The sequence below is a fragment of the Pteronotus mesoamericanus genome, unplaced genomic scaffold, assembly GCF_021234165.1.
Source record: "Pteronotus mesoamericanus isolate MK-2021 breed Mesoamerican mustached bat unplaced genomic scaffold, CSHL_Meso_final contig_52, whole genome shotgun sequence".
Taxonomy (NCBI): Eukaryota; Metazoa; Chordata; class Mammalia; order Chiroptera; family Mormoopidae; genus Pteronotus; species Pteronotus mesoamericanus.
This window is the reverse complement of record NW_026555189.1, coordinates 13316491-13430471: the sequence shown is the minus strand read 5'-3', so window position 1 is coordinate 13430471 and position 113981 is coordinate 13316491. Positions and strand designations below refer to the sequence as shown.

Genomic DNA, 113981 nt, shown 5'->3' with positions numbered 1-113981 from the left:
TTGGGGGTGTACAAGAGGCAACCGATCAATATATCTCTTGCACATCGATATTTCCTCTCTTTTTCCCTCTCCTCCCCTCCCCCTGGAAATAAATAAAATCTAAAAAGAGAGAAAGAAAAGAGCTTATTAGTTTTTCAAAACATTGTACATAGAATTACCAGATGACCAGCAATTCCTAGGTATACAGCCAAGAGAAATGAAAATATAGGGACACACAGAAACCTATATACAAATGTTTATAGCAGTATTGTTCATAGTAGTTAAAAGGTGGAAACAACCCAAATGGCCATCAATGAATGGATGGATAAATAAAGTGTGGTAGAGCCAAACAGTGAAATTTTATTCAGCCATAAAACAAACAAACAAACAAACAAACAAGTACTGATACATGCTCCAGGGGCTGCCTGGAGGTGAGCAGGACAGGGCTGGGAATCAAGGCCTTATTCTGACCACACTGGATATACAAAGAGGCCTCTTCCTCCAGGTCTGATGGTGTAGCACACCTGAGAGCCGTGGGAATGTGAGAAACAGCCATGAGCTTTGGTGTCAGCATCGCCAGAGTGCTCTAGAGAGGGTGGGCAAGCCTGCTGGTGTGGCCACACACCCTGTCCTACTGCTAACTTTCCTCTCCCCGCCCCGACCCCCCTCCAGCTTCTAGGACTTCCTCCACACAGGGAAGGAGGAGGATGGCCTGTCCTCCATACAAGGACATGTCTGACAAGTGGGGAGGGGTGTCCTTAGAGGTCAGATGGGCTGGTGAGGCCAAGGTTCTGGAGAGAGAAGGAGCCTGTGTTCACAGCAGGCTCAGCAGCTAGGCCCGGGGTGAAGGCAGAGAGCAGGGTTCTGAGCCCGACCTCCTACACACAGGGGGCACACAGGAGCGCCCGTGTGGGGCTCTGCCAATGTGCCCGGCCACCTCTGCATTCACAGCTCAGTAAAGAGCAGCCTCAGCTCAGCTGTAGATGTGATAACAACTTGGATATGACCCTCAGCCCCCAGAGACACTCCCTGAGCACCCCTCAGGCAGCAGATCTCTTAGACATTCCTTTCTCTTCTTTCTTCCGAAGTCACCATTGCTTGATTATATGGTGACCAAAGATGGTTACACTTGAAGTAGGTATTACTTTCTGATTCCCAGCCTTTCACCTCTGGCTACACCACTTTACTTGCCCACCAGGAGTCTATGAAGATTTAGATTTCGCCACTGTCTCAGCGATATTTATTATCTGACTTTTTAATTCTAGTCACCCTAGGAGGTGTGAAGTGGTATCTAATTTAGTTTGGTTTAGTATCTAATTTTCCCAGTGGCTAATTATGTTGAACATCTTTCTGTGTGTTTATTGGCCTTTTTAACCTATTCCTTGCAGAAATATCTACTCAGATCCTTTGCCCATTTTTGAATTGAGTTGTCTTTTTGTTGTTGAGTTGTAAGAGTTCTTTATATATTCTGGATATAAGCCCCTTAACAGATAAATGATTTGCAAATATTTTCTCCCGTTCTGTGGACTGTCTTCATTTTCTTCACACTTTTGCGTGTGGCTGCCCAGTTGTCCCAACACTACTTGTGGAAAAGATCATTATTCTTTCCCCCACTGAGTGGTCTTGGCACCCTGTCGAAATCAGTTGATCATGGACACATGGGCTTATCTGTGGACTTTCAATTCTATTCTGTTGATGTATATGTCTGTCTTATACCAGTACGACCCTTTTTTGAAGACCATTTCTTTGTAATAAGTTTTGAGATAGGGAACTGAATCCTCCTACTTTATTTTTGTTCAAGATTGGTTTTGGCTATTTCAAGATTGGTTCTGTCAATGAGAAGTTAGCTGACATTCTTGTGGGGATGGCATTGAATCTGTAGATCAATTTGGGAAGTAGTACCATCTTAATAATATTAAGTCCTTTCATTCATGAACATGGGATATTTTCCTATTCATTTAGACCTACTTTAATTTCTTACAACAATGTTTTGTCGTTTCCAGAGAATAAGTTTTCGACTTCCTTTGTTTGGGAGCCTCCGGGGCATATAGGGGTCCTGGGAATTATCAAGTGCACAGCTGAGCTTAAGCTGTGCTTTCTTGGGCAGCCACCTGTGGATGGCACGGGCACACTGGCCAAGCCCTTCCCAGGGCATCCTGTCTGCATCCGCCACCCCGGGCTTGGCCTCGGCTATGTTCTCCCATCACCACCTCCCCTACCTCCAGGCACTGGTCTCTAGGCCCCCTCCGTCCTAGTCATCTTAAATCCCTACTAGCCTGAAGCTCCAGAAGGTTCCTTGGTGGTGACATCCTGACACACACACACTCTCCCTGGGTCTGCAGCTGCTACCTTGGACGCTGTTTGGAATGGAGAGGAGTACTTCTCCCATATTGATGTACTCTGGTGGGAGTCTTCTCACAGCCAGGCTGCTGGGCCCAGGATCTCAGCTCAGTGATTCTTCCACCCTCTCAGTATCCTTTACTGCCCCCCTGCGGTGGGAGGTCAAGTCATAACCCTGGTGGGGCCAGAGCCTTTCCTCTGCCTTCACCCCAGGCCCACCTGCTAGTCCAGCTCTAAGCACAGGCTCCTCTGTCCAGGACTTTGGCCTCACCGTGCAATCTGGTCTCTAAGGACACCCTACCCGACTTGTCAGAAGCCCAGCAGTGGACTAGATGGGGCATTTGTCTACCCCCATAACAGGATGGAAGGTGACTCATCTTCTTATCCCTAAGAATGTTGCGTCAGGGCTGACCTGGCTGATCTGGCTATCCATTCAACATCCCCTGTGCCCCATGTGAGCATTGGATGGGGCCTACACGAGTTCCAGGCACTCCACTGACGTTCTTGACCTGGCGCAACTGTTTCCCATAGGGGCCAGGTGAAAGGTTTGGGTTTTTTTTTTTCCAGGGAGAGGTGGCTGGAGTGGAACCAGCTATTGACAGAGCCAGTCTTTATGGCCCACACAAAACTGGACAAGTTGCTACATGTGACTGGCCCCCAGACCTGGCAAGTGGACTCATGGTCATGACGGCCTTCTCCATCACCCTCTTTCTTTGTCTTCCAGCCCTGCTCCACTTGACCCTTGCTTTTAAGTGGCATGCTTCGTGCATACAGATAAACCAAACTTGTCAGAGACTGGGCAACAGAAACAAGCAGCTCTATCACCTCCCCCAGCCTGAACTCTATACTCCTATTGATGTGGCCACTCACAACCCACAGAGAAGGCCAGCAGAGTTAGATAAGAAGGAGGGAAATGTGGTCCAGAGATAGGAACATGGTCCGGGACAGATGGAGTTTCTAGTAGCCCCTACTTTCTTGGTCCAACCTTCCCTTTAACCTCCAAAGTGATAGTAAACTTTTCATTAATGTTGGTATTAAAAATGGGGAAAATTCAGAAAAGTTAAAGGAAAAAAAGAAAGAAAGAAATTAAAGTCACTGATGATTCTGCAATTCATAGCCAAGCACAGACACTATTTTGGCATTAATCCCTCCTATCTGTTACTTTGGGCATCTTTGGAGTATTTTGATATGTATTTTCAGTGGCTAATCTGGTCATATTCAATATATAGTTTCAAATTCTGCCTTTTTCAAGTTATTAAACCACATCGGCCTTTTCACAAGTACTGATGACAACAGCTGACACAATGGATTTTCCCTGTTTTCAGTGATTCACCTACATTAACATCACTACAACCCTGAGATAAGTCCTATTATTATGCTGACTTTACAGGCGGAGAAACTGAGGTTCAGAAAAGTGAAGTGATTTTCCCTATGTCACACAGTTCGTAGTGGCAATGTTTAGACTGAAGCTCCGCAGCCTGGCTCAGAACCACCGCACAAAGCCACCTCCTGCTGTAGTCTTATGGAACATGCTGTTACCGGCCGTGTAGCATATACTATATTCTGTGGCAACAACATTTCTTCTTTAGCCATCCCCTCCAGTTGGACTGGGGTGAGGCTGTTGTCAATAAGACCATAGGACACTCATCATTTAAGCGATTTTTTGTGTGTTTTCGACAGTTTCCAGACCAAATTTCTCGGTGAAAGGATGGGGCAGTTTTATAGCTCTTCTCCATGTTGTTCAATGACCTTAGGAAAGACACACCTGCCATTGGAGGATGAAAGCACCTACTTTGCTAGCAGCAAGGGTGTAACAGGAGGGGGCACTGATGTGTCAACCAAGCCCCCAGGGTACAGTGGACATGAAAACTCCCAAGCCACATCAGCACATGAGAATTTTGTAGAAAGGGATGAGAACCATTTCCACAATTCCCGGGCCCCTCAACCATTCAAGGCTTTAAAAGATGAGTGTGGAGGAGGAGTCCCACATCACCACCACTCAGCTCTGGGCTCACCCAGGGGTTCGCACTGCATGGCTGCTTCCAAGTCCAGGTGCCCCATTGGACTTTGAGCCTGCGAGGGCAGCGATCGTGTAGGAACGGCTCCCCAGAACCTCTTGCACGTAGCACAGAGCCTGCTGCTCCATGACGATTCCGGCTGTGAGGGTGAGGACGTGTGAGGAAGGGTCGGGGGAGGCCTGCAGAAGAGACCGGACAGAGCAACACAGAGCCAGGAGGCCTGCGGCCCTTAAATCCGCAGGGAGGGAACCTGGGTGCTGAGGGGCCAAGTGCCCAGGGCTCCTGCTCCAACCTCAGCGCCTTCTGTGTGCTCACAGCTTGCCTCACATCTGCTCAGCTTTAAACCCAGTGCACAAATGAGTAAACTGGGCAGGAGTTGCATTTTTTAATGGTTTATTTTTTAAAAGCCAAGACGATCTATCACGACCTGTCACTCCAAAGCAGAGACAAGGCTCTGGGCCAGAGGGCTGGTGAAAATTCCTCCCACCCCAGCACCTGCTGGCAGGGAATAAGGGAAGATGAACATGGGCTGTCCAGCGCTCACACACTGCACACACAGCTACCATCTGAAATCCGCAGTGTGGACATCCACCCAGCCCGTGGCGGGAGCCAGCCAGCTGGAGCATGAGTTGGATTCTGTGCCTGACCCTTGCCCTCTGCCTGATGGTGCAGACAGTCCTGGGTAAGTCCTCCACCCCTTCCGGAGGTGTTGGGCAAAAGGGACATGAGGGACACAGGGACAGACCTCCAGTTTAACCTCTTCTGGGGGCAGTGGGGCAGGGGCATTTAGACAAGTTTTGGGCAGATGCAGGGGCCGTTTCAGGGCACTAATCTGCCCACCAGCTGGGAATCTGAGTGTTTATATTTATACTTTTTATAAAATATATTTCATAATTTATATAATTTTGTTGGTAATTCATTTTATATTTATATTACTTAAAAAATTAATATTTATTAAATTAGTAGTATATCAGTATATATATTAGTATGTGTATATATATACAACAGACAAGTGTATATATAGATACATTATATATATATATACACAGTGTATATTGGACAGTGTATATATTGGACAGTGTATATATATACACACACAGTGTATATACAAGTGTATATACATATACACTTGTGTGTATATTAGACACACACACACACTATATATGTATACAAATATATATCATGTAACCACCAACCAGATCAAGATCTAGAACATTTCCAGGACCAGCATGCCCCCTTCCCTGTCAATACCCTCAAAGTAGCCACTATTCTGACTTCTACCATAAGTTAGTTTTGACTACATAAATATATCCAAATTTTTTAGGGAAACTTTGCTAGAACCACTTTTAGCATCTTCTTTTAGTATTTTTATTGTATATTTGTACATAGCTGTGATATTGGCATGCATTCAAATTTTATTCTTTTTTTTTTCACTTAAAATCTTATCATAAGCAGTTTATAACTTGAGTTTATAGTTATATTTACTTTGCCTGGTCTCCAGATATAACTGATGCTTTCAGTACCCATTGTAGTATAAATGACTATGATTCATAAAGGTCTTTGTTTTAATATATTTCTGATTATTTTCATAAGGGAGGAATCTGGAAGTGGAATTATTGAGACAAAGCGTGTGAACATTTTATGGCTCTTATACATTTTATCAAATTATTTTCCCAAGGCGATGTATCAATTTTTCCTCCACCAACAGTATATGCGAATGTCCTTTTCACTGTATATTTGCTGGGATGGGGTGCCATGATTTTTTACTTTGTTAGGTGGAAATTGTAATTCCTGGTGTTAATTAGCATTTTTGACTACTGAAAAGGTGGAATGTTTTCAAAAGTGTTTACATGTTGCCTCTGGGCACAGAGCCAGGATCAAGATCACCCCACAGCAGTTCTTGTTCAGGGGTTACACTTTACAGTGCTCTGCTCTGCCACACACTTACATGCCCCCAGATGCTGGGGGAAGGACAGCGAAACATCAGTTTAGAGCAGAGCTCCGACGGGAGGCAGTATGCGTGAACTTGAGCAAGTTATACAATCCCGTTCAGCTTCCATTTCCACATTTGTATAGAGTGATGATAATAACCTTTACCCTAGAGGGTTTTTAGGAGGATAAAGTGAGGTAGTACATGAAAAGTGTTTGGCACAGTGCTAGACTATAACAAAGGATCAATAAATCATATTTGTTGGCTATTCAGTCATGAGTGGACCCAAGATTCAGGGCAAATCCAGGTAATCTGACAGACCTCAGTTTCCTGGCTCTGTCCTAAAGATCCCAAGCTGGTCGCCATCCCTCTCTGAGCCTCTAGTCGTCTCCTAACTCCTCCTAGAGCCAATAAGAATCCCCTGTGAAAGGGCGTTGCAAACTGCGAAGAACTGTCCACACAGAGGAGGTGTGAGATGATCCCTTGCCCCCACTGGCCTGTCTCCATGCCTCAAAGGGCGACAATTACAGCCACTCCTTTGTGCCCAGAGATCGCTTCTGTGAGACCTGCAGAGACCTGGAATGAGGGCAGATGGGTATTTTTGGCCATTTGCAGCTGTGGATATGAGGCTGTGCTCTATCACACCAATTCCAAATGCTATTCCAATAACCAGTTGCATCAAAATTTCCTGGTACAACCAAGAGATCCTCATTCAGAGGGTGTGGGGTGGGGCCTAGGAATCTATATTTTTGCAATAATTTCCCCCAGAGGATTTTGATGTACAGCCAAGTTTAATAAGACTTGGATCGGATCTGCTTTCTGTCACTTTGCAGAGTAAGCCTCAGGAGACCAGGGCACAGAACAATTCAGTTTTGATAAAGAAGGAGGGGAAGAAATAACCAGGGTTTTTCAGGAAGGGGCAACAGATGTGAGGCTTCACCAACGCTTGGCAACAGAGTGGGGCAGGATGAGGGTCTATTAGAGGAAGAAGTGCTCAAAGGCTCAGGGCACTTGGCCTAGTTTGTGTCTATTCCAAGAGGTAGCTATCATGTAGGTATGCCTGTAGTCTGTATGTGTGTTTTTTTGTGTGTAATATGTGAATATATGCTAAATATGGACACATTGTAACCTATGTCTAATTATACTTATATGCGTATATATATATGCATATGGGCATGCATTCAACTCTTGTATTTCTACATGTTTCTTTGTAAGTGAGCTGTGCTCATATATACATATGTATGAATAAATTTGCGTGTACATGTGAGTATTATGTGAGTGTGTATATGAGTGAGAATGCATACGAGGCTGGGCAAAAGTAGGTTAAATTACCAGCCATCATTACCTAGAAGATAATCATAAGTAAGGACATGAAATAATAACAATAAGAAGAATACAAATAATACAATTAAATAATATAATAATTAATCAAGAATAAACTTCCATGTACTCACAACTGTAAACCTACTTTTGCCTACCCCTGTATATATGTGTGCTATCTTCCCAGAAATATGCCAGGCTAATGTTAGCAATGATATAGAGGGATAGTCACATTAATATCAGACAAAGAAAAATCAAAATAATGACATTTATGGATATCAAATGACACAAATAGAAATAATTCATGTAACAGACATAACTTTTATGCACCAACCAACATAGCTTTGAAATCTTAAATCAAATAATGAGAAAGAAAAATCCTGAGAGAAACATAGAAAAAATGGGCAAATATACAATTGTGAAAGTGTCAAGCTGCTGCAGATGCCCATGGCAGGTGATGGGCCACCTTTCAGTGGCCAAGGTGACCCTTCTCCTTTCTTCCTAGGTGCTCTGAACACCAAAGAGCCTCTGGCGGTTACTGAACATGGGATCCTCTAAGGGAAGCAGATACACATGGGGAATATACCCAGCTACGTCTTCCTAGGAGTCCCCTTTTCCAAACCTACTGTGGGTGCTCGTAGATTAGCTGCCCCAGAGCCACCAGAGCCCTGGGAAGGAATCAGAGATGCCACCACCTATGCCCCCATGCAAGAGCCACAGGACTGTTGGTTGGGAGGTGGGCAGACCCTAAGGCGGGTGGTGGACTTATGCTTGCCTCTTGACCATGGTTTAAAAAACTCAGTGAAAACAGAGTAATGGATGACCATAGGCAGGCCTGCGGCCCATTCTGGGCCTCAGTTTCCAAATCTATATAACGAGGCGATTGGTCCAGATGATGCCGAAGGCACTCCTAATGGTGTTCTTGGTTCTCTTAGGGAAAAGAGAAACAGTACTTTAGTTAGCAGTGGATAGAGCTTTGGGGAGCACAGAGGGGAAGCGTTCAGCAGAGGGGGCACCACTTGAGCTGGGCCTTATACTTGAGGAGTTTGCTGGGCAGAAGAGAAGGCATTTGGCAGAAAGGACAGAGGCAATGGGGCGTGGCGGTGAGAGGCAAGGGGCCATTTGTACCTGAAGCAGAGGCTAGCTGGGAAGACCAGATGGAAGGGAGGGCCTGGGTTGGTACGGGGGAATCTGGACTTTATCCTGAGGGCAGAGGGACTCAGGGAAAGTTTTAAGGAGGGGGTTGACATAGTCAGATTTGTGTTTTCTGTCAATCCCTCTAACTAGAGTGTGGTGGGTGACCTGGAAGGGGGGGGGGCGGCGGCGGGGGCGGGGGCGTGGGTGACAAGGCTGGGGCAGTGTCCTGGTCAGAGGTGGTGATGGCCCTCACAGGGCAGCTGCCCGTGGATGGAGGGAAGGGGCTTATTCAAGAGCTGTTTGGGAGGCAGAGCAGAAACTGAGGTGAGGATGGGGCATGAAAGACAAAGAGGTGTCCAAGACACCCAGGTTTCTGGCTTGACAGCATCAACAGGGCATCCGACAGGAACAGGAAACCTCTCCCAAGGCTGACTCATCCCGCAAGGCTCAACACAGAAGAATGGATGCTGGGGAGGCCAAGAGGCGTCCCGTCCCTGGAACCTAATGCTAGCGGAGGCTTCTCAAGCATGAACACACACAAAAACACACACACACGCTACCTGGATTTTGCTTTGGTTCTGTTCCCTTACTGAGAAAACATTTTCGCTCTATTGCCGCCTTGCTGGGCCCAAACTCACTTGGTGACCGCAGGTGCCTTCCGAGATCTTGGGGGCAGATCACCAACATGTACTTCAATAGACGAAAACAAATCAAGTTGCTGCACTTCAGAGAGGACTGTGTACCTGAACGGGTACCCGCCAGTATGCGCGCGTGGGGACCCTCTGCTGCCGGCGAGCCCTGTCTTCAACCAGGAGCCATCCCACCCCACAGCCATCCCACCGCCGAGCTCAGGGCTCGGCCTGTCTATCCCAGGTGATGGTCTTGTTCCCAGGAGGCACAGTCCTCGTGGGCTCCACCTCCACGTACGATGGCTCCGAGTTGGCGCTCGGGAGACAGTGTTGCCTGTGGTTCTGGCATCCTGGGCTTCCGGAGGCGGGCAGGGCCGGGATCCTCACCGGGGATCAGGGGCGGGGCCTCCTCAGGACAGGGGCTCAGGGCCTAGGTGGTGGAAGTAACAGAATGGAAGGAGAGGGGCGTGGCCCGTGGGCGTGGCCGCGTGAGGTGAGTAGCAGCGTTGAGGCCTAATGCTTCCTGGAGGAAGTGGACGTGCCGCACCACTTCAATGGGGCGGAGCCTAACTCTAAGTAAGGAGGTGTGGCCTCAAGACCAGATCTCTGAGGATCTAGGCTGAGCGAGACTGAGCCCGGCGGAGCCCGCAAGGAAAGAGCCCTCAGGACCCACACGGTTGGGGCGGCGGACCCTGATCTTGAGCTTTGCGCACCCAGCACGGGCGACAACCAGGCCCGCGGGAACTGGGCGCTGCTGGACCAGGTGGCAGCTCTGCCCTGGGTTCAGGAGAACCCACAGCAGCCTTGGGCGGAGATCCAGGCTGTGCGACCTAATACTGCAAGTCATCAGAAGCCAGGTGCATCTCCGTCCTGGTAAGTGCGGTGCCTGGGCAGATGCAGGACAGACGCAGGCCCACGTGTTCCCACCAGTGCACGCTCCAACTTACAGACACGGACAGATTTGCGTATACCAGAATGACAGTCCCCAGACCTGCCCACCTCTGCCAAGGGTACCACCTCTTCTCAGCCAAGGTGTCCACTCCGTTCAGGGATAACACTGATGAGAAAACCGAACCAGGTCCAGAGAGGGCAATGCTGCTCCATGGTGGGCCAAAAAAAATCACCCAGCAACTCCTATCTCCCCACTATTCCCCAGAGTTCTGTTCCCTTAACGGAGGCCACTCCAGGCCAAGCCTGGGAGTTAGAGACCTGGGTTGGAAAGTGGGCTTTGTCCCTGAATCCTGGGGGACCGCTGACCTGGAGTGTGGGTATAAGGTCTAGTGTTCTGTGAGAGACACAGGGCTGGGAGGTGAGCAGGGACCACATCTTACAGGAACAAATGGCTGAGTACTCTCTGTGCCAGACACTTTTCTAAGCACCTTAAACATGTATTCATTCAATTCCTTCAGCAATCCAAAAAGAGACACATTTTCTTTCTACAATATGATTCTAAAAAAAAAAGAGCACAGGAATCTCCATTCCACAGATGAAGAGAGTAAGGCCAAGACAGGTTAAGCAACTTTATCCAAAATGCCTGGAAAGCAGGGAAAGATTTTAAGCAGGGAAGTGACGAAGTCAGACGTACATTTAGAGGGATGGCTCAGTCTGCTGAAACAGAATTAGAAAGAAGTAGGGTGGGGGGAGGGAGTTGAGATATACCCTGAGGGAGATAATGAGGACTGGTTCTGAAATACAGACAGAGAGGCAGATGGATGGAGAGCAGAGGATGGTCACTGAGAGATGGAGAAGGCCAAATGGCAGGACAGGAGCAAATGGGGTGTAGCGACGAGCAGAGGAGATGGTGAAGGCCCCTGGAGCTGGATGGATGGCGTGGGATAAGGGATGCAGACCAGGTGGGGATTGGTTGGAACAAGTTTAGGGCACATAAAATCTGAGGCACAAGAGGGGGGCGCCCCAGATAGACTTGTTCCCTAACCTGGCCAGTGGAGAAAGGCTAAGAACTGTCAGCTGTGGGAAACATAGGGTCCCCCCATGCCGTTTCTAGACCAAAAGCAGAGGGAGCCCCCTTCCTGTGCCAGGAGAACTCTGTCTACAACCTCAGATCCCCTCTGGAGCCCCTGAGACCCATTGCACGAATCAGGATATGGAGGCCCAAAGGCAGGAAGGCACCGGCTCTAGGCCTGGGACTCCTGACTCCCTCCCAGGTGCCTGTCCTCTCTGCACCTCTTCAGGCTGCCCAGCCATGGCCACACAGGTACCCCAAACTATTCAAGTGGTCTCCAGTTGTGTATCTTACAGTTTCTGCCCTCCCCATTCCTGCAGAGGATGGCACCTCTGGCCCAGGGCCTCTTCCATCGAGCCATTTCCTAGAGGGGCGCTGCAGTACTCGGAGCTTTCATCACTCCAGACCCTCTGAAGGTGGCCAAGGTGGATGTCCCTCTCCCCCAGGGTTCAGCAAGGAGGGCAGGATAGGGGCATCCCCAAGCACCTCTTCTCTCTGCAAAAGGTTGCCCGCTTAGCAGGCTGCAACCACAACAGCACCCAAGATGCTGAGAGGCTGCCTGAGAGCGCTATCAGTGGCTGAGGTAATGCGTGCGCCCAGGAAGATGGTAGGTAGGACTTTTTTCCAGCTCCCAGACCTGACTACCTTCAAGCCACCCTCCTAATCTGGTTCCCAGCCACCCCGGGGACACTGTTCCAGGAGAATGTGGGGAAACTTCCTTTTATTCCAGTTGTCTCCTCTCCCCCACAGAACTTCTTCCACCTGAGCTCCCAGGGAGACCCTTAGGAGGTGAGCAGGCCCCATTCTATAATTTGAGTATTTATTGAACACCTACTGTGTGCCAGGCACTCAGGATTCTCAGTGAACTGTTCAGGCTAAGATTTCTTCCCTAGAGGGACTGATGTTTCCATGGGGAGAAACAATAAACACCTCAAATAAATAAATTATTTTCTAAAGCACCTCTTTAGAAGGTCATAAGTGAATGAAGGAACAGGCAAGGAGCTTGGCATGTTGGGAGGAGGGGTGGAATTTTTAAATAAAAGGACAGAGAAAGCATCATTGAGAAGGTGATATTTAGCAAAGATTTTTAAGAGGTGAAGGAGCAAGAAATGTAGATACCTGGGGAGAGAATCCCAAGGCTCAGTAGCTTGGTCCTGTCTGTTGCTGGTCCTCCCACACCCGCCCTCCCAGGGGTCATCAAATCCCAGCTTTTTCCCAATTAAGGGGCCATGGCTAGAGAAGTCTCTGGACTGAGACCTGCTGAGCTGGCTTCCCTAGGCCACAGGGATCCTGGAAGGATACGTGGGAGAACTGATGCAAACCCCCCTTGCCTCATAGATCGTGTAGTTCATGAGCCCCGTGGTGGGTGGTGTGGTGTTCCCAGATGATCCTGTGGTGCTCCTGAGCCACGGGCAGGTTGCACCTGTGCCCTACCTTCTGGGTGTCAATAACCTGGAGTTCAGTTGGCTCTTGCCTTTTGTAAGTGAATAGGAGGAATATCCACTTCAGTGAGGGTTGGAGAGGATGCAGGATGGGTACCAGGTCACATCCCTTTGGCCTTGTGGGGATGCCCAAGTGCTTGGGAATCTCTTCCAGTTCCTAAGCAGAGAGAGCTGATTGGAAGAGATGAGGGTGAGGGAAAAGTGTGGCCTCTTGGAGGTTTGGGGGCCCCAAATCTTTTGATCATAGCTCGGATGAGTCACTATGTTGATTGCTTAGTTTCTAGGCAGCTGTAAATCTTGGGGCCCTCCCTTGCTCCTGGGTTCAGGGTAGATGCCCCAGCTTAGGAGGAACCTTCCCAGCTTCCTCTTCCGTTCTGAAGGCCAAGCTCCTCCCTTGCTAGTGGTGATAGACAGGTTGTCAGGAGGGCAGGAAATGGTCACGGGCCCTTCCTGGGCTGTGTGCTCTGTCTGCAAACTCATCATTTAAACGGATAAGGGCCTTGGGGTCTGGTGTAGCTCTGGCTGGAATCCCTCCTGATACTTGGGCCTGGCCCACACCTGGGTTCTTGTCTTGTGGACAGATCACAAAGTTCCCACTAAACTGGCACATGTTGAGAAAAGAAACAATCACCAAGCTGCTCTGGAGGACCAGCAGCATCTTGGTGAAGGGCCACACGGTTAGGGGCACTCTGTTTGGTTGGACAAGGCTAACCCCCCCTGTTTTTCCTTACCTATTAGGGGGTCTTAACAAAGGGCTCCCAACCAGGATACAGATCTTTTTTGATGGGGATTTGGGGTTTGGCAAGGGATCAAGTGGCTGCTGGTGGGCAAGACCCCCCAGGCCTCAGGGTCATGGCAGGCAGTTCTCATGCAGCAAAAGCACAGGGATAAGAATCAGCAAAGAAGAACTTCCCAGGAAGCCTTCCTCTTTCTCCCCCTCCCCAGGCTAAAATCTCCTGGATCCAAGTCATTGGTGTGCCCAACTCTGGCCCAGCCAGGCCTCCGAGTGAGTATGGCTTCCCCACCCAGAATCACCGAGGAGCAAATGCCACTGTTGGTGGAGGAGTACTTGAGTGATATCGATGACCATGGCTGGACAATGTTACAAAGCTGTGTGAGGGACCTGGTTGGGGACACTACCTTTGTGTATCCCACACTGCAGGCTGCCTGCTGCTACCGCTGTATATGGGGTCCCCAAGAGTGGCCACACCCCATCTGCTTATGCAGCTTCCCCACTGGGCTCACCAACTGTTCACACACCCTCTGTGTAGCTCTGGGCTGGTGTAGGGTTCCAAGATGTAAGAGAGGCTTAGGGACAGCCTGGAGATCCTGCCCAGGCTGACTTGGGGTTGAGAAACACGTGTGTGAGAGGTCAAAGGTGGAGCTGGAGAAGGTAGACAGGGGAGAACCTTAAATGCCACGCCAAGAGAGAAAAGGTCCAGAAGAGGGAAGGAGAAGGTTTCCACAATCCTTGCCACACTCTCTTGATGTAAGTATTAGCATCCGCTGTCTGAAGATGAGGAATTGCAGCTCAGAGAGGCTGAAGGACTTGCCCCAGGTCATGTTGCTAATGAATAGAGCCAGACAGGATTCAAATCTTTTCTCTTGATTCTGAAGGCCAAGCTCTTCTCCGGGTTGAGGCAGGTGGGTGGGTTGCGTGGGATGGATGAGAAGCCCAGGCTTAGACTTTTCCTGCAGCCTTCCTCAGTTTTCTTATTCTTAGATGCTGGCTTCCTGTCTGTGTGTATGAGTTTGAGTGCCTGCTCCCACCAGCGTCATCCTGAAACCCTGCCCTGACGGGGCAGACCACGGGGATGATATCCACTTCATCTTTGGATGTCCCTTCTCCGAAGGTGCTGACACCTCACCTGATACCCCCACTGGGTGTCTAGTCTCCCCACCTTCGTATTAGGACCGATCCCTCCATCTGGAAGATCCTCCCAAGTGGAAGCCTCATAGCATAGAGACAATAACAGAAGGAGCAGGGTGGGGTGTCAGCACCTATGCCCTGTCCCAAATGCCAGATCCGATTCTGCCCCTAGGACATTCCACAGATGAGGAGAGGGTGCTGAGCCTCCAGATGATGAAATACTGGGCCAACTTTGCCCACACAGGGGGAGTCCAACCCCCCAACACATATGGGCAGTCTTCCTGACCAGGGCTAGACCCGATGCCCCTTCTCCCTCAGCTTTCCCCGGGCACCAGGTCCTAAATGGCCCTAGAATGTGTCCCTCTCTCTGTCCTATTACCAGAGTCTTTAATCACTCAAACATTCAAGTCATTCTCAATGCTCTGTTTTCTGCCCAGCCCAATACTGGACGCTGGACTTCAAAGATATTGCAGACATGACGACCATCCTCCAGTGACATGTTAATGTTTAACAAAAACATTGAATTACAACTCGACATGGTGAGAGCTGTGCTGGGGGAGCACACAGCACTTTGGGAGCACAGAGGAGGTGTGTGATCATGCCCGGGTAGGCAGGGGTGGCCTCCCAGCAGAGGTGATATCTGAGCTGATCTTTGGCTAGCCCCATAACTTATTTCCCATCTCACATTCTCTCTCCTTTCTATCCACCCTCCTTATGACACTCAAGGGGTCTTTCCGAAATATCATCTAACCGAGTCACTCATCTGCTTAAAACTCTTCATGGCTTCCTAGGATAAAGTCCCAACCCCTTACTTACCCCAGCACCAAAATATTCAGTCTTTCTTGTGTCATCTCTCCACATCCATTCTCTTCACACACGCCATGTTTCCACCTTTCCTATACTTGTGCTTCCTCCAAACGGAAGGTCTTTCATACCTCCCAACCCTTTGCATATACTGATCCTCTGTGGGGAAGGCCCTCTTCACCACACACTTTCCTACTCTTCCTTGAAGATCTGTCTAAGCATCTCTGTAAAGCCTTCTTGGACCCCAACTGCCAAAGGGAAGGCGAATGAGGGAAGGGGAACAGAAGGAAGCAGGGCAAAGATGAGCATGAATAATCCTCTCTCCTTCCTCCTCCTGGCCAGAAATCCGAATGGTGGGAGGCTGCCCTGCCGGCCACACTACAATGAGAAGAAAAAGGATCTGCAGCTGGATTTCACTGCCAGGGTTGGAGTGAAGCTGAAGGACAAGACAATGGCCTTTTGGATGAGGCTGTACCAATGTTAAGGATCTAAGAGGCAGAGGCAAGTCTAGAGGTGACTCTGCAGGAGAAAGCCTAAGAGATTGTCCCTCGCCCAGGCCTTGAGGAGACTTGCCATGGACACCCCCAGATTGGGGACAAGGGTCTTACTCTCCCCAATACAGAACTGCAGAGGCTCCCTACTACTTACAGGCTAGAGCCAGAGCCTTAGACTGTTGTTTGGGGCCCTGCAGCACCCTCTTCAGCCTGACATCCCGTGATGCCCGCATATCTCACTGACTCCATTATGCTAGGTCAGGCTGTTTCACTGCCACGCTGTTTTCAGCTACCCAGCCTTAGGAAAAGCCCTTCTCTCCCTCCCTTTTCCAAATCCTCCCACCCTTCAATATCTACTTGAAGCTACTCTTATAGGAAGTTCACCCAGACTGCCTCTTGCCCCATCACTGCACCTAGCTTGTCATTTACCATTCATCTGGCTCAACCTTGAGCTTTTCCACGTTGGCCTGAGCCTTTGAGCAGGTTATTCATTACATGGAGTGAAGGTTTAATAGCTTGGAATTTTTCTCCCCTTCCATATTCATCTTCTTGAGGGCCCCTCCTAAGTCTGGACACAGGAATGATCCTCAGTAAGAACACATTGATTTGACCTGAACTTCACCTGCAAAATGGTTGGGTGAAGCAGATGGTGTCCGATATGAGCGCCTGGAGGAAGGGAGCGGTGCTGCCTGGTCCGTGTTCGTCTAAGCCCGGTATGCTACCCTCAGTCAAGGGGAGCTGCAGCAAAACCACCTGGGCTGTAGAACACATGGCTTTTTTCATCATTGTCTCAAGTGCACCCCTCAGGACATCCGCACTCCATGCTCACTTGTCCATCACTTTGGGTCTTGGTGCTGCCTCTGGACTCCTCACTCTCTGGCCTCTCCTGTAACTTGACCCCGGCATACTCCAGCCTGTCCCATGGGTGCTTTGTTCTGTTTTGTTTTGTCCTGGCCCCGGGGGGGGGGGGTGAGGGCAGTTGGTAGTAAAATATACCTAACATAAAATGTATCAATTTAGCCATTTTAAATGTCCAGTTCAGTAGCATTAAGTACATTCACATTTTTGTGCAACTAACATCACTATCCATCTCCAGAACTTTTTCGTCACCCCAAACTAAAACTCTGCATTCATTAAACAACCACTCCCTCTTCTCTCTTACCTCCAAATTCTCATACCCACTATTCTACTTTCTCTCCTACTAATTCGACTACTTAACTCATAGAAGTGGAATCATACAATATTTGTCCTTTTGTGTCTGGCTTATTTCATTTAGCGTAATGTCAAGGTTCATCTATGTTGTAGCGTGTGTCAGAATTTTATTCCTTTTTAAGGCCAAATAATATTCCATTGTGTATACATACTCCATGTTGTTTATCCATTCACCTGCTGATGAATATTTGTATTGTTTCCACCTTTTGGCTACTGTGAATAACGCCATGAACATTCATGTGGTAGCCCACAGACTTTCTGTCCCAAACTACAACATTGAGTAGGCTCTCGGTTCCTAGGGCTTCCTGAGTTTCTGAGACAACTGGAGCCTGCAGAGACTTATGGGTAAGGAGCACCCAATCTTTCACACCCCAGCATCTAAGCCTAAAAGCAAAAAGATGGCTGGAGGAGGGGAGAAGCCCCTTTCTTCACAATAAACCTGTCCCATGGACTTTATTACCCCTACTTTACAGAAGAAGAAACTGAGACAGAGACATGAAAATCTTGCTCAAGGTCATGACCTCGCGGTGGCACAGTGGGAATTTGATCTAGGCCTGCTTCACACTGCCACTTCCATCCTGATCTGGTGCAATCCCTGAGGAAAGGTGGCCCCCAGAGGAGGTGTGACAGCTCCAGTCTCAGGTGAGGTACAGTTAGCAGAGTATCCTGCCTACCTCTAACCAGGGGACAGGCCACCAAATGGGCGTTCATCAATGAAAGCCCGAGTGAGGGCTGGGACCTCAGCCCCTTGGAAGGTGCTCCAGCTGGGCTTGATTCACCCCAGTGCCTGCAGGGGACGTCCTGACCAGGAGGTCCAGAGGTCTGCCTCTAAGCTGGTCCAGGCCTGCTTCTGAGGGCCTCTCAGTTCTCCCCTCCAGGCTTTCCACGTGTCTGGAGAAGAAATCTTTTCCACCAGCCAACTGCCTAGAGGCTAGGACCTCCTCTAGAAATTCGAGCCTGGAAGACCTCTGGGGAGCAGACTGGCTGGTGGGCTAGCTCTTGCCTCCCACAGCTCTGGTTCCAGCTAGGGAAGGCTCCAGTCTTCCAGTCTGAGCCTTCCCAGGTGGCACTGCTAGATGAGGTGGGAGGGTAGAGCTACCTACTGTCCTGTCTCCATCCTGTCCTCCTGCCTGTACTGGGTCCCCCTACAGCCACCCAGAGTCCTAAAGCCCGAGCCAGGCCCCAACTCTCAGTGAGTAGTTCTCAGAACTGGATGGCTCCTGGTGAAGCCCCACCTTCCCCCCCCCCCCCCCGCCCCCCCCCCCCCCGCTCCCCGCCACACACGCACACACACCCCTTTGTGGTTCCCTCCCTACCCTACCCCTCACTCCGATTTACTCGGCTCCCCAGGGCTACCGCGAGGAGGAAGGGTCCCCGGGCAAAGCTGGCGTAGGAACAGCGCGCAAACGTGCCTGAGGGCCCCTGCGGCTCAGCTACTGCTGAGCTTGACTCCCCTCTCTGGAAGCAGTGCCCCTTCCTCTCCTCCAATACCCCGCCAGCCGCGCGTCCTCCACCCACCTACCCAGCAGCAATTACTGGCCAAGGCGTCTGGGAAAGGGCCAATTAGTGCGGGAGATGCCGCCCCTACGCGGTGCCCCCTCTGACCGCCGCCTCCCGCCCCTAGGCTCCTGCCGCAGCCTCGCCAGCCGCCCTCCCTGCCTGGCCGACAGCGCCGGCTGCCTGGGAGCCCCAGGGGACGCGCCGCCCCGCCTCTAGCCAACTGCAGTGATGGATCCAGCTGCCTGGCGCAGGGCCAGAGCCCTGGCGGACGCGGGGGCGCCGGGAGCTGAAACGCCGACGCTGGGTGGTGGGGGCAAGCAGGATGGGGCCTCCCTCCCTGTGAAGGCTCGGGCGCCCTCGACAGCCTGCGCCCTGCGGCGCAGTAGGAACAGGGCTGCCCCATTCTCAGGAAGGCTCTGGCCAAGCCCTCATATGGCCTCATGATCCTCTTGGCTTTGGGACCTCCAAGGCTAGACCTAAGCTGGCCATACCCAGAACAGTTCCCTGCTGGTGGCCATGGCAGGGCCTGGCCTTAGAAACCTTTGGCTGTAAAGGATCAGCCCCCTGCAGGAGAGAGGTGGGCAGCAAGGTGGGTGGGCAGTGCAGGGCCACAGATGCTCATCGCTGATAAGAGAATGCATGGACTTCCTCCCCTGGGTCCATGTCCTGCACAACCTGACTCGCTCACCTGTGGGCTCTGGGAAACCCGGAGGGATCAGTCCTGCCCTTCAGGAGCCCACAGACTACGCGCGCAGAGACTGCAGGGGCTTGGCTGGGACTTTGAGCTAAGGGAAGCTCTGAGGTCCAGGAAGGCGTCAGGTAAAGGGGAGAGGGGCTGCAAGAGGGAGCACCAGGGGCAAGCACCACAGCTTCAAGGTTTCCCCTTCCCCACTGGCTCCTTTCCAGCCCAGGCCGGACACTTTGGGACCCTAAAGTGATGGACAAGTTGGGCCTATACCCAAGACACTCTGTGGGTGAGGCTGAAGTTTCTACAAGGAAAGAAGCAGTTAGTTGGAAGGACCACAAATGGGACTGACCAAAGAGATCTGCCACACAATACTTCTGTTTCCCTCATCATTACAACAAGGGGCTGGATTAGAGGTGCCGAGGCCCCTGGCAGGTAGTGGCATGGGGCTGAGGATGACCTTTTTTCGGTACCCTTCCCTGCCCTCACCTCTTCTCTTTCAGGTCTGACCTTGGTGGGGAAGGGCTGGGGGCTTGCTGGGTGCTGTAGAAACTCTCTCAGGCCATGCTGGGTCAGACGTTTTGGGAAGGACAGGAGATCACTTCTCTGCAGGAGTGAGAACGCCCCTTTCCATGTACCAAGGCCATGAACTGTGTGGAGAGAGTGCCTGCAAGAAATGGGACTGTGGTGACTGAGTGAGGGAGGAACACAAAGACACCACCTGAATCCTTCCTGGAAGGAAGTGGAAGTGTACTAAAGCATAGGAAAGGAATAGAGAGAAATGAAAGAGACAGCGGACTGATCTGCCAAGAAAGTTAGGGGGTGAGGGAGGAAACAGGAGCAGGTAGACGCACAGCCAGAGACGCACATGGACAGAGAGCCAGGGCAGTGTTCGGGGCTATTCAGGCTGGATGAGGGCAGTACCTGGACACTCAGGAGATGACAATGGGCGGGAATGGTTCTCACCCCAATTGCTTGACCACTGAAATCCCCTAGCAGGGGTGTCTAACTTGTGGCCCGCAGACCGCATGTGGCCCAGGATGGCTATGAATGCGGCCCACCACAAAATTGTAAATTTACTTAAAACATTATGAGATTTGTTTTCATTTATTTATTTATTTATTTATTTAGGTCATTATGTGTTGCAATGTATTTAACATGTGACCCAAGACAACTCTTCCTCCAGTGTGGCCCAGACGTCAAAAAGTTGGGCACCCTTTGGGCCTAAGGAAAGGGTCAGCTGGAAATGCTGTGGGAGCACAGAGGAGATGACCTACCTTGGGCTGGGGTAGGGAGACAGGGAAGGCCTCCCGGAGGATTGTCTGCAAGGACCAATAGGAAAGTGTGGAGGGACTGGAGGTGGAGAGGGAGGGGAAGCCCTGTCTGCCAGAGGGTACAGCAGGAACAGAGGCCTAGAGGCAGGAATTAGCCTGCTCTGTCCCAGCAGCAGCTCTGTGTCCGCAGGGCCTGACCAGGAAGTCTAAGAGAGGAAGCAGGCCTGGGAGGAAGCAAGGGCTCTACCCTGAGGCATTGGAGAGCCATGGGAGGAACATGTCCTGGCCAGACTTGTCTTCTAGAGGGATCTTAGAGGTTACAGAGAACAGAGGGACTGGAGGAGAGAATAGAAGTGGGGAGAACAGGGGAGTGTGGTACAGAGCAAGTAAGTTCATAAAGCAGGTGGGCAGGACTTGCTCACAGTGAGGGGATGGGAGGTAGAAGTTAAGAGAGACTCCTAGGAATCTTGTTGTTCCAAGGAGAGGTGGGCTGAGGCAGGTTAGTTCGGACCACTCCCCCTCCTCACCAATAGAATGGATCCTGGGCACTCTAGTTCAGAGCTCTCCCGGGGTTAGGAGGACCTCAACCCCTACTCACTGGGACCAGGAAAAAGCCTAAGAGAAGTCCAGTCAAGGCTAGGAGTACAGGCAGGGCCAGGTGTTGCTAGGGAACCCCCTCTTCTCCCCATTCATCTCCATAGAAAGCCAATGGAGACAAGCACTCTGACCTCTCACCACTGACCCTCTGTAATCACTATAATAGCTCCACGGCCATGAGGAATTGGGTTTGTGCCCGTTTGTTTGTGGGGCAAATCAGAAGGGGAGGAAGGCCCCTTTGAGCCCTGAAAGAGCTCAGAGGCTGAGACCAGATGACCTCACGGTGTAGAGTTCAGCATGCCTCTTACAGGCAGAATTTGGGAGCTGTGTGTTCTTGTCTGGGCCTGTCCCTCTGTCTGTGCTCCTGTCTGGGCCTGTCCTGGCCCTTGCCTGTCTCTGCCTGGTTCTTCTCAGCTGTGTGCTGGGCACAATGCCTGTGGTAGGACACTACTCCAGCCCCGTCTCCTCCATCCATTGTCTAGGGTTCGTGTTCACTCCCGGCCCCTTCAGCCACAGCCAAAGCATGCCAGGAACCTCATCAAGGAGCCACTGGGTGATCATTATGGATCTCCTACAGTGAAGGAGCAGGAACGCTTTTAATGGGGGGCCTGAAGGTGGAAGAAAAGTCTTTCAGGAAATTAGCACCAGTGGCGGGAATATTCATCAAAGCTGATAGAGGTGCCTCTGGCTGATCTATGTCTCTTTCCTAAGGAGCAGCTCTTCTGGCCTAGGGGAAGGACTGGTAGCCTCCAAGGCTTTCCAGAGACCCCAGACCCAAGACTTCAGACTTCTGGCCCTGTCGATAGACCATCAATTTATTGTTCTAGAATCATGGGATTCTGCATTGCTAGGAAAGGCTGCCCATGGACAGGGTTCATGGGTTCTACTACAACTGTTTCTCCACTGCGTGATCTCAGACATTCAGTTGGCTTCTCTGATCCTCCCTGCCGGTGAAATCCTGACATTGCCTGGCTTCTAGGTAACTAAATATATCTACAAAACTAAGCACATCTGGGAAAAATAATAATTTTTCCAAGAGTTAGGATGCAATCATGCCCAAACAAACCTTGGTAATGGAGTCTAATGGGAAAAGCAGGGAAACCACCTGGATATGGGACCCATTATCCTGGGTGGCACCTGCCCTCCTCTCCCAGCACCAGATTATGGCAGGCAGAAGAGCTGTTGCAGCACGCACCTCCAGGGGGCACCACTTACCCGGTTTACAGCGTGAACAGGCTCCCTGGATATAACCTGAATTCTGGGCTTGCCACCTACACACACACTTAATACCACACATGCTTCAGAGAAGGCTCTGATTGGGTGGCTGCTCAGTCACCATCTAACCCAAATCATCCATATTGGGCAGAATTCGTAGCCCAATATACTCCTTCCAGCCTGTTCATGGCATCTCTGTGTCCATCTCAGTCCCCAACACTATCTAGGTTGCAAGGCATACTGGGAGTTCTCTGTGGGCAGACGGGAGCAAGATAAAGCTAACCTACGGTGAGCCTAGGGAAGCTGCCAAGACTGCGGGGTGCCTTTGAGGAGGTCGGGTTCAGTCTCTAGCGCAAGCATTGGTGAGGGGATTTTGTGGGACAATCATTCTGCCTGGGCTAGTGTAGAAAAGGCTTCTCGGAGGCCTCTGGACCCACACTTATTGAAAGAGTATGAACTTGCCTGGCTGAGAAAGAGGAAAAAAGCAAGCTAGACAGAGGAAGTTAGCCAAGGCCGAAGCCGAACTGCTTGCCCATTCACTCAGAAGTATCATCTAGAGGAAGAGAATTGTTGTTTGCTTTATTAACTTGTGTACCTAGAAGTAAGGCAAGCTGGTGAGGTTGCCATGAGCTAGTAATTCTGACTGCTGATTTACAAGGCAATATTACAGCACAGTGGGAAACCTGGCCTGCCAAGATGGTTTAGAGCTTAGGAAATTTGGGAAAGAATCCAAGAACAAAGCAGAGTATCAAGGTATCATCGGCAGGGAGACAAAAGGAGAGAAGGTAAAAGCGGATGCATTTGGATTCAAGAGTCAATAATGAGCCAGAAGTGACTGTTGAATTATTCAACCTCCTTTATTGATCCATTGATATCAATCTGCAGGTCTTGGTTTATTCTTGGTTGGCATTTCCTGTGTCTGAGAAGAGAAACAGGAGGAGGAGAAAACTGATTTTTAAGACTTAAGAAGAGAGAAGTTTGGCAACTGGCATCAGGAACCTTAAAATGCGCATACCTTTTGACATGGTGGTTCCACTTCTGGGACCACTATCCAAAACTTAAGAAAAAGCCTTAAGAACTGTGATGTTCACAGAAGCCTATTTTATAACAGTGAATAATACCAAGCAACCAAAATGAGTACCTAACAATAGGTGATTGGCCAAGATGCCATGAGGAGTTTTATATGATTGCATGAGAAAATATTTATGCCGTAGAGTTCGAATAATAAAGGATTCAAAGCTGTACCTACAGTTTGTCATAACTGTGTGAAGAAATGTGGATGGAAGGAAGCCAAAGAAAATATACAGAAATATTAGCAATGATTGTTTTGAGGTGGTGGGACTCCCTTCTTTTCCTTCCTTTCCAAAATTTTCTACCAAGTTTTCAATAATTAAAACAATTTAAGAGACACTCCTATGAAAACTGCACAGTAGTAAAAGAAACACGTTAGTGGGGAGCCGAATCCTCCCAGAACCCAGGGTGTCGCAGTGTCCTGCCCATCTCCCTGGCCCATTGTATGCACCCAAATGACAGGAGGAGGGGAGGCTGTGGGGCAGTCATTCTGTGTAGAACCATCAAAGACCCTGGATGCATATTTACAGAAAAAATATGAGTTTTCCCAGCAAAGAAACTGGAAAAAGTCATGCTAGTCAGAGAACAGTAAAAACAAAAGCCCTGAGGCACGTGGGAAATGCCAGCGGGCCGGCATGGCTGGATGTAGGGGCCATGGGGAGGCATGTGAGAGGTGGGATTAGAAAAGGAAGTAGTGATCGTCAGCGGGTGATGAATGTTGAGCTGAGGGCTTTTGCCTTTCTGCCGTAGGCAAATCAGAGACTTGGGAGAGGAGGCTGGGGCAGAAGGACAGTGTGGTTAGAGCTCACCGTTGTCATTATTTAGTCCTCTAGTCTAGTCCAGGGGTCCCCAATCTCTGCACCGTTCCAGGCCTGTTAGGAACCGGGCCACACAGCAGGAGGTGAGCTTGAATGCAATACGCTTGAATCATCCTCCCTCACCCTGGTGCACAGAAAAATTGTCTTCCACGAAACCAGTCCCCGGTGCCAAAAAGGTCGGGGACCGCTGGTCTAGTCTGTTTCCTATCACCCACCAGAAACTTGGAGAGTAAGAAAGAGGAAGGGGAGCAGTTCAAAGCAGCTCTCAAAGGTGGTCAGCCAGACCTCCTGACCCCAGCCTGGCCGCTTCCCACCGCACCAGGCTCAGTCCCCTTCCCCAGGCACCCAGACAAACCTCTCGCCTCCCATGACAAAGAGGCTCATTTGGAGCCTGGGCAAGATTTGCAAACGTCAAACTTGTAATTACAAGGATGAAATCATCTGGTTCCTTTTAAGCAAACGGGTTTATTGATCCCAACACTGAAGAAATGCTATTCTGGGGAAACTTGCTCCTCTCCTCTTTCCTCTCCCTCTGGAATGGCTGAGCTAGTGGGGGAGAGTGTCAGCGGAGCTAAGAAGGGGCAGAACGAACCTCCTGGGAAGGGAGATTCTTAGGGGCCTAAGGGTGAATTTTATGGTATGTAAATTATACCTCAAAAAACAATCTTTAGGGCTCAGGAAACTGCCTCATTCAGACAGATGACACCCTCATCCTGGACTTAGGCCCATCTCCATCCAGAAACTAGAAGCTGGTTAGAGCTAGGGCTTCAGGCGCTGTGCCAGCCACTAATTTCCCTTCTCTCCCACCCCCTTCAAGTCTCATTTGTGGCTTCAGATCCTATTTCAGCTTTAAGATGGTACAATATTTCCTCAGTAACTGAAGGGAAATGGTTTCCTTAGAAAAAATTCACCAGAGTCTTAGGGACCTAGGAGGACCTTACTCCCTCTTCAAGAAGAGGAAGAGGTAGGTGGCTGCTGACACCAGACCTGGATAAAACCAATCTTTCTACTGGGCTTGGGGAGGCAGGACACCTAGGCCTTGACCTTCCAAGTCAAAGAAGGACAAAAAGTTGGGCTCGGGGACAGGAATGCACAGCCATCAAGGACAAGAGCTACATCCTGCCATAAGGTCCACAATAAGACCCCTTCATTCAACCTGTTTGGGACCCTTTGGGAGCATGTTTGGGTGCTCCAGGAGGAATGACCCCAGCCACAGCTCTCCATGAGCTCACAGTTCAGTTAGGGAGAAAAGTAGGACTTTTGGAGCAGCAGAGGCCTCAGAGTGGAATGGTTAAGAGCATGACCCCGGGATCATGAGCCCCTCTGAGCTTCAATTTCCTCATCTGTAGAATAGAATCAATAGTACCAAATTTGCAAGGTTATGATGAGGAGTGAACAGCGATGATATACTCCAATGCTTAGCCATTCCGTTATCTCTAATGGATCAGGGTCTTGTCACTGTGCTATGGTCACTTATCTACCTTTTCAGAGTCTCTATTTCATCATTTGTCAAATAGGGGCAGGAAGACCTGTCTTAGAAGGTGGTTGTGTGAATTAACTGAAATAAGGGACATGAAAGTACCCAGCTCAGAGCCAGACAGCTGAGGGTTCCCATCGCCTGCTCAGTGTTACTGTGCATTCTCTGCCCACCCACTCAAGGTCAGTCTGTGATTCCTGCAGGAGCAGCTGCTGCCCAAGATGGTGAGGAAGAGGAGGGCCTGGGCTGGCTGAATTCTTAGGAAAGGAAGGCTCCAAGCAGTGGAGCTTCACAGAATTCAGCCAGAGTTGCGGGGGTAAGGACGGTGTTTCTAGGTAACAAACAGATACCCTCAGGCTTCTATGGGTGGGCCCGGCCAGAGCTGGCTTTTAACAAAACCCTCCTCAGTGTAGTACCTGGACCAATCCAAACACAGCTGGACAGAAGCACAGAGCTAAATATAATTGACTTGGGTGAAACTTTCCTTTATTAATTTCCTTTAATTCTGTTTTAAAAGTAAGTTAAACATTTTTTAATAACAACAACAACAACAACAAACAACAAAAACTATGCAGAGGTCAGCTGAGGAGATGGCTTCCTTCAGCCTGCGGCTTGTTTCCCGGTCCTGCTGGCCAGTTGGACGCCAGACAATGCCGAGTGTGGGTTACCCTGTGGCCTGCAGTTGCCAAAGGCTGTCTGTGGTGTTGCTGTTCTGGGTCGGCCTGGCAGGCTTTCTCATCCCTTTCCCTCAGGACATCATTTCCCACCCCATGAGGCTCACAGAGTACTATGCCCTGCTCTGCGCTCCCACCCCTCCTCCTCCAGCTCCCTTGAACGTACAAAAGATTTGTCTTGATCTTGACATTTTCTTTGTCAAAGCTATTGGTGTCTGTTTGGGTATCTTAGCCACTCTAGTGATATTTCAACTTTTATTTATTCCATGCTTCCCATGGCAAAAACAATGATTACTGGAGTCCAAAAGCAGGATCAACTGCAGGTCTGTAATCTCTGCCTGGACCCACTGTGGATTAAGAGTGTTGCCTTATGGATCATTTTTTAGAGACAGAAATGGAAAGTTTTATACAAATGTCTATCTAGACAGAATATGGTGGCACTGAATGATATCACATGGGATATTCTTTTATCCTACCATAGAGGCCAATAGCAGAAACTACTTTCCTAGCCACTGGCCTTTAGACAGTCCTTGTTGGCTGGGAGCAAAGTCATCATCTTCCTCTCATTTAGACAATAGCTGTGTTGCTCTGGTGTCCAAAGGTCTTAGTTAAATTGGGAAGACTTGAGGTAGGGGCAGCAGATGAATGAAAGCTTCTATTACCGTGAGTGGCTTAGTTCTGCCTTGGTGCCCTGGGGTAGAGGCTGCCTCACTCACCTCTCAAAATAAGTTGCAGATGTTTTAAGACTCGTTTTGTCTGCACTTTGCCTGTGCTGATGTGGAGTTTCCCCCTCCAGTTTCACCAAAGCCTTTAAGCAGCAAAATTAAAATGACATCCTTTGCCAGATGTTGCTGATACAAACTGTTCAGTGGGCCCACAAGGCACTCCCACTCCTTTCTTTGGGTGAAACTGCTCTTTCCTTCTTTCAACCATTATAGTCTCTCTGAGGCTGTCATTCCCAGGCCCGTAACCCCCGCTTTGCCCCCTGCCCGCCCACAATGGGAGATCATGTGACATAAGCTGGCCAGTGTCATCACATCAGCCTGGACATTGTGCTTTGGTGGAGGGGAGAGTGTGTGATCCACACTAGAGTCTTTTCCAGGAATTTTACAACTTGGAGATGAAGAAATGGCTGCTCCCATCCTTTGCCAGGAAACTAATGCCATCAAGAGAGCTCAAGAGAATTAAGAAGTGAGAAGAAATGGAGAAACAAAAATAAAAAGGAGACCGTCTCTCTCTGTGATTTATTTACTTAAAATAAAATGGACTCCTTTTTAGCTTTGTTTACTTGAATTGGATTTCGGTTACTTGCAATTGAAAAAGACCTGAGAGGAAGAGCCTGAGATGAAGGGAGGCCCAGCAATAGTGGTTCGTGACATCCATGTCTATACCCTTCCTATTCATGTACACACATGTATTCATTCACACAGGCTTGGTGCGGACAGGGGAACATGCCTTTGAAAAGAATCGACTCTATGTTTGCTATTCAGAAAGAGTGTGTTTGTTAAAACCACCAGCCTGCAGATTTGACTTTGCTGAAAATTCACTTTCTGTCCTTGGGTGATGGAGCACTCCCTGGACCTCAGTTAGGGTGACCAACCAACCCATTTTGCCAGGGACTGGGGTGGTTTCCTGGGACATGAGAATTTTGTTGCTAAAATAGGACGGTCTCTAGAAACCCAGGACAGTTGGTCAACCTAGCTCAGCTCTGTATCTGTAAAAATGAGATAGGACCTGACCGGCGTGGGAAGTTTGGCCAAACTCTGCATTCACACAGACATTGCCAATTGCTCTGGGCACTGATTCCTGGGAGTTCAGGTATATATTCACAGTCCTCTGCAATATGGCCAGCGACTGTCTACATAGGTTGGCACCATTTGCCATCCTTCGACTGAGTTTTTGACAAGCTGGAATTTTAAGGATCAGAATTTACTGAGTACCTACCAACTTTGAGTCAAGCTCTACCATAGATCTCATGTCACACTCTCTCCAGCTTCGGCTAAATGAGTTTCCTAGAACTTGCGAATCTTTTTAGGGTTTCACTGCACATTTGGGTAAATACATGAATTGGTATTAGGATGTATTTATAAATTCAGCTTGCTATTCTTTAACAACGTAATTGAGTGCTCATTATGTTAGACCTATGAGAAGGCTCTCACGATAACACTGTGAGCTTGTGAGTGAATTTTGGAAGCAAACAAACAGACTTAGCGGCCCAGTTGCTTGTCTAAGGCCCCAGTCAGCGGGCTGGGGAGTAAGATTCCGCCTAGGAACCGTCTGACATCAACAGCTCCGACCTTTCCATCATGTTACAGATTCAGTGGGATGCTCTGGTCGGTCTCCACCTTTAGTCTTCGATGTGCGCAGCTTACACTCATCCCCATGGGTCTGAGGAAGCAAAGTCCTCAAGAACTTAAAAAATTGTTCAGGTCACAATTTGGAGTTACTCCAAGCGGCTGGGAAGTCCAACAGTTCCAGAGAGCGGAAAGGAAAGACCTGCGACAGGCTGCTCCAAGGACCGGGCAGATCCCCGCAGGGCAGTTCCATACTGGCCCGCCGGCCAGCAAGAGGAAGAGGGCCGCGCGGCGGGAGGAGCTCAGGTTCGCGGCAGCCGAGCCGCCCTGCAAACGGGAGGGCGGCGCATGCGCGGCGCGGGTCGCGGAGTTGTGAATGGTGCGTTTTGTTTGCAGGAGTTTGGGGCGGGGGTGGGGGCGAAAGGAGGAGGGGTGGGGCCGACGGGGGCGGGGCCGGCGGGCCAGCGAGGTGGGCGGTGAGAGGAAGTGGCGGCGGCGGCGGCCGGGGGCGGCGAGTGCTGGGTCTGCGCGGGCTGTCGGCAACGGCTGTGGCGGCGGCGGCGGCGTGGGCTGGGCTCGAGCGGGCGGCACCACTTCAGACTCCCGGGAGTGGGAGCCCACGCGGGCGGGCTCCTGAAACAAAGGGAAGCGAGAGTCAGGGCGCCTCGGGTGGGCGGTCAGTCGGTCAGCGCGGAGCCGGCCAGCGGGTGCCCGCGCAAGTCAGGAGCCCGGCCGGCCGGCGCTATCTCAGGGCGGGAAGATGCCGCGCGTCGTGCCCGACCAGAGAAGCAAGTTCGAGAACGAGGAGTTTTTCAGGAAGCTGAGCCGCGAATGTGAGGTGAGGCGGACGGGCAGCGCGGAGGCCGCAGCGCGCCCCGAGTGGGCCCGGGCGGAGAAAAGTTTGGGCGGTGCGGCACCCTGGATCCCCGCTCCGGCGCCCGCGGAGGGTAATCTCGCCCAGGCGGCGGTCTGCCCGCAGACTCTGCTTGCCCTTATCGGCGCCGCGCGGGGCGGGAGGGCGCGCGGGCGGCGCCGCCGCGGATTTGGCTCCTGATTTCGGGCCGTCTCTTCCTTGCAGATTAAGTATACGGGCTTCAGGGACCGTCCCCACGAGGAGCGCCAGGCACGCTTCCAAAACGCCTGCCGCGACGGCCGCTCGGAAATCGTAAGTCTGCGGGGCAGGGGGCGCGGGGCAACGAGGCGCGTGCAGATCACTTGTTGCGCGGGCGCCGCCGCGGCCCCGGTCTGTTCCGGACGCCGCTGCTCCCGGAACTGAGCGGGCGCCGTCTCACTTCCTATTCGGGATTCAAAATGCGAAAGCAGACACTGGCGGGCCGCGTCCTCGCGCGGAGACGCTTCCCCGTGACCCTCGGTAAGTGGGTATGTTTCCCAGACACGACTCCGCAGTTTGTCGTCAGTAGAACTCAAACCCGAGGCCAACTAAACAAGGAAAGGTTATTGTGTAGGCTGTGACCTGAGTAAGGGATCGGGTATTTCTAAGGAAGAAAACACCCTTTCGGAAAAAAGAATTGGGCCTCATTCAAAGATCGGACTCCCGGGCTTTAGTTTGTTTCTGACACGCTAGGTTTGTTGGTAAGTCTGTATGTGAAGCTCTCTCTTTTTCAGTATAGCTGAGAATAATAAATCTTTACGCCAGTTATCTATTGTCCTTATGGAGAGGGGAAAAAGGCCCTGAAGAACATGCGGTGTTCTTTTCTTAGAATGTTAAAACCTCAGGAGAATCCGAAAGAAACCATTATCGTCTTTTTTCAAACCTAAAAAGCATACCCCGTTAGCGCTGCATGGATTTGCGAAAACCACAGTTGATCTTGAGGCTGTGTATTAGGTGGTGGATTTGGTGCTTAGCCTCTCCACCATGCCTGATGTTTAAAAAAAAAAAAAAAAAGTGTTCTAGTTCCCCTTCTGTCCTTTTGGCTTGTCCTGTAGAGGTGCTAATGGGGGGAGGGGAGGTGCGATGAAGAAGCCAAGAGTGGGTATGAAGAAACGAAAGAAAGGTTGATTATTAATTAAAACAAAAATGAAATACTATATAGTAGAATCCAATGATCTACTCCGTGATTGGGCCCATAGCATTTGAAGAGACTTGAAGCTACACTGCGGTTTGAATTTGGGTTAACAATAGGACGATGTAGTGGAACACTTATCTCACCTCCTTTGTAGAGAATCTACTTATTTTTACTGAGATGTAATTTGCATACCCATAAAATGCTCCCTTTCCATCCCTGAAACCAAATTCTATTTTTAAAGGAAATTTCAATGTTTAAAACGAAGGCTTTTTAGAATCTATTACAGATAATGAGCAGATATGGGCTAAATTTATCAGGAGCTCTGGAACAGTTGGTTATTATTGCATGTTACGAAAGAAAATCTCCACTGCCTAATTTCTTGAGTAGCTGTAAAAATCATACGATTAAAATGTGTAAGAATCATTTCTTAGTTGGCCCTGTGATTATATTATTCTTTGCCTGAGTTTCTTTTTGCAAAAGGTGATGGTATACCTAACCAGTGGATTTCCTGCAGGTAATTGATGTAAGTGTAAAAGGTGAGATACAGAGTACTGTCAGGATTTTTAAAAGCTGATGGGTTTTTTTGGAAACTAAGTGAAGAATAGCTATTAAGAGTTTTTCTGCATGTAGGCTATTAGACTTTACTACATGTAATTATGAACTGCGAATATAATTTAACCCACAGTATGTCTGAATTGCTGTAATATAGTATAATATTTATAGGCTTCTTGTGTTGTCATAAATTTCCAGGGATAAATCAGACATTGTAGTTCTTCCTTTCTTCCAAATATCTGATTCTACAAATTTTAGTAAGTTCTAAATATCTGACAAGTATTAGAAGTTGAAGGTACATTGAATTTTGTGAAAGATTGGCTCTTAAGAAAGTATGTGTGTCTTAATTTGTTGAATAATGCAACTATTTGTATTTGGGAAGGAATTTCACATTACCCTCTCTTTCTAGTTTCCCCCCTTTAATTCATTGTTCTCCAACTTTAAATGACGGTGTTCTTATCTCCTAAAGGATGAAGACCACAGTAATTCTGTGGTATATTCATTAATATACTCCCTTCTATGCAGGTACTTTGCACAATGCCTTTTGCATCATAGGTACTTGATTAATTCAATTGAGAGGTTACTTAATGTAATGCCTAAAATTTATCTTTTGACTTATAAACAGGCAGTGGCTTTTACTTATTTGGTTGTGGAGAATAGATGTGGAAAAGGCATTCTTTGGCCTCTATTTTGGCAGCAATTATACAGTAAAAATATACATAGCTCCCAAAATTATTCCCAACCCTTTTTTCCTCTTTTATTCTTTTTATTTTGAATATCCTTAATGTATCCATGAGGTTAATGAAAAATTTATTTTGTATTTAGATGTGAAATAATTTAAGGATGGTGATGCTCATCTCTTCCTAACTATAAAACTTACCCAGATTTTATCATAGCATGAGTAAAAGTGATTATGGATGAGAGATAGAATCTATTTGGTAAACTCTGATTTATTTCCCAGATAAGTTCTTATTGTAGTAAAAGTGTTGGTGATGTCTTCAACACTAATGATTAAAAAAAGCGAAAAAATATTTATGGCACGTATGGTGACTGTACTGTGAAAATGGTAAACACCATATATTTTAATCCTGAAAATGGAAGGATAGGAGCTATGTTGGATTGGCACAAAGTGTCCTGTTTTATAATTTATGAAACCTATAAAGTTAAATTGGGACAATCTGGAAATCTTACATATAGACAGGGATACCAGTGTAGCATTTTTATATTTTGGAACATAATTTTCCCCACTCTTATGGATGTGTAGGTATTCCATTAAAGAGTTCCATGGTCAGTTAAATTTGGGAAATGTTATTCTAGAATGATCTGTTTTTTGTCACTTCTCCTGTCTCAGAGAGAGAGAATCTTGATGAGATAATGGGCATAAAGTGATGAAGCAGGAAATCTCTTCTAAGGTTGGCCTTCAGACAGGAGGTGAGGTAATAAGATCTGTAGACTGTTTTTACTTAGCACAGAGCTGATTTGGGGTACACTGAGGGTGGAAGGATTGGTTACTAGGTGAAGGCTGAAGAAACGTGCCGGGGGATTTTGACATAGGGCATTAATTTCATGGGCTGAGTCTCTTATCTCCACCACTCTGTTCTGAGAATTTCATTATCTGAGGGTGGAAAAAGCTCAAAATTATTTCTCATTTTATTTGGCAGATACTTAGCATTTACTTGGTATTGTTCTAAGCACTTTACAAATAATTTGTGAGGAAACTGAGGTACAGAGTTAAGTAACTTGCCTCAGGTCTCACAGCCCAGGCAGTTTGCCTCCTCCTCCTCTTCCTCAAATCTTCTTTTCACTTGAACTATATTGTTGGTTCATTTCATTTCACTTGATTTTTAAACTTATGCTAATAGTGGGGTACGATATTAAGTTAATACTGTAATGACTTCTTTTCAGTGTCTTTTCGTAAGAAAGGATATCCCAGTTGATTAGGGAAGTGCCATCAAAACTGTAGAGATTTAGCAGTTAGGAAATACAATTTTTACCTCTAAAGAATCTAAGCTGTTAATCAGGGGAACTAGAGGATAGTTGAATCAGCTAAAGGCTTTAAACTCTCAAAATGTGAACCCCTGGCTTTCAGATGAAGACTGTTTGAAAACATTATGCTTTAGAACTTTAATTGGTAAAATAAAACAAAAATTGTTCTATTTTAATTAGTAAAAGAAAAAAATTTCAACAAAGTTTACATTTAGATAATAAAAAATGTATTTTTTTCAAAGTGCTTTTATTCTTAATTTCCCTTGGGAAGAGAGACAATGTTATTTCCATTTTTTTACTTGGGGAAAATATACTTAAATTGCTCAGGGACTACAAAGAATGGCACTTTATTGAAATGGATTTAGATTGTTCTGTCCGTTGAGCTGTGCCATCCAAGTCTTTTATAAATATTAGATGAATACTCTTTTGTTATAGTTAGATCCAGTTATCCTAAAGTCAAATTTCAGAAAATGCATATTTTTTTAATTACCCAAGATTTTAGAGAGAATGGGAAGTGCTGTCACAGCACATGCTAATGTATGGTTTATCAGGAGAGACACAGTCCTGGGTACTTTTAACATGAGCTTTAGAGCATAGTGTTTACTTGAACAAGGGAAATCAAGAAAAATTAAAATGTCTCATTTACACAACTTTGAATTGTGGTACATTTTAAAATGCAGAATGTTTAGATATTTGGTGATTTTTCACATTTAAAAATACAAGTTTTTTAATTCAGGGATGGTGGCTTCTGGTTAGACATTAGCAATGCGCAATCCTAACGTCAGCAAAAACTGACCTGAAAGAAAGTATTGATTCCACGTCTTGATTTTATATTTAAGCAGCCAATGGCAAATGTCCTCAAAATGGAATCAGATGTTTGTAACTTAATACTTTAAAAAATGATGAGTGCATGTTTTTTACTTTTAAGTATTCTCAGTGCTGCCTGGCTTAAGACTGAAACTGATGTAAAAATAAATGACTGCCTGCATAATTTATGTAATGTCCTGCTCCTGATCCTTTTTGTATTGATTTTTCTAAAAGGCTTTTGTGGCCACAGGAACCAATCTGTCTCTCCAGTTTTTTCCGGCCAGCTGGCAGGGAGAACAGCGACAAACACCTAGCCGGGAATATGTCGACTTAGAAAGAGAAGCAGGCAAGGTAGGAAACATTTCTTTGCAATTTGAAATATTGTGGATTGTTTTATTAGAGATTATATGATGATTTACATTTTAGTAAAGAGATCACTGTTCTGATTATACAGGCATATGGTCAGATTTGTTTTCATTTTATAAGGATGTAAAACAATTTTTAAAAATCATTCAAATTTTGTTATATTATTCCATTACTGATTTCATGTATATATTGTAACATTCTCTATAGAAAGTTCTTTCAAGAGAGTAGTGTACTTTATTACATGTAACATTCAAAACTTAATTTCTTTAAAAGTATTGACAGGATGCCCTGGCCGGTGTGACCTGGTTGGTTGGAGCATCATCCTGTAAACTGAAACATTATAGGTTCGATTCCCAGTCAGGGCACATGCCTAGGTTGCAGGTTTGGTTCTCCAGTTGGCCCTCTCTCATTCTCTTTCCCTCCCTCCCTTTCTCTGAAACACCGGGAAGCATGTCCTTGGGTGAGGATTAAAAAAAAAGCTCGATGGGAAATACATTTTCTTTACTAAAATATGTTAAGTGCTATAAAAAAGAAATTAAGATAAAAACGAGAAAAGACTGTAGGCTTTAAATTTAATAATATTTAGAAATAGCTCATTGGTAACTTTTTACTTCTGTTAATATTTTAATTTGGAAAAAAACAATATGAAAATTTTAACTTGGGAATAATTTGAGAAAAAGCTTCTGAGAAAACAAAGAGATGTCTTAAAATTTTCATGTTGGAAATTTAGGTTGAAGGTGAAAAATGTAAGTGGAGTGTATAAGCTGAGAGCCCTGTTAAAATCTAAGTTAAATGGATTATATGATTTTGGTGAAATTTTAATGAATAATGTTTTGGATTGGTTCATCTTTTTATGTAGACGTTGACTTCAATAAAATTAAGAAAATTTTAATCTCATTTTATATTGAATACTTAATTTTTCTCCTGTTTCTTTTGCAGTGTTTCCATACCTGTTTTTATCAGCTTGCTAAATTACTTTTCCAGGTGTCGTCATGAATTGCATAACATAAGAAACATCTAAACATTCCTTTGAGGAACTTAAAGAAATTTTGTATTAGGATATATGAGATAGGAAAAGGATTTCTGATCTTCTGCATATACAATGGAGAGTTGTTTTTATGTTTGTTTCATTTTATGAAATAAGGTTTGATCTTTTGTCAGTGACTAATCTTTGGAAGGGGAGAGGGAAAATAGATTATAGAATGTTAAAAATTATAATAAGTAATTTGCTTTCCTATGTATTAGCTTGTGTACTTGGAAGATTAAAGGCAAATGTTCCATATTTTACTATTTGGTCATTCTTATATATTAGAAGTTTTGAAGTCACTGTAGGATTATTCCTTTTTTTTTTTTTGGAGGGGTGTCTATTTGGTGCATGTATGTGTGACTAAATGAGGAAATTATTGTTTTTCTTGTTCAAAACACTTTCTTAAACTTTAAGATGGTACCTCAGATACTACAGACCTAGACCAAAAATAAATCCTTTCCTTTCAACTTTAATACAATTTTTAGACTTCAAAATTGACATCTTGATGTTACTGAAATCTTCCAGTGTTTACCATTAAATGGGTGTCAGCTCTACTGGGAAGTAGTTGCTTGAATTAATTTAATGATACCTGTTTATTAGATTGAAGACCATTATTATCCTTGGACTTTAGCCATTGAGGTGTTTTTAGCTGGATGACCAACAATAACAAAAATGTTTCAATGGCATATTCTAGTAATTAGGGGACATGTTTTCAAATATGTCAGGAAAGGTGATAAAACTGATGTAAGCTATCAGGAAACTTACATTTTGTTAATATTTGTTTTAGAAGTTTTTTTTTCCTGTAAAGGGCCAGATATTAAATATTTTCAGTTTCACAGGCATATGGTCTCTGTTGCAACTACTCAGTCCTGCTGTTAGAGTGTGAAAGGGGCCATAGACAACATGTAAACAAATGAGTGCGGCTGTGTTCCAGGAATAGTAACACTGGCAAGAAATCAGTATCTTTGCCTCAGGTTTAAATCTGTAAATGTTTATGTGTAGATCATGTATTTCTCAAGTATAATTTTGCCACCACCTGTACTGCCCTAGTAGAATCTAGAGAGAAAAAGCATTTTAAAGGGAAAAGAAAAGAAAATTATGCTCATATTACGACATACCACTGGGATAAAGTATGCCAGTGAATTTGGAAAAAAGGTATTGACCCATGTTTTCTCATCCATGGAGTTCAGGCTGTGAGGTCTCTCTTCTTCCTTTTTTATGGTCTTTTTCTGGTCACCATTAGCTTTTATTTCTGTCTTAATAGAACTAGGACTAGAAGCCAGGAAAAACTGAAAGAATTCTCGCAGATGTTAATTATTTGCCTCTCCTCCTTATATTGAATCACAAATCAGTGTCTTTTTTTCCCCCACATAACTCTCAACCAGTTTACTTCCCATTAAGCAGCTTAGTTGTCTCCCCATTCACACCCAGCTTTGAGAAAACTAGTGGTTAAGGCTTTAGAGTTAGGCAGAATTAAGTCCTGGTTTTATTTGCTACTATGTAACTTTGGGCAAATTACTCTTATGGTTCTCAATTGTAAAATGAGGTTAATGCGTACCTCTTAGGGTTGCCCTGGTGATTGAAATAGTGGATGCAAAGAGCTTAGCCCAGTACATGACACAGCTATTCAAAATTCATTCACTCAGAAGGTATTTGTTGAAAACCTGATACATGTACTGAAAGCTGTCCTAGGCACTTGTGATACAGTAGTAAACAAAACAAAGATCTTGCCCTAAAGGTTGTTTTGTGGAAGGAGTGGAGGAGTGGACAATATACATAATAAATTATACATATATTATGTTACAAAATGGTAAGTGCTCTGAAATAAAAAGAAAAAGTAAAATAAGGATGAGTAGGAATGTTTGTAGTTTTAAATAGAATGGTCTAGGTAAAAAAGGTCATATTAGAGCAGAGAAACCTGAAGAAGGTTAGGAAATGATGCGCCATGCAGGTATGGGGAAAGGTGTTCCAGACAGTGAAAACAGCCATTATAAAAGCCCTAGAGTGGAAGCATGCACTGTGTGTTTGATAAACAGCAAGCAGGCCGGTGTGGCTGGAGAAGACTGAGCAAGGAGCAGAGTAGTAGGAGTAGAAGATGAGATTGGGGAGATAACAAGGAGCCACCAGTTTGTGCGTCCATGGCAGCCATTGTAACGAGATGGACTTTGAGTGAAATGGGGAGTTGTTTCATGTTTTTGAGTAGATGCACTATATGATCTGCCAGGGTTTTGGATGATCCCTCTAGCCGCTGGGTTAACAGTAGGCTACAGGGGGCAAGAGTGAAGCAGGATGACCAGTTTGGTTATTATGGTAATCTTGGTGAGAGACAAGGGTGGCAGCAGTGGAAATGGTGAGAAATTGTCATAGTCTGCATGTATTTTGAGATAGAGCCAACAGGATTTGCTTATGGATTGGATGTGGGGTGTGAGAGTCAAGAATGACTAACTCTTTTGGCAAGAGCAACTGGGAGTATGGGATTGCTGTCATCTGAGATGGGAAAGGCTGTGGGTGGAATAATTTTGAGGAGCAGTTTAGGACTTCAGTTTGTGGTGGTAGCTTGTTACTGAAGCTTCTATTTTCTCACCACCTATCTTTGTCATGGCACTGCTTTTTTTATAAGTGACCCTTTGTCTGCTTATCTCAAGAATTTAGTGGACTCTTAAAAAGAATCAACTTCACTGAAGTATGGCTTGCATATAAATAAATACACCCATTTCAGGTGTTTAATTTGAGTTTTAACAAATGTTCACACCCATGTAAAAACCACTCACAATGAAGATACTGTTTCAGTCAATCCCAAAATCTCCTTGTGTCCTTTTAATGGGAATCTGGGGGAGTGGCTCCGCTGGATGGCTCTGTATAAAGGCTGGAGCTGTATAGTCTCTGAAGACTTGACTAGAGCTGAAGGAACCACTTCCAAGCTCAACTCATGTGACTTTTAGTAGGTGGCTTCAGTTCACAGTCATGTGTGCTGCTTCACAGAGACAGAAAAAAATGAAATCACCCTGCCTTTTATGACCTATTCTTATATTACTTGTATTATACTCTGTTCAATAGAAGCAAGTCATTAAGTCTAGACCGCACACTCTAGGCCATACTCAACAGGGAGCAGGGAGATTTATTCACATACTTGAGTGTGAATACCAAGAGGCTAGGATCATTGGGGCCATCTTAAAGACTGACAATGATAATATTCACTTAGATTTAGTGAATTCAGAAAACATTAGAATGCTAATCGGAAACAGAAGCTTTATATTCTCTTTGATTTGAAATACACCTTCATGATCTAAGAAAATAGGCTCAGCAAAATCAGTTCTTTTATTTATTATAGAAATTTTTTCAAACCAAAGGTCTTCAGTAAGAGTAGTTTATTAATGGATAGCTGACTAAATAAGTACTTTGTGTAAAATCAAGTCAGAGCACACACTTTTATAATCTGACTGTCAAATATGTTTGGAACTTTTGCACCCTGGTGTCTAGTGAGCTGTCTACACTGGCTGTTAATAAGGATCTTTCTCAAAATGAAGGTCAAAATGATACAGTGTAGTGGAAAGAGCTCTGGATTTGAGTCAAAAGATAATCATTCATAATCATTTTCCTTACCTGTAAATGGGAATCAGAATATCTGCCTTATTGATAAACCTCATGTATATGAGGATTAAATGAGGTGCCAGAATATGTGCAAATGCCTTTTAACTTGTGAAGCGCTCTAGCCAAAGCGAGAGTATTTGATGATTTCATAGGGAGAGATTATGTATAACTTAATCACATAGTTTTGGTGCTGTACTATGCCTTAGGTCAGCTCTACTTCACATAGCTGTGCAGTCTTGGAACACATCTTTCCCAAGACGTAAAACCCGAAAGCCAAAAATGTTCTTAATTCTTCCTTAATCTAAACTCTTCCCTCTATCCCTATGCCTGGCTGGTGTGGCTCATTGGATTGGGTGCCAACCTGTGAACTGAAAGGTCACCGTTGTTTTCCTGTCAGGGGACGTGTCTGGGTTACAGGCCAGGTTCCTGGTTGGGGTATTGGGGTGCATATGAGAGGCAAGCAGTGATGTTTCTTTCTCACGTCAATGTTTCTCTCCCTCTCTTCCTCCCTTTCTTCCCCTCCCTCTAAAAATAGATAAATAAAAATTTTAAACTGCTTTCTCCTAATTTAGCTGTTAGAAGACAAGGAAAGCAACTGATCAGAATTTAAATCATTCTTTCATTCTTACATTAAATTTTTGTAGACCAGGCAACTCCGTTTTCCTTGATCTTTCCTCTTAGGACCCATTTACAATTACTTTTCATTTCAAACAAATCAAATGATTATGGTTGACCAAAACTTGTTAGTCATGAGTGGTAAGATTAATGGCTTTTGCATGCATTCTGTGTTTCATAAAGCCTCTTTGGGATTTTGAATCAATGATTGTATATCATTCCTACATAATCCTAGTTTTTGAGTATAAAAATAAAGGGTATAAAAAATATAAACTGAAAAGCATGAACTTTACTGTGCTACTGTTTACTATTTTTTCCCTATGGAAAATAAATATACTATCTAATGTTACTACATTGGCTACAGAAAGAGAAAGCCTAAACTCTTTTTACAGTTCTTGCATTTCTATTTATTACTTGTGATTTTAATTGATAGTCAAATAACATGTCTCCAGACACTGAGAAATAGTTATGAAGTATAAGTCATTAGAGTAGGTATTATTTTTTAAAGATTTTATTTATTTTCAGAGAGAAGGGAAGGGAGGGAGAAAGGGAGAGAAACATTGATGTGACATGAACATCGGTTGGCTGCCTCTAACATGCCCCCATCCAGGGGCCCGGCCTGCAACCCAGAGGTGTGCCCTGACTGGGAATTGAACCAGCGACCTTTCAGTCCATAGACCAGCGCTCAATCCAATAAGCCACACCAGCCAGGGCTTGAGTAGGTATTTTTTAAATAAATGTTTTGATAAGCTATATTTTCCTTTCTGAACTTTTATACTTAAAAATTTTTTATCATTCTTTTTCATGAGCTTCAAATAGCAAAGCAAAATTTAACAGCATTTGATTTAATGAATGAGGACAGACACTCGTTTTAAATGGCTTCCCAAAGGTCTGTGACTCTGCTTCTTCTGGAGCATTTTGCTTACTTGCCTGCAGGATCTTTGTCCCAAAATAAATATTGTGTCTGTTTATATACCATCCACAGTTTGGCAGGGTTTAGAGGACTCCTTGATGTTAGCTTTGAGAAATCCTATTCAAGCTCAACAAGTTCCTTTTCCTCCTCTGGCATCCCAGTCAGTCCAAATAAAAGATATCTGTGGTAAAGCTTTGGAATGTGATTTTCCCCTAGAGAAACTGAAGAAACTTAACAACTAGCTTGTCAGATCTAGATTTTAAGTATTTCAGTTCAACTAAAATATGGAGTATATTTTTCAGCACTTAGTTATCAATACTTTGTGCAATAAAATAAGTAACATGGCTTTTTAAAAATGTTTTAAGTATAATAACAATTATAAAATTTAGAACTGGAAATCTTATGTTTACATTTTTAAAGAAAAGCTTTTATTTCAATAACTTTTAAATCTAAGAGGGAGAGTTGACTGGCCTCATGAATAAATAAGAATGTTTAAAAATTAGGATGTCATCTTTCAGTACCTTCCAGTTAGTTACATTAATTACAGATATGGTAAATGTACGTACCTCTGAAGTATCTGAAGGTTGTATATTCTTTTTTCCCTTTCTTTTAAACTGCATTTTTGCCTGGATTTACCTTTTAGTGTAAAGGTAAATTTTCAGTTATGGTCTTATCTAAATTATATATTCCAAGTTAGAGAAGATAGGAATAACGTATCTGAGAAGAATATCCTTCATTGTTTTCCTCCTTTCTTTACTTTCTACCCCAATATTTTTTTAATGATTAATTCAAACACTGCAAGAATAAAAACCTTTGAAATGTTATCAACTGAAAAAATTAATTTTTGAGGGCTGCTGTATCTTAGTTTTACTTCCCATTTTCTCATAATTTTTTTAAAAATCAGCATTACTGATGTATAATTTATATACAAAAAAAAATCCACCTATTTTAGGTGTACAATTCTGTGACAAATGCATACAGTCAGTGGTGTAACCACTGCCACAATCAAGATTCAGGGCATTTTCATAACTTAAAGTTACCTCATGCCCCTTTACAGTCAGTCCTCTCATCCCCTGGTCCAGGCAGCCACTGACCTGTTACTATAGTTTTATCTTTTCTAGGGAATCATACAGTATGTAATCTTTGTGTCTAGTTGTCACTTAACAACATACTTTTGAAATTCATGTTGTATGTATAATAGTTCATTGTGTTTTATTACTGAGTTTTTTACATTGTGTGGATATGTCATATTTTATTTATCTGTTTATCAGTTTAAGGCCATTTGGGTTGTTTCCCCTTTTTCGGCTCTTGTGAATAATGCTGCTTTGAATATTTACCCAAGTCTTTTATGTAGACATATGTTTTCCTTTCTTTTGGGTAGATACGTAGTACTCGAATTGCTGGACCATTTTGTGAATATAACTTTTTAAGAAACTACTAAACTGGTCCTGGCTGGTGTGGCTCCATTGAAACTTTGTCCCATATACTAAAAGGCTGGGAGTTTGATTCCCAGTCAGGGCACATACTTAGATTGCAGGTCGATCCCTGGTCAAGGCACATATGGAAAGTAGCGGTGTTTCTCTCTGTCAGTGGTGCTCTTTCTCTCTCTTTCTAAAATCAATAAATATATTTTAAAAATTTAAAAAAAAGCGGTCGGGGGGAGCATAAGGGGACTAAATGGTAATGGAAAAAATACAATAAAGATTAAATTAAAAAAAAAAAACCTGCTAAACTGTTCTTGAAGTGGCTGTACAATTTTGCATTCTCACTCCCAGTGTATGAGAATTCGTTACTTCACAATTTACTAACATTTTGCACTGCGAGTCTTTTTGATTTTAGCTATTTTAGTGAGTGTGTAGTGGTATCTTATTTTGGTTTTAATTTGCATCTCTGTAGTGTCTAATGATGTTGAGCATGTTTTATGTGCTCATTTGCCATTTGTGTATCTTTGATGATGTGTCTGTTCACACCCACTTTCCTGTATCAGGTTATTATTGAGATGTAAGAGTTTTATATATTCTAAATATAAGTTCTTTAGGAAATTCTTGCACCTGAAGTTTTATTGTGAGTTAGATTCATTTATTTTTTATAGCCCTGGCTGGTATGGCTCAGTAGATTGAGTGCCGGCCTGCGAACCAAAGGGTCATCAGTTTGATTCCCGGTCAGGGCACATGCCTGTGTTGCAGGCCAGATCGGGGGCAGAGGAGGGGGTGACGCTTGAGAGGCAAGCACACATTCGTGTTTCCCTCTCTTTCTCCCTCCTTTCCTCTCTCTCTAAAATTAAATAATCTTTTCTAAAAAATTTTTTTATTATTTTTGAGGCACATTTAAAGTAGAGGTAGCCTTTACTGTGTATCTGACACTGAAAAAAAATATCTTTTAAGAAAGTACTTTTTTAAAAAATGACTATAGAGAGAAAAAGAGAGGCATCCATTTGTTGTTCCACTTATTTTATATATTCATTGGTTGATTCTTGTGTGTGCCCTCCCTGGTGATTGAACCTGCAACCCTGGTGTATCACGATGGTGCTCTAACCAACTGAACTACCTGGCCAGGGCCAAAATTTGTATCTATCTGATTTTACTGTTATTAACCATGAAAGAACAGAAAAATTAGAAATAAATAGATACCTTTGTATAAGAAAGAAGCAACAAAATGATTATCAGTGTTAATCTTTAAGATAAGACATGGATGTACTTAGTGAGCACACATACAGTGTGCATCTATATAGGAATTCTTTGCAAATTTATCTGGGAAACAGGCATACTGTACAGGTAGCAATCATGAAAAATCTTTTTCTCATACAGAAAACATTGGATATTCTAGTAGAGGTATTGGGAGGACCAAAAAGGTTGAATAGATGGGACTCCCTTTTTTTTTTTCCCTAAAGATTTAATTTACTTATTTTTAGAGAGATGAAGGGAGAGAGAAAGTGAGAGAAACAGCGATGTGTGAGAGAGAAACATGAATCAGTTGCCTCTTGAACACCCCCATCTTGCCTGGGGACCTTGCCTGCAACCCAGGCATGTGCCCTTAACTGGGAATTGAACTGGCAACCTTTTGGTTCTCAGGCTGGTGCTCACTCTACTGAGCCATACCAGCCCGGGCTGGACTTACTTTTTCATTTTATACTTTCATTTCTTCATTTAAGAATTAGAATAATAGCAAATAGCTCTCTGTAGCACGGGCTGTGTGCCAGGCTCTATTTTAATTGATACATAAATCATATACACTGATACTTTTACGATCTCCATTTTATTGCTAAGAAAACATTTGTAAATTTTAGTGCTATTTGCTTGAACAGGAGATTTTATTTCTTTGATACTTAGTTTTCTACAAAGGACTAGAAACCACAAATTAGCAAACATGTCCTTCATGTTACAGACATGATAGGGAGTTTAATTATTGTTACCTTCTTTTATGAAAGTGTACAGTGTAAATAGTTGGAAATTATCATTAGCTTTTCACTTGAGGCTGGGCCTTGTCAAATTAATGTGTACGTAGGAACCAAGAAATTAATAGAACACTTAAATTGTGCATTTTGATGGTATAACTGTGCTTTTAGGACTCGGATGCTCTGCTGTACTGTATGTCCTAAGAAGAAAAGGGTTGAGTCTATGAATGGTTGGCAGGTTGTTTTGTGAGTGAAAACCTTTTTCTAACTATACAATCAATACTGAGCCCTCCTGTGCTTAAAAACTTCAGAAGCAAAGGGAGGTTAATCTTCAGATTAAAACAATAGGATAGCCTATAGTTTTCCATTAGGAAACATTTCCATTAGGAAAATTTAGATGTTTTTCAAACACAGTATTCTGCCCATATTAAATGATAATTTCCAGTAAGTGGCCTTACTTGCAGAATACAGTTTTAAATAGTAGCCTTTGGGGAGAACACTCTAAATTTTCTGCGGATATGTATAGCTTTTCAGCTCTGGCATACCATTCCTTTGCTATCCAGAACATTTCTAGGCCATTAAAAAAAATAGTAATAAAATTGCATTATGTAAAATTTACCCTCTTAGCCTTTTTAAAGTGTACAAATTCAGTGGGTTTTAATATATTCACAGTGTGCAACCTTCACCTCTGGCTAACACCAGAAAATTTTCAGAACTCTGGATTATTTATTTATTTATTTATTTAGTGGTTTTTAAAAAATATATATATATTTTTATTGATTATGCTATTACAGTTGTCCCGTTTTTTTCTCCTTTATTCCCCTCCATCTTGCACCACTCCACTCCCCAGCATGCCCCCCGACCCCTTAGTTCACATCAATGGGTTATACATATAAGTTCTTTGGCTTCTCCATTTCCTCTACTATTCTTAACCTCCTCCTGCCTATTTTATACCTTCTGTTTATGCTGCTTATTCCATGTATCTTTTCCTACATTCCTCCCCCTTCCTTCTGTTTTACTGTTCATAGTTTTTGATCTTCTTTTTCTTAGATAAGCCCCTTTAACATATATAATAAGGGCTTGGTGATGATGAACTCCTTTAATTTGACCTTATCCAGGAAGTACTTTATCTGCCCTTCCATTATAAATGATAGCTTTGCTGGATAAAGTAATCTTGGATGTAGGTCCTTGCTTTTCATGACTTTGAAGACTTCTTGCCAACCCCTTCTTGCCTCCAAGATTTCTTTTGAGAAATCAGCTGATAGTCTCATGGGAACTCCTTTGTAGGTAACTGTCTCCTTTTCTCTTGCTGCTTTTAGATTTTCTCCTTTAATCTTAGGTAATGTAATTATGATGTGCCTTGGTGTGTGCTTCCTTGGGTCCAACTTCTGTGGGACTCTGAGCTTCCTGGATCTCCTGGAAGTCTTACTTCCTTGACCAGATTGGGGTTCTCCTTCGTTATTTTTTCAAATAAGTTTTCAAATTCTTTCTCTTCCTCTTCTCCTTCTGGCACACCTGTGATTCAGATGTTGGATCATTTAAGTTGTCCCAGAGGTTCCAAAGCCTCTCCTCATTTTTTTGAAGTCTTGTTTCTACCTTCTGTTCTGGTTGAGTGTTTTCTGTTCCTTTTGCTCCCAATCGTTGATTTGAGTCCCGGTTTCCTTCCCTTTACTGTTGGTTCCCTGTATATTTTTCTTTATTTCACTTGGCATAGCCTTCACTTTTTCCTCCTTTTTTTTTTTTGCAACAATACTCAACCAATTCAGTGAGCATCCAGATTACCAGTGTTTTGAACTGTACATCTGATAGGTTGGCTATCTGCTCATCACTTAGTTCTGTTTTTGGAGCTTTGATCTGTTCTTTCATTTGGGCCATATTTCTTTGTCTCAGTGGCCTGTTACGTTGGAAGAGGTGGAGCCTTAGGTATTTGCTAGGGGAGGGTAACCCAGGCCTCTGCATTGTGATAATGTCTGGGGGAGGGGTCAGAGAGGGAACAGTGCCGCTTTCAGCTCTCAGCTGGCTTTCGATCACTTCCCTCACTACCCACAAGGAGATTGAGCCCTTCAGGTGCTGATTCCTGGGTGGGTGGGTTTGTGTATGGTTTAGGATCCCGTGGGTCTCTCCAGAAGACTCCTGTGAGGCTGGGAGTTTCTCCTGCCACTGCAACCCCCTGCAGATTTTTACAGCCAGAAGTTTTGAGGCTTTCTTTTCCTGCACTGAAACCCTGGATTGCACAGTCTGTCTTGCTCCCCAGCTGTTCCTCGGGTTTATCTGTTGGCAAATAACTGTGGGACTGCCCAGTCCGCCAGCCGCCACCTCACCCACCCCGTCCTTTGGCTGCCACCTTGCCCTGCGACCTCTCCATGGGGGCTGACCGTCTCCGCCCCTCCTACCGGTCTGGATGAATATTTCTTCTTTAGCTCCTTGGTTGTCAGACTTCATACTGTTCAATTTTCTGGCAGTTCTAGTTACTTTTTGTTTTTAAATTTGTTGTACTTCTTTTGGTTGTTTGAAGAGGGAAAGTGTATCTACCTATGCCTCCATCTTGTTAGGGAGTCTCTGGATCATTTTAAATACATTTTGACAATCTGCAAACAGGTTTTATGGTGATCACCATCACCAGGTGTTGTGCTAGATGATTTACATTATCGCTAATTTTCTTAACTCTATAAAATGAAGTCTGTATATAGTGAAGGCTTTAATTTTAGAACATATTTTGTGATAGCTTTATTTTACAGCTGAAGAGACTAAATAAATCTTCAGAAGGCATATAACCTGTTTCTTAGATAGCCCCAGGATGTCTTCTTTTCTTTTAACCTGAGTCTGTGTTCTTTGCAGTATAGTACATTGCTGCTAATAAATAATTATTAGGTAAGTTGCCATAAACTCCACATACCACCTTCCAAAACCCTATATTAAGTTATTTTGGCCCACCAAGTTATTCTTATCATTAAAATGAATAACCATTAATATTTTGATGTGGTCTTTTTAGACCTCATTTTGATGACTTTGCAACAGCCTTTAACTAAACTTCATCTTTTTCCTTTTGACCTTTTAACTTTACTTGAATTGATTTTCTAACTTGTAGTGCAATGCTTGCAATTATAATTGCTCTTCTGGAATACTACATGTAATGAACTCTTGTGTTATGTTAATAATTTGGTAAAGTTTGCTATAATATATTATTAAAAATTCTTAAAAGGTGACAGGAATGGATTATAATAAATGACATCTGCCACTTTTATTTCATGACTTTTTATCTTAAGAAATGAAGGATTTTATAACTTAATTTTGTATGCTTTTACTTGAAATTACACCTCCTGGGTCAGAACATTTCAGGACTCTTAAACTTGAATTGTTTTGAATCATAGCATGAAAATGGCAGAACTAGTAAGCTGTATTTTTTAGGGAGGGCATTTATATGATATATTCTAAAGTCATGTAAAGAGTTTACAATATCTGTTTTCTAGGTGCTGTAGATATAACCATGAAATTGACTATTCAGTCTGTATTCTTTAGGAAAATAACCTATTTTTACATACCCAGAAATATCTGGAAAACAGTAATGCAATTTATTAACAGAATGTGATTTAGGCGAATGTATAGGGTCAGGAGTTCTGGGTACTAGCTTCTATTTCTTAGTTGCTGTGTGATCTTCCCTGTAAGTGAATTGTTTAATCTCTCTTTTAATTTCTTTCTTTAAAATTTTTCTTATTGGATGGTTGTAAAGGTCACATAGGACTTGGGAAAGTATTGAAAACTGGTAAAACAATTTATATAAACTTAGGTGGTAATGCTAGTTAAACCTGAGGGAAAAAGTATTAGGAAGAGCGAGTTAAGAAATGAAGAGAGCTGTGTGGAGTTGTTTTGGGGAGGGATAGGGATGTCTTTAAGCAAAGTGAGTTCAAAGTGGAGTTTTGTAGTTGCAGAGCAGAGAGTCCAGAAATAGCATTTGAGGTCTTAGCAGTGTTCAAGTTTATAGTGGTTTGTGATGCGTAGGTTAACGTAACATTCCTGTTTTTGTACAGCGAGAAAGGCAGCAGGTATTTTAAGTATACCTCCATGAAGAAAAATGCTATGTAAGAATATAAATCATGTTGCATATTACAGTATTTTAGAATAGACTAAAAATGTTTTCTTCTTAGAGCCATGTATATCTCAAGAGTGTGAACAGATGGCTTTTCCAGACAGCGGGTCATCATTGTTTCTGTGTGTATCATTCTTCTGAAAAATGATGTTCAGTGAAATGATTGAATTTACAACACATGACATTAATTTTATGTGGGGCTGTACAATAAAACCAGTATAATGTTTCAGCATAATTTCTGTGTTTAAAATGTACTACAGTGTGATTTTTGTTAAGTCATTTACGGTACCCTATAAGATATCCTAGTATGTTCATTATTGAATTCACTTCCCCCTTAAATTCTAGTCACCTTTTCATTTGTTAAATGTGTCTTGCACATAAATAATAGATAAAAACATATGTATAGTTTTAGGAATAGTAATTAAAAAAATCTGGGTACCTGCTAAGATACAACATTTCTACTGTGTTCGAACTATGATTCTAATATGGTAGCTACTAGACATATGTGACACTAGTCTGAATTGATGTGCTGTATGTGAAAAAAGTACACATCAGATTTTGAAAACTGAGTACAAAAAATATGTATTCTACCTCAATTTTTATGCTGATCACATGTTGAAATAATATTTTAGATATATTTGGTTAAGTAATATTAATATAATTAATTTTACCTTTTTTTAAATTTTAGTTTTTTAATTATGGCTGCTAGATGATTTACATTTTACACATGTGACTTTCATTTGTGCTTCACATTATATTTCTGTTGGACAATGATGCCTTAGAAAACTCCACAGTCCTATTCTTCACTATACCCACACACCACTATGCTATTCATTATTTATTTTCTTGCTTTTCTTTATTTTTTTGTTTTCTATGCATATATCTCTAAACCATGCATTGTTTAGTTTTGAGAAACTGAATACGACAAGCACAAACTTCACAGCAGGGTAAATAAAGGACTGCAATGTCATTTTAACGTGAAAGCTCCTAGAAGATAAACTGAACAGAATCTCAGTCAAGTCTGGATTCAGCTTCCCTGCAAATTCTTAAGAGCTCTTCAGGGGAGGTTTGTGATCTGAGTCATGAGTGGGTTGTGGAAAAAACTGGGGCTCACACAGGAGTTGGGGTATCTGGCACAGTGTGAACCAGTGTTCACAATATGCTGGAGACCTGGAGGAAATAATGGTCAGAGGGAGTGGACCGCTCTGTATTTTCTGATTCTAGGCTCACCTTAACCTACTTTTCACAGGAATTTCTCCATAACTCTTTTCATGTTGTTAAAACTTAAACTCTATACCCATTAAGCCATAATCCCCTATTCCCCTAATTCCCCCAATCCCTGACAACCACCATTCTTTCTGTCTAGAATAAGTACCTCATCCAAGTAGAATCATACAATTTGTCTTTATGACTGGCTTATTTCATTTAGCATAATGTCCTCAATGTAGCATATTGCAGAATTTTCTTTAAGGAAGGCTGAATAATTATAATCTGTTGTATGTGTATGCCACATTTTGCTTATCTACTCATCTGTCAGTGGACACTTGGGTTGTTTCCATGTTTCAGCTATTGCAAATAATGCTGCTATCAAATGGGTGTACAAATATGTCTTTGAGACCCTGCCTTCATTTCTTTTGGGTATATACCCAGAAATGGATCATATGGTAACTATTTTCAAATTTTTGAGTAACTGCCATTCTATTTTCTACAGTAGCTGTACTCTTCTATATTCCCACCAGCAATGCATAAGGGTTCTAAATTTCTCCTTTTGGGGAGGAGTTGTAATTTTTCATCCTCACTAACACTTGCTGTTTCTGTTTCTTTGGAGTAGCCATCCTAATAGTTCGCATTTTGTATTTCCCTAATGATTAGTAATAAGCATCTTTTTTTTTTTTTTTTTTTTAATCCTCACCTGAGGATATGCTTACTGATTTTTACAGAGGGGGGAAGGGGAGGATAGATCAGATCCCTCTGATGTACGTGCCCCGACTGGGGACCAAATCCACAACCTTTGCATGTGTCCTAACCAGGAATCGAACCTGGGACCTTTTGGTTTATGCTTCAGCCAACTGTGTCACACCAGCCAGGGTGTAATAAGCGTCTTTTCATGGGCTTATTGGCTGTTTATATATCTTTGGAGAAATGTCTATGCAAGTGCTTTGCTCATTTTTTAAGTTTCGTTTTTTGTTGTTGAGTTTAAGAAATTCTCTTTATTAGTTTTGGATATTAATCCCTTAATGGGTATGTGATTTGCAAATATTTTCTCCCACTCTGTGGGTTGCCTTTGTACTCCGTTACTAGTGTCTTGATGCATAAAAGTTTTAAAATTTAATAAAGTCTAATTTTTAAAGTTTTACTTGTGTATTTGATATCAACAAGATATCATTGTCACGTCTAATATCATGAAGCATTTACCCCATGTTTGCTTCTAAAAGTTTTATAGTCTTAGGTCTTTGATTCATTTTGAGTTAATTTTTTAACATGATGTTAGATAAAAGTCTTTTATTCTTTTGCATGTGTGTATCTGTTTTCCCACTACCAGTTGTTGAAACGACTTTTTTCCATTGAATGGTCTTCATACCTTTGTTTGGCAAAAGTCATTTGACCATGTATGTGAGGGTTTATTTCTGGGCTTTCTATTCTGTTCCATTGGTCTTCATGTTGTTTTTATTATGATAATACTACACTGTTTTGATTATGTAGCTTTGTAGTAAGTTTTTTTTACCATAAATTTCCCCACAAGAGGAATTTTATTAATAGTAACGCTAGTTTACTTCCCTCTCAAGAACCAACTGCAACCTCATGAAGCAGACGTATCCTAAAGATATTATCATCACATAGTAAAACAAAATATGAAGCTTAGAGCTGGATCACTTGGACCAGAGTTTCTCTTTTTATCTCCTCCTAGTTCAAAATGCTTGCATCTCTTAATAACTAGCATTCTTTTAGGATCTACAGTTGAGCTCAATGCATTCAAGCCTCAGCATAATCTTCTTTGTAGTTTTAGCCCTTTTGTGGAAAATTGACTTAGTTTGCCCACATAGCAACTCTGCTTCCTATCATAATGCCGCTTTTCCTGCACATACAGAGAATCCTTGTCCTTGTATTTTGTTACTTTGTGGGGTTGGTGCTAACCACATATCTTACAGTCTGGCAGGCTTAGGAATGTTTACCATGTTCACAAAGAGTTCTATCAAAATGGAAAGCCTAAGAAATTTTGAAATCAGAAGTGTGAGTCCTCAAGTTTTCAAGATTGTTTTGGCTATTCAAGGTCCCTTGAAATTCCATATGAATTTTAGGATGGGTTTTTTTCTGTTTGGTTAGCACATCCATTTATTGAGTAGGCATGTACATGTAGATACACACATAATCTATTAAGTTCTGGGGACATTCCATATTTGCATTATGATTTTTGAACAGTAGGAAGTAGATTGGTGAGTTAATTATATTAAATCGCTATAGAAGAAGCAGTTTTTCACACTTTCATGCAACCCAGTTGTGATTCAGAGGCAAATGTGATTGAATGGCTGACTATCGTGATTATCCAACAGGCGAGCAGCTGACTGTGCATTTATGAGCAGGGAGGGGCATGTAGTTAAAGGAGAATGAATCAGAACCAAGTATCTTCTAATAGGATCTGTTAGGTAGACTACAGAAGTAACAACTAAAAGTCAGGACACATTCTTTCTTAATGGAATATCTTGTTTTCCTTGGTACCCATGACCATCTCAGTATCACTGCTTGTCTGCTAGTTTATTGGTGGGAATAACTGTTCTTTGTCCTGAAAATATGGTTTCTTTCCCTTGGAAAGAAGTTACTATATAAAACATCGGTGGGATTGTGTGTGTATAAGCAATCAGTGTTTCTGTATTAATCTATATGTTTCGTAAATTTTATGTACATTGACTTAATTTTTACTATCATCTATGAAAGAGGCATTATTTAGCCCTGATTTCATATGTGAGAAATCTGAGCCCTATTATCAAATTTAATAATTTGTATCAGACACACTGATAGAGCAACAGTTTAAACCCAGGTTTTATCTGATTCCAAAGCACATTTTGTTTTCACTCTTCCTGTGCTGTCTTAGAGTTAAGTATAAATAAGAAGGAATAATGATACTCTTCCTTTTTTTTTTTAAGTAATTGTAGTTGATTATTGTTTGTTTTTCTTTATTTTTTTATGGCAGTTATAGTCTACAAATTCATTGCAGACCTGAATTAGCAAATACTGAACAGTTACTTCCAGGGAAAGCACAGAATTAGGTTCCTGCAAGCATCTGGTCACAATATCTTCCTCAACCAGTCAATCAGTACTGTTTTAATGTGTGTTTCTGTTCAAAGACACCTTTTTTAATATATAGTGTTGATTCGCTAACATGAAGCAACAATAAGATGTTGGGCACTAGGTTATTTCCAATTTTTTGCCATTATTAAAGAGTGAACATCCTTGTAATAAAATACATTGTGTACATCTTTGATTAAATTTTAAGGTATATTCATAGACATGACATTGCTGGGTCAAAGGGAAATTCACACTTATTGTCAAAAATACCTTCCCAGAATTGTTATACTATTGTTATACAGTTTATACTCCTCTCACAATGTAGTAGAACCCGGTTTTGCTCCTCTTAGACATTATTAAATTCTTTTTATTTTTTAAATATTTTATTTTTAGAGAGAGGGAAATGGAGGGAGAAAGAAAGGGAGAGAAACATTGATGTGAGAGAGAAACTTCAATAGGTTGTCTCTTGCATGTGCCCCAACTGAGGACCGAACCTTTCAATCTCAGCATGTACCCTGACTGGGAATTAAACCTGCGACCTTTCCCTTTGCAGGATGATACCCAACCAACTGAGCCACACTGGGCAGGGCTTATTTTTTATTTTTATATTTGTTTAGTTATAGTTACTGTTATTTTGTTTTAATTTAATGTTTGATTGCTATTAATGAACAATTTTTTATCACTTTTGGCCATTTATATTTATTTTATTTCAAACTCATTTTTATTTCAGATGGTTAGCCAGTTTTCCCATCTTCACTAGTTAAATAAAATCCCCTTTTACCACTGATTTGAAGTGTTGCCTTTTTCATTTATTAAATACTGATATACTTGGTTTTAATTTTGGAATTTTTTGTTTATTCCGTTGTTTCTGACTGCCATAGCCCTACTACATATGTACTGATTGCATTATTATGTGATTTAATATCTGAAAGGGCAGAAAATTACTCTTTCCTAATATTTTCTTAGATGGTCTGATTCTTTTGTTTGAACTATAGACTTATTTCTAAGTAAGGATTACTTTGGGATAGATTTATGCAGTCTGACACTGGGGGGTCATCTGGGTTTGGATCACAAAGCAGTGAGCAAATGGATAAAAGAACTGTAGAAATAGTTAAAACAGGAGACCACTGTGATCTTAGGATAGTGAGACAAATGCTGCCTTTACTTTTAATATTTGTATGGTAAATTCTTGTAGTAAATGCAGCCTTAGGTGGTTTGAAGGGGTAGTCTGTAGGAAAACGAATGGCCAAAAAGAATACACCGCCTTGATATGGGCTGTCATTAGGTCCCATTATTGTGACTTGCCAGTGAAACATGTCATCACCAGCTAGACTTGCAGAACATTGTACTGACGGGTCATGGGCCAAATCACTAAGTTCCTTATCCGTCTGTTTTAGTGCCATAGTCTGTGCTTTGTGTCTGGCTCTTCATTATCTTAGTGTATGCTCAGAGGCCTAGGCAAAACTCTTGATTATCCTGGTGGCAGGGAAGGATTGTCTCTGTCTCACACTGGCTCTGCCAGACACAGGAATTGAAGGGCTGGGGCCTCCATCCCCAATTGGCAGTTAGTGCCGCCCGGGTCTACGGGGCTCACGCGCACAATGCAGCCACCTACTTTGGGATAAATTGGCATTTGTACTCTCATCATTCAAGAACATGACATCTCACTAGTTATTCAAATCTTTTTTTCTGTTTAAAAAATTAAGTATTTTTGTCTTAAGAGAGCCTACATGGTTTTTATTAAATTTATTCTTAGTAGTTGATATTTTATTGCTATTTTAAAATCTTTCATTTTATTTTCTAAGTAATTACTGTTGTACTATAAGAAAGTTGTTGGGTTCTGTGTATTGTCTTTATAACCAGCCACTTTATTGAGTTTATTAATTGGTTTTTTCGGTTGAATAGTTTGGATATTTCAGGTAGATACTCTTCAGACAATATACCCTAGTCATATCTATATGCAACTTTGTTAGAGCTGTAGTTTTTAAAAGAAGGTTGCAAAGCTGCTGGATTCAGCTTCTTACATTTTTACTATCAGTGGTACATTCCATTAACTTCAGGAATTCAGTTCTGCTTAAATACAATGGGTGAATTCAACTTTAATTTTTACAGTTCTTTTATGTACTCAACTCTTCCTCATTAAAGACTTTAAGTAATGTTGGAGTCTTTTTGGGTGGTAGGATATAAATCCTTTTTTAATTCATTATATATTCCCACTGCTCTTATAATGTCCTGTACAAAATGACAGGTAGTAAACATATGTTGAATGGGTGGATCTTTTCAAATTAAAATTATAGGTAAGATACAAGGGGAAAAACCTAAATTCCTCCTGTATTTTTTGCTCTCTATTAATCATTATTCAAATATTTACTGAGGGCCAAAGGGGTACTGACCATTCCCTCTTACTGTTTTCCCTGATACTTCAGTTTATAGACTAGAGTCACAAATGTTTAAGCTTTAACGGTTTGCTACAAAGAACAGAAATACTCTTTCCAATTGTAATGTTTTTCTTGAAGGTGAAGTGTCTGCTTTTCGTTTTGGCAATAGCTTTCACATTTGGTTTCTGTGTATATTGATTTTATGGCTAAGTACTGGTGTGGATGGGAGTCTTGTTTGCAAATCTACAATTATTCTGTTTTAATTATTTTGAAATTATCTTTAGAACCACTCAAAAAAGAGAATTCTTTCTACTGTCCCTTTGTACCTACAATTTCTTTTATCTGCCCAGCTACCTAGGAGCTAGAACACTGAACTTCTATAAATATGTAGTATTGTAGAAGAAAAGGCAGTTTTTCTGTAACTCTACTGCTTCAGTGATATGGAATTTAAAGCTTCAGAATGTGAACATTAAGTGATACCATGTCTAATCCGAATTGACTATAACATTGCAAATAATGATATTTAGAGCTTGAGTTGATTAAAAGTTGTGTAGTACTAACTTTTACCTTGTTTTTGAAAGACTGAGGCTATAGTCACTTAATTTCTGTGAAGTCTCAAACATTCTCTGATATTTTAGTTTTGGAAAGATAAGTCTTTTTGTTGTTTTTGTGTATAATTAGCTTAACCTATTTACTCATTTTAAAGGCTTTAATTTCATTTTGCATAAATATTTAATTGTTCTTAGGACAATGGGTTTAATCCCTACGTCATATTTTAATAAGTTTTCTTTTCATAGTTTGAAATAGGACATCATTATTTTCAGTGAAAAATGTCCCAGTGTTTAAATGACATTATTGAATTATATTACAAAATGCCAAATTGGCAAGAGACAGAATTTGTTTTTTTTTTTGTACTTTGAGGTTTGGTCCTCAAACCTCCTTCATGAATGCAGGAAAGTGGCAAACATTTACTTTTGAAAATCTACACATAAAATTGTATTTATCTGAATGTGAACATTTTAAATAAATCATGAGGATCATCTAAATACTATTTTGAAGTATGATTTTACACACTGCACTACGTTTGATGAAGAACTGTAACCATTTTCTGAATCCATTTAGGAATTTTCCAAAAAGGATCAATGGTTTTCTTTGTCATGAGAGAAATTTCCTAAAGAAGTAAGACTTCTGGTCAAGATGGAGGAATAGGTAGGCATACTTCACCTCTTTGCACAACCATAGAAAGAATTACAGCTAGATCTCAAAACAAGTTAACACCCATAACCATCAGAAAATCGAGCTGTATGGAAGTCTGACAACCAAGAATTTAAAGAAGCCACATTCATCCAGACAGGTAGGAGGGGCATTCATGGAGAGACATGGAGATGTGGCGGTGGCTGAACAGAAGATCCCACATTCACATGGTGGGTGACAATCAGGAGGGATACCTTGGGAGTGAGTGACCCCCATGCCAGACCACACAGCCCAGGGTTCCAGTGCCAGGAAAATAAATCCCTGTAATTTCTGGCTAAAAACCAATATGGGGGTTGGGACAGTGCAATAAACTGCTGGATTTTTGGAAAACTTGGCTTAAAGGGCCTGAAGGGACTTAAAACGTATGCAAACCCACCCACTCAGGGATTCACCACCAGGGCAACAGGTGGAATGGGGTGCCAGTCTCATATAGGCAGTGGGTGAAGTACCTGGAAACAGGGCAAGTGCTGGGCAGCCCCTCTCCAAGCCCTCCTCTCACACAGATCCACATAGCATAGAAGCTAGTTGCTCTGCTCTGGCAATTGACTAAGGCTCCGCCCCCCACAATTTATAGGTGGCTTTTCTACAATAGGCCGCCCTACTAAAACACAGAGGCTGCCAAATTGAGGAGATAAATGTGACCCAAATGAAAGAACAGAACAAAACACCAGAAAAAGAACTGAAAATGGAGATAACCAATCTATTAGATGCAGAGTTCAAAACACCAGTGAGCAGGATGCTCAAAGAACTTACTGAATACGGTAGCAACATAAAGGAAGAAATGAAGGTTACACTAAGTGAATAAAGAAAAATCTACAGGGAACCATCAATGGAGGGGAGGAAGCCAGGATTCAAATCAATGATTTGGAACATAAGGAAGAAATGAGCATTCCACCAGAACAGCAAGAAGAAAAAAGAATTTAAAAAAAATGAAGATAGTATAAGGAAGGGCCCTATGGGACATCACCAAACGTACCAACATCCAAGTTGCAGGGATGCCAGAAGGAGAAGAGGAAGAGCAAGAAATTGAAAACTTACTTGAAAAAATAATGAAAGAAAACCTCCCTAATTTGGCCAGGGAAATACACATACAAGTCCAGGAAGCAGAGAGTCCCAAACAAATTGGACCCAGAGAGGACCACACCAAGACACATAATTAAAATGCCAAAGGTTAAAGACAAAAAGAATCTTAAAAGCAGCAAGAGAAAAGCAGAGAGTTACCTACAAGGGAGTGACCATAAGGCTGTCAGCTGATTTCTCAAAAAACAAAAACAAAAACAAAAAAACTTTGCAGGCAAGAAGGGACTGGCAAGAAGTATTTGAAGTGATGAGAAGCAAGGACCTACAACCTATATTATTCTATTTAGCAAAGCTATCATTTAGAATGAAAGGGCAAATAAAGTGCTTCCCAGACAAGGTAAAGCTGAAGGAGTTCTTCACCACCAAGTGATTATTACAATAAATGTTAAAGGGACTTATGTAAGAAAAAGAAGATCCAAACTGTGAACATTGAAATGGCAACAAATTCACAACTATTAACACCTGAATCTAGAATAACTAAGCAAACAAGCAGAACAGGAGCAGAATCACAGATACGGAGATCATTTGGAAGGTTATCAGTGGGGAGGGGAAAGGAAGAGAATGGGGGGAAAGGTGCAGAGACTAAGAAGTGTAGTTACACTTCTTGTGTTCCTTAAATGTAGGTACAAAATAGATTGGGGGTGGTGCGGGGGAGGACGGTGTTAAGAACAGTGTCGGAAATGGAGAAGCCAAAGAACTTATATGCATGACTTATGGACATGAACTACGGGGTGGGGGGGGATTTATGGAGTGTACTGGGTAGAAGGGAGCAATAGGGGAAAAATTGGGACAACTGTAATAGCATAATGAATAAAATACATTTTTTAAAAGAGGAAGTAATGGCTTTTTTGCTCAGAGGAGGCTTAGGTGCAACTTTCTTCTGTTGTCCCAAATCTGGGTACATCTGACACCGGCTGCCTCCACCATGCTGCTGAAGCTTGATCCCAATGAGATCAAAGTTGTGTACCTGAGGTGCATTGGTGGGGAAGTCAGTGCCACATCTGCTCTGGCCCCCAAGATCATTCCCCTGGGCCTATCTCTGAAAAAGGTTGGTGATGCTATCACCAAAGTAACTGGTGTTTAGAAGGGTCCAAGGATTACAGTGAAACTGACCATCCAGGGCTGGCCCAGATCATACCGTCTGCCTCTGCCCTGATCATCCAAGTCCCCAGAGAACCACTAAGAGACAAAAAGAAGGAAAAGACATTAAGAGCAGTGGAATACCACTTTTGGTGAGTTTGTCAACATTGCCCAACAGATGAGCACCAATCTTTAGCTAGAAACTCTTTGGAACCATTAAGGAGATCTTTGGGACTTCCAGTCCGTGGGCTGCCATGTTGATGGCTGCCACCCTTTTGACATCGTAGATGACATCAACAGTGGTGCAGTGGAATGCCCAGCTAGGTAAGAACTACATGGTAGCACTAGCTTTGGCAGCATGTATACCAAGAACTACAAAGGAAAATATTTCAATTAAAGATCATTTGATAACACCCCCCAAAAAAAGGTAATAAATGGGCTTTTAAAAAATTTAGTAATTTCTTAAGGAAAATATTTTTAGCTGTAGAAGTTAATATGAATAAGCTATACCTATGGAATCTTTATAAACTTACTGATGAATGTAGAGTGTGATCATGCAGTTGACCTTTCTCTGCCATTAGAGGAATTCTCTCTAAGATTAATATGAAAATTTAAAATAATGAGGCACATTGGTAGGTGAAATGTTATGCTCCTCACTGTGTTGTACTCGCCCCATCCCCCATTAGAAAGAGTAGATGTAATCTTGATTAGAAGATGTGGTAAGTCAAGTCATATTAATAGGCAGTATATGGAGGAGTACTTTTTTAAGGTTTTGTGAGGTGTCAGATATGAGTTCATAGTCACTTGTTTGACTTGGGTGGATGTCAGTGGAATTTTAATTTTACAGTGTGGAAGGGAATGAGCACTTATCAGAACAGGAGGAAATGTGTGGTTAAACGGTTTCAGCTATAACTGTAGACTATTTCCCTTGGTCCAAATGGGAGGAGAAATGGAACTTTATGTTTTTGGTTTGTTTTTAAATGTAAGTCGAAATCGGTTCAGCATGGTTGATTGGAGTCCTTAACAGGAAAAGTGGTTCTGTTTAGTATTGGAGAATGATATAAATAATGTATTTAAAGGGCATAAATCCCTATAGGTTTTATTTTACAGATGTTTAGTAACTTTTCTAGCATATTTATAATTATTAGTAGTCAATTATTTTTATTAAACCTCTCTAAAAACAGGAATATCCCAAGATTCTTTGTTGAAGAAACTGAGTAAAGGAAAAGTTAGTGTTTCTGGCTTTTTCCTCATGAGAAGCTGTCATACTGATTTTATATAATTATAGGTAATAATGCAAATTTTAGCTCACAGAAGCACTAATATTCACAGAAAATACATTTGTTATAGGTAGATAAAGAACCTTATTTATAAAGATGTATTTGGTAACCTGGAATTTTGAAAATTTGTTAAAGTCCTGTTTCCTCTGTAGGATTTTAAAAATCATGTTAAGGCAGTTAATGGTTTAAAAAAGATCTATGCTGGCTTTTGTTTAGAGGCCCATGTTAAATGAAGTAACAAAGACCTAAAGTAAAAATGTTTTTGTAATCTAAAATAAAGTTTTTTAAAGTAACTATTAAAATATTATAGTGTTAGGGTGGGGGAGATTGTAGGAACTGTACTAATAAGTTTTTTCTTAATATTTTTTACTGCATCACAGTAAAATTTTCACCTGAGGATTATAGCATTAGAACCTTTTCTTTCTTGATGGCTCCTTAATTGCTTTTGAGGATAAGTATAGTTTCAGGCAATATGAGAGTTAATTTGGTGATTGAAAATAAAAGTTCTCTGAATTTGGGAATCATACCTAAAGGGACTTTTTCTCTAGGGTTATCTGTTTACTTAAAAAGAATGGTGAATAAATAGATGTTATATCAGTTCAAGTTTTTTGCTTAGAAGCAGGAGAAATCAACTCTGGCAAACTTAAGTTTGAAAAAAAGTGGCATTACTTGACTTGGAGTGGTAAACACACAATACAATGTACAGATGCTATAGAATTACACACCTGAAACGTTATAGTTTTATTAACCAATGTCGCCCCAATAACTTCTATTATAAATAAATAAATAAATAAATAAATAAATAAATAAGGTGGCATTGCTTATCAGGAAGCTGTGAGGTTGCTTATAAAACTTAAGGGAAGTGTGTAAAAGAGCCTGGCCCTGGGTGGCTTTAGGGATCCAAATAGAGGGAAGTGGTGCATGCTTGCTCTTTTCAGGGGCTCGTGAATTCCAGCTGTTTTTCTATCTTTGTATCTTTCTACTCAAGATTCAAAAAGTGAGGTACCTGATTTTCCTAGCTTCAACTGGAAGAACAGTGATGTCTACTTCAAGTTATTACCCTACTGCAGGTTTTACAAAATCTGTAAAACTTCCTTTTAAAAATAACCTGGAAGAATTGTAACTAGAAATAAAATCCTGGTAAGCCAGATTAATTTAATTTATAGATTATGATCAGAGGCTATAGTATGTATACTTTCCTATAATTCTTAATTTTATAATCATTTTATTTTTTTATTTCCTAAGAAAACGACAGTTTTCATAAGTAACTTTGTCCTTTGTTTTTCATGTGTTTGATGGGTTATCATTGGTTTTCATCCTTCTTTTCTGTGTCTTAGGTGTATTTGAAGGCTCCCATGATTCTGAATGGAGTTTGTGTTATCTGGAAAGGCTGGATTGATCTCCAGAGACTGGATGGTATGGGCTGCCTGGAATTTGATGAGGAGCGAGCCCAGGTAGGGTGACTTTAGTCTTAAGAGTGTGGTCCCTTTATTTACCCCTAATCTTGCCTTTGCCTAGGAATCTATTTTACCCAGTCTTTAAGAGGAAGTATTAGAAAGCCTCATGTTCAAATAATATTGGGGAATTCTAAAAATGTCAAAACCCAAATTCTGGTCCTGGTTTCTGGTAAGGTTTTTTCCTCAGTGGTTCTAAATTTCATTTAATTACCCTGATCTGCTCAGTGGGCGACTTCAAAGTCCAGTATATGATTCTGTTTAATATTTGTTCTATATCTTTAGAACATTGAGGAGGAAAAAATAAACAGTTCAGAATAAATTGTAGGAGCAGCACTTCTGAAATGGGAGAGTGAGGAGCTTGGCAAACCCTCTCCCCAAAAAACAACAGTTAATCTGGACAAAATTGTAAAACAACAAAATGTAAGAAAAAAACCATTTACGGTCTCCGGACATTAACCAAAGGACGTAAATTGAGAGGCATTTATTCAGACAAAGCTGCTGGATTTCAGTAACAGCAGTAGTAGTCTGTCATTTTACTCAGGAGCTGCTCCCATTTTTTCCCTCAACTCTATGGTCCCTTGAGTTCTACCCTTGGCAGGCAGGGCAAGCCCTGAGGGCTGGCAGCTCTCTTCTGTTATCAGGGGGAGCTGACTTTGTTTAGAGCAGTGCTTGGAAAAATGCGTGCAGTAGAAGTCTCTGGCAAACAATCTAGGAAAGCTAATGTTTCAGGAAATAACAAAATGGCAGACTAGCCAGAAATTTATCAGAAAGATCTAGGGAAAGAGATTTATCAGGGAGATCACTTAAAGTGGGCCCTACTAAGATAGATCATACTTACCCTTCATGGTCTAGAAGGCTGTGTGCATATATACAAGGCCACACCTGTTCAGGAGAGAACAAAGAGGGCCTTTGCAAGATGCTCATTCCTGGCCGAATACTGGATAAACTGAGAAGCTCCCTGTACCTTGACAAGATTCCCCCAAGCTACACACAGATTCAGTGACAAAGGATGAAGCCTACTGACTGCAAGTGTTTAAGCAAAACTTTTGACCAGTCATTGGCCAACTAGGGGCAACTCTCAGAAAGCAAGGCTTTTTTAAAACAACAAAACAAAACAAAACAAAACAAAACAAAACAAAACAAAACTGAGCAGTGACAGCAGAGGCTGCACATTGCTGGGGAAACAGATTCTACACAATTAGTCCAGGCAAGTCACTAAACAAAAAACAGTGCTACAAGTTGAATTTATACTCAGGAAAATTTCAGATTGGGTTGACTTCTAAAACTGAAATATTTTATTACAATGATGGGTAAAAGTTTAGTTTAACCCACAGCATTTTCCATACTTAGAATTTTCCAAGCCTTGTTGCCACAGTCCATGAATTGAGCTTTATCACTATAATAGTTTTTATATATTTAAAAAATTTTAAAGCAGGGGATCCCAACCATCCAGTCAACAGTCAGCACTTCTCTGTAGCTTTCCCCATTCTAAAATCATATGTAAAACAGCAATGAATATAGAAATTAAGAGTAGGAGCTTCATAGTCATACAATTGTGAATCTTGGCTCCACCACTTATAGCCATGTGGTGTTCCTCCAAAACTCATACATTGAAACGCTGACCCTCAATTCACTATATTTGGAGAAATGGCCTTTATGGGGGTAATTAAGGTTAAATGAAGTCATAAGAGTAGGGCCCTCATGTGATAGGATTAGTGTCCTGATAAGAGATCTTACTAATTCTCTCTCTGCCACATAAGGACAAAAGTCTCTAACAGATACTGAGGTGCCAAGTAAGCTAAGACAAGAACAGACGATACAATTCCATTTTAAAAAATTAAATTGTGTAAACATTTTGGCTGAAGTATTTTCATAGATACTGTCTTTTTGCCTTTGCTCAGAGTACCTTTGACAAACATTGGCAAGGAAGTGGAACCATAGTTGGTGTGTTGGTTGGATATTTGGAAAACTAGCATTAAATACTAAAACCACGTACAGGGGTGGGCAGAAGTAGAAAGTAGGTTGACATTTGTAATACAAATGAATAATATAATAATTAATAAATAATACAAGAATAAACTGTTTTGCATGCTTATAACTCTAAACCCACTTTTGCCTACGCTGTATGTGTCCCTGTGATCTAGCAGTTCTACTCTAAGGCATGGTATGCAACAGGAATGATTACAAATATTCATCAAAAGCTATATACTAGGACATTTGTATAGTGGCATAATTAATAATAGCTAGTAACTGTAAACTGCCCAAATGCCCCTTAACAGAATGGATAAATTACATGTTCACACGAAGAAATAGAATGAGAATGAAAAACTACAGCTAGCATACCAATATGGATGAATCTCTCAGATATATTAAGTGTTCAAAAAGAAGCACATACTGTATGAATCTATTTACATAAATTTACACAAATGGGCAGAACTAACAATAGAAGTAAAGTTAGTTCTTTACTCCTTGTGAGAGGAGGCTAGTTACTGGAATGGAGCAGAAGCAGTCTTTTGAGATGCTGGTACTGCTCCGTTTTTTTATATGGAATCTAGTTATATGGAACATTCAGTTTGTGAAAATTCATCAAGCTACATTTTAGCACAGTGCTATCCAGTAGAATTCAAATGCAAGACATAATATATTTTAAAATTTTCTAAAAGCTACATTTAAAAAGAAAGAAACAATTGTAATCAATTTTCTGTTATTTAACCCAGTATATCTAAAATATGAATTTACAGTCAGTATAAAAATTTAGGGATATTTTACATTTTTTTGCTAATAAGTATTTGAAATCCACTTAGACTAGTGTATTTTCCACTTACAGATTCAGACTAGCCACATTTCAAGTATGCAGTAATCACATGTAACTGGTGGCTACCCTATTGGACAACATAGCCTTTCGTTGTGTATACTTTTTGTATGGACACTGTCATGTACTGCATAATGACAATTAAGTTAATGACGGACCGAATGTACGACAGTGGTCCTATACGATTATAATGGAGCTGAAAAATTCTATCACCTAATGTTGTTGTAGCCATCCTTAAACAGCATAGTACAACACATTACTCGTGTTTGTGTGATGCTGGTGTAAACAAACCTACTGCGCTGCTAATCATATAAAAGTATGGCATATACAATTATGTATAGTATATAATGCTTGATAACGGTAATAAATAGTTATGGGTTTATGTATTTACTATGTTACACTTTTTATGGTTACTTTAGAGTGTTTTTTCCTACTTATTAAAAAAGTTTGCTCTAAAACAATATCCCATGTTATGCAGCCATCAGCCTTATACATCTCATGGTTACAGCATCTCTTGATTACATCATTTTCTCTTGTACTTGATTTAATGCTGTGTTGTTTGTTCATCATGGCCCCTAAGCCTACAAAATCCACTGCTAATGTTACCAGTAAGAGGCCATGTCAAGTCATTGACCTGAAAATGAAATTAAAAGTGGTTAAGGTGGAACATCAGTGATAGTTATTGCTTGCCAATCAGGCATGTTTCATCTCACCATAGCTGTGATCTTGAAGAACAAAAACAAAGGGACAGAAGCTATTAAAGGATCTGCTTCATTGATGGCAATGGGACTAACAGAAATTTGAGAAGAGCCCTGGTCAGTGTGACCCAGTTGGTTGGGTATTGTACCCTAAACCAAAAGGTCGCGGGTTTGATTCCCATTCAGAGTGCGTGCAGAAGGCAGCCAATGAGTGTTTCTCTCTCACATCAGTGTTTCTCTTCCTCTCTCTCTCCCTCCCTTCCCCTCTGTCTGGAATCAATAAAAGGAAAAAAAAAATTAAATTTGAAAAGGGCCTACATCAGATGTGGAGAACCTTCTAATGACCTGGATTAAAGACCAGACATAGAAGCATATGCCTCTCAGCACCATGGTAATCACAACCAAAGCAAAAGGCTGCAATGTTAAAAAGACTGTACCTGACTACAATATTGAATTTACTGCTAGCTCTGATTGGCTTAAATGATTCAAGAATCGTTTTTCATTATATAATATGAAAGTGAATAGTGGGTTTCTGAGTGTTGATGTGAAGGCAGCTGAAGAATTTTTGGAAACTCTAGATAAGCTGATAGGGGAGTAAAATTACTTGCCACAGCAAATATTCAATATGTATGAAACCTCCCTTATTCTGAAGGCCTCTCATCCATAAGGAGGCCAAGTCATTGGCGGGCTTTAAGGCTCTTATGGAGAAGATAACTAATAGTCTTGCTCGGGGGCAATGTTGCAGGCTACAAATGAAAGCCTCTTGTGATCTGGCACAGTGAGAACCCCGGAGTTTTCAGACATTATCAGTAAGCACACACTGGCAGAATACTATAGGAGAAATAAGAAGTCATGGATGACCCAGCTCATTTTTCAAGATGCCCCCCTGAATTGTTACGCCAGCGAAATGGAGTGCTAGGTAGAGATTAAAATACCTTTAAAGATTTTGTTTATTGTTGATAGTGTTTCTGGACCCCCCCCTTTTTTTTTTTTAAGATTTTATACATTCTTAGAGAGCTGGAAGCAGGGGAGAAAGTGGGGGGGACAACATTGATCAGTTGCCTCTCATACACGCCCCGACTGGAGACTGAGCCCACAACCCAGGCATGTGCCCTGGCCAGGAATCAAACTAGAGCCCTTTTGCTTTGTGTGATGACTCCCAGCAAATTGAGCTCCACCAGTCAGGGGTGGACAGCCTCCTTTTATTGGTGATCTTCATCTAAGTATCAGAGTGGTGTTTCTCCCTCCAAATATCACCTCTGATCCAACCAGTAGCTCGCAGAGTTAAGGCCTACAAGAGGACCTTTGCCCAGGCTATTGCTGCAACTGGGGAAGACACTGATTCAGTTCTGGAAGGATTACAACATAAATGACTGCAGGAAGAACCTTGGTTGAGCTTGGGATGATGTCACCAAGGAGTGCATGAATGGTACCTGGAAGAAGACACTCAGAGGGTTCGTTCATGATTTCACTATTTACCAAGGATGAGGGGGTTGCAAAAATCAATAAGGCATGGTTTAGATGACAAATAACTTCAACCTAGATGTGGTTAAGGATGACACTGAAGAGTTTTTAGAGTAGTTCCGGAGGAATTGACTAATGAGTTGTTGGAACTGGAACAACAATGCATAGCTGAAGAAGAGGCAAGATAAAGGGAAAATGCAGAAGAAAAAGAACTCCAAAGAAAATTCACAGTGAAGCGTTTAGCAGAAGCTTGTGCAAACTTCGACAAGCTCCTTAAAAAATTTGAAAACATGGATCCCAACATGGAAAGGTTTTCATTAATAGAGAAGAATGTTCCAGGTTCGTTATCATTTGCCTACAAGCAAATTTATGATAGGGGAGGGAGGGAACCTAGCAAACTACTGTGGACGTGTTTCCGAATAGAGCAGCATCTCCTCAAGCATAGCCTTGGGCAGGTCCTTCAGGAGATTTTCCAGAAGATACTGTTACCATAGGAGATAACAGCTCCGTGCAAGTAATTGCCCCTGAAGACCTTCCAGTGGGACAACAGAGGGAGGTAGAAGACTGTTAATGATCCTAATCCTGTGTAGGGCTAGATATTACGATGTATGTGTTTGTGTCATAATTTTTAACAAAAATTTAAAAAGTAAAATATAAATTTAAAATAAAAAAAACTTATGAGGATATAAAGAAAATAGTTTTGTATAGTTGTACATGTTTGTGTTTTAAGCTGTTATTAATAGAAAGTTTTTAAAAATCAAAAACTTTGCTAAGAAAGTTACAGTAAGCTGTTTATGATTAAAAATGAAAAATATTTTTTATGAATTTGGTATACCTAAGTGTACAATGTTTTTAAAGTCTACAGTAGTGTACAGTAATGTCCTAGGCCTTCACATTCACACACCTCTCACTCACTCACCCAGAGCAACTTCCAGTCCTGCAAGCTCCAGTTATGGTAAGTGCCATATACATGTGTACCATTTTTTAATGGTATTTTTACTGTACCGTTTCTGTGTTTAGATACACAAATACTTATTGTGTTACAGTTGTACAGTATTCAATACATAACATGCTGTTACAGGTATGTAGCCTAGGAGGAATAGGCTATTCCATATAGCCTAGGTGTGTAGTAGCCTATACCATCTAAACTTGTATAAATACACTCTGTGATGTTCACACAACAAAAAAGACCAACAAATTTCTCAGAATCATATCCCCATAATTATGCAAAGTATGACTAAATAATATACTTCAATAAAATATTTTAAAATTTCCCACAAATGAAGATGTATCTGAGTGCAGTGATACAAACTCAAAATTAAATCATATTTGCTGATTATATTTCATCTTTTAACTTACTTTCTGTAATTTATAGGGATACTTTTCAATAATTGCAAGTCTCACCCTGGCTGGTGTGGCTCAGTGGATTGAGTGCCGGTATGTGAACCAAAGGGTCAACAGTTCAATTCCCAGTCAGGGCACATGGCTAGGTTCCAGGCTAGGTCCCCAGTGATGAGCATGTGAGAGGCAACCGATCCTTGTATCTCTTGCACATTGATGTTGTTACCTCTCTTTCTCCCTCCCTTCCCTTCTCTCTAAAAGTAAATAAATAAAATCATTTTTAAAAATAAAATACTTTCTTGCTTAAAAAATATACTAACCGTTATTTGAGCCTTTAGTGAGTTGTAATCTTTTGTGACAGGGTTGCCACAAACCTTCAATTTGTAAAAATCACAATAAAGTGAGACAGAATTAATGAGGAATGCCTGTATTTTGATTCTATGATCAGGTTAGAAAAATTGAATGATTGCTGGAATTTATAGATTTTGTGTTTGAAATACTTGATGACACTGATGTAAAACTGGTGTCCTTTAGCTTTTTATGTTTTTTTGTTATTGAAGCCAACATATAAACAGTGTTGCTTTTTATATGTGCGTGAGAATGTGAGTGAAATTAATTTAGAAGAGTCATTTTCTTTAAATGAAGTTAAATTCTACAGAACGATGGGAAATGCACTGTTTGCAGCTGCACGTGTTACATTGTCGGCTTTGAAGTATATGCTGATGCTTCTTCAGCAGATCTTTTAGTTTTCATGTGATCAGTCATAATTTTCATCCACACAGAATATTACTTACATGTCATTATTTTGTGCAAATTACACATTCGACATTTTTGAAAATGAATTTGATTCTTAATTTTTCATTAAACATGAACTTCCATATTTAAAACTCACTGCTGCAGAAAGGTAATTATTACCAAACTGTAAAATATAATTGTAGGATTATGCAATACAATAAACACAATATCACTGCAGCAAGAATGGTCAGAATATTCTTGCCCTTGCTGGTGTGGCTCAGTGGATCGAGTACCAGCCTGTGAACCAAAAGGTCACTTGTTCATTTCCCAGTCAGGGCACATGCTGGGTTGTGGGCCTGTTCCCATTTGGTGTAGGCAACTGATCATTGTTTCTCTCACACGCTGATGTTTCTCTCTCTCTCTCTCTTTGTCCTTCTCTTCCCCTCTCTCTAAAAATAAATAAGTAAAATCTGGGGGGTGGGGGAAAGGAATGGTCAGGATATTCTATATATGCTATATGAAAGCACTGCTGGACTTTTATTTCCCACATGGGTTTCACTTTCACCCAGCTACCTTTTATGATGACCCCACCTGACTGCTTTGTGCAGATTGTAGTATAGATCATGGAGTAACAGACTAATACAGAACATGTAGGCAGTGGAGTGTTGAAAACCTTTCCCACTCCCACTTGAGACTGGTAGAGTTAGTTGCTCAAGGCCATCTGAGCATATTTTATTGGGTGAGAGTAGTTTTATCAGCAAGTGCGCTTTGTGTTGACCTTGAAAGGGAAGTATTACTTAAGGTTGCAAAGGGAAAAGATCAGAATAACACTGGTAATTTCTGAACATCCTTCATATTTAACCATTTATTAAAGTGCTCACTGTTTACTGCACATATATTTTGCAAATCACTACAAGAAATGAAGATGGAAGCTGGAATTAAAAAGTAGATGGCTACCAAATCTCTCTTATTTTACTACAACTATTAATAAATTTTTTTTATTTTAATGAAATAAAAAACTCTGACCATTGCTAGAATACACATTAGTGGCTAACAATTTCCTTCGGGAATTAGGTCACATCTCATGCATCTCATGTTTTAAGCTCTCATTTCATCATGTAATTTCCCTCTACTGTACTAAATCACAGCTGATGATTACATATTGATTTTTGTAATTATTTGTTCATTGTCCACCTGCCTCACTGGGCCAGAAATTGTGAGGAAAAGTACCATTTGTTCCCTCACATTGCATCCATGACACCTAGCCCGATGACTTGGACATAATAAAGACTCAGTAAGTATTTGTAGAATAAATGAAAAAGGGAATGAGTGAATGCATAGGACCGAAAGGATATCCTGTTAGCAGATGTATACTAGTTGATACCTAGCTAAATGATAGAAATCCCTTGGGAGTTGGGAATGGCAATTTTTTGCAGGTACTTATGGCTTACGTAGCGCCTTCTGAGAATACAGTAGGTATGTGTAGTTACGTTTAGTCAAATGTGTAAATTTTATAGATTCATAAATGTAGAATGATAGCTAGGACTTGTTAAATGCTGTTAGGCAGTGCTTAAGCACTTTTTAAATAGGTTATCTTATTTAACCTTCACAACAATCTTGCAAAGTAAGCATTACTGCTCTGTCCAGTTTACTAAAGCTGAGAGAAATGAAATAACTTGCCCTGAGAGATAAAGCTCGTAAATGCATCGTAAGAATGGAAATTTGATACGTCTTTCAATTTTAAGTTACAGACATTGTGTCAGTGAAACTTGTAAGAATAAACTCTACTCCGTGACAGAGGATTTATCATGCAGAACAAGATCTCCAGCAGTACATGGTCCGGACCTGGTATAGCATTTAATTATATTATCAGGGCCTCTAGGTCTTTTAATCTTCCTGCTGTACTATGTTCATTGTGTGACTACATCCTCATTATTATGTTTGCAAGCTGGCTGCTCTATCTCTGGGCATTGCATCACTTCCCAGGGAGGAAGAAAGGTGAAATGTCCCTTAAATGACTTTAGAAGCCCCATTAGGTTGACTAATGCTTCTATCTCATTGATTCAGAACTAAGCTACCTGGTCACCCCTTGTTGCAATGAATCTAGGAAGGTGAATATTGATTATTATTTTGGTGGTGGTTTTGATCTTTTAGTTTCTTCAATTGTACCATTGAAAATCCTAGTTTTATGGAGAGTGTGACTGCAAAGGTTGAGCATCCTGTGCTGTAGACAGGGAACTTAATTTTAAGTTGGAGGGTATTGAGGTCAAAGTATGAAAGCAAGAAGAGACTGTTTAGGAGATGTTTGCAGTGATTTAGGTAAGAGATCAAAGGAGTCTGAATTAGGAAAACGTTTGTAGAAATAAAAAGGAGACTAAAAATTCTAAAAATACAAGATCTAATGGATAGGACTTGGTTGTTGATTGGCTCTGGAAATGGGTGAGTGAAGACTCAAAAGTGGCTCTGGTTTCTGGCAGAGTTGAATGAGTGGTGCCACTAACTGAGACTAAAGAAGGGTACAGGAGAAAGGTTAAATTGGTTCCCTTTTTTAGACACAATGAGTGTGAGGTGTCTGGATTTCCTCATGTGCAGTGCAGATTTGTCATATGTTAGAAGTATTTTTTTCTTGATAATATCCCTCGGAATTGTATTTACTTTTTATTGTCTAGAAGTTTCTAATATTTGTATAGTCAATTCTGTTAATGTTCTCTTTTATATTTCTGGCATTAGTGTTGTAATTAGAGGGCCTGGTCTGTCTTACCCAAATTATAGACGTATATACCAGATTTTTTTATTGTACTTGTATGGTTTAAATATTGACTTGATCACAATTTTATTTTGGTGACTAGGATGAGGTATTGAAAGAAAAGAGAAGAGCCTTTTCAGTTAGAATATAATTGAACACGGTTACTATTTCCAAAGTGTGGTATAAAACATGAAAATACAGAAACTTTCTTTTTAAAGTAGCTATGACATTAATTTTTTTATAGTTTTGATGTTTTAGGAAATTCTCTTATTTTCTTCCAAAAATAAAACACCCCCAACTTTTGATATTTTTAATTGTAAATCAAAATTAAAATACCTATTTCTTTTGTTGTTCTGATAGCAGGAGGATGCATTAGCACAACAGGCCTTTGAAGAGGCTCGGAGAAGGACACGTGAATTTGAAGATAGAGACAGGTCTCATCGGGAGGAAATGGAGGTGAGAGTTTCACAGCTGCTGGCAGTAACTGGTTAGTACTTTACCCCAAACTCTCAGGATCTATTTGTGATGTTTGTTCATAATGTTTTTAATAGTTTTAAGTTTAATTTTGGCTTTCATTTTCAAAAAGTTGTACTCTGTGACTTTGTGTTTATTAAATGTAGTTGCTATAAAGAAACTTAGTCTTAATTTTAAGGTCATATGTGAATTTTCATTTATTAGTCCTTATAAAAATCATTTAGCATGATGTGTGTTTTAATTCATTGATCCAAACATTTTACCTATTGTTTCTTAATTATTTTTCAGATTATTTGCTTAAAAATACCTTGTTACTGTAGAATACATGTTTTCAGAACATTATTAAAACTCTTTGGGAGTAATACTTTTAATTTTTCTATAAACATTTGTCTTGATTTTGTAACAGTATAATTTTTGGTCATTTGTGTATTCTCTCTATTAAGAGGAGAATTTAATATTTCAAACTATTCAAAGAACGAAATTAACCTAAACTCTTTCTTGTAGCCTTTTTGTGGTAAAATAAAATTCACATATAGAAATCTACACAAAAGAATTATGTATCTTAATTATTAGAAAGCTGACATCCTTACCACTACTATCCAAGTTAAAAAATAAAACTTCAGCAGCTACCCTAGCAGCCTCCTTCATGGGTGTATCTAATTATGACCCATTTTTTCCTCAAAAGTAATCGTACCTCAATTTTTATAGTAATCACTTTCTTGTGTCTTTTTATGGTTTTATTATCCCTGTCTACTTCAATCTTAGACATTCAAGTTTAGCCTTGCCTCATGTTTAAATTTGATACTCATTTTAATTGACATGGTGGTTTACTTTTTCTACATAAAATTGTATCCTGCTTTAAACAGACTTCAATTGTAAAGATTAATGAAGTATCTTCAAATTTCTCAGAAATCCAAATTCTATAAAAAGTATACTTTAACAAAGCAAAATGATAAAGATAATAGCTAATGTGTTTAAAAAGAATGTCAAATGTTAAAATTTGTTATGTGATTCAAGTTTATATACTTATCAACATTTTACACAAGAAATAGGAAAAGCACATATCTTTGATAATCAAAAGAAGTTTAATTAGAATAAAATTATAGTATGTTAACTAAATAGAATAATTTCTAGGAATTGAAGAGTTCTGGTGATTGGTTGCATTACATGGTGAATGTATTTAGCCATACTGAACTCTGTACTTAAAAAATGGCTAAGGTGGTAATTTTGATGTTACGTGTAATTTACCGCATTAAAAAATTTTAAAGTCGGTATCGTGTGGGTTTTCCATGGACGATATTTTATGTATGCTGTTATTTAAATTAACATTTAAAAAAATGTGTGTGTGTGTGTGTGTGCACACAAAGACTGGGTAAGAGACCAGACTCTAGAGTTGGACTGCAAGGTCTGAATCTGGCTCTGCCACTTTTTTCCTGCCTCGGAAAGGTTTTTTACTTTTCTGTGACTGAGTTTCCTCATCTATGAAAGAAGGCTAATAATCATGCCTATCTCATGGGGTCATCATGAGGATTAAGTGAGAAAATACACATGAAAGCACTTTTAGAGTACGTGGCACTGACTAGATGTCAGCGGCTATTATTGATATTATTTCATGTATATTTTCTACTGTTAAATTTTTTTTCAGAATAAAGGAAAAATTCACCTACTCAGTGGTTAGTGTATGAAATAAAGTTCTCTCTCTTTCCCCCACCCCCTCTCTCCCCAAGAGGGAAACAGAGGGAGAGAAACATTGATGTGTGAGAAATACATCAATCAGTTGCCTCTCACATGCCCTCAACGGGCAACCTGGCCTGCAACCCAAGTATGTGCCGTGACTGGGAATTGAACTGGTGGCCTTTCAGTTTGCAGGCCAGCACTACAATCCACTGAGCCACACCAGCCAGGGCTAAAATTATATTTTAATGATTGATACTCCCCCTTGTCAATCAGTAAATATCCATGTATGCTGATAACAACTGATGATGCTCCCAAGAATTAGCTTAGTAGAGACAGGAAGGTTATAATACAATAAATATATTTGTTTTCTTTGAGGCTTCTACAATATTTGTGACTGAACTTGAGAGCATTTTCTTTTCAGAATGCTTGTTATCTGTAATAGTAGGAAGTTTTTAAATATATGATATATGTTTATTTACTTTTGAACCCGTTTTTGCTCATGCTGTTTGTTCCTTATGCAAGAATTTACTTTGATAAATGTACTTGATAAATGGACTATCCATTTATCAAGGCCCAGCTTAAATGTTATCTGTCAATCCCTTTTCCAGTCTTCTTAATCATAATTAGCCCTTCACTTTGTTGTTTCCAGAGCACTTCATATTTCTATTATTGTATTTACTAGACAGTATGTCGAAACAATTATAAATGTGTCTGTTTTCCACTCTGTTGTGATCCCCAGTGAGATGGGGACCCTGCTTTTTTTATTTACACATTACCCAGCACAGTGTTTTATACATTGTGTTCAGTTGTCAAATGGAGACTGTCAAAAAACAGCTCCTATTCTGCTTGCATGAAAGTTAGAGTTACAGGATAGCCTGTAGGTTAAAGTAGAAAAATACATATTAGTGGTCTCTGGAGAGACTTAACATGTTTCTAATTTATTGGTTTATATTAATGAGGTTATTTATTAACTAATGAACCCCAACTGTGTTGTGCTAGATTTAGATTCTGCATTAGGGACAAGGAAATAGATAGATGCAAATGCATGGTTTCTGTCCTTGAGCGACTATCAGCCTTGGGAGAAAATAGATGTATAAACAGCTAATTGCAGTCTGTTTTAGCAGCAGGCATACACAATGGAGAAGGAAAACAGTGGCATTGTGGAGGATGGAACACTTACACCTGCCTCTGCTGGGGGGTTTACAGGAAAATATGCTTGCAGGGAATTTGAAGGATGACTAAGTTTGTCAGCTGGACAAACTAGAGAGAACATTCTGCATAGAAGGAACAGTACATGCAGAGGAGTGAAGGAGGAAGAGGTCTTGTCACATCAGAGAATATGATTGGTCAGTCATTCTGGAACAAACTAACATGGCTTTAAGTTAATACAAGAATTACTTTATAAAAAGTGCCCTTCGGCTACATTATATTGGAAGCATAATATTTAACAGTTAATGGAACAATTATTTAGGAAGTTGTATATATTTTCCTTTATATAAAATTCTAGATTGAGACTGAATTATCTCTGTAAAATGTTAGTTTGAGTGTTCTTATAATGTTACTTGGGGGAAAACATTTTGGTGTGTTGGTTTATATGTGTGGGTTTATATTTGTGTATGAACAAAAATACAGTCTCTTTGATGGAGGTGTCACATAATTTATTGCACAGATAAATTGTTTCCAGTCAGTTTTATGTCAGTGATTTGAGAGCATGGCTTCGTAGTTAAGCCTAGTTGAGACTCCTGCTCCATTACTTGCCAGTCTCTCTTGAGCCAGTTTTCTCATAGAAATTGTTTTGAGAATTAAATAGGAAAATGCTTGTAAAGCACTTAGTATGGTGCTTGGTATGTGTATGTGTACAGTAAATAATAGATCTAAAGTACTTCAGCACTAAAAGCTCTACCACAGTGATGGTTCCAGTTAATTGAATTATCTGGCTAACAAGAACATCCTTTTAGTTCTTTGAAGTGTATCAGGGCACTTTCCTTGCATTATGACCTAGAGCATAGAAAAAAATGGTTAGATTTTCTTCAATAATTTAAGATCCTGTAGTTCTTTATGGCAGTAATTAGGAACATCAGTTCTTGTAGAAAACTGTCATCTAAAAAACTAGGCTGGAATTGGACTCCAGAGCGTGCCCTGGCAGTCAGTTAGGGGAGTTAGGGTTTGCATGGTTTTTGACATTTTGCTTGTGTATATTTTGCTTCCCTTTTTATTTTATTTTTATATATTTTTTCATTGCTTCCCAGCCATTTGGCTAAGATCAAGTGTTATATATTACAGTTTACATTAATTATTGCTCTGCACTAGTTTTAGGTGTTCAGCATAGCAGTTTAGACAATCATATACTTTACAAAGTGATCTCCCCCAATATTTCAAATGTCCACCTTGCCCCATACATAGTTGTTAAAATATTATTATATTGCCCCATACAAAATTACAATATTATGCTGTAATTTAAATCTCTGCGACTGGTCTGTAACTACCAATGTGTACTTTTGCTTCCCTTTTTTTAAAAAAAATCCATAACAAATTCCTTATGTCAGCTTATTTTCTTGCAGTTTACCTCTTTTTTCCTAAAAGGAGAACGTTAGAGAAAAATGTTTTCTCTCTGTAATTAAAATATCTTTAAGAGTCCTTAAGTCACAATTTTATAAAAAATTGTTATCTTACATTCACCTTACCATTCTTATTATAGTTAAAGAAATAGGCCTCAGGAAAATTCATTGACTTGCTTTCTTTCAAATAGTTGGTTAATGGAAAGAAGAGTGAAGGCTTAAACCAGTTTTCTAACCAAAAAGTCTCCACAAATACAGGCTAGCACTGGGAAATGAATTTCCACATCACCCGTAAAGATGATTAAGTTGAAAAATGAAATCTGCCAGAAGAGGTTAGAAATTGTTTTGCCTGGAAAAGCTGAGGCAGAACATAATAATAATGGTTCCAGTGGGTGGTCCTGATGGCCTGACTAGAGACTGGATCCAAGGAGCAGTGGTAACCCGTGGGTGGCAGTAACTCAGCAGTAGATGGTCCTTGGAAGTTTGATCCTGGCAGCACAGAGGCTTAGGGATGTCCCACACCTGTTTGGATAACCTCTGTGGCCTCTGGTCCTACTGAGCTTAACTTGTAATGGTGGTGTTCATGAGCATTCGATATATGTGTAAGGTTGAAGTTGCTAACAGTGGGAAGCAGTACTCAAAATGGTAACAGCCCAAGGCGTTTGATTTGTGTCAGTGACTTTTAACCTGAAATCAGTTAGAAAAGTCATTGGGCATGTTCTATTTCACCGTCTGTAAAATTTAGAAAATTTCAATCCATCATCCATAGTAGGATTTAGTATTTTCTTTTTCTGATTTTTCTTTTTTAAATTTTTTAAAATACTGATGATCTTTTTTTATTCAAGATTTTATGTATGTATGTATGTATGTATGTATGTATGTGTGTATTTTCCAGAGAGAGGGGAAGGGAGGGAAACAAAGAGGGAGGGAAACAGCAATGTGTGAGAAATAGATCCATCAGTTGGTTGCCTCTCATATACTCCCAACTGGGGACCTGGTCCGCAAACTAGGCATGTGCCCTGACTGGGAATTGAACAGACGACCTTTCAGTTCACAGACTGGCACTCAACCCACTGAGTCACACCAGCCAGAGCTCTTTTCTTTTTAGAAAAAAAATTTATTTATTTATTTATTTTTAGAGAGGGAGAGAAACATCAGTTGCCTCTCATACCTGCGCCAACTAGGGACCAAACCTGCAACCCAGGCATGTGCCCTGACCAGAGTTGATCTGGTGGCCTTTTGCTTTGTGGAATGATGCCCAACCAACTGAGCTACACTGGTCAGGGTCTCTTCTGGTTTTTTTGAAAAGGAATATTTTAGTACTATGATACTTTCTTTACCTTTGACAGGTAATAGCAGACTGTCATTAATTTGGCAAATGAAAAACCGTGGCGAAATGAAGAAACACTTCATTTTAGTAACCTTGTCTAGTTACTGTTAACTCTTTGGTACATAGTAAAATGATATGCAAAAAGGTACAGAACACTGTGTATAATATCTTAATACCCTGTGGGTGTTTTTTAAAGGAATACATACACATATTTGAATGTGCATAGCCTCTCTGATAGGAAACATTAAGAAACTAGAACTGGAAACTATGGAGAGGAAACTGGCATTTGGGGGCCATGTGGGAGGATGGTTACTTTTCACTGTCTGTCTTTTGTACCTTTTGAATTTTATGTCATGTGTCTATTACCTACTTAGAAAAGAAATAAAATTTGTTTTTAGTGTTAACACAGAATAATGAAAATAGAAGATTCTAGAACTTGGTATCTCTATTCTCTGGCATATAGGTCGCTTTAAAAAATGTTAAATCTGCCATGACCTGTGTGGCTCAGTTGGTTGGGCATTGTTCCCCAAAGGTCACCTATTTGATTCTGGTCAGGGTTTGGTCTGGGAATTGAACTGGTGACCAACTGCTCTGGTTCGCAGGCCAGCGCTCAATCCAGTGAGCCACACCAGCCAGGGCTTCTTGTTTATTTTTTAACAATAAAGGATTTTGAGCTTTTCTTCATTCTTTGGAGGCAAGATAGTAGTTACCTGGGGGTTTGAATAGTGACTGGGAAAAGGTACAAGGAAAACTTCCCAAGTTTTGGTGATATTTCTTGATCTGGATGCTGTTACATGGGTGTGCTCACTTAGTGAAAACTCATCAAGTTACATATTTCATTTGTGCAACTCTTCTCTACTTTAATAAGAAGTAGATTTTAAAGAAGAAATAATCACATTTATTCTATAAAATATCTGCCCATTTGGTGGCTGTTGTCACATGGAAGTAGTCCAGTGCCTTTTGTACCTGAGAATTCTTCCATGATTTAAAAATGTTAATGTGTTACCCACGGCAGTTCTCTTTGGGTTACATATGTCTGTAACTATATATAATTCAGATGCCTTACTTTTGGCATTTTTGAAGGAAGACTGAAGTTAATAAGGGACAGAGTAAAGTGTTCTAGTTATAGATAAATGGGAAAGATATTTTCCATCATCAATTTGATGCACAGTCTGTCTAGAAACAGCTTTCACCTTGATTGGCCTCTTAACCTAAAACTGTAATATGGCACTGTTTGCTTTTAATTCAGCTGCGAAGTGACAGTGCTGAGGGAGATTTTCTCTGTCATTATCTAGAAAATGGTTTCATTCGCTTAGGTTATAAAGTGTTAGCAAATAAATTGCTATCTTTAATGTCAGAGAATGGGTAAATAATTATTGCTTATTTTACTTTAGGCAGTTTTAATACAAGTCAACAAATCATAGGAGAATTTTATGTGGAAACTATTTGGAAATAAAAACAGGCAAAAGGCTTTATGTGGTTTTTGTATTTGTATTTTGTATGTTTTTGGATCCTTCTATTCTGTGTGGTCCGAGAAAAAATCCCAACCTTATTTATTTTAAATTCCCACAGACTTCAGTTTTCAAATCAGTTAACTCTACCAACACTCATATTTGTGTAAGGACAAATTAACATAAGAATCTGTCTCTACTGGGCCTTTCTGAGATGTGTGTTGACTAAAGGCGTTAGATGAGAGTGAACCAGGAATATGAACTATGAACTCTGACTAAGAATGAGAGTCAGGAGAGGGTTAATGAGGAAGAGGATACTAAATCTGTCTTCTCTCACACTGAGGGAGACAGAGGGAGAGAGTCTTAACTTGTTCTCTGTTATAGGAAATGTACACTTTATTAAAATTTACTTTGTTTTAACCTTGTTTTGGTTTGTAAAAATTACTCTTAACTGCAGGATGCAATTTTTTTTTAACTGTTGAGAAGTTTATATAAATTGGAAAGTGATGAGGAGGTTTATTTTTAATGACAACAGCGTGCGTGCTGATTATGTGCCATATGGGAGAAATGATGACGTGGCTGGATATACAGTATTGCTTTACACTTGATTCTTAGATGATCAGGGTATATTTCCTTTTTGAGGAACCAAGGCTGAGAGAGAATGAAAAGTTTGTCTACGATCACATAGCTAAGGTGGTAGAGCCATCCCCATCCAAGTCCAGGATTGTTGATTATTACACTGTCTCTTTTATTTTGAAATACCACTTTATATTTTAAATATTTGTGAAGTGATGTACTTTTATAAGAATTACATTTTTGGCATCCCTGTTAGTCCAGCTCTTGTAGTCTGTTTATTTGATGGGTGTTTATAATTGTCTGCTGACTTGGTTTTTACCTTTTTAATAATGAGTCTGGGGAAGGTACATTCTTTTCTTTCATATTGGAACCTAAAATTTCCACTTTGTGTCTCCTCCAGCCTTAGAAATGGGGAGCAATAGCAGTGGAAGCTAACATTAATGCTGATTGTGTGTTAAAGATTCACCTTTTCCAGAGGTCTCACTGCCACCAGCTAACTATGTAATCTTAGTGGAATCACTTAACCTTTTTGGGTTCTCAGTCTAATCATCTGTAAAATGAGAATTGAACCAGATCTTCAAAGTGCTGTGCTGCTGTAAAATTGTATTGTTCTGTGTTCTTTTAGCAAATGTCAAACATAAAAACCATTAGCAAAGTATCAGGATATAGTATACATGCAATAATTTGCGGTTATTTTTAACTATCATGACATTTCTTCTCGTGAAGAGTGTTCATTCTGCCTTCACTGGTGTGGCTCAGTTGATCGAGCATCGCTCCGCAAGGTAAAGGGTTGCCAGTTCGATGCCTGATCGGGGCACATGCCTAAATTGTGGGTTTGGTCCCAGGTCAGGGCACCTACGAGAGGCAAACTGATCAGTGTTTCTCTCATCAGTGTTTCTCTCCCTCCTTTTCTCCTTCCCTTCCCTTCTCTCTAAAAATAAAATCTTTAAAAAAAAAAAAGGTGTTCATGCCAATTTGAAGATCTTGATAATAAAAGAACAGAAATCAACCAAGAAATTTTACTGTTTTTCATTTGGTTATCTCTGCTCTTGGTTACTTCTGCATAGCCCTGACCAGGAGGGGAAACTTGCAACACCTGGTGACTTTTTGTCTCTTCATTTTCTTTTAATGGGGGGAAGAGGAGGGGGGAAGAGAGACATCAATATGAGAGAAACATCAGTCGATTTGATTGTCTCTTGTACCTGCTTTGACTGGTTACCGAATCTGCAACCCAGGGGGAAATCAAATCAGTGATCTTTTACTTTACAGGATGATGCCCAACCAACTGAGCCACACCAGCCAGGGCTGTCTCTTCATTTTGAACTCATGCTATGGTTGCCTTCTATAAACTATTTGCCATGTTTCTTGGTCATATATTAAAGAAAACAGGAGCAACTGATAGAGGTCTGTAGTAAAATACCTAGACTAACTCTTTATAAATATTAAAGACATAATTATATTCAGAAAAGGCTCATGGGTATCTGCTTTATATTAAAATCCTGTTTTGAAAAACTGTTAATAAATAGAATATGAACTATGGGAATATGAACTATGAACTCTAAGAATGAGAATCAGGAGAGGGTTAATGAGGAAGAGGATACTAAAGGGTCCATGTGTATTGACTAGGGAGAAAGAAACTAGAAATTATGGACTTTATACTTTTAGAATAATCGGGTTTGGAGTGTTTCTTCACCATTATCCAGTTAAGCTTATTACCCACAAAAGAATTCCTTGTAAAACATCCATCCTCCATTAGGAACCTAAAAATGTTTCTGTATTTGTCTCCTTCATGTGACTGCCCATACATCTTCCCTTCTAGCATTGAATTTCGCTCCCTCAGCGCTCTCATCTTTTCCTCTTCTGCTCTCATTGATACTGTCATACTTCCCCTCTTTTAATTTTCCTATTCTTGATCCTCCTTCACAGTGTCTTCCTTACAACTTCCTCATTCTTTCTTAACAATGTGAATAGAAACTTAAAAGCACAAATAAATAGCAAAAAGACTTTATTCTCCATGCATTTACCAAAAATACAAATAAACCAACCTATGGCAACCTTTGCATTGATAGCCATGACCAGGGAGAGCTCCTGCTGCTGATGACTGACTGTTCTTTGTACTCCTTTGGAATCATCCCGTTATTAAAATAACTTGAAAATTGTTCTTATCTCAAGACAAAAGGTGAAATACCCTCTTCACAGAATATTATTGGTAGATTTGTAGTGATTTATAAATACGTAATTAGGATTGATTTTTCTCAGTGTTTCTTCATTGCTCAGCCCCTTTTCTCGCCTTCATTGACTGAAACCAGATACTCATGTCATCATCTTTGATTTTGCAGAATTGATCTGTCCTTATACTACATTTAGCATTGAGTCTGTATGGAACAGAAATGGTTTTTCTGATCCATGTGTATTCTCCATAGCTTTTTCAGACTATAACCATGCAGGATAACTTTGACCTGACTAGTTAATTAAAAGGAGTATGCTAAAATTTAGTCATTTTGCAGTCTGCTAATAAAAAGTAATTAAGGTCTGCTAGAGAAATATATAAAAATTTGTAAGGAAGACTACTGCAGTTAGTGTTGGATTTTATTTGATATATTTAAAGTGAATAAGGCGGTGTCATTTCTGTCTAAACAACATAACCCTCTTGAGAAATGACATAGCTGGAGCTTCTGACTGAGCTTAATCTTACAGTACAAGTGTGACTTGTTGAGATGTTTCTTTGAAGGTCAAGAATACTCTAACCACTGTTTTAAATATTAAGAATTGAAATTAAGCCCTGGCTGGTGTAGCTCAGTGGATTAAGTGCCAGCTTGCAAACCGAAAGGCCTCTAGTTCAATTCCCAGTCAGGGAACATGCCTGGGTCGCATGCCGTGTCCCTGGTTGGAGGCATGCGAGAGGCAACTGATCACTGTTTCTCTCCCTCTCTTTTTCTACCCACCTCCCCAGACACTCTCCCTGAAAATAAATAAAATTTTAAAAAAGTGGAACTTGAAACCCTCAGTGTTTATAATTGTCAAACCTCTTTGTTATTAAGTATTGTTGTAAAGACACTTCTGGGTATATAAGTACAGCAAGGACTCTAATTTTACATTTCTATTTTTGCTTTTGAGACAATACTTTATCCATCGTGATTCTGGATTTTATTTCTTTTTTTTCCCCCAAGGTGTTATTTATTTATTTTTAGAGAGAAGGAGAGAAACATCAGTCAGTTACCTCTTGCACTCCTCCAACTGGGGACCTAGCCTGCAAGCCAGGCATGTGCCCTAACTGGGAATCGAACCTTTCAGTTTGCAGTCCAGTGCTCAATCCACTGAGCCACACCAGCCAGGGCTGGACCTTATTTTGTGAGGCATGGAGATTTTTTAGTTCAAGCTCAGGTGGCAGAGAAGGAATTCAGTAAGAGATGAAGTTCACTACATTTTTCAACCATTTTTCTTCATCTGTAAAATAAACAAATAATAGCAACTATGTTGTGGGTAGTTGGCAGGGATTAAATTAGTTCATCCTTGGAACGTGCTCAGAACAGTGCCCAGTATATAGTTGGTGCTCAATAAATGTCAGCTATTTTTACTAAAAGGGAAAGCTTGCTTCTAAAGTAATTGGATATGTTAAACCATTTAGTTGCAAAATAGTAAATGTATCAATAAATTCGTTGTTCTTTTATATATGGTACATATTTCAGTAATGTTCTTTGACTATAATGAGATTTTTGTTTTTGGTTTTTTAAGGAAACTTTAGCCAGATATTTCATATATAATTTAAATAGTTATTTTTTCCTCTTACATGTGGAGAGAGATTGGCTGAAAATATTTTAGCTGCGAATTTTTCTTGTGTGCCACTGTCTTTTGTTTATCTAGCACTCTGATTTTCAAACATGTTTTGATCACAAACTATGATTTTGTCATTTCAGGCAAGAAGACAACAAGACCCTAGTCCTGGTTCCAGTTTAGGTGGTGGTGATGACCTCAAACTTCGTTAATTAGTAGCATAGCAGATGTGCTCCCCAATCTTTACATATACATTGTTTCTAGTCAGCAAAAATAATTGATTAAAAGACCAGAAACTGTGATAACTGGAGGTACTACAGTCTATTTCATAACCTTAGGCAGTAACAAGACATCACAAACTGCCATGGTTTTGCACTATGATTATACCTGCATTTCTAATTTTGTATGCATGTAGCCAGTAATAATTTTAATTTTTTTTCTATGCAAGCTTACCTTGTTGGCATTATTTTAGTGAGTTGAAACAATCTACTTGTAAAGCTCTTTTTTTGTCCTCCATTTTTATTTAAAAGTTCATGTCATTTAAAAACAAGTCAAGAAATTAAAATTTTTATGAGAAGTTTTTTCCCTAATCTGTTGCTTTAAATTTTCTTTTATTGTGTGATTTTAGATGTGTTGGTTATACAGCTTCACTTCAAGTAGGCATTCTTGTTTTTTTTTGTTTTGTTTTCCCCCATTTTCTTTTGTGTTTTTATTGTCTATGGCATCTTAAAACTGCTGATATGTTTGCATTATTTACAAACTAAAAACCTAGTAGCATAGAGCTGTCTGCCACAGCCTTCTAACAAAGTTTACAGTTGTTAAAGTTGCAGTATCCTTTTAAATGTTGAACCAGCTCCTTTTCTTTCCTTTTTAAACATAAAAATTTTTAATTGGCATTAACTCTAATCTGCCCTAATCTGTTTTAGATTTTGTTCTATAATCATGAGTTTCTGTGGAGATATTCTCCATAGATGATAATCTTCTACTGAAATACCTAAAGAAGTCGCAGGCTGGCTTCTGTTTTATTCAGGGATTTTTTTTTTAAGTCAGTCAGAAAAGGGATACTGGAGCTTCTTCATATATGTAACAGCATATTAAACTGGAGACAGTGATGAATCAGCTACAAAGGTGATAATGTATTAAAATCATGTTTAAGATATTTGCTTTTTATGTGTATTTTATAATGCATGCTTTTGTAAAAACAGTGCTGGGTGATAAAAGATTAGTCTTAGAGAGAAAATGTTCATCTGAGCAGAGAATACATTTTCTTCCATTAATTATTATGGAAACAAATTCACAAGTTATATATGGTATTTTCCAAAAGGACTATTAATAGAACCTTTTGAGATGAATTAGTATGAGAATATTTTTTAAATAGGCTGTCAAATTGAATGCAACTGTTTTTTTTTTTTATTTGTTTTTTTTTTTTAGTACAAGACTGGAAGAAAGTGCTAAGTCATTTGGCACCTCCTTACAAATATTTTTCATGGTCACGTTCATTAAATGTTACTACATTTCTGAATTTTTGCAAAAATGTATTTTATCATAATAAGAATGGCATTATTTTAAAGAGTTTGAAAAATTGACATGGTCAGTTCAGAAAATGAATTGAAGTCCGAATAAGGTCATTGCATTTAAAACATATATATATACTTGATTGATGAGGAAGGTGTGACTTTCATTGTATATAGGTCTTATAATTCATAAACATATCCTGTATCTTAGAATAAAAATGTTTGTTCTATATTTGAAGTCATGCATGGTAAGGAGTGTGTTTAATTGCTATAAACAGTAATACATCATAGAAGACCATGCTGATCTAGTGTATCTAAATACTATAAATGAATTGGTTGCTATTTGGTATTGTACAGTTCACATGTTTACACACTCAGTGCCCTAATGTCCCCTGAGGGAATCGCCTTTTAAGTGGTCCTTACAGTGGTGTTTTAAGGTTACTTCATCACAGAGCTCCTTGGTTTTTGACTTCTGCACTTAAATTTTTTTTAATAACGTGATGATGATGATGATGGTACATTTTTCTCTATTGCTTCTAGCTAAGGGCTTTTAGTCCACCAGTAACTACAATCAAATGTTATTAAATGTTAATGTTGCCATTCTGTAAATATTGAATTTTTCCTGTCATTTAGCACAGTGCTGCTTCCATCTGTCTTAATGCTGGCATTAAGATCGTGAGCCCTTTTTCTCCAATAGTGCAAGCTTTGAAACTACTTTTATTAAGTTATTGATGCAATTTGATATTTTTCCATAATCTATATTTAAACAAAATTACATCATTGCATCATCTTTTCTAAATTCATCTCCATTAAAACTTGCCTTAACCTACCAGATTGCTTTTGCCACCAGTAGCCATAATGTGTGTTTGTATGTTTAATTTACTTTCACAATAAATTTATGTGTAGTGAAAACAGGGTCTTGACTTTTTATTGACATAATCCAGAAATTTCTGCTCTAATGTTTGTTATGACATGAAAATTGATTTTGTTTTTTTCTGAACAGTTCTTTCATCCTGCTTTGTAACCTTTCATAAAAAAAAACAAAAAAACAGTGGCATCTAGTGGTTATTTTACCTAATTCCAAAGAAGAACTTTCATGTTAATATCACAGTACTAATTTCCCAATGTATATTATGGTGTTCAAAATATCTGGCTTAATTTACCCACTCAATGAGATATGACTGTAGAGGGGGGGAAGAATTCTGAAAATTAAATGCAAAATTAGTGCCATCTTTTAAGCTAGTCATTTTAGCAATATATACTTAATTTGTGCTGGTGTAGTATCAGACATTCTTAGGACTTTTCTTGGCATTTTCCTATACCCCCAAATTACCTTTTTACTTTAGAAGCAATACTTAAGTTTGGTCCATATGAAAATACATACTTACTCACCATCAGACTTACTGTAAATGACAGATACCTTTAAGTGCTGGGTTGGAACCATAAAGAAAAATTGCAAAGAATGAGATTCATACTCTGAGGATTAGTTTCAAAAGTTGTTGAATCACCTCTGGAAACAGGTATTTGGATATTCTCATTTTGGGCTCTGTGGGAAAAGAAGTATCTTACTTGATATATGCTTCATTTGGCAATGAGCTTTTTTAAGCCATAAGCTGTTTCACGAATTTTCCATTGCTGCATAACACATTGCCCCCAAACTTAGGAGCTTAAAACAATAAACATCATCTTACAGGTTCTATATGTCAGAAATCTGGAAGAAGCTAAGTTCAGACCAGGCTGGTGTGGCTCAGTGGATAGAGTGCCGGCCAGCAAACCAAAGAGTACATTCCTGGGTTGCAGACCAGGTCCCCAATAGTGCACAAGAGGCAACCACACACATTGATGTTTCTCTTGTTCTTCCTTTCCCCCTCTCTAAAAATAACTTTTAAGAAATCAAAAAAAAAACAAAACCAAAAACAACAACCAAAAACTAAGTTCAGTGGTCTGGTCCAAGACTCTAAAGGTTAAAGATTCAAGTTGTCAACCTGGCCTTATAGTCATCTTAAGGCTTGACTGTGGTTGAAGGATTCCCTTGTCAAGCCCACTTACGTGGTCATTGGCTGGCCTTAGTTTCTCACAGACCATTGGATGAGAGCCCTTGATACGTTGCTAGGTAGATGTTGGGACAGCGAACCCCCTTCATGTGGTGTCTTTATAGGGCAGCTCATAGCTTGGTAGCTGTCTTCTCCCAGAGCAAGTGATCCAAGGAAGATTGCATATCCATGATGAAAGCCAGTCTTTAATAACCTAATCTTGGGTTGCCATATTCTATATGTTAGAAGTGAGTCACTTGGTCAGACCCACACTCACAGGGTGGAGTATTAAGCTTCATCTCTTGAAGGGAGGGATGTTAGAGTTTGTGGATATATTTTTAGAACCACCCCAGCTTTAGCCCTGGCCAGGTAGTTCAGTTGGTTAGAGCATTGTCCCAATACACCGAGGCTGTGGATTCGATCCCCTGTCGGCAGAAGCAAAAAGCAACAATTCATGCATAAATAAGTAGAAAAAGTTGATGTGTATCTCAAACTCAATAAATAAAATTATTTTTAAAGATACTAACTGATGTTTAGAGGGAAAGAAACATTGATGTGCCAGAGAAGCATCAATCTCCAGATCTTTAACAGGCCCCCAACTGGAGACCAGGAACCAGGGCCCAGGCTGCATCCCAGGCACCCATTTACCTACAAGTCAGACACTCATAAACGCAGTCCTCCAGACACATCTTTGAGGTATGATAATTTTATTTTAAAGATTTTACTTATTTTTAGAGAGAGGGTAAGGGAGAGGAAGAGAGAAACATTGGTGCGCAAGAGAAATGTCAATTGGCTGCCTGATGCAGGCCCCCAACTGGGGGCCTGGCCTGAAACCCAGGCATGTGCCCTGACTGGGAATAGAATCAGCTGTCTGGTTTGCAGGCCTGCACGCAATCCACTGAGCCACACAAGCCAGGACTGAGGTATGATTATTTTACAAATGAGGAAACAAAGGCATGGAGAAGTGATTGTGGAGAACTTGCGCAAGGCACAAATTAAATGGCAGAACTGGGATTCAAACTCCTAACCCATGTGCTTAACCACTATCTGGCATGAGCCTGTCCGTCCAATTTTTTTGGCTCAGACTGCCTTGACTGCCTGTGCTCCCTGAATACACTCTTATCAGTCCACCAGCACCAAGTTCAATGTTTCTGAACATCCCCACCCTCCATCTGGAGGAGGGGTTCTGACATACTCCCAAATTGGTCTACTTCCCTGAGGCACCTCCTGCTTCTACTCTGTGTACCAACCTTTGGTCTATGGCCTCCTCCCAGACCACATTCCCAAAGCTGTCAAAATGACAAAAATCTGGGTGGATCACACTTAAGCGAAAGGTTGAGGGATAGCACAACAAGCGAAGATAACCTTTTGTTGACTGACGTTCACAGAAACCTATCTGCCTACTAACCCAACGGGGGCCTCTCCAACCTGGTTCTTCCTGCTTCTTGGGTTTTTCCAAACTAAAAATCCTTTTAACATTGTTAGAGTGAGTGTGGCTTTCTCTTTCTTTGTCTTTGTCTCCCATACGCCACCCAGCCTGCCCCACCCTACTTTGTTTACCAGAAATAAGTCCGTCCAAATGTTTTTTGAATAGAAGAACGATTCCTTGTCTGATTGGATTTGAGTTCAATTCAGACATTTTAATTTTACTAAAATTATTCCTAACCAACCTTAGAAGTCCCGCCCGTCCCGCCCCGTCCCCCGTAAACCCCCCCGCCCACCCCCGTCTTCTTACCTTGCCATTAGGCCAGCAGCCCAACTAACTTTTCGTAAGCACAAAAGCCCTACCTGTAGGAGCACTAGGAATGTTTTTAAACCTTCGAGGGGCAATGCAAAAGAAAGAACTTGGGTTCTACCACCTAGGACCACAAGACCTCTTTAACCTGCCTGGGCCTCATTTTTTCGCTTATGAATGAGTTACAAGCTTTCGTCTCAAAGTGATTGTGAGAATCCGTAGAGGCCTAAGTCCAGTAGAGACCTGGTTGACTTTTAGCTTTGGCACGGGCCAAAAGCTCAGGCTGAACAGGTTAAAAAGAGTCCCCTCCTTCGACTTGTAGATGGAGAAACTGAGGCACAAAGAGCAATAGAGGTTTGGTTTAGACCACACAGTGTTGGAGGCAAAGCTAGCCCTGGCTTGAGTCTGAGTTGGAGAGGAATTGCGCACATCTCTTGCGGTCAGCCGGGAGGCCCAGGCTGGCTCCTTCTCCCTCCATCTATTGCTCTCCCCACAACTCCTGCCCGACCACCACCTACACAATCTAGAATCGGGTATTATAAATGGAGCACACTCCTCACTCGCTTTGAGTTCAACCCGAGCTCCAGGAGCGGCTGGGTAGGGAAGGAGCCTCACTATAGGACAATTAGAGGCAGCTGCCGCCGGCGTCAGTCTCCGCCCAAACCCGGGATTGGTGTGCGCCCGCAGGCCCTGGGGCTCCGCGTCCTTCCTCCCTGCTGGGCCTCAGAAGGAGCGCCTTCGGAACTCGCCTTTTGCTCCCATTGAATGTGCGTGACGTGCGTGTAGACAGCGGATGGGGGTGGTATAACCATGTCACATATTGTGTTGCATGGCGTACACATCCTTGTTTAGACGCGTGAAACGTGTGCGACGCGGTGCGCAGAAGTGCAGATTGACCGAGTACAGGGTTCCTTATCCCAGCTCTTCCTGAGGCTACTTCTCCGGCCTCCTTCAGCCTTGCCGGGACTGTCAAAGGAGCCTGACCCGGAGTTTGCGCATGCGCGACTCCGCCTTAGGCTCCTCCCCTACGACTGAAATCCCTCCTTCGCCCCCGCCCTCGCCACACTTTACGGCCCGGCACGCCACTTTTGCTGCAGACGCTGCCGCCGCTGCCGCTACCCCTACTACCGCGGCTGCTGCTGGTGAGGTGAGGTGAAGTGAGCTGAGGTGTGGTGTGGTGTTTGGGCCGGTGCTTCCGGTGACCTGGGAGGAGTTGGGGAACAGGACCTCCGAGGGACAGCGGCAACGACGGGCCAGCTGCTGCTTTGTCTCCTCAGCTCCGGTCCCGTCTGCGCTGCCGCAGGGAGGCCGCCCCGGCCCGGCGAGCCGAACCAATGCTGGATCTGGAGGTGGTCCCCGAACGCTCTCTGGGGAACGAGCAATGGGAATTCACGCTGGGTAAGTGTGGGGGTCCTTCCTCAAGACCCTGTTCGCCGGTCCCTACTTCCCTCCGGCCCTTGCCGCCTCTGGTCTCTGATCCCTCACTCACCTGGGCCCGCGGCTCTTCGCCTCTTCCGTCCTTTTGGCTTTTGGGGGTCCAGGCACTAGATGCGCGCTCCAACCGGCCCGACCTGCCAGTCTGTCTCTCAACTGGGCCCTGACGCTCTCGCCTCAGGCCTCAACAGGGCCCCTCCCGGGGCAGTGGTACGGTAGTAATAACAGTGACTGACACGCCCCAAACACTCCAGGCCAAGCGTTGCTGTCTGGTGCGTAATTATCTTTAGTCGTCCTTCTGGGGATTTAAAGGTGGATACTATTGTTATTCGTATTCCCATTTTGCAGTTGATATAGCTGAGAAGTGACTGAAGCACTTCGACGCCACAGCAGTCTGCCTCTCTCTGCATTTCTGGGCTAGGGGTTGTCTCTTCGGAGTGGGAAACCTAGGCTCCCGTCCCATAATCAGATGTTGGGGATCTGGTCAGAGGATTTGAAGAGAGCTTTGTATGTTAAAGGAACTTCTGACTTGTTTCCTTCTCTTTTTTAATGTGGTCAATGTGTGGCGTAATCCTAAACCCAGACCTTAGTTGAGAATGAAGTAGGAGTTCAGGGAAAGTAACATTTAGTTTGTAGAAAATGCAGTTTGGTAATTTTTTTTGTTTTTTGGGCCCAGTTTTCCTCATCCCCAGCGTCACTCCCTTCTGTGTACAAATATTTGCTTTCAGTAACCCCAGTTTGTGTTTACTTTGATGTTCGGGCACTAGGAAAGGGGGTTGGCAAGCTAGTGTCAGTGTTGTTTGTTTGTACAGGCCTGAACTTTTGTCACACTAAGTTAGGCTACTGGACTGAGTTAGCTGCACAGCTGGGCTGTAACTTATCTTTGAATCAGGAAGACTGATATCTATGGAGAAAGAGTAGGTTAGAAACGGGGTAAACTTTTAGCTGGTGTGAAGCAACCAGAGCTTGATTGGGTGGCTAGTGATATCTTTGCCTCCAGGCCCATTCTTCATGCTGGCTGTTTGGCTTCTAGTTAGGAAAGAACCTCCTCACCCACAGCTTCTGCTCATACCAGGATTTAACAGGGCAAGTTGAGAACTACAACCATAGCTTCAAACTCTGCTTGACATTGCAACTAAGTTGTGGTACAGTCTTGGCCAAAAGTAGTGATTAGGATATCAGTTGAGACCAAGATTTCCAAAAAACTACATGGGAGAGCAAGGCTGCTTCTGTCAACTGTTGTTTTTGATAACTTCACTCCCTCATTTAACTTTGCCAGTTTCCAGAAAGGTTTGGGTCGTTCTTTCAAACTGTCTTAAGTAGCAACCAAAAACAGTGAAAAGAGCATTTCTGTACAGTGGGTCCAGAATTGAACTTTGGTGGAAAGCCCTTAAAGGGGGCCTGAGCCTTGATGTTTCCTTTGTGGGTCTTAAAAATCCACATTTTAAAATCATGTTTGCCTCAGAGATGGTGGTCATTTAACTTCCTCAGGCTTAAAATAAAATTATTTTTTCCTCTTAATCTTCCCCCTAACCCTCACACGTCTAAACTGCAGTTGGAGCTGATAGGTAGGGCTAGGTCTGAGAAGTGGATCTTTGCTTTAGAATTACATTCCAGGCTAGAGAACCAGGCAGTGCCTAATTCAAGTCACCACAGCCAGGTGAGGCTCAGGATGGTAGAGATGATAAAAAGTACTGGACAGGGATTTCTTGCTTCCCACTGCTCTCTACCCTTCTGAGGATGGGCTCAGCTTTATCACCAGGTTTCTTTTTGGAATCTCTGCTAATGCAAATGTATCTAGATCTTGCCATCATCTGGCATCATAATGGGGAGCTGCGTCCAACTTCTTGGCTGCTTTCCTGGCCTTTGTTTGATGGTGGGAGATTAGAGAAATGCCAGCAACAACAGGGACAGGAAACCTAGGACAAGAGGAATCTCTGAGAATGCCACTGATGGCTTGATGAGTGGTGGAGTAAAGGCAGTGCAAATTTAAAATGTGTTCAGTGAGATTTGCAGAATGCATTGGTGTGGGAGGTATGTCTCTGAATTTTGGGGGGGTTTTTTTGTTTTGTTTTTGTTTGTTTGCTTGTTTGTTTAATTGATGTTAAATGCCCACAGAGGATAAATTTAAAGGATCAGTGGAGAATGGCATTCTTTGAGTTTACCTTGTTTCAGAGAGACTAAAAGCTCACTTTATTGAAGGCAGCATGTACCTCTACGGACTTTGCTTACAAATGATGAAAAGTGAATAGTCAATCAGTCCTGCCCTGAAGGGTTTAGTCTAGTGGGAAGGAAGGGTTAGAGAAATAGTGCATTTTATTGTAATGAGGTAGAGGTTGTATAGGGTGCTATGGAAGGGGAGAAGGGATTTTATCTAGGGGATTCAGGGAAGGCTTCTTATCAACCTACAGGAGCCAGTACCATTCCTGGAGCAAGTGAATGCAAGATAAGTAGATTCCTGGTAGGAAGGCCTTATAAGAAGGCTACTGCCAGATTTCTCATCCAAACTGTCTCCATCTAGTTAAAAATGAAAATAGTGGGAAGGAAAGATGGTAGGTAGGGAACTGTAAACAATTGGGTATTGTAATTAGAGCGTGATGTACTGATGGAAGAAGAAAATAGGTTCCCTATATTCCCAGTTCTCTTTCGTAGTAGTGGCAGGGGACATCATCAAGGAGTTTCTGGGTTCACTGGAAAAGAGGATATCTTTAGTCAAGTGTGTTATAGGCATGGGTTTAGGAATAAAGTTTGGAGACTATTAGATTTGGAGATAAGGGGGAGGAGGAGGAATCCAGAGTTTTCTGGCTCAAGTGACTGGGTAGATGTTAGAGGTCAGAATACAGAGAAGCTAGACTGAAGAGAGTAGTGAATGACATAGTGTTTTTGAATTGTCTGGAACTTTGTTTTAAATTTTCTCTCTGTATGTGTCTTCTTGTTTGGAATACAATGGACTCTGAAAACAGACTTTTTGGTGTTCCCTGTGATTTCCTGGAAATTTTGAGAGGCTGTTGGGATTTCGATTTTTTAAATAGGTGCACATATAAATCTGTTTATAATGGGCCATGAGTTAAAAAATCAAGTGTTAAGATTTAGAAGATATTTGTGAGTAGGTAAGTAAGGATAAGTAGATAAGTTGGTGAAAATCCTTGGTAAAATAAGTTGATTCTGGTAGGTGTGTGATTTTTTTTAACTCTTTTATTTTTTGGTTTTTAACTCTTAATGAGCCCTGACAAGCCATGTGTTTCTACAGACTCCCATTTGAGAGATGAGGAGACAGATGCCACAAAGGAAGGGAGGAAGGAACAGTCCTAGGATATATGTAGTCCATGGCAGAGTGAGAAACAGACTCTTGGTCTCTAGAGTCATGCAGTCAGTGCTTTCTCACTCTGTTTTTTGGTTTATGCTGACTTTGCTATCTCAAAGTTCTTTGACTGCTTAGGATCAGCTTGAAAGTCCTGTTTTCAGAAACATTTTTTTGTGTATTAACTCCCTTTGCAATTTAGCTATAAAGTGCTTGTTGCTAACGTTCTAGCTCTTACTGCTTATTGAGTTTTGATTTTCCACTCCAGGCTTTACTGCAGGGACTGATGCCTAGCACAGTGGTAGATGTCAGTAAATGGACAGCCCAGGTAACCCATGCAGATGCCCTTGCTTTATTTCAGGAATGCCTCTGGCTCAAGCGGTAGCCATTCTTCAGAAGCACTGTCGCATCGTCAAAAATGTCCAGGTTCTCTACAGTGAACAGGTGAGTGGTAGCTGATTTGCTTACTGAAAAAATAGCATCCTCATCAGTGACCTCCGGAGGTTGATGATCTGGGAGAGTCTGACTGGCAGGAATTGTTGGATCAGTATGTTCGAATGGGAGAATTTTCAACACTAGTCAGTTACCAAGCACTTTTTTCTTTAATTCCAAAACTTTTGGTCTTGATGATCTAGTGCTGCCAGGTTTTGAAGAGCAATAATAACGAAACTTGGTTGTTTTGTTTTTTTGTTTTTTTAATGTTTTACTTACATACTGGCCCTTTGACGGAGACTTTTAGGTGGGAGGTAACCTCAGGGACTATTGCGTCTTCTAGGGTGCTTGCTTTCTATTTTTGAGTTTAAAATATTCTTCCCTGCTTTGTTGGTTGCTTTGGTTTGTGTTCAGGATTGTTGTAGTGCGGATCTAGCTAGGAGAGCATCACATGCTTGAAGTGGGTATACCTTACCCCTTTAGTGAGAAAGATCTGATACATGGAAATTGGAAAATATTGGCATCCAATTAATGGACATATTTTATCCTTTTTTTTTTTTTTTTTTTTTTTGGTCCAACTTATAGCAGTCTCTATTAGAGGTTGGTCAATTGTGTCAGGAATTAACCCCTATAGTATAATGTTAGATGTACCATTTTCAGTTTCCAGAAGACCTTCCTGAACATTAGAATTTTTAAAATAATACTTTGGTTTTTTAGGTAAGTAAAGTTAGAAACTATTTTTCATAGGCCTTTATAAATAGAATTCTCTCTCTCAAAAATTCAATCTCCCTTCCACTGAATTTTCTGAAACCTGTGGTTCTTCTATGACACGGACCATAAGCTGCCATATGGCCTTTGTGGTGCTGTGTGTGTCACCGACCTTAGGGATCAGTTTTGAGCCTCCACAGGCTACAGGCTGTCCTCAAGTGGCTTTTCTGAGACCTTGTAAGTACCAGTTTAAAGATTTTAGTTGCATTTGTTCCAGTTAGTTTCATATCCTAAAGCATATGATAGGTTATTTTTGACATGTAGTATTAGAAGTGGGTGAGATTTCTGTGAGCCTCTCCAGTTTCACTTAGTGTCAGAGTTGAGCCTGTTACCTATACCCAGAAATTGTATTCGTACTGTACCCCTCTGCATCTTCAAGCAAGTGCCTGGATATTCTTGTACCTACCACAAAACAAGTGATTTGTAGGAGCAGATGGGCTCCTTGAGCCACAGAGCCAAAATGACCTGAAAGTGGAGGATGGTAGTTTTTCCTCTTTGTTGCACTCAGATCATTTGTAACCTAATCTGACTTTCAGTGTTGGACCATGAGAGAATTACTCATCACAGGTAGCAGCCATCAAAACAGGAAGCAGATCAAGAAAATGGACTTGCTTCTTGAGCTTGTAGATAGCTTGCAGGTTAAGTTAAATCAGATTTCGGTACCCCAAGATTAGATGCATTTGGAAATAGGCTTTGAATATTCTTAACCAATTTTTAAGAATGTGTTATATTTTTTATATCACTATCTTTGTCTGTCATTCCAGTTTTAGGGTACAAATAGTTTCAGCATTAAACTAATTTTCCTGAATACCTTCTAAGCATCTGGAATCAGCTGGAAAACATGGGTTTAATAATTAGTCTGGTTCTTCTGTGAAATGGATATAGTTTTCTTATTTTAATCATCTTTTGATGAGATGAAGAGGAGATGGTCTCTCAGAACTCTTATATGGTGCTTCCTACCGGTGGTTCTTTCCTCTTCTGCTCTCCCTCCCTTCCTTTCCTATTTGTCTCTTTGCTTCCTGTCAAGTGCAGAGAATAGTTTGGTCCATTAAACATTTCAGAAATATCTTGTCTCCAGCAAATCACACCTTGGAAATTAAATGTGCATATCAAGTAGGTCCCATCTTTCTTAGAGGTAGAAGATGTTAACTTGCAACAGACAGCTTAACTGAATTGTTTCATGTGCAGGACTGCATAGTGCTGGGTGATTGGTAGGGCCTGCTTAAACACCACATAGTATGTGTGTATTTTGGTTCTGGAGATACAATGTACTAATAAAACATTGATTGCGAGGATGGTTTATTTGCTTTTTTAAAATTGCTTAGTTTTATGTCCTGCATTATAACAATTCTAGGGGGAAAAAAATGATCAGTTCTTGGGAGAGTGTAAAAAAAATCCAGATCCTTTTTCAGCATTCTTCCTCCAAGACAGGATCTTGAGATGCAAAAACCTGCTTACCCCTATGGAATGGCCCTGTCAGAAATGGAACTGTTTGTTCTGAGTTGAGAATAAGGTCAGGGTTCATTAGTTCATTATCTTGCTTAAGACCTAGTGGTTTAGACATTCGTGTGACATTCTTTTGGTGTTTGCCAGGCATGAAGGTGCCACCATGGCCTTGGGAAGATCAGTGGGGTAGAGGGAAGCACACAGTCTGAACTAATCCCAGAATTCTTTGGAGAGAATTTTTCTAGTAAGGCCCATACCAGTAGGGGTACAGTCTTTTTCTCTGACATTCACACCTTCATCATTCACTCCTTGATTTGAGAAGCTCTATAAAATAACTTCTCTAAGTTCTTTTGAGAGCTGTGTGCCAGTTTCAAGAAAGGACAACCTGGTTAGAGCTGTGAAGTCTTCAGATGTTGAGTCCTCGAATTGATTGCATTGGATCAGAAGTAGGCAGGCGGGGCCAACATGAGGAATGAGTGCAGTGTGCTGTGCTGGGTGCTTAATGATGTACTACCTATCCTTACAATAACCCTGGAGGGAAGGGATGGTGGCATTCCCATGAAGAAACTAGAGCTCAGAGAATTGAGAGTCACTTAAGGTCGCCAGCTCACCTGGACTCACAGCCAGCTCTGTCCACTACTCTGTGCTGCTACTCCCCTCCCCCTAGGACTCAGAAGGGACAAATGTCGAAATATGAGTCCTTAGATCTTAGACTTGGGCCCTTCAGAAAGAAGCACATGTGAGATGGGATGGTTGAGGGAGGGAAGGAAAGGGTGAGTGTCACCTCATACATAATCTTGGAATATAGCCTAAAAAATTCAAAGAGTAAAATGTGTTCTCTGTGAATGTACAGCCTGGGAATCAACAGGCATAGGTGCAGCCCACATGCATCAAGTGTTACCTGCTGTGTTTGGATCCTTGTGAGACTTTTTCATGTGGCCTGCATTCCTCATGAGCTGCTCTGTAGGTTTGACAACTGTAAACCCATGTTACACGTGTGGACCGTAGACCCTCAAAAGAAAGTGGTCTTTATACTCACATAATTTTGGCCCTTTCCCCCCCGCCAAGATAGTATTACTCAAAGCCTGGATAAGAGAGGCTTTTTTCGGCCAATATTTTAAAGTAGCAGCTGTAGGCTGGAAATAGAGCACACTGTGCATTTATGCAATAGTTTGTCTCTGGCTTCCAAACCTTGTTAGTTGGGGGAGGGAGTGACTGTTTGCATTTAGATATTCTCTGTGTGTTGCCTTTATAATGTAAGGCCTTTAGTTGGTGCTGGTAAGTAATTAAGTGTTCAGAGTGTGTGTTTGTGTTTTTTTTTTTATTTCGTAGTCTCCTCTAAGCCATGACCTCATCCTTAACCTGACTCAGGACGGGATCAAACTACTGTTTGATGCTTTCAATCAGAGACTTAAGGTAACTAAAGTTTCATGTCAGGCTGATTAATATGTGCTACTGTGAAATAGTTTTCAAAATGCCTAAGTGGGAGTAGACTTTTGTGATGCAGAGACCACCAAGATGGAAGGGACTGAAGCCATTCCTGTTTCTCTAAAAAGAGAGAAACTGGGTCTGGTAGTTGGAAAGATTCTGGGAAGGACTCTAGTATCACAGGCTCTAGAGGTGAAGGGGAAAGAGTATTGAGTATTTGGGGAATATGTTATGGGAAGGGGGCTTTTATATTGAATTGGAAAGCGAGAGGAGGTAAGTGTATAGCATAGGTTATCCCAAGTCTTTAAAAAGTGGTCCTAACTGCAGAATAGGACCAAAAGATGTTAGTTAGATTTATGTATCTTGTTTTACATCATTCTTGAGTCAAATAATATGACTTAGAAGGTGAAAATTGGAGCTGTTCTTCCTAAAATGCTGTGGCTTAACACCACCAGCAATGAGTTGATTCTTTAACTCCTTTAACAAAATGTAATCAAACAACTTGCTGGTATGTAGGGTTGTCTTAATTGGTGTTCAAGTGCAATTTACTAACACCTGTTTCAGTCCAGGATGTTTATAATAAACTATTTACAAATGCCTGGGTTTCACAGATTAGTCATGTGACAAGACTCATGCCTCAGAGTCACAAGATTGAATGTGGCTCTGGGCAGTGACATGCCAGAGCTGTCATTCCTGTTAGGGTATGGAGTTACCTTTCCAAAAGACTTGGATGCTTCCTTGTTCTCGACATCCCATCACAAGTGGGCTGCTGAGGAGACAAGGTAGAACATGGGAAAAGAATCTGTGTATGAGAATTCCTCATTTATGTTGGTTTTCAAAAGCAGGGTTTGATGTGAAACTTCCCTCACTGACCGGAGGTTTCACACTGGGAAAAAGTAGAGGATGGATGGCCTTCAATCTGAGTTCCTCACAAATTGGGGGAAATTAATCTTGACACACCTTTAGAAAGAGTCATTTGCCATTGACTTGGTAAATTCACTTTAGGAAACATAACTTTAAAAGGTTATGGGGAAGTTAATGTTGCCAGATGTTTATAGCAGGGCTTTTCATAGTAATGAAAAGGTGGTAGTAACCTAAGTAGACAACTAAAGTGGGGATGGCTAGGCAGCCCATCATAGAATCACAGCATGGTGAGGACAAAATCATTTATTTAACGAGCACCTGATACATGGCTGAGGGCTTCCCATGCATTTCTTAATTTAATCTTAAAAATCCTGTGAGTGGTGGTGTTTACCAGTGAGACAGTTGAGGGAGAGAGGATGAGTGGTCTGCCTGATCAAGCTTTTAACTGTCTATTACCAGTGTGTGGAGACTAGCCACTGAGAACTGGAATGGGTTAAGCTCTGTTGTTGGTTGTGGGAAATGTGATAAAAGCTGAAGAAAATAGTGTGTGTACCTTATGCATAAATATGAGGAATGGGAAGTACGTTAGACTGGGGGGAAAGGTCAAAAAGTCTTTACCTCCCTACCCTGACTGGTGTGGCTCAATGGATCTGGCATCATCCCACAAACCAAAAAGTCCAGGTTTGATTCCTGGTCAAGGAGAGACAACCAATGATGTTTCTTTCCTTTCTTTCACCCTCCCATCCCCTCTCTCTAAAAATAAATAAATAAAATCTTTTTTGTTTTAAGTCTACCTCTGTGTGACCTTAGTGAGAAGGAGGAACTAGGGCCCTGCTTGAGCCGCTGGAAACTGAGGAAGTGATCTGTCAGGTGCCCTTGCTTGGCACCAGGTCTGATCTGACCCATCTGCCCGCCCCCTCCATCCAGGGGCTTCAGAATCTACCTCTCACCCATGCTGTCTGCTGCAGCTTTCCCATTCCCTCACTGCCTGTGAGTGAACTCTGTGGAATGAGACTTCACAAGTCACAACCTTTACAGCCACCTGTCTTTTCCTTTCCTTTCTTGGCTGCTGCCATGTCTCCTCCTCTCTGGCAAAATCAAATCCTTTTTCAGCCCAGAGAGTAGAAAATCATGGACTGTAGACTTCTCCCAGTTGCTTGTTATTGGGGTCCAGCAAGCTCCATGGACTAAAACCTGCTCGTAGATTCTCCTGGTGACACAGAGGACTCACAGATGGTGAGCACTCTGGATCCCTTGCCACAAGTGCCACCTTGTCATTAACCCTGGTCCACTGGGCAGGCAGTGTTGAAGCACCTGTAAGTGTTGGTCTGAGCTGCAGCAGGTTGGGTGACAGTGACATAGGAGGAATATTCTGGAGGCTCACCCCCACGGGGTGAGTGGTGGGAAGCCCTTGAAGGTGCCATTGGCTAGCTGTAGTGGTAGTGATGAGAAAGACAGAGTGCCTGCCTCTGCTGTATGAGCAGGGTTCTGGCTGAAGGTTGAGGTCCTCTTTTAACATGGGGTCCAGGCCTTAGTGAAGTGGCATACCAGTTTGACATGATAGACTGCCATGCCCAGGCTTTCTGAAGGGGACACTAGGTACCTTATGGATCACAGCTATTCCCCTGCCCTTTCTTGCATGACCTCTATTGGCACCTGTTGCTTTCGAGCTTCGTGTTGCCCTCGGCTAGCTTCATACCAGACTGACTTGCCTGACATATTGAGTACCTCCCCTTTGTAAACTAATAAGCCAGACATCAGGGGCCTTAACTCAGTGAGACCAGTGGAGAGCATACAGAAGTAGTGTAGGAAAGGGTTCATTCAAGTGCTGTAATGGCCCAGCAGAGATAGTGATTTTTAGTAGCAGGCAGGATCAGAATAGCTGTAGTTAACAGGTGTCTGCCCAACTTGTAAATTCAGTGTTATGATCTGTAAACAAAGTTAGAGACAAGGTCTGGCCAAGAATGAATTACCTATTACGTGTCAGTTTCTGTGACAAAGCCAGATGTTCCTATGCCCAATTCACCACAGCCCCTTCCAGGGTCAGATCCAGATTGTCATCACAGACATAGTACCAGCCCTGCTCGTACTTTTAAAATGAGGCCCAAGACCTTCCAGCTTGAGGATGATGGATGGTACTCCAGGTTCCAGCCAGCCATCCTGCTAGCTGCCAAGCAAGCCCTTGACACCATTGACAGAAAGGACTTTGTAGTGCTTATTTCTTGTCACCATTAGTGGTTGAGTGTTCAGTAGCTTTTCCTTTGTCTCTACCCTGAATTCTGGGCGCTTCATTTGAGGCCAAACCCACTGAAACTCTACCAGTGTCCTGAGGTTCTCCAGGTTCAACCAGATGCCCTTCCTTAAGGCTATACTAAATACTGTCACAGTTGTTCTAACCTAATGTATTGTGACATTTTCTAGCAGGATAGACCTCTCCCTCCATCTTTTTGCTTTGTAAACCACAGTATTTTGAAGCTATTTTTGAAGTCGACTTGATTTGGGTCTTTATAATACAGCAGAGTGTTGACTAGAAGGAAGGGGGCTCGGTCAAGGTTAACAGCCTTAATGAACTGCATGAATTTGTTTTTATGAAGGGGTTCACTGTCCAGTAGGGGTGGTATGTGCAGTCTTCTCTGTGACCTAACAGTAGATGAGGTACAAGAACTTTGACCCAGAGCATCCATGGACATCTGTTGAACAATCCACTGGAAGAGGAGGATGAAGAAGTTATGCTCTGTGTGTGGTGTGGGTTTTTCTTCCAGATTTAAAGAGCTAAAGGTAATGTGCGGTGCTTCAGAAGGGCTTCAGCTAGTGATAAATTTTTTTTCTTCACTATTCTATAAATGACTTCTTATTAATCTTCAACTACAGAGCAATAACAGCACTTATACTTTGTTTTTTTAGGTGATTGAAGTATATGACTTGACTAAAGTAAAGTTAAAATATTGGTGAGTTTTCTCCCTTGCTGGTATGTCACAAGCTTGGTACAAGTGGGCTTTATCTATACACATTACATTAGTAAAGGAATGCCATCCATAGCGTTCCTGGGATTAGAGCCTGGTGCCATGATTTCCTCAGGCAGCCTTCAAGTCTACTCAGTTTCCACAAAAAGAAAAGCAAACCTTATTAGAAAATGCTGTGTGTAAAAAACTTTACGTATATGTCACCTTATTTAATCCTCACAACAAAGCAAGACGTCTGCTCAGGTGACGTGACTGTCTCTTGAGTCTCAGCTGTCCTCACCTATACAGCATCTTTTGGCACCTCTTTATGCTTTCATTAGCAGCAGAATTGGAACAGTCCAGACAGATCTGACACTGAAACCTTTGCTGAAGAAGCTACCGAAAGGACTGCTATTTGGGGGCCAAAATCTGCTTTTTAGGATGCGGCCTGTGTGGTGCACAAATATTTGTCCCTCATGATGGCAAGGCACTGTTCTAGCATCTAGAGTGCTCTGTCCAGTAAGTTTCCAAGGTCTGGATGCCCTAGGCTTGAGTTATGTGTTCATGATTTTATTAACCTTTGTGACCTTGGGCAAGTCACTTAACCTCTTTGAACTTGTTTTTTCATCAAAGAAATGAAACCAATAGTGTAATGGCTGTGTTAGGAAGATTGCATGAGATAATGCTGGTAAATAAAGCACATAGCAGTGTCTGGTTAAAACAGAGGTGTTCCATATAGGATCCTAATTTTCTAAAAAAATCATTCTTAACCTTGAAGCATTATCCTTAAAGTCATAAATGTCTTATGTTCATGCTTATCTGAAATCATTTGCCCCTCTTTGCTCCCAAGCCCCACCCCCAAGGTGTTTTTCCTTTGTATGAGATCCATCCCTCCCCCACTTACCTACCCAGTCATCTTCCTGTTAAGAAAACATGCTGCCTTGCTTGGCCACCCCCTTCTTTTAAGATGTTCATCCCTTTTTAGGAAAATTCCTTTTTCAAGCCAGCTACTAGTAGGCACCCTGGGGAAAACATTAACACTATTCCTGAGGCCACTCTTTAATCTAAGTTTGGATGTCATGGGGCTCAGACTGGATTTTTCTCCTTCTGAACTGTACGTGGTAGCCACAAATGTCTTGGGAGGCCCTAGAGGACTAGTACTGTATATAAACCTCAGGAAAATTGACTTGTTCTGACCTCATTAATTGTCTCTTATTTAAAAGTTCTTTAATTAAACTTTTATTTTGATATAATTATGGATTCACCCACCTGTGTTTTAAGAATAACTCTTCCAGCCACCATCTCCAATGATCTGTGAGCCCATCCTGGGAAGCCTGGTATTAAAAAATGTCTTTGTTTTTCAGTGGAGTACATTTTAACTCTCAGGCCATAGCTCCCACCATTGAGCAGATTGACCAGTCTTTTGGTGCAACCCATCCTGGAGGTAAGCCAAGTCCATCTGATTCCTCTGGTCACCTGTGTCAGCCCATAGTGATAGACCTGGCACATGGTACCATCCCAGCTGCAAGCCCCTGAAGCCTGATTCCTATAGTATGTGGGGGTTGGTACTTGGATATGAAGGGAAACTCCTCCCCTTTGTTTTTACCCTGGCAGGTCAGTTCAGAAATGAGACACAAGGAAGGTGTTGCCAGTCATTACTCCCTGCCAGGCTGGTTTGTGTTTGCAGCTTCCGATGCCATTCAGCATGCCATTTTCTTCTCCCCATTCTCACAGTGTACAACTCTGCTGAGCAGCTCTTCCACCTCAACTTCAGAGGACTGTCTTTCTCTTTTCAGTTAGACTCATGGACTGAGGCTCCCAAGTATGAGGTTAGTCCTTCCCTTTCCCTGGTATTTGTTGCCTGGTGCCCACATTATATGGGTCAGCAGATGATGCTATTAAGAGAGACTAGATAGGTACCCTTTCTTTGGTTGCCTTGTCTCTGAGGTCTTCAGGGGCCAAGGAGGTCGAGTGGGTAGGGTTGACAGGAAGAACAAAGCCTAAGCCAGCATTCCCAGGAAGTGGGCACTTCCAACTGAGGTTAAACTCACTTCTCAGAGAGTAATCCAGTCATACCTTGCTTTAAAATGCCTAATGACTAGGCCATTTTTCTTGATGACCTAGAATTTGAGAGTTTATCCTGGATTTTAGGTTACCTATTGTTTTTAGAAAAATGTTTCATTCATCTTTAGGCAACAACATCCTTAGGGTTATAAAATGATAGCTTTTCATAAGGCTTACATGTTATTAAACGGGGCATTCTTGCATTTTTCTCCCTGATGAAAGAAAGAAGAGAAAAAATAAAGTAAAATTATAGATGAACTTGCGTGGTTGGCGTGAGTTTATTGACCTAGAGCCAGATTTAACTGTGTGCTTTGACCTGGCTGGTTCATGAAGACCGTCTAAATGTTGGGGACATGCCAGAACCTGAGTCACATGGCCTGCAGTGTGCCCTTAATAAACCTTTGTTCTGCATTTGCAGCCCAATTTTGCCCATGGTCTAGCTTCTCTCCAGATACCCCACGGAGCAACTGTGAAACGAATGTACATCTACAGTGGAAACAGCCTCCAGGATACCAAGTATGTTTCGGGGAGCCACAAGCTTCATGCTAAGGCCTGGGAGGTAAGGCCAAACATGTGCTCATTCTGTGCCTGTCCCCAGGGCTCCCGTGATGCCCCTGAGCTGTTTCCTGGGCAATGTGTATGCTGAGAGTGTAGATGTTCTTCGAGATGGAACAGGACCCTCAGGTTTACGACTTCGCCTACTTGCTGCAGGTCAGTTACTGGCTTTGGTGGATTCCCTCTTATGTCCATGTTGAGACAGTCTAAAATCCCATGTGCTTAGAGAGAGTTGGTAGAAGACAAATGATGCAGATGTTTATGGTTAACACTTTCATTTAAATTTGTGAAGGGACAAAGATAGTCCTATCATTAATATATTTTAATAAACAAGATTAGCACTATTCCCCTCAGCATGTAAATAAGCTTTCTGTCAGGTTATGTAGCTTTGTGTTGGTTCCTCAGCTATTTCTTGGAGATATAGGTTGTGGGCTGATGTATTGTCTCTTCCCCACCCTTTAAGCCCAGTTCTCAGAGTAGGCTGGCAGGAGGTCTCCTCAAGACCTAATTAATTTAAACATGGCTCTATTTGCCATTCAGTGTATATGTGCTGTGAATAAAGACTTGGATTAAATGGAGAACTCAGCACCTAGTTATTTTATATTTTGGATCCTAGAAGTCTTATGTGTGTAACAAATGGATTGTTATCCATGAAAGAGCTTTGTTAACTCCAAAGCCCTGTGCAGAGTAAGGTGATGTGGGTGTTTATTACAGTACCAGGAACTGTAGTCCTCCTTGCATTCTTGGCTTCTTTTTTCCCTTTTTGAGGGAGTTGGGGGTGCAAAACACTTTGTCTTTCCAGCCACAAAATGGGGGAAATTTTACTAGTGGTGTGTCTGTTGCTACTTCACAGCTACCTCTGTGTGTGTTTTAATTGGAGCCATTTCTGAATTGTATTAGACAAGTCAGGGTTTAAACATTCTTCTCAGAGAAGAAACTTTGGACAAATCAGATTTTTAAAAATTTTCCCACTTTCTTGGCTAATAGTCTCTTGAAGTATTGGTGTGCCTGTCAGATGTTTGTGGAATTTAGGGAGTAAATTAATAAGAATTTCACTCTTGGCTCTTTAATAGAGTGATACTTAGGTCCGAGCTCTTGTTGGGTGTTGCCATTGATAAGTACCTCCTAATATCACCCTTTATCTTGTCAGGATCTGCAGAGTGGCAAGAAATAATAGTATTTTATTATATACTTCTATAACACCTATGCTGCTGTTTATTGTACCTTAGTGGTGTGATGATTTGAGTGGGATCTTCATCATGCCATAAACTTCCATGTGGTTAGAGATTGTATCTGTTTTAGCTCACCATTGTTTCCTAGATATCTAGTGAAGTATCCTTAAGATGATCAATAGTAAATATTTGGTTGAGTGAGTGATGATCAGTAGTAAATATTTGGTGAATGAGTGATGTTTCCAGAACTTCGTGTCATTTTTGTGGAATTGAGTGAGTCTGGCATTATCTTGAGGCGATAGTGATCTAGCATCTCAGGCCCTGGTGACCTGGTATTTTCTGCTTGCATGCAGTCTTGCCCCTCATGCAGCGTGCAGTCAGTGGCCTTGCGGGGTCCCCCGGGCCCTGGGCTGCAGAGCCTTGAGCTCTGACCAGGAACCTGACTGCCTCTCCCTTGTTCTCTGCAGGTTGTGGACCCGGCCTGTTGGCAGATGCCAAGATGCGGGTACTTGAACGTTCAGTGTATTTTGGCGATTCTTGTCAAGATGTTCTTAGCATGCTTGGTTCTCCACACAAGATCTTCTATAAGTCAGAAGACAAGGTAAGGGAAATGTCTTTGTAAAGTGAATAGGCAAGTCCCTTAAAATTTTTAAGTCATTGACTTCATATTGAGTAAATGTAAACTGTTTGCTATTTTCTCATAGAACTTTTTCTGTTGAGGCAGATGGAGAAGTAAATTGAAAGCTCTTTTCTGACTCTTGTTGGTCAGATTGTCCTGCCTTTCCTTGGATACCAGTCTGTAGTCAACCACAGCTGGCTGGGTTGGTTAGCACCAACAGCTGGTATTCCCACACTATTGCCTACCCAACAGCTTAATGTATTAGAAAAAAATACAGTTTGTAGACTTTCATTCAATCCAAGAGCTGTGTTAAGGGGTTGGATTTTTTTAATTCATTATTTTTCCCCCAACAGATGAAAATTCATTCTCCTTCCCCACATAAGCAAGTTCCTTCCAAGTGCAATGACTACTTTTTTAACTATTTCACTCTCGGAGTGGTAAGTTATGATTCCTTAGAGCAGTGCTTAATTTCTGTGTGGGTGGGCAATGTACCTGGGCACAGATATGGGTACACATGCAGCTATAACTGTGCCCAGCTAGCTGTACCCAGTGTTGTCTTGTATGGCAGACCTTTCCTGCCACCGGGCTTGCTGAGACACCAGATTCCCTGGTATGTCTTTTCTGATAGAAACATGCTCCGCAGGTGGAGGCTGTGGGAATCTTTTAGGTTAAGATGTTTTGGGAACTGCCCTTTTGTGGACCATACAACCTGGAGTCATAAAACTGAGAGATTAAAAAGGCTCAAAAACAGTGGGAGTGTGCTTGTGTATGTAGGGGATCACCCCAGAGACATTATTGTAGCCCTGTGCTCTGGAGCTAAGGTGCGGAATGGAGCTGATGCCACCATCAGTGCTGACAGTCTAGCTGTTACATGAATTTTATATGTCAGAAAAGATTGTGGAAACGCTGCACCAGCAGGATACGTCTCAGAGAGCAGGGCTAGCCTGGACCTGGATCTTCACCTCTGAACTTTCTAGGGCCTGAGATCCTGAGGATGCAAAAAACGGATAGATTCCAGAGAGGAAGCAGGGAGACTGAGTCTGCCTCTTTGGGAAACACCAAATAGGAGTAGACAGGAAATAGTGGTGGGACCATAAACTCTTGGGGGTAGGACGGTGCCAGGAGGAAATGTTACTGTTATAAGTAAACTTCATGAGTTCTAGAGGCAGTGATGATAGGTGGCAGGAAAGATGGAGTAAATGGATTGGCCCTAATAGGACTCAGTGTAGCAATTGATGGAGGGGTGGAGTCAAAGGTAATCTTGGGGGGTCACAGGCCTGAGCAGCTGGAAAGGGTGTGAGGGATAAGAGGAAGTGTTCAATAGGCAGCATCAAATCAAGGTATGAATCCTGGCGGGAGGCTGGAACTTCAGTTGCAAGGGTTGCTGACTCCCATTGAGTGGAAGGCAGAGGGTCTGGCAGGTCATGGCATTCAGATTAACCAGGTGCCTTGAGGCCCTTGAGTTAGATGGCCCCTGAATTTTCTTGGTAACCTTTAAGTCAAAATCTGTGTCCAGTTCAGATTTTTATCAGGTGCTTGTCCAGAAATATCTGATGTGTTTGAGTTCCCAAGTAATGGGAGTAGTAGCCACCTGTGCCTGCTGGGACTGCTGGCATTAGGTTTGGAATGGGAAGGCTTATAGACAGTTGGGTGCCCCCCTTCACTGTAGATGTGCAGTTGGCTTGACCTCATTGTCCTCTTGATTGTTGCTTGGGAGAAAGCTTTTGCCTGCAGGCGTCCCCATTGTGGAATGGGTGTCTCTGAGTCGGACATGCCCTTGGAAAGACCTCTGTGCTGCCTCAGTAATTTTCCCTACTTGAGCATTCTTGTTTTCTATCCCAGGATATCCTCTTTGATGCGAATACTCACAAAGTGAAGAAGTTTGTCCTTCACACCAATTACCCTGGGCATTATAATTTTAACATGTGAGTACACCTATACCTGCCCCTCTGAGAAATAAGCTTTGGGCAAAAAAATCCCCAGGAAAGAGAGCTATGGCTTTAAAGTTCACTACTTTATCTATACCTGAATTCTTGCTGTTTCATGGGAAGTGAACATTTAATAAGTATCTGCTCTGTTCCTGGTGTAATGTCTAATACCTTCCATCTGTCCATCTGTACTCATTTTACAAATATGGAAATAGATTCAGAGAGTTTGGTGGACAGGTGTGCTTGATTCTGTTTCTCCTGGGGTACAAGGTTGAGATGTGGGGGTGCTTAGGTCTCCATGGGGGGCCAGCCTTTACCGGTTTGCCTTCTCTTTCTTAGTTATCATCGTTGTGAGTTCAAGATCCCACTAGCCATAAAGAAAGGTGAGTAGTGAGTGTCCTGCCCTCAGGGTAAGAAAAGGCTTTTGAGGTCAGTCACTCATGATGAAAAGGGACAACTGATCCAAGTAGAGAAGATGGTAGTGGGTGGGTTTGTGTAGTGTTGCCCACTTGCTCCTGCGCATAGCCTCAGCTTCCCTGGGCTGAGCTCTTTGTTGTGGGAGGCTGCATTGTTCATCAGTAGTCTCCTCGAGGCTGTGACCATGGATTGCTTGTCCCTTGAAGAGAGAGTTTCATATCTACAGATGATCTTCCAGGTGCTCCCAGCCCAGACTCTTATCCACTGGTGGTGGTTGTAATTCACACCTGACTGACCTCCCTGTTCAACCCTCCACTCTCTTCCATTTTAAAAACTCTAAAACAGTCTTTCCTCCCTCCATATTCCAACCCCAGTACAAAGGGTGGCCAGGTTTGGATTCTGCCTAGTGCTGAGCCAGCTAGCAACCGCTCTGTTTGTTTTCTTTTCAGAAAATGCAGATGGTCAGACAGAAACATGCACAACCTATAGCAAGGTGAGCTCCTTTTTTCTCACCTGATACAGCCTGAAAATGAGGTGGGCATGAGCCTGCCAGCAGCCTGGGGCCCATGTCCTCTGGTCCAGCCATTGGTCGTAGGTATGGACAGGCCCTGCTAACCCCTACATCCCTTTTGCAGTGGGACAACATCCAAGAACTCCTGGGTCACCCTGTGGAGAAGCCTGTTGTCCTGCACAGGTGAGTGTGGGATTTTGCTGGCTCAGACCACCCCATCAGAAGCTCAGCAGTGGATATTGCTTAGAAGTGATAGACATACATATACTTCCTGCTCCCACCCTGTGCATTAGTACTAAGCCTGATATTCTGTGTGTTTACCTGTACTAGAGAGATTGCCTACTGGAGGTAGCTTCCCACCAATCTCCAGGTATGAGGGCCTTTTCACCCCTAGTTATTCAAAAAGGGAGGCTGACTGTCAGGTGTTTTTTCCCCCATCAAAGCTGCTACCTGCTCACAGCCCAATACCCAATACCTGGTTGCCATGCTGCCTGCAGCTCTCTCCCTCATGATTTGTCACCACCCCAGTCTAATTGCATAGTAACTTTTCTTTGCCCTGTTGGGCTGTGTAGGACTCAGAGCTGAGTGAGGTCTGTTGCTGTCTCTAGGACTTCAAGGGCCTGTGTGAAACTTAAATATTGTTCCCCAATAGCTTCCATCCCAAAAGGGCCTAGTTTCCTGGCCTGGCCTTGGCCTCTGTCTGCCCCTCTAATTCTGGCTTCCCTGGCCTCAGGTCCTCCTCCCCAAACAACACCAACCCATTTGGCTCCACATTCTGCTTTGGTCTTCAGCGGATGATCTTTGAGGTAAGCCCTGGGGACTGAGGGGCTGGTGTTCATGGCAGGGACAGACAGGTCACTGAGAGAGATCAGGGAGGACCTAATGGCCCTACTGGGCAGGTAATCATTCTTCAATAACTGTCTGAGTCACTGCTGAGAACTACCCGATTTAACAGTGAGGGTTCAGAAATTATGTTGGGGAAATTAAGAGTCATGGAACCTAAAGCAGTCGTCTGTATTCATTAAGATAGGTAATGGGGATCCCATGCTTATATCTAAAAACAGTAGAGCAAGAAAGGGAACCACAGGGTACGAGGGGCTCATGTCAGGGGTTTGGGGGGACTTGGAATGCCATGTGAATGAATGTGCTCTGGGCAAGTTGCTATAGAGGCCCCGTTGGCTTGGGAGAAAAATGGGCCGCCAGTTTCCCCTTCTGGAAAACAACCTTTATCAGATCCCTAAAGAGTTCAGAAGAACTGGACAAATGGGTGTGGTGCAGTGTGTTTATGTATCCCATGAGGCACAGGCAGACACTGGGGCAGAGATGATCCCTAGCATGAGATAAGGGATGTTGAGCGATTGGCCTAGCCCTGTGTGCAGTTGTTGTACACACAACCTGCGTGCCCATGTTCAGGATCTTTGGGACCCTTCTCTGCAGTCACAGCCCCAGTGCTGATCCCACTGCTGGTTTTTGTGGGTCTGATTGCTTGCTCTGCTCTGCCCCCTTGACTTGCTGTCCTCTTCTCACACCAGGTTATGCAGAATAACCACATTGCCTCGGTGACCCTGTATGGCCCCCCCAGGCCTGGTGCCCATCTGAAAACAGCAGAGCTCCCCTAGGGACATCACCACCCATGCCCCTCTCCCCCGTGGAACTGTGCATCGCATCCTCCTCAGCGGGCCTTCATGTGCCACCTGTGGGTTTTCTTGGACACCTTGCCAGTGTTGAAGGGCTGTTGTGATGTTCTGAGATGGGGCTCAGGCTGGGTCTCTCTGCCATGGGGTGAGAGACCCAGATATTCTTCTGTCCGTCCTCAGCCTGCTGGTGCCAACAGGGGACACAGACTGCAAAGAGAAGCACAAACTCTGAGCCTTGATACCTGGACCCAGGAGCTTTCGACTAACACGTAAGGAGGCAGGGATCTGTCTCCCCTGTCGCACACATGTTGGAAAACTTGGGACTCTCTGTGGCTGAGAACACAGGCACCCAGGATGAGGACAAGGTCCTGCCTTTGGCCCAACATTGCCACATGATCCTTAAGGCAAGCAGGTAGCATGTCCATAGTACTTGGTTGCAACTTTTGCACTACATCCACTTTAGTTACTTGATGAGCTGGCTGTGGCCAAGGTGGCCCACCTGCCCTTCCTTGTTCCTTTCTTGCACGCGCTCCCTGCCAGGTCCAGCAGGCACACCCAACTGGTTGAAACACAGCTTTCGACCATCCAGGTACATGCCCAGGCCTCGTTCCCGCCCTTCCTGGAGCCAGCTTTCAAGGTTGCCTGTGTCCCGCTCTGCCCCAATCTGGCTGGCAGGGCTGCATGTTTCCATCCCGTTTGCCTCTTTTATTTAATGCCAAAGTTTTAGCCAAAGACATCTTCCTCTTTTTGTTGTGTTTCAGCATTCTGTTCTGCACTGTGGGCTGGCTCCCCTGTCCCAACCATGGGCAGTGTCCCTTGGCTGGGCCCATTCATGGCTCAAGGCCTCTGGGGACTCAAGGAGAGCTGGGCTGCTCAGTCTCTTCATGGGTCTTGCTAAGGAAAGTAGCATATGTGCTTTAAAAATATTAACCTTTTGAAAAGATTGAGAAGAGAAATGTATAATTTTATCCCATTTTTAATATTTTGGTCTAGCAACTTGTGATACATAGATGACAATTTTGTGAGTTTTTCAAATGTGTGTACAGATTTTTGTAAATATGACTCTTTTGTAATTAACTCATGTACAGCCTCATCCTGTATAGTTTAACGATGAATGTGCAGGGGACCTGCCCCAGGCTTCTGTGTGATTCCTGGGCCTACAGCCAGGGTTGTGTGGCGCTTTCATGACTTTGTGACTGACTGGTGTCTTCCCATTTGGACTGTGGCCTGGCCAGAGACACCCCCAACCCCTTCCCTGCACATCCCACTATTGGGGCAGCCAGGACTGATCTCATCCTCCTGAAGTGGGGGAACCTTCCTCGTGTCCTGCCCACACCTCTTCTCCAATAAAGACCTATGCCCTTAGCAACAGCTCACCATGTGCTGTTGCTGGGACGTTTGTACTAAAATAAGTGTGGGGATGTTGATTGTTTTAAAGAACACAGGAAAATGTATAGTGGAGTCATCTTAGGAGAAGAGGTTCCTTGGCTCCTCTGAGGGGGCAGTACAGCCTCCAGTAGTAAATTGTCATAGTTGTGTGGGCAGAGATTCTCGTGCCCAGGGTAGTTGGAGGTAGGGAAAGAAATTAGGTAGGACCATGCGGTTGGTCATCCCTGTATGCCTCCATCCCTGGTGTCACAGCCAAACCAGGGCCCAGGACAGGGTTACTCCTCATAAGGAGATCTAAAGATCTTGACAAGGCTGAAAATCCAATTTGGAGGGATAGGTAGGAAGCAAAATGCCAACTTTCAGACTGAGTTTTAACAGAATGCCTGCTAGTCCCATGAAGATTGAAGCCAGGTCCCCCCATACTTCCCTGTGGGGTCTAGCCATGACGAGGTCCTGCATCATCCTCAGGATTGCCAACCGGGGAGTGTGGTCAGGTTCCATGAGCCCCTGCCACTCCTTTCCCCCACCTACTTGGTACTAGGAGGACTGCACATATCCCCCTGCTTGAGAAAGCCTGGTGTTCACCTCAGCCCTGGCTATTTCCAAGAGTTGCCATTAGATCAGCTCCCAGTAGGGAGACAGGAGCCAAGCTCAACCTTCATCCCCTGGGACCCTGAGGAAGCACATACCACCCGACACTCTGGTGCTGGTTCCTGAACTTTTCTGCCCCTTTTCGCAGGAGAGCCACAAACAATGCAGTAATCCACCTAGGAAACCCTCTTTCAAACTCCCACTACATCATGGGTCTAAATGAAGGGAGCATGGGACTGTGACGGGTTACTAGGGACTCCACTGGAAAGAGCCAGTGGCAGCAGGCCATGGATGTCCGCAGGCGGGCCCATGCGGGCCGTGCAATAAGTTCCACATTAACCAGATGTCAGTGGCCGATAGTCCATGCACTACAACCAGCTCACGGTAAAAGCAGGGATCGAAGGTGCGCAGGTGAGGCGCGGCTGAAGGCTGGGGTATGCCAAAGGTGCGGAAAGCGGGGTGAGGCTCAGGCGTGAGCCGCAAGCGCTGCAGACACATGCCCAGGAAGACGTCGTCTATGGGGAAGAGCTCAACCTGTGCACAGGCGCCGGCCAGGCGGCGCAGTGTGGCCCCAGAAAACACAAAGCCACCTCCACCAGCGTAGGCAGGGTAGGCGGGCAGGCCATACACAGCCTCGGGGATGTAGTACTTGCTGGCTCGTACCCGGATTGGCCGAGCCTGTACAATCACATCACCCGCAAGCAGATCCTGCGCCGGGTCCCGCGCCGCCAGAAACTCCAGCAGGTTTTCCACGTGCACAAACACATCGGCATCGCCCTTAAAAACGAAGCGCACGTTGGGGCAGTAGTCTGAGGCCCAGGCCAGAAAGTGGATCTCCTTGAGCGTTAGGTTGAAGAAAGTGTCTTCGAAGGCCCAGAGCAGAATGTCCGCGTAGGCGCGACTCTCAGCACGGAGTAGGGCGTGCCAGTGCGTTTGCGTGCCTGCCCCCTTCGCTTCTGCCCCGTCTAACCCTGCGCCCCTGGGCACGCCCAGCAAGAACACCCGGCGCACGAGCGCCCCCTGCACACGCCCCTCAGCACCCCAGGTCTGGCGCACAGCTTGGCGCCGCTCGAAGTCAGCCGCCACTGACTTGACGGCAATGAGCAGGTCCGGTCCTGCACCAGGTGCACCATCGCCTCGGCACTTGTGCGGCTGGTTAATGATCAGGGGGAAGTGTCGCTGGTCCTTGGCACGCAGGTATCGACCAAAGTCAAAGGGTCCTGTGGGCGTGGGCATGAGCGGCTCTGGCGTATCCTCTTCATAGGCCCGCAGGGCTGCACCCGAGTCTGGTACCGGGAATACACGGAGCCGAGGGGTGGGCCCCGGTGCTGCCCAGCCTTGAGCTCGAGGTGCGCTTGTTGTAGGGGCTGTGCCATCTCGCTGCGCATAGAGCAGGAGGCCGAGGGCGGCGCCCAGGAGCAGCGTGATCGAGGCGTCCCCTCGTAGGCGCAGCCTCCGCCTCATGTTTGCGTAGCTGGCGCCCGCGCCCCCTGCGGAAAGACTCTGTCAGGCCTCTGGGCCCCGTCCTCCACGAAGGTAAGGGGCAGAGACCACCCGCTAGGGGTATCCAACTACCGGTGGTTCTTTACCCTCCCGTCCCCTACTCAGGGCTCTGGCATCTCTCCCCCGCATCGAGATGGGTACCCTGAAAGGGCAAGAAGTCTTTCAGGTTGCCCACTCCCACCCCCTCAGCTTCGGCCCAGAACTGTGCTCCAAGGCCCTGGCAGGGAGATACCGAGCCTCAGCCCCACTCCCCGCCCGCCTTCCCAGCGCTAAGGCTGAATACCTTGTCTACCTCTCTCTACCCACCACCTCGGTCCTAGGGATCCCGATACTCAGTCCCTGGAGCGGCCCGGCCCCGGACGCCAGGAACTCCAGGGCTCAGCGCAGGATCAAATGCAGCGTTGGCAGGAAGGGGGACCAGGGCCGGTGCCACGTGACCCTCCAGCTGTGTGCGCCCGGACAGCTGGAGCTCAGCTCCACCCCTGCGCAGCAGGGAGTGCTGTCTCCGAAAGGGAACTTATCTCTGAGAGGGATCCTAACGGCAACTCTTTCTAGGGATGCCTGGAGAAGTGGGTTCTGGTCTCAATGCAGGCTCAAACTCTCCAAATTCGCCTTTCTGGGGGGCAGGAAAAATTAGCCTCTTTGTTAATTCCCCCCCCCCACCTCCCCTCTGGGATTCTCTGGAGTGGGGCAGGGCCTGGGCTGGCAGGAGGAGAATGGGGCGGGGGGTGGGGGGGTGGGGGGGGCTGGTCCTAAATCACTGAGCCCAGCTTCCTAGTCATCAACCTGGCCATTACCCTAGTGCATTCTTGGAAGTGTCTTTCATCAGCTCACAGGAGCCTGGTTCCACCAGGCAGTGCCCATTAACTGCCCCTGGGATACATGGCTGCATCCTTACTCCTGGTCCTGCCAAGACCCCCAGCAAACACACACACACACACACCCACCCCCAACAAGACAGCTCATTTTATTCTCTCAACAACCTTAACAGCAGTTCTTATTGTTCATGCCCAGATGGGGACGCTGTCCCTCAGGGAGTTAAGTAACTTGCCCAGGATCATACAGGCACAAGCCAAGAGCACTGCCCCAGGTCTTCTGGAATTCAATCCAGGATTCTTTCCTCTGTTGTCCCTTGCTGCTC

At 42.3% G+C, this 113981-nt stretch overlaps 4 protein-coding genes across 9 annotated transcripts; 3 read left to right on the top strand and 1 right to left on the bottom strand.

Moving 5' to 3' along the window:
• The first annotated feature begins 4961 nt into the window (after nucleotides 1–4961).
• On the top strand, nucleotides 4962–15943 carry CES4A (carboxylesterase 4A). The gene is given in 17 exon segments (XM_054579106.1): nucleotides 4962–5019; nucleotides 8093–8294; nucleotides 9376–9462; nucleotides 9464–9515; nucleotides 9598–9689; nucleotides 10011–10152; nucleotides 10155–10226; nucleotides 11637–11741; nucleotides 11800–11856; nucleotides 11858–11923; nucleotides 12067–12105; nucleotides 12655–12795; nucleotides 13340–13420; nucleotides 13786–13958; nucleotides 14532–14611; nucleotides 14801–14872; nucleotides 15774–15943. Coding segments are annotated over 17 exon segments (1689 nt in total).
• Nucleotides 15944–29088: 13145 nt separating this feature from the next.
• On the top strand, nucleotides 29089–84983 carry CBFB (core-binding factor subunit beta). Of its 4 annotated transcripts, none has more exons than XM_054579345.1 (6): nucleotides 29089–29122; nucleotides 29822–29908; nucleotides 34350–34466; nucleotides 60802–60918; nucleotides 71078–71173; nucleotides 82701–84983. In XM_054579345.1, the coding sequence occupies exons 1-6, from the start codon at nucleotides 29120–29122 to the stop codon at nucleotides 82767–82769; spliced, it is 489 nt and encodes a 162-aa protein (XP_054435320.1). In that variant the 5' UTR covers nucleotides 29089–29119; the 3' UTR covers nucleotides 82770–84983. The 4 variants fall into 4 exon arrangements, with proteins under 4 accessions (XP_054435320.1, XP_054435318.1, XP_054435317.1 ...); XM_054579343.1 differs by lacking the exon at nucleotides 29089–29122 and adding an exon at nucleotides 29228–29581 and having other exon boundaries at nucleotides 71081–71173; XM_054579342.1 differs by lacking the exon at nucleotides 29089–29122 and adding an exon at nucleotides 29228–29581.
• Nucleotides 84984–88917: 3934 nt separating this feature from the next.
• On the top strand, nucleotides 88918–110769 carry PHAF1 (phagosome assembly factor 1). 3 transcript variants are annotated; one of them, XM_054579340.1, is made up of 17 exons: nucleotides 88918–88986; nucleotides 89117–89237; nucleotides 92936–93018; nucleotides 96553–96636; nucleotides 100417–100460; nucleotides 101819–101898; nucleotides 102189–102283; nucleotides 102937–103034; nucleotides 103117–103229; nucleotides 104713–104846; nucleotides 105218–105301; nucleotides 106707–106789; nucleotides 107132–107175; nucleotides 107659–107702; nucleotides 107845–107903; nucleotides 108454–108526; nucleotides 109538–110769. In XM_054579340.1, exons 2-17 carry the CDS (start codon nucleotides 89174–89176, stop codon nucleotides 109628–109630), a joined length of 1275 nt encoding a protein of 424 aa, XP_054435315.1. In that variant the 5' UTR covers nucleotides 88918–88986; nucleotides 89117–89173; the 3' UTR covers nucleotides 109631–110769. The 3 variants fall into 3 exon arrangements, 2 of the variants coding, with proteins under 2 accessions (XP_054435315.1, XP_054435316.1); XR_008529614.1 differs by adding an exon at nucleotides 109253–109416 and having other exon boundaries at nucleotides 88947–89237; XM_054579341.1 differs by having other exon boundaries at nucleotides 88947–89237; nucleotides 109253–109628.
• A 784-nt stretch (nucleotides 110770–111553) lies between these two features.
• Nucleotides 111554–112801, bottom strand: B3GNT9 (UDP-GlcNAc:betaGal beta-1,3-N-acetylglucosaminyltransferase 9). The gene has a single exon (XM_054579071.1). The coding sequence runs from the start codon at nucleotides 112799–112801 to the stop codon at nucleotides 111587–111589; it is 1215 nt and encodes a 404-aa protein (XP_054435046.1). The 3' UTR covers nucleotides 111554–111586.
• Between the last annotated feature and the right edge of the window lie 1180 nt (nucleotides 112802–113981).

Coding starts and splice junctions, on each gene's coding strand:
- CBFB (XM_054579342.1), top strand. CDS start 29,504: ATGCCGCGCGTCGTGCCCGACCAGAGAAGCAAGTTCGAGAACGAGGAG. Junction 29,582..29,821: donor AGCTGAGCCGCGAATGTGAG/GTGAGGCGGACG, acceptor TCTTCCTTGCAG/ATTAAGTATACGGGCTTCAG. Junction 60,919..71,077: donor TTGATGAGGAGCGAGCCCAG/GTAGGGTGACTT, acceptor TTGTTCTGATAG/CAGGAGGATGCATTAGCACA.
- PHAF1 (XM_054579340.1), top strand. CDS start 89,174: ATGCTGGATCTGGAGGTGGTCCCCGAACGCTCTCTGGGGAACGAGCAA. Junction 102,284..102,936: donor CTGAGGCTCCCAAGTATGAG/GTTAGTCCTTCC, acceptor CTGCATTTGCAG/CCCAATTTTGCCCATGGTCT. Junction 103,035..103,116: donor AACAGCCTCCAGGATACCAA/GTATGTTTCGGG, acceptor GCCTGTCCCCAG/GGCTCCCGTGATGCCCCTGA.
- B3GNT9 (XM_054579071.1), bottom strand. CDS start 112,801: ATGAGGCGGAGGCTGCGCCTACGAGGGGACGCCTCGATCACGCTGCTC.